The following is a 134,882-nucleotide window of genomic DNA, read 5'->3' on the forward strand; positions in this document are numbered from 1 at the left end:
GGCAGAACAGCAATCCCTTGAACTGGAATTTCTCTGGTAAATAGCTAATCCATTTTATTGGTCTTGCTTAGCTTGATTATTAAAGGTTGTCATCTCTGATTTGATTTTCTGTCCACTATGAGGTTTTTATTTAACTGGCTTTCTTCACTAATCTTTGAAAATAAGTTTCTTAAGTTACTATCAGTGTTGTAAAAATCTATACAGTTTTCACCATCAATAGAAAATACCCCTGAATCAGGTCATCTTTGTTTCAGGTGGTCAAACGAGTCCTCTGAGCTGCTAATTCACAGAACCACGTATATTCGTCCTAAGTAGTAGTCATGTTGCCCAACTTTCCTTTCATTTTCTCTTGGAGCTGCTGCTGACTGTCCTGTCTCACTCATCTTCACCTGCCTTGACTGTTCCTGAAAGATGGCCTTGCAATTTCTCCCAGTGTTTCATAAGATGGGAAGTGGCTGCTAGCTGTTTGCATAGGATAGGGCAGTGCAAGAGAGCCTTTTGAGATCCCTTCCAGACATGTTTTTTGCAACTGTTCGACACTTTCCTGCAAATGGTCTTTTGCAGGGATTGTCTTGAGAGGGTGGTTCCTCATCATCAAGAATCCTAGAGGTCTTCTGGGGGAAGGTAGCTGCCAAAGGCTCTCTTCTCGCAGCTCTGCAACAGGCAGATCCCAAGCTCAGTCTTTCACAATAGCAGCCTTGCACTGTGGAGCTGTGATAGATGAAGAAACTGGTCACAGCAGCTCAGAAAATGCTTGGGATTATCTTCCTTTTGATAATAAAAGGCTCCTACTGTTGCAATGAACCTTCAGACTGAGTCACTAGGGTAGAATTGGTGTTGAGATCAGGAGAGTCTTGATTACGCTCAGAAGTGGCGAATTTGCTTGTATGGAACAAAGTTCTAGGAAATGGATAAGAGAAAAAGATTCACTCCTATGGAAAAAACAGCTGGTGGTGCATCTTAGAGCAATTTTGGGTGGTGGAAGAGGAGGAATGGGCCATGTTTTTCACCTATGAGCACGTTCATTGTGTTTGTGCACCGGAAAGACCTGAAAGGGCACGGTGTAACTCTGTTTTCAGGTACAGTGTTGCATGTTTAAACCTAGATTATTAGCCCTCCACGTGTGTGGCAGCTGTAACTGTGGTTTAACTCCAGAACACTAGAATATCAGCTCATGGGATCCCTCTGGGTTTTTCCAGAGATATCTTTGGTTTTGCTCCCATGGTTTCTAAGATCTTTTTGCTGGAAATGAAACAGAGCAGGATGGAAGAGGTTTCAGTCTGTTTTACAGGGGAAACTTACTTAACAGCAGCATGGAAAAAAGCCAGATAGGTGCATGACACAGCCTGAGCCTGATTAACCCTGCTTTTCATCAGGGTTAATTAGTCCATCTTCATCTCCATGACTAATTACTGTACTGACATAGGTGTGCTGCATCCCAAGTCAGCCTTGGGGTATCTCTGCATTGTGTCCTGCTGGCTGATACAAAACCTGCCTTTCCCTCTCTGAGGGAGTTCCTCCTACTCTCAAGATCATTCTGCAGCTCTTTCTTTCAGCTTCCCCAATGTTTCAATATCCTCTTTTTGAAACAGAGCACCAATAGTGATTTTTTTTTTTTTTTTTAATTTCCAGATCATTGTTAAAAACATGCAATAGGCTTATAACTGTTTGCAACCTCTCTAGGAATATTTTCCTTTGGGGTTACCCTCCTTGGACTACTGCTTTTTGTGATCTGTTAGTTATCCATCCTTAATGTGTTTAAAGTTCACGTGACATTTGTTGCATCTAGTTCTTAAGTTAGAGTGTCTTAAAATGCCAAATGTTTTAGGAAATTCAAATTCTATCCTGTCTGTGAAGTTAGTTCTCAATTCGTTGCAAAGTGAAATGAGATTATTTTGAATTTGATTTCTCTGTTAAATTTCATAATAGCAAGGGTGAGTTTTTTAAAAAAAAAATCTCATTTTTTTTACTTCTTGTGTACTCACTTCATGTACACCCTCACTGAGACAGGAGCCACCTCACATGGTGTGCAGTGCCCTGGACAGTGAAGCCTTATAGATGTGAGGACATAAAGAATACATGAGAACATAAAAAATAATTGACATTAATCTCAACATTAATTTCACCCTCCCAAATGTATTCTCTTGGAGAACATTCACTCAAGCACCTTAATTCAGATGTACAAAGTAACAAAATTTCTGAGAAAGTGAGTGACCTTTTAAAGCTTTGCCTTTACAAGGGAAACTCTCTTACAGTTTCAACAGGTGAGTTGGGAATTGTTTCACACAATATTTGTCACTGCAATAGCTGCTTGGCTGAAAGGCAGCTTACTGCCTGGGTCGAGCAAAATGGAAAGTGAGATGGGGATTAAAAAAAATTCTTTCAGATGTGTCTTTAAGGAAAGACCCACCTACTCCCTATAGGCAATAAAAAGCTACAAAAAGTCTTTTGTATGCACTTCAGTTTGTTCGGACGTCCTTGGCCAAAGAAGTCCTTGTTGCCCACTTCTGGGCAGCCAGCTGGATCCTGCCTTGGGTCAGCCACCTCCGCACAGGGGGCTGCAGTGGGACAGCCCTCCGGTGTGCAAAAGCACCGTGGCCTCCTCAAGAAGTGATGGGGATGCTTAAAAGTATAAAACATTTGCTCCGCGCCCATAACTGTGAAGGGAAGATCCCTTTCGGGTCTCGACGTCCCTCTAAGTACAGCTGCAAAGGCCATCCTTCTGCAGTGCCGGAGCCTGGGTGTCTGCGCCTCGGTGCAGGTCTGCAGCACGCACTCACCTCCAGGGCAGCGAGGAGGAGGAGGAGGAAGAGGAGGAGGAGGAGGAGGAGTTGGGGATTGCTCAAGTGGTGGTGGAGGGGTGAGGCGGCGTTGAGTCAGGCACTAACACACCTGCCTGCCTGCTCCCAGCAGCTTAAAGCACGAGAAGCTGCCTGGCTGAGAGTCTCCCGTACCCATCCGCTGCCACGTTTCGCACCTGGCTCGGACGCAGAAAAGACCACGATGGGGCTGTTCTATAGTAAGAGCCAGGTAAGAACAGGGAAGAGGAGGCTCTGTGATGAGCTGTGCAGGCAGGCCCTTGGCGGCAGAGGGGACCTGCTGTAGGAGGTGGTGTTCTACCTCCTGTATCTTCAGTGCTGAGATTTCTTCTTCAGCACCAAGGCTGTGAGAGCAAGGCAGGGCTTCTGCCTGGGGTTTGTGCCTACTTTGTCTTTCGGCCTTCAGGAATGCAAGGACTTCAACGCTGCAGTAATTTAACTATTTTGAAAATTCCCAATTAAAAAAAAAAAAAAAGAAGTCTTTTTGTACATTGGCATTGTCTTTTGCTTCCATCCTGTTGGGCTAGGCAAAACAACCTGCTGAGAAAAAATAAGGAGGTATCACTAATGTCAATGGGTGCATGGGGGAAGCCAGGAAACTAATATTATGTGTGGGGTTACATATAGCTCTCTTAAAAATTGTGGCAGTTTTGGGGCATAAGGCAATGAATGGTGACACGTTGTTATATATCAAGCTACATATTCATTGCAGTGATATTCCCTGCTCTATAGGTAGTGTGCGTGACCTGTTTCTTATATGTGTTTGTTGCATCACTACATTTTGCTCTTCCATTTTTCCTCCTCTTTGTTGTTGGTTGGATTTTTTTGTGGTTTTGAGGTTTTTTGGTTGGTTTTGGTGAGGGGTTTTTTTGTCATTTAGAGCATTAAATGTGCAGTTTGTCCTCCTTTTATTCCTTTAAAAAAGACAATTATCTAGGGAAAAAGTACCTCACCTTCAGCGCCTGTACTTTTGATTAAATACCATGTTTGTCTGATCCTTGCTTAGGATGAGAGAGGATGACAATCAAACCAGTTTCCTGGCAGGTTTGTTAAATGTTTTTTGATAACTACCTAGGTTTAGGTGGTTTCCCAAGATTTCCATTGATACCTTCCTGTGACCTTTGCTTAAAGGAAGATTGGATGAGCTGAATTATTCAGAGAGAAATAATTACAGAGTTGTTGCTTTCACTCCCCCCTTCTGAGAAGGCAGGGAGATAGCTCTCTGGAAGACACTTTTCAGGTCCTCATTGCGTGAGAGCCAGCACTGCTCTACGTCAAACATAACAATGGAGTTACATGGCTATAAACCAGCTGACGAGCAGCATCGTTACACCATGATATCGTTACTAATTCCTGCCCTGCTAGATTGTCTGCTGTTTGTTGTGAAATATAGTGGATATATATGACATCCTTTGAATTTGCACAGACCAAGATGTGTGTCAGCTGTATTAATAACACAGCAAGGCTCACTATCATATGTTTCTCTGTGATTAGGTTGTAAAAGTCAGAGACCTCGAGTTGAGGGTTACCACAAGTTTCCTCAGAATGGAAAATGGAGGATGTCAGAGGTTTGTTCTGTGACTGAATGTACATTTTGGGTCTCTGGCCACACCTGGCTGCAAACCTTCTGGGAAGAAGGAAAAGATAATGCACAAGGAAGAACCTCAGTTCAGGAATGTTTTGGATGGTTGGAACTGAAACACTTAATTCAATGCTATCTCTGACTGTGCTTCTGTTCTTTCTCTCTGCATTCTCATCCCATGCATTTTGTATGCTGTTCAACAGACAGAACCATCTCCATGCAACTTGCTCACCGTAAAAATCATACGGATGAAAAATGCCAGGAAAGCAGACTTGCGTGAGTATCTTTGCTATATCCCTGGGGCATCTACATGCTTGTAAAACTACTCGGAATATAATCAAGTGTCACAAACACTACCAAGTACTTATAAAAGGAGAGAGAGAGAGAAGATGCGTGACTGTTGTATGCTGAAGATGAGGTAGCATGGTTAGAAGATATTGTTTATTCTTCTATCTTTGCCAGTCTCACACTGAAGTCTAGCCACCGGCTGTAGTTCAGATCATGTTTGCACAGAATACATAAAATATTTTACATCTGAATCTGCAGAGAAAGAGAGCTTTATTCACAGGGAAGGCTGCAATAAGAAGTTTAGGTAAGGCACTTCTTTCTGTGGTTCCTTCTTACAGTAATGTCCACCCTGTGCACCCCTGGACCTAACACAGAATATTTTATGTGAGCTGAGGACTGGACACTTGACATCTCCCATGGACTGTCAAATTTGATTCAGCGAGAGGAACAGCCGTGTTTCAAAACTTAGTTGAGGGCTCATACTGTTAGCTTTTCTATTCTTAACTATTTTTACAAAATCCCCAGGAAAGATAGTTACGTAAAAGTTTATTAATGCTCCATAAATATATGAACTGCAAAGCACTAGAAAAAAAGGCGTGAATGACAATCATCTCCAATCTGAGGAGATGACTGATTGTCTTGCATTTATTCATTTATACAGATAAGAAGGTCTGAATCCAGAAAGTTTCTATAGGAACCAGACCAAGCTAAATTTGTTCAGGAAAAATGATGCAAGACAAGACACCTGTCTGGGCCTTTCCAAAGTAATTTATTTTGAGTTCTGCTATAGTTTCTCTAGAGACCAAAGGTATATGAAGATTTTCTCACTCTAATTTTTATTGAAGAAAAGTAAGATACTTTCTTGTTGCTGAATGTATGGGGAAGAAAACTCTGTATGAACCTTCCCACTGGACTACTACTAAAGTGCGGAAAGGAGATATGAAGCTCAGTTGTAGGCTGGAGACAAATCCCTTGCTACAGCTAAAACCTACTTGAACATACAAATGTGCACTCTGAACTGAAAGAGGTGTGGAAAACTGTAGCCCTTAGATATCTCCCAAGTAATCATGTTCTGTTAAACCATCTGCATGATAATGAGCTTACCAATCTTCCTCTCCACCTTTTTCTCATCTAGGTCAATGCTTCTTATTTTTGTCTTGAAACTATTTTTATTCTGAAGGGAGTTTCCTATGTTTTGATGCTGTCTTTCCCAATAGTAGAAAATTTCTAGGGCAAGGGACAGGTACTGAAATGCTCAGGCGTTTCTGCTTCCCAGTCCAAGACACATCCCACCAGCCTGTAAAGCTGCTTAAAGGAGCAGTTTGAATGCCAGAGGTGCTTTTGGAGCGCAGCACAGGGTCTGGAGCAGCAGTAAAGCCACAGCACGGGCTTTCCAGGCTGAGGCTGTTCTGCCTTGCACTGTGTGAAGTGTATACTGGCTGTTGCCCACAAAACAGAATGACAGACACTCACCACCAACATTGCCAAGCTATCATCTGTTTGAAATGGTAGTATCAGTCAAAATATTGAGGGGAAAAAATTTTGCACAAACAAAACAAAAACAATATTTGCAAAAGGTGAATGCTTTGCTTGTTGGGTACTTCCATCATGTAGGAAAAGAAAATCATACCAGTCATGACACTGCCTTGCTTATGCTTAATTGTTGAATCTGGTTTTGATTGACAGCTGCTTAATTCCAGTAACGTTTGATTTTGCTGAGTGTAAAATTTGTCCATTGCATTTATGAGGAAGATCTGCTTTTAAACCATTTCAGGACATAGTTTTCCATGTAGCCAGCCTTGTAGAAGTCACATATTTCAATGGCCTCCCAGAAGGTCTCCCAACCTGGTGCCTCAGGTTAACTTCATTTTTTGTCTATCATCTGCTCCATTTTCCAGGTAATGGAGATGGGAAAATCAATCCATAAAAATAGACTCTCAAAACCTCACTAACATCTCCCATGGAATAAATAATACAAGACCTTTAATAGAAGTCCAGTGCATAAGATAGTATTTTTATTTAAGACAATTTGAATTGTTTAATTCTGCTTTTTAAATGCTGAGTCTTTTCAGTGTGCCCTTGTGCTATTCTGTCTTTTCTTCCCACTGATCCATCAGTGTGTAAATTATAACACTAATTTCCACTTGTGTTTTGATGCATAGCTGATATCATTGATACCACCTGTGAATTCAGTGCCTTATTTGTGTTCTCCACACTCCCCCTTCCCACTGAGCACACCCACATCCCCATCAGGCTCATTGGGGCTCTTGGTATTCCTGGACCTGTGAACACTTGCCAGTTCCCAGATTTGGGTGTGTGTCCCATCTGCATCCTGACTCCCTAATGGGGTGAGACTTGGATGTGCACCAATCCAACCCACCCTTAAAAACAGGGCTTTTGCTGCAGAGAATTCCAGATTCCAAGCTTGGCCTCTCACAGTCCTTGAACAACCACCATAGTTCCAGAAAAAACAGAAGGACATGTCTTTCCGCAGCACGTGGTTCAGCTTGGGAACCACCCACGGCAGGAGATCGTGGATGCCAAAAGTTTACGTGGGTTCCAAGTGGAGACTGGACAATTTCATAGAAGAAAAATCCGGTGAAGGTTGGCTTAGGAAGTCTCTGAACCTTAAATTGTGAGGGCTGGCCATCTTATACTCTTCCTCAGACACCCACCACTAAATGTGAGGCATATTCTCCTCTGGCACTGATGTCCATCCCTAACAAGACGTACAATCCTTCCCCAAAAAAGACAAAGGGGTTAAAGAACAAGATACTGGAGAGAAACAAAATCATTAAGTGGAATTAACAAATGAAAAAGAAAACAGAGTATTAAGGGTTAAACAAAAAGGTAAAAATAGGCAACTAGATGGGAACACTGAACTGAGCAATTTTAAGCCATCATTCCCTGCTTCCTGAAAATATCCAAGAGCCCTCAGTGGACACTGGCTGTGTGCCCTGGGCTAAATGGACCTTGACTGGTGTAGAGTTAAAAATATTCTTCAGCATTTTCTTAGTAAGAAAATGATATTTTTGAAGCTTTTATGGCTTTTTTTTTTTAAAATCAGGCTTGTTAATTTTGGAAACTTCCAAGTTTTGGACACTTTTATATAAGGCTTATATTATTTTGGGTACAATATGTTCTAAAATTATTAAGTATGTTTTACGTTTTTATAAAACCCCCATATTTTATGGCATTGCAGTAGCAGTTCTGCCATATACGAGATCAATTAATGTAATGGCCATTGAGATCCTGAAAAGAAACATAGCCAGTGAAATACATTATTGTTTAAGGAACTATGGTTCAATGTGATACTTATTGCAGGAACCCACAGACTTCCTCCAGTGTTTTGTTCTTGCACTGTTGTTATTGTTTCATTGTTATTTATTACTTACTTCACCATTTAAGCAGTTGCAATTATGTACCAACAGCCTATTGCTCTAGATGCTGCTTGAAATCTTGTTATAAAATAAAAGCATGTGGACTGATAAAGCCCGACAAGGGAGAAAATGGGAAAAAAAAGTAAGGTTTTTTAGCAACATCTCAGCAAAGGGATGTTTTAAGGAGGGATGTAAATGAGACTAGTGATACTATTTTAGGGATGTGTGTAGGGTGCTCCACCCAATGTGAGGGGCAAGGTGGGAGAAAATGTGAAAGCTTTTTATTGAAGTTTAGCTATTAGGAGATTAATGTTGAATGCTCCCTGGAGGCAGGAACTGATCTCCCAGGACTAAATTAATTCTTATAGTCTGACTGTGAAGGGCCTTGAGAAGGAAGGTGTTTACTTTCACAGAAGTAACCCACATTCTTATTTTAAAAAGCATGTAAAAAGTTCCAATGATCTAAATTATCTAATATTCTGCACTCTAGAAAACAGCAATGCCTGCCTGTCCACCCACCATCAGCCAGATCTCTGCTCAGCTCCACGATGTGGGAGGAAGAAGAAAAATGCTTTTCTCAGCTGGTGGGGATAGTTTGTGTTTTGTGACATGGATAGGTCCAAATGAGGGGAGACATCATCAAGGGGATGACCTGGGCAAACAGTGTTTGAGGCCACATTCTGGTTTGGATCCCTTCAGCACAGTAAGAAAAACTATACTGTAACAGTCATGAAAATATCTGCCCACTAGAAATAGCCTCAATGCGAGCACTTAAAGGCAGCCCAAGAAGAGGAGGAGGATGTCTCGGTTTCTGCCCAGGCTACAGGGGGGCTGGAGGTTGTGTCTGTTAGCATCCGAAAAGGAGGTAGAAGTAAAATGAAAAATTTTTGGGTTAGCCCCATTTGAATTCGAGCTGTCTATGAGACAGGTGAGATTTTTAGCTCAAGCCAGAACAGCCGGTGCTCTGCTCTTGTCTGGGATGCAGCATGGTGCTGGGGCTATGGTGTTTCTGAGCATGGGTCACGTCACTGTAATGCTTTCTAATGGTAAAGCACAATTAAGATCCAGTCCTGCTGCTATCCTGGAAGATAATTAGAAACTTAGTGTAATAACTGGACGAAGAGACCGTGCTGTCATAAATACCTGCTGCCACGCCTGCTTTTGGCAGGATATTGCCCCACGGTGATACCACGGCTGCCACTCCAAGCATGTTTGACGGCTGCTCATGTGTCACGGTCCAGGGGAGGGACACAACAGGTTGCTGCTGTGAAGCTCTGATGTGTGCACCATGTCTGAGCGTAATCGCCGTCGTTAGGTGGTGGTTAGGCTTACGTACCAGGGTAATGATGCTTTGCTTGCATGTGGCTGTCAATGGGAACCTTGTACATATACGTGAAGAGGCACTTGATACAAGGCAATGGGATATCGCGGCGTGACCGACCGGCTCGGGCACAGGATACGCTGTGGAGTGCCAGTTCTCACAGCTACTTGTGCCTGGAGCTGGTCGGGCAGAATACGGGCCCGAGGTATCCGAGAGGTGTAAAAAAAGGTTCCTGGGAGTTGTGCATGCCTCTCATAACACCTGGAAAATACTTTACGAACAAGAGGCAATTAGGTTTCAGAGGACACCCGTGAAGTACAAAAGGCATCACCAAACACGTTTGCAGATGGGAAGAGGGAAGCAGGCTTGTTTAGTGGCTTTGTCAGAAGCCCCCCCCAGAGAAAGTCAAAGATCTGAAATGAGAAGTCAGAGCTCTGCTGTCTGACAAGAAGTTATTTCTTAAAGGTGTATGATACAGTGCAGTAGGAGACAGTGATCATTTGCAGAAAAGAACAAATTGGTGGACTTTTGAAGTAATACTTTGTTCTTTGCCACAGGCCTAGTCAGAGCATGTATTGCTATTTGGGAAATGTCAATGAAATAAAGTTTGGATTGCTCACAAATTTCTGGACTCAGGTCCTTCTGATCCTCTTCCTAGTGGGGACAAGAGCTGACAGCAGTCTGTGCTAATACCAACCTGGACTTCCCAAGAGCCTAAAAGGATTTTCATATGGACATTTCCTGTATATACACAAAAGTTTAGAGTGATTAGGACCGTTAGAAATTCAGGTGATTTCTATGAGTTTTGATTTTATTTTATTTTTTCTAGAATTTATATCCTTGTATATGCCACAACTACCTTAATCAGTCAAAGTTACTCTTTTGTTTTGTTCAGAGGTACTCAAAGAAAGATGACTTAAATCTCAGGGGAGTCAGGAAAAAAACCAAACAGCTGGCTTTGTTAATTCTTCAGTTACATACAGAGTGTGATAAAGGGAGGAGTCAATTATTCTGTGTTTCCCAAAGTCAGGTCTACCAGTAACACTACGTAGGACAAGACTAAGTCTAGTCAGATGAAGGTGTGTCTGCTATGCAATGGCAGGAATGCTCAAGTAGGTGGTGTTACAAAGAGAGGAAATATAATCCTAATGATGGGATTGGCATTTATGGGCAATACTCCCCCATGCTATCTTTGGCACTTGTGTGCGTGGTTGTCCCTAACTAACAGATTGTATTCTGTAGGGTGATCATCCCTGACTTTTGAGTGTGGGTCCACAGGATTGTTAATATCGTGACTCATGTTTGCCTTTTATTTCTTAATAACTATGACAAAACATATTTGCAGGCAGATTATTCTGACCTCAGAATGAAAGTGCTTGTTGATGATGTAAGCACAGCAGACTGCTGCTAACCACTGTTTCATACTGAAGCTTTGGTGCTGAACATCCCTCACCTACAATGGAGCTCAGGTGGGAATCCAAACTTTATAACAGGCCTCTTCATCTGGGAAAGGAAAATGAAAATACTAAAGCTGCCCTCCCTACAGCTGGAAACATTAAAATTTGTAGGTGAACTTTATGACCTGAATACACCTCTAATTGAAACAGCAAAGCCAAAGCAATGCAATCTTGTGCAAAGAAGCAATGTGACCTCGCTCTGTGCTGGGAAGCACAGACAAGCTTCCACCTGCCCATCGAGTGTTGCAAATACCCTTATCCCTCTCTGGCTGAGGCACAGAGATGCAGGTGAAAATAGTGGCATTAAGCAAGTTTTTTTTATACAGCTTTACTGGCAAAAACTCTCCTTCAGGACAGCTGCTTCTCAAACCAAATGTTACACCGTCAGTCTGTTCAACATTCTGTTCAACATTTCAACACCCTTCTTACATGTGCTCATTTTAATCCGCTTCAGAGGATTAAATGCAATTAATCTTTTCCACAGATGATTAATTTATTTTTCTTGAAATTTTTTTCTTGAATTTTTTTCCTTGAAAAGCTCTGTTGTTGAGCTCTGTGGTGTATGTGTGTGTTCCCTTCTTTAACTTTCCAAAAGGGAAGAAAGCAGACTTTAGTCAAATGCCTTGGTGCAAGACCTGCCTTCTGTGACAGCAATGGGGCTTCTTGGGAACCTTCAGTGAAATGAGCTCCTGTCACCACTGCGTTGGCAGCCAGATGTGCTAGAGAAAAGAAAGGTTGCTCCAAAAAGTAGACAAGACAGAACTTACAGCCAGAGTTACCCCAGTAACATTAAAGCATGTCCATGCCTGTGGAAGCCCACTCTGTACGAGCTGGGCTTTGTCTGTCCAGCAGCCCGCATCACAGCTCTTAATGTGATCTGCTCCGTGCTGCTGACAGGCAGCTGAACCATCAACGGTGCCCAGCCCTCTGAGGCTCTCGTGTGTGCATGCCCCTGTGCGTATGGATGGCTCATCAGCATTAAAACCTTTGAAGTCTGATATATATAGATGGTCTGGCTGTGTATTTCTCCAAAAAGGAATGCAGTGTATGTGTATAAATGTGTATTTTGAATGTTTATTGGTTTTCCAGCAGTTAAAAGAAGTAGTCCTCAAGAAGAGCAAACTGCCAGGCTTTCACAAAGAGTAAAGCAAACTGGTTGCCTAGCACTGGCTTGATAGCACCTTAGCTAGCACCCTGGCCTACGTTCTGCATATTGTCCTGTGTACAGAGCTTAAAAATTCATACACTGCAACACCTTATGGGGTACTAGATGTGTTTCCTTGGTCCATTGCTTTCACGCTTTCCTTCTCGACAACAGTAACCCAGTCGGACTGCTACGTGAGCCTAAGCCTGCCAACAGCGTCTGTGCAGCATTTCCGCACCAAAACGGTCCAGAACAGCAAGAACCCGACATGGAACGAAACCTTTCACTTCACGATTCAGAGCCAGGTTAAGGTAGGAACGGCAACTAGCCCCAACAGGTATTCTTACCAGATATCAAACCTACCGTATAGCCTTTGCACACTGAGGGTCTCTCCGAGTTCCCTTACAAAGTATTCATACTCTCTTATGTAGTTATTTAACTTTCAATGGTTGGATAAGACTCTATCTTCCTGAATAATCAATTGTCTGTAGAGTGCACCTGCAAAATTTACATTTTACTGCTGCCTTTGCTTTCATTCTCAAACTTCTTTCCTAAATTCCTTTAGCTAACATGAAATATCTGTGGCATCTGGTATTTGTTAAACCTTATACAATCTAATTTTTTTTGATTCCAGAACATTCTGGAGCTGAAAGTTTGTGATGAGGACAACGTAACTGAAGATGACCATCTCCTCACTGTATTCTTCGATGTCTCCAAAATCCACCTTGGAGAAAACATTCAGCTGTGTTTCCAGCTGAATCCACAGGTATGGATAAAATTCAAGGACAAAGCTAAGGTGATGTGGTCAGGTGAGAATGTCGTTATCTCAATCTTTCCTCTTGTGTGTCCCATATACAACCTTTCTTATTGCCCATTTAGCCACCTGAATATGTCCAACTGTTTCAGGGGCTGATACCCAGTGTTGCTTCTGTAATTACTGCAAATGTGGGGTGCTGCTTCTACAGCAGGTGGCCAACATTATTGGACTTGATTGTCTGGTTGCTGTCCTTGATGTCAAAATATGGAGAATTTACTCCAACAGTTTTGGGCAACCCTTTGCAGTTGGAGTTGGTGCTTCTGAGCTGTGCATTATGCTTTGTTAATATAAAAGTAGTGGTCTGCAGTCATAAGCTGCAAACCGTATTTTCATAAGTGAGTTTTTCAGCAAGTCTTTATTTCATAAAGTTGAGACAACTTTATACTGAAGTTTTAAGGACAGTGTTTTAAGCCCAGAAATCCTTTACTTCAGTGAGTGCTGATTTGATATGATACCTGTTTTGGAACGGCTGGCTCTGTCCTGTATTTTCCTTAGCACTCACGCTATGGGCCAACAAGATGATGGGAGGTGCACCAAAACCTGCAAAGGAGGAAGGAAGTCTCAGGGGAAGGGAATTACAAAAGACAAAGATGAAGACTGAGCATGCAATGAGGCTAAGCGTGCAGACTCCACCAAACCAAAGGATACCCTCCAGAACACCCTGGACTTCATACGCCCAAGTGTGCCGCCATATTAATGTGCCACCAGCCCCATCTGCACAGGCTGTGGGTGAGGGTTGGGAGAGGGGCAGGATGATTTGGATGCACCAGAGAAATCCAGCCTCGCTCATGCTGAGGATCAGTGGGGAGTGCTGAGAGCTTGTGGGAGAGGAAGGGAAAGGGGATTGCAGGTGGCCTGTGAAACAGTGAGGGGTGAACCTATGACTGCCGAAAGGGGGAGCGACCACCAGAGGCCCTGCACTATGTATTACATTTGGCCTGCAAGGTCTAAAGTAGGAGTCTGCTAAAATAACGGGTATGACATTAGAAGTATGTGACGCTAGAATTACAGTGGGTAGGACGTGAAGAAAATCAAATCTGTTGCATGCACGGTAACAAAAGGTGGATGCTGGCTTACAGAATCCCCCAAAGAGAACAGATTCCTGTAGGGTATCTCTCTTCACAGGAGAATCGACCTGCTGTGACTGCATTCATTTTCTTTCACAGGGAAAAGAGGAGCTGGAGGTTGAATTCACAATGGAGAGCAGGTGCGTAAGGTCAAACAGGGGATCAATAGAAATGTAAGCCAGAGGCAAAATGTTACTGACACAAAACATCCGTTTTACACTTGCAACCCCTAACACTGTCACCATCTGAATAAAGCGGAGGGGGGCTTTGGATGTTCAGGAAATGCTTGTGTAGGGCATTTAATGGAGAAGGGGTGCATGACAGTGCATGATGTGCGTGCATCTACGCTGGGCATCCAGGCACACGGAGAAGCTAGCACAGATGCGAATGGGAGGATAGAGATGTCCCTGATGGCTGCTGCTGCTCCCCAGGCTGCAAGGGGCATTCGGCACAGGGGGAGAGTTTTGAGTTTCAAACCCCTCTTGCTCTTGATACTTGGAATTTGTTTCAGTTGTGGGAATAGGTTAGAAAATTTTTTTTTACTGTGTTTCCATATTGACTGTACAGTTAATGGAGACAATGGGTGTGTAAATCAGTCTAGTGCTGCTGTTGGTTTTTAAGGTAAATGGTAGTATTTTTTCCTTTTTTGTTATGGCATGTTGGATGAATTAACCAGTGTTTCAGCTCTGATCCCCCAGGTTTGAACTGAGCAATATGGGGCAATAATGTACTTATGCCACCTCTGTGTAAATTTGCTTCAATATGTCAGAAAATGATCCTGTCTGATAGTGAGGAGCTCCTCTGTTCAGCAGATCTCCATAAACAGTTTAAGGTTCAGACCTCAAGCCTGTGAGAGGCAAATTGGATTGAATACCCAGCTAGAATTTCTGATGCTCTTTGTGCATGCTGCCTGTCCAAAGATGGACTTTTAAAGATAAAGATAATGAATTAATGATTAAAGAAGAGTTAAAACAAAACAAAACAAAACAAACAGAAAAAAGAGAGTGTTTTTGAATTGATTGTTTTCCATTTTGTCTTTCAGTCCGGATCCTCCTGAAAACATTGTTACTAATGGAGTTTTAGTGGTAATGTTAATTTCATAATCCTTTCCCTGCCGTATAGCAATGCTTATTGCAAAGCTAGTATTAAGGGTACCGGGCAGTTGCTCCATACGGTGGCGTGAAGGCATCGGCCAAGAGGCAGGCTAAAGCCGGTGTCAGCGTTGGCTTTCCCACGCAGTCCCTGCCAGTGACTTACGCTGCCAGAGGCTGCAGCTGCCAAAGCTGCGAGCTGCCGCCAGCGCTCGCTTCTGCCCAAACCCAGCTGGTTTTGGACAGACAACATCCCTCCGTCCGCCCGGGGAGAGCTGGGCTGAGCACCCTGCCCGGGGAGCCTTCCCCTGTGGCTGATCCTCCCCCAGGCCCTCGAGGGGCTGCTTCTCTCAGTGGGAGCCAGCAGATCCCTTCTCTTTCCTCATCTCTACGCAATCTGTTATTTCCCATGTGGAAGCCCAATGCCACCTCCCTAGGCTTGGTAAGGGGGTTACAGACTGGCACCATCTCTCCCCCCTGAGCCCCCCATGTGCCTCGCACATGCCCGAGGGCCTGGCCAAGGCAGAGCTCTGCTGACAGTGAACCCCTTTTTCTTTTTCCCTGGTTGTCTCCTACAGTCCCGTGAAGTTTCCTGTTTGGAGGTGCAGGTGGATGGCGGGAGGCTGAGGAAGGACAGTACAGGTGAGCCTTTCGCTGTCTTACGGAACAAACCTGGCTGCCACTTTATGGAAAAAGCACTCAGTGTTTTACACTTGAACACCCTGGCTTAAAGTTATTTAAGATGCAAGACAAAATCTCACTGATGCCAATGGCCTGTGGAGGGGGCTGTAGTTGGGCAAAAATATACATATTATTGCAGAATATGGTGTGAAGAGCATGTGGTCTGGTTTCCCCACAAAATACTTTCCTCTTTAATAACATCTTGTCAGATGCTTATAATTTTCCAAAATATTTGTCCAGGGAATTGAATTTTTTTTGAGTCCTAAACTGGAGCTAACTCCTATTGTTTCCTGATTCAGAGACAAAGAAAATGGGCAGGTGAGGACTGGGCCTCTTTTATCAATTCAACTTCTTAAAATTTCTTTAGGCATAAAAATATAAAACATGCCAGTAGGTGAAACACAAGACACACAGTGTATTACCAAAGACATTTGTTGCACATTTTAAGCAGTGCATCACTACTATGTTGAGTCCATGCTCGTGGACCTGTGTATCTCCCATACAATTTTTAAAACATCTCACTGACATTTCCTGGTGGCCCCAATCCAGCAAACTGCTTAAGCATGTGGATGATCCAGCTGAGCTCAGTTGTCACAGTGAAGAAATTTGCTAGATGTGGCTGAAAATGCTTGAGTGGGATAATTCTTTTAAAGGCTGATTACACACCTTTGAGTGTGTGGATTTACAGAGTGTATTTCACCTTGAACCTGGGTTGCTTCTGTTCTATATAAAGACCATTTGATGCTTATTATATGAAGGCCAAAAACCACCAGACGTTATTTCTGTAAGTGCTAGAAATTATTTCAAAAGAAATATTACAAGTTGAAGTAAAGGGAAACATGATAGAGGGACTGAGATTTTACTGGTTCCAAAGAGAACTGTGCTCTGCTACCAAAAAAAAGTTTCTCCCCAAAGTCTGAAATTTTCAAAATACCTTATTATTACACCAGAATAATATTTTAGTACCACATACTGTCTTATTGCTGAGGTATTTTGAAAATTTCAGACTTTCAGGAGAGAGTGCTTTTCTCCCCCCAAACTGTTAGCTGTGAGTCATTATCTAATGAATAGAGCACTAGTCTCAGCAATCACAGTATAGATGGAAGTGCAGTGGTACTGCAGCAACAGTTACTATATGGCACATTCTGTACACAAGCTCTAAAGCTGAAACCCAAAGGCTCAGGTAAGTGAGTCTATTTATTTATCCTATAATTGGAGTATCAAAATGAAGTTATTACTTAAGAAAAGCATATATTACATTACTGTGCAAACAAATTCTCCACATTTTTTTGAAGACCTTAAGTTTGAAACTCCTTTGCTTCAGAGAGAAAGTTTGCATTAACTGTGGAGGGGTCGTATGAAGGAACCCAGACCCATACACTGAGCTCCTGCCTCTGCCCGACCTCCCCGACCAGGTTCCACTACATCAAATATAATCAGTCGGCACTCACTGTGGCTCTACCGCGGCGGAGGCGGCTCAGCAGGGTATGTGATCACCACTAATGTGTAGTTGGCTCTTTGCTGTCTACTTCTTTGGGGACCTCTAAGACCTGAGTGTGTGTGCAGGTCTGTGTATGCAGGGAATTGCTAAGTGCATGTATGTAAGTGAGGCTGGGGAGACTGCTTCTACCTCTTTTTTCCCCATTTTTGTATAATAGTTAACTGTCATTATTCTTTTTTACCCTTTTTTTCCAGTCTATATCAAGTCAAAATGAAAGGGATATGAATGAGTCTGTGACTCTAGCTCTGAACTTGCTTCCTATACAAGAGAAAATAACAATAGCAGAGGTGAGAACAAGTATTTCTTAATAAAAACCAGCCCAAGACACATTCAATTTGGTGGGTGATGAGAGTCTTACAGCTCAGTGATTCAGTTACTGTCAGGCACCATGCATGCACCATGTGTAAGGTGTGAATGACAGTCACTCTGCAACTATGTGATATTTATTTTTTTTCTTTTGTTCTGCATGTGGTTCCAGGCGTGCCATTCAACCTTGTTCTGAGTTTACATTAGTTTCCTCAGGACATATCTAATATGTTCATCAACATAGTATGTGAGTTAACAGTAATGGATATGACAATTAAGACTTATATTTGCAAAGGGAAAGCCTGAGGCGGAAGATAAAACAGAGAACATCCATATGCCTGTGGTTCAGATGCCCAGCTTTCAATGACCTTCCCAGAAAATGAAGGTTAAACTAGATGTTCAGCTATGAAAAGCTGAGGGGCCCCAAGCCCACCTGGCATGGGTGAATGGCCCACTTCTATTCAACCCAGACTGTACTGGAGCTTATTATATCTCTCACAACTCAGACCATTGCTGGCCAGATTCTGCAGCTGTGTTGCTGACTGCAAAGATAGTGAAACTCAGCCCGTAGATGCAGTGGGGGAGGAAGGCGCAGGATTAATGACCTGAGCATGCTTACACTGTTTGTATTGCGATTTTCAGGACAGGACAATTGACTTGTACACAAAGGCAAATGAATGGTAAGTGAGTCTCCAGCAAGACCCGATCCTGTAACTGGGAGACATTTGCACCTACGCAAAGCTCAGTTGAAAACAGCAGGGGTCCATGCAGGCTCAGTTGTAAGCAGAGGTGTGCTCATCTTTGGGTTGCAGACTTTTGTTTGCCAGGTTCTCCTTTTTCAGTCATGGAGACTTAAACCATGGGTCCCCTTTCCTCCAAGTTTCCCAGCTGTTAGTGCAGCTCAGTAAGTAGATCTTGATTTGTGTGCAATTATGCCCACAGCTGGAATGAACAGCTCCACAAAGAAATTGTATTTCTGTATTATACAAACAAAATAAGACCAAGGCATGGTAGCTGTTTCCCTAATCAACTGCAGTGCCTGTTGACAGAGGTTATCTAGTTACAGGCACATATGGCAGCACTACTGAAACTTGAAAAATGAATTCTTTCATAGAATCATAGAATGATTTGGGTTGGAAGGGACCTTAAAGATCATCTAGTTCCAACCCCCTGCTAACAGGGGCAGGGACACCTTCCACTAGACCATGTTACTCAAAGCCCCATCCAACCCAGCCTTGAACAGTTCCAGGGATGGGGCATCCACAGCTGCTCTGGGCAGCCTGTTCCAGTGTCTCATCACCCTCACAGTAAATAATTTTTTATAACATCTAATCTAAATCTACCCTCTTTCAGTTTAAAACTGTTACCCCTCGTCCTATCACTACACTTCCTGATAAAGAGTCCCTCCCCATCTTTCCTGTAGGCCCTTTTTAAGTATTGGAAGGCCACTACAAGGTCTCCCCAGAGCCTTCGTATATGCAAATACAACCAGAAGTGTGTTGTAGGAACCTTGTTACCATACCGGGACAGTATGTCATGTTCTGCTCTACCTTCCCATTTGCATTCTTGTTAGCAGCTACAGGAATTAGCAAAGGCCTGCCTGTGGTGTTGCTCCTTCTCATTTATTACATGATACTGCCCACAAACTTGTCTGTAAACACACACAAGCATAGCCAGAGTTGACCATGGTGAATAATAATATAATAATATTTGTGCCCTGGTCTCAGGACTCAGGGTCTGTGTTTCAGGCCAAGAAACCTGGATGCCCGCCTAGGGTTTGACCTGTGCACTGAAGAACAGGATTTCCTGCAAAATCGGAGGAAGGTAGTTGCTGATGCACTCAAGGAGGTTCTTCATCTGGAGGAAGATCTGCAAGACCATGAGGTAACCAGGAAATGCACCGCTGGGGGATTTCTCCCTCTCTTCTCCCCCTCAACCCTGGAGATGAGGAATGATTTCTCATCTCCAACCAGATGAGTGAGGACCTCAGTCAGCAGCTTCTCCTCCAGGGTACTGTTTGCAGTCAAGGTGATCTCAGCTGGAATGCTCAACAGCCTGTCTGGATGAGCAAAGTCTCTATTTCCACTTGGCTTTCAAATGAATCATTTGAAGGAGCTTCAAACCAATGAGTTTGGTCCGTGTTTCTTAAAAACCCTTCCTGAAGTGCCCAAATCTTCTAGTATACCCCACAGGGATGTCCAGCAACTTGTATTATTTATAACTCATGGAGCAATGTTGCTTTATCTCTATTCTACGTGTTTTATTTTACTAGTGTCTGGATGTTGCTTTTGCATGTCTGTCATATTTTGACATGGATGTACCTTAATACCGCTTTCCCACTTGTGCTTTCTGCCCTTTTTTTGTGTTGAACAGGTGCCTATAGTGGCTGTGACCACAGCAGGATGTGGGATAAGAGCACTCACTGCCATGTATGGCAGCATTTTGGGTCTTCAAAAGTTGCGTGTTCTGGATTGCGTTTCATACATCAGTGGCTCGTCAGGCACAACATGGTGAGGAGTCATTTTGATACTGTTTTTTGGATCTTGTTGTGTCAAGCAAAACCCACGCTTTGTCTAGGGTTTTAGTTCTCAGTGAGGGTAAAAGGGGTCTATTGAGTTATTGCTTCCATCTTTGGTCTATGAATGCCATGGTCACCCATGAAAGGCCTATTGTGCATCATACATTTGGTGTCACTGAAGTAACTTATCCCTAACCAAAAGAGAAGACTTTATTGGAAGTGCCAACATCCTTAATCCTATGCAAAGTGATCCTTTATGGTTATTTACTGTTGGACAGAAACAGCATAGACAGCTGGTGAAGCTGCTTGTGTTGGATCCCAAATCAAGTGACTTTTGACTGATTGCCTTTGGACTTGCATTTCTGCTCAAAGTAAGCTCAAAGAGGAGAGTAACCTAAAGATAAAATAATAAATGCCCAAAGCTCTGTGAAGTATATCCTCTGAGTTTCAAAAGCATCTTCTTCACTTCTTTCCGCTTTCCACCATGTTTCCTGCCTGCAGGACAATGACAAAACTGTATGAAGATGCTGATTGGTCACGTAAGGATCTTGGAGAAATAATTATTGAAGCTCGGAAGCAAGCAGCCAAGTGCAAGATGGGGGCTTTTTGCTTAAGAAGTTTGAGGAATTATTACAGAGAGCTGAGCCAAAGGACCCAAGCAGGACATAAAACATCTTTTATTGATCTGTGGGGGCTCATGATTGAATCCATGTTAAATGATGGGGTAATGTCTATATATCTTTCTTCTCATAAAGTTGGTGACTTGATCTTTATGACCATGATGACAAATTAAAACCCTAGGAAGAGATACCTGACCAATAACACTGTACTTGGTATGTAGGCAGAACACCACTTACTTACATTAATAACTTGGAGACACAGTGAATGTCTATGCTGGAGCCTAAAGTGCGATTGAATGGAGCATAGAAATGCTCAGACTAGCTCTAAAGTAACCAGCATGCTAATTAACACTGCAGTGGTCCAAGAAATTTTTGAGGTTCTTGGGTGTTTTTTATGGCCCCATGCTTTTATGTCTCCACTGCTGCAACATTTACACAAGCTGCAGTCATACCTTGAATGTACTGCAGATATACCCCATATGTAGTTACTGTACTTTGTGATTTAGTGATGAGAAAGTATATAGATCCAGAGCTCCCGAGACATCTTAGTTACAGAAACTGTGATTTTGTAGGTGCCTTTTGGCTACTTTGGATTGGATCTCTCAGGACCTCCTGTTCCTAATTTTGTTGTAATGACAAGCAAAACTTTCAATGTAAACTAGCAGACTGATGATAGCTGGAGAAAAAGCTATTTTATCTTAAAATCCTATAAACATGGTCTATATTTTGTCTAGGTGACAGAGATAATATGAAATACTCTCATTTCATATCATGTTTCACATTGCATTCCTGGCCTCAGTGCTACATAGCAAAATTTGCTAGAGTTTAATTTGGCTGAAGTACACTCAAAATCTCCACTTCATGTATAAAATAAGTTGTTGGTATTGGACAGCTCAAGAATTTTTCCACTGTGGATGATAACTTTCAATATGGTTTTCAAAAAAAATCTTGACTAGAAGGGTCATTAACATGCTGCCTTGAAGAACTCATATGTTTAACAGATGAACTATGTGATAAAAGCTGAATTACCCACATCTGCCCTATTTTTTGACTTGCATTTAGCGATGCAAAGTTAGAATAGCATGTGAAGCAACTCATTACTGTTGTTGTATACTGACTGTAGAACATGGCTGGTTATCCTAACAACAGTTATTCCTGTTCCTATGATTTTCTTGCCCTCTGTTATTCAAGCACATGGAAGTAAATTTAGGAGGAAATTCAGGAAAACAATATCCCCTATTCAGATTTTGTAAGCTGATGTCTTTAAGGAACTGTTTATCAGCTAACCATTTTTTTTTTTTTCCTCCCCAAATCCAGAAATGCCACCACAGACTTTCTGATCAACGTCGGGCATTGAATCAGGGTCAGAACCCACTGCCCATCTACCTTGCCCTCAATGTCAAGGACAAAGTTGCCACCAAAGATTTTAGAGGTAATGTTTCAATTCTGGAAAAGAGCTGTGTTTTTGCGTGGGGATACAGTAGATAATGATGAATTGTTTTAAATTCTCACTTCCAGACAGGAGAAGTCCTGTTCAGAGATGTAAAGAGTAACCGGGCAGCCACAGGCTGGACAGCAACAGTTCAGTATTTTGTAAGATCTCCTAGCATGTAAATGTGCATATTCAGACATTAACTTCAGACTAATAACATGACACAGATCTGTGACACTGTCTCAGAAATGCTATGAATTCTTAAAGAAAGTGATTCACTAGAGCTTTAAGGTTGTTTAAAATATGTTTTTCATGATTGGCTAAAGGCATTAAAAGCAATAGAAGTCAATCCATGTTCTAGTCCACCTTCCATGAGAGAACTTCCCACTTGCTAGATAAAAAGAGAGCAGAATTTAAGTTCTCCCTTAGCCGTGACATTGCTCTTTCACAAACCTGCAGACACTGGGACAGCTGGTTCAGTAGCGGCTGTCAGTCAGCAGGGTTTGTTCAGGGCACACGCTAAGCCAGCTTGCCTGAGGGGGCTGACGCCTGACACATTTATTCCACATCTGACAACTTGACTGTTTTTAGCAGCGGAGCTAACGTTGTTGGTGCATGTGTTGGCAGAGTGGGTGGAGTTCACGCCGTATGAGGTGGGCTTCCTGAAGTATGGTGCCTTCATTCGTGCGGAGGATTTTGGCAGCGAGTTCTTCATGGGTCGCCTGATGAAGAAGCTCCCTGAGTCCCGGATCTGTTTCATGCAAGGTGACTCACCAGCCTGGGGGAGTGACAAGATTTTCATACAAACACTAATGATTCTGGAAATTAGTGCCCAGAAACCTGTTCTGCATTTGGCAGCAGAGGTACTGGCTCAGTCAACTTGAAATTCAGTCTGTCTCCTGAGACTTACTCAACTGCCCTTGCTAGCAAAGGTGGTTTTACCATTTGTATGAAGATAAAATGAAACTAAAATGACAAATAAGTTGTTATGTACCTTTGTGAGTGCTTTTGAAGCATCACCATTTTCCCCGTAGCTTGCAAAACATATTGAAAGTTGGAAATCTATGAGACTTTGTGGAAGCTGGAGGAAATGTTGAGAAGAAATAAACAGGGCAAGAAAGAGGGGAATCAGGGAAGGAGCTGGCTGAAAATATTTCTTTATCGAAGGAAAAAGGAAATGAAAATAGGAAAATGACAATGTAAAATTTCTAAAAAAAAAAAAAAAGTTCCAGGTAAAACATGGTGGAAGGGAAAATACTTTGAAATTTCTTCTGAAATAAGTTTGCCTTCTGAGTCAGCTCTACCACTGAAATAGATGTGTGGACTTATGCAAAAATTACATAGAAATACGAAAAGCTGAAGAGCTGTGGAAGGAGCAGAAGGCAGTTTTTAAAAGAACTTCCTTGTGTTTACCTCAGCACTGCTTACTATACCTCTCCCACTTCCTAGGAATGTGGAGTAGTATCTTCTCCAAAAACCTCTTGGATGCCTGGCACGCAGCTGACAATTCAGAGGACTTCTGGCGCAGGTGGACCCAAGACAGAGTGACTGAAATAGGTAAATCTCAAGAACCCTTTGACTTATAGCCTCCTTCCTCCAGGCCCTTCTGATAGGGTAACTGCGCTCACATTTTTTGAGTTTTTTTTTGCCATCCCGGTTCTCTCAGCTTTGGGGTATGGAAGGCACCAGGACAATCAAGTGATTTGATTTTACTGAATAGCCAGTGCTTTGCTTAAATAGTGAGATTGTTATTAGAAGGAAAGGCACCATCAGACAGACCTTGATGGAAAAGAGATAGGAGATGGATACATAAGGTGGTCCTTAAAGTGTTGTGTTTTAAAGGCTGGAAAGAAGAACTTCTGTCAAAGCCTCATGTCAACTATTTGTTAGCCAGAGGGAAGCTTGAGTGTTTCCTTTCCAATATCTATTCCTCCTACACAGTGCATCCCTCCCTCAAAATCTGACTGAACTGAAAGATTTAGAAGAAGAGGTCAAAGGAAGTCAATGTAGTGGAGCTCTATTACACCAGCTGAGAGAGGCAGCTCTGTACTGAAAGACCATTCCTTGAAAATACTCATGAGCATCTTCATGTTAAAATTCAAGCAAAGTCAGTGATTTCATAGTGAACAGACTTGGGTCACACTTCTGTGGGCTATGTTTTTGGAAAAAAAACCCTGAACTCTTATGTTTGGGTTTATATAAATAATTTGCAAGTTTGTGTTGAATTCATCTGGCCAGACCCGAACCAAATGGAACAAAGTCTTTTTTAAAAAGTAAAAATGTTTAGTTTAAAAATAAAAAGTTAAAATTTTTCTATTCTTTTCAAAACAAGCTTTGAATTTCATAGTTAACCTAAATCTAAAACCAGTAATCCCCTCAAATGTATAAATAAAATTATTTTCCTCATTTTTTGTTTGCTTGGAAGAGTGAATTACTTTAACGTGTTCCAAAATTATGTTGTTTTATGAGAAAAATGCTCCTTTAGTCAGATGTAGCCAACTGAGGTTAAGAAAACAATAGTAATTTTATATTTTTTGTCAAGAAATTAACCAGAACTCACAGCATGCCATAGGGAAAAATAACGCAATGCTGAAAGCTGTGAACACACGATTACTATTGGTACAGAAGAGTCGCTGACCCTTTCTCCTCTTTGCACCTAGCCGCCTCTCAATTGTGGTTATAATTCAACTGCATGTCATTTATGCTATGTATCTCTAGAGGAACAACCAGACTTGACCGAGAAGCCATACGAGATGGCTACATGCATGTTCACCCCTACGAGCGGCCTCTCCACGGCTCTCCGGGATATCCTGACGGACCGCCCTGCTGTCTCCAAGTACCACAACTTCCTGAGGGGCTTCCAGATGCACAACGAGTACATCCAGCAGGAGCATTTCACAAAATGGAAAGGTGTGGACAGCACTTCTGCCTACGTGCCTCAGAGATCATCAGGGTGGGCGCAGGGGCTGGGATTTATCGAGGGGCATTTGTACGTCCTGAAGAGAACGGAGTGGGTTTTGTGGTTAGTTCTTAGTGCTTGCTGAGAGGAGAGGAGGGAGAACTAACTAACTTCTCACATCTTTCACTTCCAGTAACACAACTGTTCAATTTCTGGGTCGTTCAGCACTGAAAGTCCTCACTGGGATGAAAATTGCTGGGGTGGGGCTTTGCACATATGGAACACCTGCCTAGGTTTTGGCGTAGTTCCTGGGTGTGGAAACACCAACAAAACGTGAATGGAGAGGCTGAAGGGAGATTCAGGATTGCTGCACGCTATCCTAAACCAAAGGGAATATATGGAAGGGAAGCTCACCTTCCTTTTACTTTCTAACTTGACAGATGTCTTTCTGCAGTGTGCTAATAGCTCTGAATCTTTTACTCTTTAGACACTTTGCTAGACACCTCTCCTAATGACCTGAGAGGCCACTCAGAGCACCTGGAGTTGGTGGATGCAGCTTTCTTCTTTGAAACTAGCTGCCCACCCCTTATGAGACCAGAGCGGAAAGTGGATGTCATCATACACTTAAATTACACCGGTGGATCACAGACCTTGGTGAGATGTCTCAAAACTCTCTTTGTTTAGTAACGGCTTTTCTTTTGCTTTCCACAAGTTTCAGACAGGTGTCTGTAAAACATGGAACTTAGTGGAATTTAGTAACATGGTGTTTCCAAACCTTAGAAGAAGAATGGAAATTCCCACAAGGGAAAATATCTGTTTTTCTCAAACTGCTTTTGAAATACCCCTAAGTGCTTCACCAATGAAATACAGAGCGGCACAGTGAAGTTATGATGGTTGAGCTGCAACTTCTATTACAGTTATATGTAAGATTTAATAGCACAAATATAGCTGGGAAAACTTTGTGATTCAGATGCTGAATTTAATCAGCATTTTCTTTAACATATAAGATATTATTTGTCTTTATTTTAATGTGTGATTTTCTAGCTGTCCAAGAACAACCTACTGAGTGAAGAATTTAATCTCTATTTTTATCTCCTTTAATAAATAAAATTTTTTTCCTTAAATAGTGGGCTTGAAGCAAGACTTCAAATGCATTTACTATGTTTGCAGAAATCTGATTTGGTTAAAATGTTTATATAGATTTGGAAAGTAGTATTCACCACATAAAAAGACAGATTTAGACTTCCAAATATAGACTCATAACTGTAAACCTGTCCCTGAAGGGCACCACAGAAAATACAAAGTTCACTGGTTGAGGCTCTGTCATTTTTTTCAAGTGGAAGATACTTTAATGCTGCTCTTACACTGTAATGCCACATGAAAAATATTTGTCTCTGTACTGCAGCTGAAAAAGAGCATATGTAATAACTTGCATTACATTTCTTCCTTGTACTCCGAAGTCTTTTGAAAATATTTAATTCAAACAAACTGAGGTGGTGCTTCAGTGTTTTGTTAGATAATTTAACATAGTTGATCATCACAAATGAGCCTTCTGATGAATGCTTTTAGTGCTATATTTTGAGGTCTAAAATATGTTAGCTTGAAATCTCATATTATTTCTGAAATTCAAAGTTATAGAAATGGGTAAGTTGGTCTCAAAACCCTGCTAAAGTCTACTGAGGTCAACTCACAAGTAGTACTGCAATATAAACAGATAATGGGACTGTGAATCTTACTGTCTTGGATCACAAATTTAGTTTTTAGATCTACATTTTTCTGACTTAGTTCTCCTTTAATCAATGATGCTCTATAACATGCTTTGAATTGATCTGTTGTGTTCCTAAATCACGTTCCCTTCTTAGAGATGTGCCTTGGTACCTACTTAAACCCTCTTTACCATCCTGATATTAGGTGTTTTCCTGTAAGACTATTTCCAAATAGCTCCTCGGGCAAGAGAAAAACAGTCCCTGGGGCTGCAGGTGCTCACATCATTGCTGGCTGTCCAGTGCTAGCAGTCTGTTTTGTGCAACTTGGCATGAATTACAAGGCTTCAGCAGCAGCCTGATCTTGGGTATCTTTTCTATTCCTTATGCTGCTGTTGTTGGGCCATGACCAGCCCCTGGAGCAGGCTTGCAGATACTTCTCAGAGCAGGGAATTCCGTTTCCCAGCATTGGGCTGAAGGATGATGAGAAGAACCTGAAAGAGTGCTATATGTTTGATGGTGCAGACACCCCAGGAGCTCCTCTGCTGCTTTATTTTCCATTAGTGAATGACACCTTCCAAAGATATGTAGCACCTGGTAAGTTAACAGTACCTATCTAATTTTATTGACCTAATGAACTTTCTCACTCCCTGGGTGTTTTTTCCTCATCTCAATACAAAAATCCTTTGTCTGTCTGCCTGTTCCTACTAGCAAATACATTGCAAAATGGGATGACACAAACTGTTTGCAAAATCAGGTGAAATCTTGTGCATAATTTTAGTTTGAGTCTTGGTGAGATTCAGTGAAAGAAGAAACATGTTCTTCAAGTAGAGCTAATTTCTTCTTGTGATCTCCAAAAGTTTACTTTAGCATGTAGAACAAAGCATATTTTTCAGATGATGTATTTTTATGATGGTCAGATCTAGGGGAGAATTACCTGTACAGTATAGAAGGGTTCTATGGAGGGCCACTGTGCTTTCTAATTGGGCTGTTTAATGTGTTGATTGTATATGCTGGAAAATCAAAGCAATAGTACCTAAACTAATACAGTCACTGTGTCCTTTTGGGCTAGTATTTGAGATGCAGGCTTTGTTTTTATGATGATTTCCAAGGTTACTAATATTCTGCTTCCTCCTGTCCTATATATCTCTTTATTCCTTTTACCTTTACAGTATGTATTCTACGCAACAACCTTCAGGGTAAGACTTAAGCACCTGTGACCACATAAAATGACGTGCCATGAGCTGGCCAGTAGAAGGTGCTGGTTGCAATGGAATGATGTTTAGTGATACTATTTCTTTTAATTCTAATAGACTTTGTTCAGAAGTAGATTTTTCAGAGATTATAGCACTTGTCTTCATAGCAATTGCATCTGTGACCTCTCTAAATTATTCTTGACATTGTCTATCACAGTACTGTAATTCCCTGGGACTACACAAACACCTTCCCCTTTTCCCTTGACAGGCATGTCACGTAGTGCTGCTGAAATGGAACAGGGCAAGGTTGATATCTCCAGTTTCTGCTCTCCATACTCAACGAGGGAGGTCTCGCTGAAAGCAGAAGATTTCAACAAGCTCCTGAAGCTTACTAATTACAACATCATGAACAACGAGAACATGATTCTTCAGGCCTTGCGCATGGCTGTGGCACGAAAGAAACAAGCTCCGAGCCAGCCAATATCACAATCCTCTGCTTGAACAGCATTTTCCTTTCCCTTACTAAGTATTTACCATGAGAGCACATATGCGATAGCTACTTCACTGTTCTTGGCAGGTGCCATCTCTAAGTAACCTTCTCAAAAAAATAAAACTCAAAGTATTTGTTTCAAAGCCACATGGTTTGGTTTACTAAGCAGTAGTTGCTTTTTGATCTGGAGTTGTGATATCAAACACAGCAGTCTATGTTGTTAACACCATCTCACTGTCATGATCAAAAGGCAAAGGTTCAGCTGCGTGTGATAGGGAAATAGTTTTAGCTTTCTATCTCTGCGATCTTTTATTGTCTTGGTAGCTAGTCACTAGGGTTTTTTCACCTGCAAAATATTCTGGCATTTCTTTGGGACCATTAATAGCAAATCCATGAAGTCCTCTTCAGACACAGAAGGTGGTGACCATGCAGTATCAATTTAAGTTATTTTATTGGTTTTAGTAACTTAAATGAAATGGTGTTCTACCTCTTAAGGGTTTTGTTTCACAGGTGCTTTTTTGTCATGAACTGTTATGAAATATATATATTTTATGAAGGATATTTGATTTTTCAAACTTGTGCTGGATAACAGATGTATGGATGGGTGGCCTTTTAGGTCTTTGAGGACATCTATTCTTATCAATTAAATCAAACTTATGAATTTGTTTTGAAGGACTTGCCATTTCCTCTCACAATCAACGGCATTCTCTCTCTGATCATGTGTGTGTGCTGCAGTTGCCTCCCCCAAAAGCAATTTTGCTGCAGCGTTATCTGGAGCTTGTAGTGAATTGAAATATTACTGAAACAGATAGCACATGAGGGTGATTGCAGGATGTATGGTAATTGCATACAGACAATCACACTGGAGAAATGGAGTAAGACACCAATATTCTGTTCACTGCATCACAGTTGTTAAACAACCATAAAATGTAAAATACAGCTGCTAGGTATGCTAGTACAAATTAAGATGGTATGATTGCCACAGCCGAACTAGTTATTTGACAAGTACATTGAAGTGCGGTCGCTGAGGGGGAAAAAGCTGATTTATATACACATAGCACAAAAACATAACAGCTCTCAAACCCCAGTGCAGTGGCCAAAAAACAGAAGAAGAAATGCCTATCCTGGGAATACACAAAATGATGCATGCATACATCTGATAAAGGACCCGATGAGCAATCTACTAACAAAAAGCAGCACTCTTCTTCAAGCTGTACAGGGGAACAGTTTGTAATACAGAAAACAATTGTGTGTCATTCCCAAGAAGCAAGAGTCTTGTCTACCAAAGCATGGATGTTGATCAACCATCACTGCATACCTGAATGTGGATATATAGCAGAATAAATATCTTGCATTTCTTCCTCTTCAGCTAATGAGACATTTTGTAAGTAAAACCTCTGTCCCTTTTGCCAGTTTTTCAGATGTCATGACAAAATATTAACTGTTTAGATAAAAAATAACCAAAGAAAAACCTAGCTGTTTTGAGGAGAAGCAAATCTACTCAAACACACTAAAGGCCAAGAAAGGTTCAGCAGAGAAAGCCATGTAGCTTCTGTTTCTAGTGTGAATTCTTCCTCAGAGGTGAGTTACTGGAGAAAGACAGGTGGTCTTTTCTAGAACTGGAGCTGGTTAAGAAGTTGGCTTTTGCTGTCCTTTTGGTCACAGTCCCACAGAAGCATTGTGAAAGAAAGGCAAGTGCTGGTAGCTGGGAGTTCGTCAAAGGCCAGCCAGGATTAGACTTACAGGAGTCCCTCAGCTCCTTGTGTAACCTGGCCTAAAAGAAGTAGGCAAGAGCCGTAGACAAGTCTTTTCCCTCAACAAATTTCCCAACAAGGTACATATAGGCAATTTCAACCTTATCTTCTAAAATCCTGTTCGCTGTTTCACCTGAGCAGCCACTGATGAGCTCAAAATAAGGTACTCAAACTGTCAAAATAGGCATCGTGACTGAATCCTTAACACCTGCCAGGCAGGGTGTCATCATATTTCTCAGAGTCCTCCTGTTATTGCAAAGATCTGGGTATTGCATCAGCTTTGCAGTCTGTGGGCTCTGTGAGGTACTCTGGTTCAGTTTCACTTTTCAGCTGTTGGCCCTCATTGGGGATTTTTTTGTCCAGATTAGATACTGTGCTTAACTTTGCCTGTAGACTTTCAGATAGCAAATGGTGAGCACCTGCTCCTTCCTGGTTTTATCAGCCCCAGACTGGCCAGAAAACACATATTTCTGAGACAAGGGAAACAGTTCTCTGAGGATCCCTCCTACAGCCTGCTCCACCTTCTCCATGTCCCTTGCCAGAATTCGTTATGCACCCTAAAATCTCAGATAATCTGCATCAAACCAGAAATAGTAGTTTCTCAGACATTGTCACAATGTTTTCTGTTAGTGGGTTCTCCATTTGCTGTAAGTTCACGCTACATGTCTTGTCCCAGGTGCCTGTGCTGGGACTACTACCAGGTCCTTGTTACAGGTTTGTGTGATGGGGTTTTTTGGTAGCGGGGGCGGGGGCCGCAGGGCCGGCTCCTGTGAGAAGCTGCTGGAACCTTCCCCGGCTCCAAGTCGGACCCGCCGCTGGCCCAGCCTGAGCCCGTCAGTGACAGCGGTAGCGCCTCTGGGAGAACGGATTTAAGAGGGGGGGAACCTGCAGTGAGTCGGGGGATTGGGATGTGAGAGGAACCCTTCAGCAGACACCGAGGTCAGGGAAGAAGAGGGGATGCCCTCACAGCCCGCGGTGAGGCGGCAGGCTGTCCCCCCCCAGCCCACGGAGGGGAGCGGGGGAGCAGATGCCCACCTGCAGCCCGGGGAGGAGGACACCAGAGCGGGTGGATGCCCCCAAGATGGCCGCGACTCCATGGGGAAGCCCGCGCTGGAGCAGCCTGTGACTGAAGATCGGCCTCTAGAAAGGACCCTCCCAGGGAAGGAACTGCAGCCCGTGGAAAGGACTCACGCTGGAGCAGTTCATGGGGGACTGTCTCCCGTGGGAGGGACCCCACGGTGGAGCAGGGGAGGAGTGAGGAGTCCTGCCCCTGAGGAGGAAGGAGCGGCAGAGACAGCGTGTGAGGAACTGACCCCAGCCCCCATTCCCTGCCCCCTGCGCTGGGAGGAGGGAGAGAAAATGGGGACTGGAGATGAGCCGGGAAGGAGGGAGGGGTGGGGGGGAAGGTGTTCTAAGGTTTGGGTTTACTTCTCATTATCCTTGTTTTGATTTGATTGGTAGTAAATTAAATTGATTTTGTTTTTTCCCCAAGTCGAGCCTGTCTTTTGCCCGTGACCATAAGTGGGGAGTGATCCCTCCCAGTCCTTGTCTCGACCCACGAGCCTTTCTTTATATTTTCTCCTCATCCCACACTGGCCAGCGGGGGGAGGAGTGAGCGAGCGGCTGCGTGGTGCTTTGTTACCGGCTGGGTTTAAACCACGACAGCCCTATTCTAGCAGAGGCACTTGACTGCCAGTGTCTGGGATGGCCTCCCTCCAGCTCCATGCTCTGCAGCACTTGCTGTGGATGAAATTCCTGCAGAATATACCCCTTGGGTAGGAGAGGTGAGTGTATAGTATCATCTCCTGCAGCTCTCAGGTGGTCATTTCATATCAGACATCTGGGCATATTAGTAGCTGGACCTGTGCAAGGGCTATTCACCTGCGTATCTACTGCTGCACAGTTTTCTGCCAGAAAATGGAAAAGATGGGTGTCATCATAATTTGATGACACTGCATTATGTTTAAAACATCTAGATGCTAGCATTTAAGATGAATCAATGTATGCCCTAATTTGGAGAACTTTTTGTCTTGGTTTACTCAGAAGTTTTGTGTTTGTGGAAGGGTTCGGAAAGCACAAAAACATGTATCTGCCTGGCAAGTATATGAATGAAATTGGGGAGCCATCTACCAGCAAGCAACTCAACCCCCTTTACCTCCAAAAAAAGGAAAATGAATAAAATTTGGTTGAAATGGAAGGTCTTTTAAAGCTGTTCCATCTACAATACTTTTGGTTGTTATTTGGGGTGCTGTAGAGCTCTGTTTTCCTCCAGCCAAGGAAGCTGCTGTTATCCCAAGTGTAGCTGCTATTACCTTCTCTGATTTGTGCACTGCTGCCTAGTCATAGGTATTCATGCATAAGTGCCGTGTGTTATCACTCCCTTATCTGGAGTTGCTAATAACTCTTGGCACCTTGGTGTGTACAGCCTTCCCCCAACATGCACCTCTGGTGTTTAGCTATCAAATAAACTCAGCAAATCCCCTCCCTTTCTCTCTTCATACTTTCCCTTTCAGGCAATAAGGAAGGTGGGGCATGGATAAGCCACTTACTCCTCAGCAGGTGCCTCCTTGAAGTTTGCAGAGGTACTTCGTGAGTCACTGCCAGCTGTTGCCTCTAACAGTGAAGTGGCATCCCTATCTGACTTGTACGCGGCTGGGAGCACGATGGGCTCATACTGGAGTGCTCGTGAGGTAAGAGCATGAAAATTCAGACTGTAATTCATTAGAAGCTGAAGATGACCTGAGGTGGGTTTGTGACTGGGATTCTGGTGCCTAGAAGAGGAATTGGGAGCTGTTAGTCCCAAATTCATGTATGTATTTACTTATATGTGTCAGGATGACTGATAGCTGATATTGGCTGCCCTGTGGAGGCACTTTTGGTAATGAAGTTCAGCCACAGTGGGTGATTCATGTGGAGGCTGGGAAGGAGTCTGAGGTGCCTCACAGGAGCTTGCTGTGGATTTGGACTGAATCTGTGGTTTGATGCAAGGATTATGTAAATTGAGCTCTTCCACAGCACAGCATCTGCCAGCTATGAGTGTAGTCATATGCTGTGCCCAGATAGCTGTGCTAGCAGCCACCTGGTAGTGGTGTACACAGGACGGTCACTGACTAAAGACAGTGATTAATCATGGACACAAAGATGGTCCTAGTTTGATATCTGTGCATGACTGAGATCCAAGAAAATCTTGATCTGCCTTTGTCCATAATCTCTGAGAATATTTTTTTATTATTATTACTGTTTTTGTGGAATGTAACCGGGAGGGAAAGCCCTAAAACTGCCTGTTGGGCTCCAGGGAGTCAACATACTTGTTCTCTTCTCAGCTCTGAAATTAACCTGCTGTTTGACTATGAGCAACTTATTTAATCATTCTGTGCCCTGCTTCCCCTGTTGTAAAATGGAGATTATAGAGCAGCTCTCTATAACACAGATGTGTGTTACCATAAGTGTGCATTAATACTTGGAGACCTCAAACGTGGGATCCCCATGGCTTAAGAAATAAAAAGTGTGAATGTCTAAGCAAACTCGTTAAAGAAACACTAAGGATCTACAGTTTCATCCTTTTGAAAGGAGGGGAGAGTAATGAACAGAGTCTGGCAATGGTCTTTGTGTGGAAAGTACGTGTACAAAGCAAGGAATGGGGCAGTCCTCTCTGATCTTCCCCTTGCCCTTAACCACTGAAACAGCCTCATGAGAAGAGCAAAAGTAGAGGCTTCTTGGTATGTGTGTGTTGGGGGGAGCAGGAGAATTATTCCATCCATAACCTGAATCCAGACAGAAGACATGAAAACACGCACTTCTGTTTTGGAGTGAGACTTAAAATACAGACCAAGGTCAGCTTATCATAATTCAAGAGTGATAGGGGAGTTTGTACCGAACTTCTCAGCTGGGTCAATTCCTAACTGGCAAAAGGAGTGACGTAATCCCCCTAAAGGGATTTAATGGAGTCATTTTGCTAGCAGAGAGTGGGAGAAGGGGTTAGATAATGACTTCCAGTGAAGCAATAGCTAAAGTTTCAGGTATTAAAATTTGCAAGAATTAATAATTTGTTTGGGTTCTGTCTAGTTATTTGTCTTTCCTTCTGTGTTTGACGTTTCAGTTAATGATCCTTTTTGCAAATACCCAGCATCTGGTTTGTGTGGGGAAGTTCCATTAACATCTCTTCCTAAGCTGTTTTCTTTCGTGTAGGTTCTGCTGCATTTGTGCTGGTGGTGCCTCGCTCACTGAACAGTTTCATTTTCCTCTGGGACAATTTTACCTGGATTGTTTCTGTTTCCTAGCAGTTCTTTGTAACCCCTCATTTTCCTCTTCCTGACTTCAATAGCTGAACACCTTGCAACTTTTCATGTATTTGCTCTTCACCATTTCTGGGAAAAGTTCCTGATAAAGATTTTAAATGGAGACTTGCCATTTTTACTAAGTAAAATTATCTGAAGAAAATATCTGCTTTCCGTGTGAAATTTCAACTCTTCAAGAGAATTAAACTTATTTTATCTTTGTATACAGATGTTTAACTGAGGTGCTTCTCATGCATGCTCACTCTTTGCTAGCTTATTTTTCCAGCTTAATTGTTGATAAAGATTCCTTTTACATTAAAATGTCCTGTCATGTAATGCAAGCTTTCATTTTATTTAAAACCATTTTACCATGTTATCTATTTTACTATGTTATGCATTTTACTGTTATTTCTTTCATCAATGACATATATAAACAGAGGAATATTTCTTCTTTTTCTGCCTCTTTTTTTTAACTCTACATAGACATAGTTTTAACTTCCATAGCAGTGCAAGTAGTTCATCTTCCAGTTTTGCTGCATGGCTTTGAAAATTGCAACACGCATTTATGGGAGCATAAACAATTTAATGTTAATGCAGGTAATAACTTTGTAATTTTTTCTGCAGAGTGAAGAATGCCCGTGCTCCTCACTCTCTGTGAAAATCATAAGAATGAGAAATCTGAGAAAGGCAGATCTGTGTGAGTATCACAGTCTTTCCTTGTGGTTCCCAGTAATTCAGTTCTGAAAGCAGAGAATATAAGCAAGCACTGTAACTTGTATCTGTGTATGCAGTGTCACCATGGTTTCAAATATTGATACATATTTGAATTTGGACTATTCTTAGAGTACAGTTTTGTATAAACAATATCTTTCAGTTTATAGAATGTTACTATTAATGGAAATATCAAAGGTCTACTGTGGTTTACTGTAAAGCATCTTCACTGCTAACAAGCTTCAGAGCCAGTTTTGCTGAACAAATTCAGCTGTTAATTCTCAGTTGCAGTTTTTGATGCACTGAGATTCAGGATGCACCTCTGCTTCTCGACAAAAATGCCAGCACTGATGTCAAGTGGCTGCCAGAGCCTGTGCTGTAACATGGGAGCTTTGGTATCATCTTCCGTACCTGACTGTTTTTTGCAGTCAGCAGAAATACATACAGGCACCTCTGAATTTCTTTTTGCTTAAAAAAAAAAAAAAGAGGAGCATTATATATCTTGTTGTCAAACAACTTTTTTTTCTGTCAAATGTTTACTGAAATGTATTCAAAATACCAGACTTTCAAGACAAAACCAGTACCATTGAAATGTTTCTGGGGACTTGGTGGAATGGGTGGAAGTGGAAGTGAAGAGAGAAAAATTTCAGCAGTTAGTCAGGTAGGAGAAAGCAAGCTGAAGGTCAACTCAAATATCTGCCTCAGAGAGAAAGAACAAACCAGGAGTGCAATGGAAAGAAAGTGAATATGAACCTTGCATATTAAATAAGACCAAGTGAACTCAGCAAGTGTATTTGCCTCCATGGAAATTATTATTCAATTTTTGCATTTCTGCTGTTAAGCCTAGCACAGCAATATTGCCTTTTCTTGAAAACATCTTTAGAGAAGAATGAAAAGATTGTTCAGTTCCCTCTCTGTCTTTTTAATCTCAGTTGAACTGTTTTATGGCATAAATGATACCAGCACAAGGGAACGCCTAAGTTGCCCTGACAGCCAATAGCATCAAGATAACCACCTACAGAACTGATAAACAAATATCTGCCTCTGGCCTTAAAATCAAATCAGGGATGTTTATTACTTTCTCAGCATTTTGTAATGATTGGAAATGACAGCCTTTACATTGTTAAGGAGCAATGAACTTCCAGAAATCCATAGCTGTTTATCTTAGTTCTTTATCTTTTATTAGTCTTTATCCTGTATCTTCATTTTGAGCAGATGTTTGACTGCTTGGTTGCAGGTATGAAGCTATATCACTGGAGATTTACTTCCAAAGCCAAATGTGGATGAAGGTCTTTGCTGGCAAGAGCCAGAAGAAGCAGTGCTAGGTGCGAGGGTCTGAGAGGAGCAGCCTTGTCCATTCCCCATCCCAGTTCCCTTTCTTTATTGTGCAACAGAGCACCACATTTTGTTTTCCCTCTGAGAATCAGGAGCAAGTTACCTTTCTGCAGATATTTACTTTCCCAGGATTAGTCTTTGCTCAGAAGTGATTTTTTTTTTTTAAATATTTTTTTGTGGAAATGTATTTGTCATGTAATTAATGTATTTATTCAAATATTTGTAAATATTTGAAATATATTTGGCTCAAAATATATTTTAGGAAAAGATTATATTTCCCACTCATATTTATTTGTTTTAATCACTATGCAATTCAAAGTTCTTGAGAGAGACAAGGGTGAGGACAGAGTTGAAAGAAATAATTCAAACTGCAAGGAGCCATTGGTGCTTTGTTGGAGTCAGAGTCTGATTAGACCAAGCTGTGGTTTTTGGAAGACTGCTTGTTAAAGATGAGTATGCTTTGCTTTTCTTCAGCTGTGGTACTCTACAGCTAAAGTGTCCTTGTGCAGAGGGACTGCTACCCACAACCCACAGTGTCTATGCCTCCTTCGATCTTGCACGTCATATATATGGTTTTTTATTATAGGACAGCTGTGGCAATCATCTATAATCATGATCTCCTGACCTTTTCCCTTTGTGTCAGACAAAAGGTTGTATTTGTACATGGTGTGAGCATAATAACAATAATCAGGCTAGTAATGTGTGTTGAAATCTGATAGGAATAAGGCTTACTCAAGAATCAGAAGGGTTTGCTGCTACATTATGTAGGTTATGAGGCAACTACAGAATAGTACATATCATTCACAAGATACAGCTGTTTCAATTTCTGGACATGTTTGAGTTTGCCTGAATTTTCCCTGTCAAAAGTTGTAACAATTGTGAGACCAGACCAGTCCAAAGTTTCATCTGGATCAACAGTATGTCCCCAGAACTGGCCTATAATAAATGTTTTGGGACAAGCATTGAAGCGTGCTTTTCCCTGCCCCACTCTTCCAAGAGATCTGTGGTTCATGAGGGTTGTGGCTCAGAGATCTGGCTCCTGAGTCAAAAGTAGTGTTTGCATTTAATAGCCATACCCAAAATGCTTGGCACTTGGAGGCCACTAAGGGATTTTACTTTGATATTTTTCAGCTCAGTTTGCACTGGACAGGAACCAAGATGCTCTTTCTCAATGTCATAGGAAAACACCAGGTCCAGTTTCAGGATGTTATTCTTGGGGAGGTCTATATACTTATACTGCTGATTAAATAGTTACGGACATTTCTTTTTTCTCTTTGCCTTGCATGGGCAGCAGAAATGCCTACTTGAGAAAAGCTGGTCCTTTTCAGGCTGGCCTGAAAAGGCCTTTTCTGCATCTTACACAAAGACAAATGCCCCTCTCTATCTATTCCAAAAAGGGCAGAAAACTTACTAACAGCTGCATGACTGCAGCTGTCTCTTGCTTTAAAACTGCGAAAGCTTTGTGGCTGTCACAAGCCTTCATAAACACATCCACCATTTCTGCAAAATCTGGATTCGCTGCCTGGATGGTGCTATTTCTCTGCAACTGTATAGGATAGTATGGGGAGATGTTGGAGAGAAGTGTTTAGTTGCCCATGGTCTGAGCATAGATCATCCAGCAGGGCTAGCTTAAGGCACTGGCAAAACAGGGAGCCGTTGGCAGCATGAGGAGCAAGAGTCACAAGCTGAGGTGCCTGGGCTCTCCACGTTTCTGCACCCTCATTGCAGTGCGCAGGGACACAAGAACAGCTGCGCTGGATTGGACCAAAGGTCTCTCCTGCTGTGTGGGGAGGAGTATGAGAGTAGAGTGAAAGTATATAGTGTGCTCTGGAAAATGTGCTCTCCCAGCCTTTGATCGCTTCAGAGTTGGTAACTTCCCAGGCCAAATACAGTTTTTCTATGAATGCAGCAACACCTCCAGTCTGCTTCTGAACCCACATGAACTCTATGTGTCAACAATAGCCTCTGGTTTCCATGTCACAGAAACCTTTGCTGCAATCTCAATGCCTCATCCTTGTAGTGGCAAAAATCAGTTTTGCCTTCACTGCTGAAAGGCCTTGAATTTGTTCTGCCATCCAGTGACTTCCAATGATCTTCCCTTCCTTTCCCTGTCAGCTGACATAGTGGAGATTGACTTTCAGAAGGCTTCCCGCATGTGGGAAGGGATCAGCTGTTGCAAAAGTCTTGGTTTTCCGAGGGCTGGTCCACCAGCCAAGATCGCTGGAAGAGGGCATAGCTTTCAAGTCCCCCCCACCCATTTCTTCATAGAAGCCTTTGAAGGCCCCTTGAAGCTACCTTTATGCAGTGCTCTGCATTTCCACTGTCTAACCATGGGAGAGTTTGTTTCTGGAGAGGCTTCTCTGTTGGCCAAGTACCACTGCATTTCACCCTCTGTGTGCTGATTACAACAGGAACTAGACCCACGCTGTGTAAATTCCCCGGGGTAGATCTTGTTTTCAATGTGACTGCCCAGACATGCCTCGCTGTGCATGGTCCTGCAGGAGCACACCCGGCACTCGCTGTTCCCAGAGGCTGCCGCTGCAGTCACAGCAGGGCACGGGCTGCCTCGCACAGCTGGTTTAGCATGGCCCTTTTCTCAGTGGCAGGGTTCACTGATTCTCCAGGAGGGAAAATAAATATCTTCTACACTGCAAATTGATACCTGTGGGAGAGAAACCTGCTTGTTTCATGGGCTACAAGTGAAATATAAAGTAACATCTTCTACATACGTGTATTTCACAGAAATGTTCCCTTCAGGAGACAAAAAATGTCTTTAAAAATATTGGCTTGCCCTACCTTGTATTTAGCAAAGTCCAAGGCTCCAGAAATCTTTTCTGGGAATGGCCTACAGCTCCTTTTTTTTTTTTATACGACAAGCTAATCTCAATGAGCATTCTCATTAGGTAAAGCTTTAGGCTTTTCTTTAACCATAGTATTAAATCTGGGTCTTGTTAAATCTGAGCCTTGTTGCTATGTAATTTCATAGCAAACTCAAATACTACACTGACCATTGATTTTAAAAGTTGGAAGGCAGTACTACTAACGTTTTTCCTTGTATCACCTAAATCCCATGTAACACCATCATAATAATGAAATCCCTTTCATTGCCATGTTCTCCGAAGGAAGCTGTTGTGTGTGGAAAGGACTGATTGAAGACATGCACGCATCTTGGACTGCAGCACTGGTGTGAGGAGGCAGCAGCAGTCTTTGTGCAAAGAGGGCAGGCAGGTAGCATGGGCAGTGCCAGCAGGCAGCTGCCTGGGCCAGCCAGTGCTAATGGCACATTTGCTTTAGGGTGAAGTCGCTTCCCTGTCAAAATGAGTGTGGTCACTGACTTTTGCCATGATTGAGAGAAGTCCTGGGACATGGTCCTTTGAAAGAGAGCACTGGTGTCTTTTCAGGGCATCTCGTCTAAGTTCCTGATGCTGCTGGCTGCTCAGACAGGCTGCCTTTGCGCTAACGGGCAGAAATCCTAAAAGCAGCCCAGGACAAATGCTCAGCAATGGGAATCTGCACAAGGACAGAGAAGTAGTTACGTGGATAGCTGCCAAGTTGCAACAAGGCCTGTAAACAAGGATTTCCTAACTGGTTAAGAAACTGAAACAAACAGGTATAAAAGCAACTGTTAATCACCAGAAGCTCCTCCCTGTGATGTCATATCCTGAAGCAGGGCTTTTCTTACTGTAATTGTGAGCTGAGTAGGTCAAGATCAAGATCTAATTGCATAACTGCTAAGGTACCTGTCAAAATGGAGCCCTGGTCCTGACTGATGTGTATAATAACAAAGTTGTAACCACAGTTAATAATATGAGTAACAAATGAATGGATAATCTCAGTGAATATTATGTGAATCAACTTCACAGCTGCAGTTCTTAACAACCTCTGTTCCTTTCTATTCAATCTTCTTTTTGGTTTCATCTACTCATGTTATCCAAGTCTGCTCCCACTCTTCCTTGGTTCATTGCTACCACCTAAACACATGCAAAAAACTAGTTTCCCTTAGGTTACCCATTTTGTGTTCTCTAGCCTAAGAGATTATTTCCAGGTTTTTCCCTTTCTCAAGTCTTTGATGGCCATGATGGAGTGTAGTGTATAGAGTGTAGTGTATATTTTATTATATGCAATTGTATTGCATTGTATACATGGCAAGAAGTGTGGAGATGAAAAGCCTGCTTTGTGCCTTGATAGCAACGTAAGCTGCCACTAAAAAGGACAATGCTATGTATAATCAAGGAGCTCATTAATATGTTATTTGTTTAGGGTTCTTGGTCAGGGCACCTCCCTACAGCTGTGGAAATAATTGCATCTCTACTGCTGGGTATCAATGGATTGTATGTAGGTACACGTCCATCTTCTTGCAGTCATGCTGGCTTCTGTGTACTTCTGTGTGCACGAACAGAAAGCTGTTCTGGCAGTTAAAGGTATTATGTGCAATGTTCCCTCATGACTTCCTTCAGATTCTTGGTGTAACCTTGGAGAAGATGAGATTCCTCAAAACCTCAGTTCCTCATCTCTAAAGCAAGGACCTCAGCAAGGGCATTAGGAGCCTCGCAGGGGCATTAGGAGGATGAACCGATTACCGGCTGAAGCACTGGTAAAATGAGTAAAGAACCTTAGGTAAATGTTAAGCTCATCTCTGTCTCAAAGGCAAAGGTGAGAGCAGCTACAATGCTCTAATACCGTACCAGGACAGGTGGTATTGCAGCTGTCCTTCATTGATCTTTAAAGCCTTTTGTGATGGTACTACATGTTCCTAGTAGACTTCATTATCCTCTTATTTAGAGGAGGCTTCTAGTTAACAAGTGGTTGAAACAGCTTTTCAAATGTTTTATAATTTTTTAAAATGTCAAAACCTGTTTTAAAACAGGTTTGAAAAGGGTGGAGGCAATGGAAATGAACAAGGGAGAAGCTTGGGTGGAGAAGTGAGGCTGGAATGAGTAGGTGACAATGGCAGCAATGTAGAACCTTTTGAGAGGACACAGGTCCATGCAGCGATTCCTGACCCTTTACTCCTCCTCTGCCATTTGGCTTGCAGAGTTAAAAGGCAGTGGCAGACTCTGCTCAGGTTGTGACTTTCTAGTTTGCACTCAGAAATTTCCAGCAGACCTGGATGGATGCTTCTGCAAGAGCTGGGACACGTTTCATGAAGTGCTGCGCTAATAAATAACAGCACAAGATTAGCATGCAGTTTCTTTCAAACGTATGTAAGCAACTTCAGCAGTTGTGAACAGATAATGGTGATGAAGTATGTGCTTTTGATTTCTGAATAGGCTTTCTATATTTACAAATTTCCTTGGGCTGAACTGTGTAACACCTTCTGACCGCTTAGGAAAGTAAACTGAGCATTGCCTTTTCCCATGCTTAGAGTTTCCCACATCTTCTTAAAAGTTATGGTACCTTGGAGTTTTTGATCATCCTTGATAGGGACCATATTTTACTCTATATCCTGCTTACTGTTGTACAATAATGTCTTGAGTTTAAGACCAAAGTATACTTTGCTTGACACTGAACAGTAACCACAAATTGACTACCAGCAGATCTGTGTTTACAGTACTATATTAGTTGTTGTAATTTGGACATTCAAAGAAGTACATAAATAATATGAAGACTGATAACAGACATTTACTTATTGCAGGAATTTCTTCAAGATTTTTGAGGTATTCCTTTGATGAGGAGAAGGTGGTACAACTTCTCATCTTCAGTATTTTATTGTGAAAAATACATTTAAATGCATTTTTGTTTATTGATTCCCCATAGATTTTCTTATACACTGTTAAAGAACCTCCAGAATCTGTTCTAGTTCTGTGCTGGTTGTTCTGGTTTCATCAAGACAGCAGTAACTGCAGTTCATCCAGTTATGCATTAAGCAGTGTGACTGTAATCAATGATTCAGTCTTTCCTGTATTCTCTGAGCAGAGACCTGTTTTGTTTTATGCATCTGTGCTCTCTCAGTGTTCTTTCACACACATTTAGATTAGTGCTGCTGAGGTGAGCTGTACGCTAAAAGCACTATGTGATAAGGCCTGTGGTATGTCTTAGTTCCGGTGGAGATTTATTCTAAAGACTCAGAGTGGTGCCTGGGAAAGCCTTGCCCACAGCTGAGATTCACAGAGCTTGAGGACCTTTATCACTGATGGTCTCCAGAGAGGTGCTTCAGGCAACCTTTTTGCTGAACTGAGGACATTGATTACTTGTAGATAAGGACCAAGAACCAGGATGTGATTTGCTATTATGTGGGAGGCCAATGTAGAGAGACTAGATTTAACATGGCTGTGATAGTCCACAATTGCTGAAAAGATGTGTGACAGTGTTGACGTGAGACTATGGCTTCTCTCTCGGGCACTCTGTATGACTGTATCCTTAGCAGGAGCCAATAAAGTAGTGCTGCAGTAGTAGCCAGTGAAGGTTAAAGGTAAGATTCACTGACAAATTTTGCTGCTGGTGCTTGCATCATATTCTGCTATTAAATTGGCAATCTTTTTGAATGTCTGCCTGGCAAAGGTATTCATCTTTTCCTATTTGTTTAGAACCAGTCTTAACTACCCTTTTTAAAGAGTTCCCTTTCAGCTCAACAATGAAAACTAGACAAAATGGGTCTTGGGTATAAATGTTCCTTGCAAGTCAGATGTATCTATTCTTAATGCTTTCATTCATTATTACTCACAGGAAGGTTGCTGTAGACTGCTAGATCAGTTGGGAGTCCTGGAGAACTCCAGACAGAATATGAGCTCATTTAATTTCACTGTGTAAATAGGATTAGTTGTGGTCTTGTGGTAAAAGACAGTCTGGAGGCTGTGTGTTTATCTGTGGCTTACTTTGATGTGAAAGAAACTGGTGGTGACATCTTTCTAGAAAAGACGTATAAAATGTGAAGACTTGGCTGCCAAAAGCAAAGTGCATCTTGGCAATGCATCCAAGTCATAGTATTTATGTCATGATGAACTGGTGCTGCAGTGTAAGCTTTTAATCCAGGCTGAATGAACTCTCTCCTTCACAAATAAACCAAAATAATCAAACTGTAATCCTCACCTGTGTGTTGTGCCCTGTAGGTCTAAAACTTAATTCACAAAATGGTGACTGACATTTACAGACTTTGGGCTGAATTCTCAGGCACATGAAGACCTATTTACATTGTGGTGTAAACACTTTCGCTTCCAGTGAGTTATCCTGGTATGTTATGGAATTTTTCTTACCAAATTAATTCATCAGCATCGATGTCTTTACCTTCATGTTGGCTGCTGCAAAGGATTCTGTGAGGGAATGAGGTGACTTATTGCACCCTACTTTTGTTACTTAGTTATAATGATATGCTTTTTTATTTCCATGCTGTTTTCTTAGGCATAACTCTTCTAAAAAACAAAGGACATCTACAGGTATCTATTTTTATTTATGTGTACAGAATCCACAGTAAATTCCTACAGATTATCAGTGCTAGCTTCTTCCTGTAAGTGAGACCTTGGGATATTTTTAACCTCACTCATCATATTTGCAAATACTTTCTGGTTTCCAGATACCCAGCAAAAGGACAACACCTCGTGCCAGTCAGCTGACCTTGTCCTCGCTATCATCTTGAGCTACAGCTTTTTGGTAGCTTCCCATTCAGTACCAAATCTTACTTGAAAGAAAAGATATCTGGGAGAAGTGTCCCTGCCATAAAGTTTATTTATTCAGTAGCAAAGTTTTGCATTCAAAACTCTGAGTCTCAATTGAAAAATTCAAATTGGTATTACTGCTGCAGTGCGCTGTCAGTGCTGCAGCTTAGTGTCAGTTCCTGCACAAGATTACATCGCCCATGATGTACTGCTCTTGCTTTTTCAGAAAAATCCTGGAGGAGAATACAAAAAAAAGTACCATTACTACATATTTTTATAAAGCATGTCAGAGGCATTTCTGAGTTAAAATAATGATGCTTAAGGCAAAAAAAATAAAATTAGTTTCAGCAAAATGTTAAAAACATTTTTGTTTCTATTCCCTTACTGAGCGAATAAAGAAAATGTGAGTGTTGTTTTGTTGGTTCAGCTGCTTCTGGTGTTGATTTTGTTCCCACTTCTGTTTTCTTTGAAATCCGAGGCACTTCTGTGTACTGCTTGCAGCCTGTTTCCAATTCTGTTTCCATGATGTTTCCCCCTGATAATGGTTTCTTCAGATGCCCAGCAGTTCTAACTACCCACTGCATCAACAGTGTAGATGCCTGGCCAAGACTTAATTTTTGGCTAGTTTATTTTTAAATAGAAATGAAAGAACTTTCCAAAAAATATTTTTCAGTGATAGATGTGAGATTGCACCACATATCACTGCAAGAGGGTCTGAGGTGGAACAAAGGAAGTGTGTTATATAGTGTGTCCTAATAGTATCTCTTGGCCAAAAATATACAGCTTTTTGGTTCCTACTGGCTGACACTCTGAAAGTGGGAAGAGTCAAATAGTGGCAATGCTTATGAAAAGTCTAAAAATGGGTGTACCTATGGAAATACATGATTTCTAGTTCCACTTTGCCAAAAGAGAGCATATGTAAGGGTGATCTAATGACATCTGTGGCTCTGTTAGCACGTACAAATCTTGCAAGAACAGCTGCACGTACCCAAATGCCATTTAGGCAATATAATTTATCCCCTCTTGCTTCATGGAAGAGTTGGGGTGGATGGGAGAAGTTGTAGCACAACTGTCTGTGGGCTTCTTTGCATTCTATTTTGTTGCTTTTTGTATTGTTTCCTTTTGATGATTATATTGGGATGGTACATGGAGGCTCTAGGTATGGATTTAGGCCTTGTTACTTGGACACCGTATGTGTTTGGAAAGGAAAGGTGGCAACTTTTCCAATGAACTTAACAGTCTTACTTTATACATGTCAAAGAAGGAGGCTTGGAGTTGTTTTGGAGACAGTGCCCAGATATCTGGGAATCGATCTCATGGGCTGGTGTACAATATAAGGATGTCCTATCACTTCCTTCCCTGACAGTCAAGGCAGGCAGGGAGACTGGTTAGTTGGTTTCCATGCAGTATAATTGACATGACATGATTATCCTGTTTATTGCCTTCCAGCGTAAACATGGGGTCACGTGGCAGCAATTCCATATGACACCTTGTAGGTTCACCTAGGCTGGTCCGCTTCTGAAGCAGGATCAAGTTTACCTTGTCTGTCACTCTTTGATACATATCTGGGTACCAATACCCTCTGAAATGAGTTACCTAGAAAATTTATAACTCTCTTAGAGCTGGAGCAGTTTTCCTAGTATTTGTCTTTGTTTATTTCCCTCTGGCCATGCAGAGCCACAGATCATTGTCCTCTTTGTATCAATCATTTGGACATTACAGAACTAACTATTACCATGTTATTTGACAGTCTTTGTTGTTGTTTTTTAGTTAGCAAACTCATTTCTTTCAGCTCTTTCTCATATGCCAGGCTAAGTCAATCCTCTTCAATCTGGACATGTTTAATTTTAGTAGCTGGTAACAGTTAAGGCCTTTTATGGTGGAGGGAGGAAGAGAGTGGAAGAGAACCCCAACATGGAAGATACTGAGCATCCACTTGTTCCTGTCCAGGGCTGGGAGCGTATGCAAAGACATCTCAGTGCTAAATTTCATCACCTCCACGTATGTTTAATATTGTGTATTTGGGATCTGGTCCAAAATTTATCTAAATCTGCATTGTATGTAGAAGTTATCAGATAAGTCCTGCAACATTATAATTCTGGTGCATAATTTGTTATTCTTCATGCAGTGGCCTGGCTGTAATTGCTTATTTTCAGATTAAAATATCTTTGTCTCTATCTGCATTCTTGTCTTGGGCTATGTTGAGGCTGAGGCCTCGCTGGTTGCTGACTGAGCTGGTGTTACATGGGGATCATCAGGTTGTGGGACTTTGTTTTTGCTCTTGTTAAGGGTGAACAGCCTTGCTAAAGACTGGACTAACTTCTCAAGTTGGCTATAGGTCTATGAATGAGAATGAAAGACTGAACAGAGGTCCCATCACAGTTCTATCTAGATACAAGATTATAAGTCACAAGTTTAGAGCTCCTTTGATACTCTGAAAATATAGAATGCCTGCCTTCTAAATCAGGATTCATAGCTAGTATGTACAACAAAGAGATATCCCAGACCATAAATGAACAAATTCCCTAACACACACATATATCAGTAGTCCATAACTGACAGATAGAGTTGCTGAAGAAACATATATTCTCACTCTTACCTGTTTCTCTGACACCATCTGAAGAAGTAACTATGCAAAGTTAATATTGTCTTTTTAAACTGTTAAAAATCAATGGAAGAATTGTAGAAAATATTGTGTGGGAGAGAGCTAAAGAAACCATTGTATCAACCTCCTTTACCAATAAATTGTTATCTACAGGTACATTGCACATATTCTGCATTTTAAAATTGCAGTAATAAGTCTAAAAATACCCTAATATTACTTACAAGAATTATAGACTTCTGCATTTGTGATGTTAAAATAATTTCTCCTCTGCTAGGGACAGTAAGGGGGAAACTATCAAATGCATGCTGAAAAACTGGAAGGTGTTTCATGTTCAAACAGTTTCAGAAGCCTTGAAAGGTAAATCATAAATCATACATAAGCTGGTTGCACAAATTTCTTTAAGCAACACCTATTCATTGCCACATGGGTTACACCACAAGTTTAAAGAAAGTGTGGTATGAGAACCAAAAGACTGGTAGAGAAAGAATAACATAATTACTGATAAGGCACTCTCTTGTGGGTCACATGGAAATATTATTAACAGTAGTTATTGTTTGTATAATGCTTTTAATCATGGGATGTCAAAGCAGATTATAAAAGAGGAAAGGATCGTTATCACTGTTTTATTGATGGGGAAATGCAGATAGAGAAGCAAGATAAATGTAAATGGAAGCAGTTGCCCAGAGTGACTTAGCAGCCTGGACCAGAGCTGGGACTGGAGCCAACATGTCATGAGACCTTTTCCAGCAGGTTACCCGCTTGATCATGCTGCCTCTCGGCCTGTATCCCACAGTACCAAACTGCCTGTTATTACACCCAAGTCTGACCTGTTACTGTGATTACAAAAGAAGTTCTTAGAGCTGGAGACATTAGAGACACCTGTAGTTGCCCAACAGATAAAAGAAATGTCTGTTGTCTAAAAATAAGTGCAAACAGTGTACAGGACTGAAGGACAGCAGATTTGCTCCAAATGGGAGGGCTGGAAAGGGTGAACGACAGTGTAGAGAGGGCGAGTCCCACTGCTCTTCACTGTATTTTCAGGGTCTCAGCTTATTACCACAGGTTCATGAGACATCAACTCTTCTATGCACTTAGGAGCAGATGCCCAGCACTGCTCCCTGCTAAGAAAACTAGCATCTTCTTAGCAGTATCAGAGAGAATCCTAACCAGCAAGTACTCTACATCCATCAGGTTAGCACACAAAAGGAAAGTTAGTTGCACAGACATCTGAGTACCCAACCCGCCTCTCACCCAAAATCTCTGGCAATCACAAAGAGACAACTTGTCAACACCCTGTGGCAATGCCCGGCATATGTGTGGTACCTCCTGGCCAGGAGGTGGTTTGTCCCAGCTGGGGGCAGTTCCTGGGAGCCCAACCCAAAGCAGCCCCCATGTATTATGAAGATTTAATGCCATACTTGTAGCTAACTGTGCAAGCTTGTGTTACATTAACAGCTTTCTCAGAAATTAGAAGTTTCTTCACTATCAAGGCTCAGTGTTTAAATCAGTAAGGTGAAAGTGCATTGCTATTTTTGCATATTTGTTGACAGTGAAGAGATGTGATTGCATGTTAGGTGAGACACTTGGCTCATTACATGGACTGGGCTACAGCTTTATGAGGGCAGCAGACCAGAGGGGGAAGATCCTTTGTACCCAGACCATCTTTAGCTCTTCTGTTCCCTCTCAAGAGCAAAGGACAAAGTTAGACCCTTGTCTAAATGCTCAAAGAGATAATTAAGTATTTTACCCTTTAAAAGTTCTCTTAAAATGTAAACCTTTTTCTTCCCCATCTCAGAAATCTGTTGATTTGCAACAGGGGACATACCAATAATGGGTTTTGTTAAGTAAAACTAGCTCTGCATATTTTTTTCTTACCAGTTGTCTTTATTGCCTTAGCTTTTTTGATTTGCCATTAATGACCAGAGCTCCCACCTGCAGGAGGGAACAAATAGTAGCGAGTGCTATTGAATAAGGACCTGTAAGAAAAGCAATAGAACAATATCTCCTTTTTGCAGCTTGTGGTCTATACAGTACTATAAGGCTATGCTCCAAGATATTTATATTAATTTGTTATTTACAATATACCTTTTCAAATACAGTTAGTCAAACGGATTGCTATGTAAGCCTGTCTTTGCCCACTGCTTCCCCTGAGACTGTCCGGACCAAAACTGTTAAGAACTGCAAAGACCCAGTGTGGAATGAAACATTTTGCTTCAGGATCCAGAGCCAAGTAAAAGTAAGATGCAGAGTGCATTTGTTTTTCTTTTGGGGCGGCGATCTCATTGCGTGATTGATACGTAGGGTACCATAAAAATAAATGTATGAGGGACTACAAGGATATGGGTAAGGGGATGTGGTGTAGCATGCAGCAGCAAAATTAAATTTTATTTTCTGATATATAAAAGATAGCCAAGATATTTCAAAACTACTCATATAATGTTCTATCACTTGTCACTTTTTCATCTTTTTTTTTTTAAATCACTGCTTTTCAAGAGTAAATGTGAAAATTTCAGAGTAAATTGAACAGCATAAAAGACATGTATGAGCTAAGTGGTGGAAGCATTACCATGCTGTACTTTTTTAGTATTCCTCTGGAATAACCTGCAATAAAAAAATTCACAAAACAACCGTTAAAGTTTGCAAAAGAATGCCAGCTGAGCTTTTGCCATGATGATAAATGTTAGAGCTTAAGAAGATTTGCAAGTCCCACTATACGCTCCCTCCAAAAGGCAGCATCAACATCAGAGTCTAGGATTCTACAAAGATCAGTGACAGGCGAAGTAAGCCAAGGTTACTTCACACCTGGGGCAATCAAACTCTGCTTTACAACTTGCACCCTTCATTTCCTAGTGCTGATGGCAGAGTGGGACAAGAACATTTCTGCCAAGTGCCAAATCAGCAGGCCAGTGCCCCGGCTCTCTTGAGCATCAATAAACTCCTCCAAAGGAGCATTCAGAATAGTTCAAAGTGTTGCTACACCACAGGGTCTCCCGTGAACAATCCCTCTTGCCTTTGTCTGCAAAAGTTGCCAATGATACAAGTTCTCAGGCTTCCTTCCGCAGAGTTAGGTGGTACTGGGTCCTGTTTGGTATGGTTTTCAGCTTTAACACGCCTGTCCATCTGCGGCCTACATCCAGTCCTTTCCCTGCAGAACTAAAAAAATTCCGGCTTCTTTCAAAACACTGGTGAGGCACAATTTCACTGAGCCCTGCAGGTTTATCAGGGAGGCGAAAGGCAAGGGACAAACATTGCAGCATGGAAACACCCACTGATCTGCAACTCTTGCACCAGAGCACCTGCTCCTTGCAATGGTTTGTGGCTGACAGGTCTTTCAAAACTGCAATACCACATGTAACAGCTGAAAAAGATGTCTTGGCCACAAGAAGCTGCTTGATCTAATCCTTCATGGAGTAGTATTTGGGAAGACTTTACATTTACTTTGCAGTAAGTTTGCAGCAGGAGACAAGAGATGTGGCATTAGCCCAAATAATTTTCAGCATGTGACAAGAGCAGTGTGGCAGTGGTCGCTGTGGCTTCAGTGTGGGCTGCACAGAATGTGTCCTGGGGGTTTGGGACAACCAAAGCTCTCTGGCATGTCTGTCACTGCTGCCTTGCAGCTCTCTGGGCTCAACAGACTAGGTTAAGGCTCTCAGAGGTTTCCCTGCATACACTGCAATTGCTCTTCTCATTACTCTCTGAGCAGAGCCAGAGTCTGCTGGTCTGGTTATTTTCTCCTCGCCTGTCTTGTGTATCGTTGAGGTATTAATTTTCCTAAATCATGGGAGCCAGAGCTCAGTAAAATCCTATAATACACTCTCACTATGGAAGAAAAAAACTTGTTTGGGTATGTTGGGCTGGTTCCCAACAGGAAGGGGAGTGTTTACTGAAAGGCATCTGTTTTGATGAACATCTGATGAAGCACAGTGGGCGAGGAAGGGCTTCCTGGGCTGGTGCTGTGGGCAGCGCTTCCCCAGCTCCAGGGTGGCCACCCTGCCCGGAGCTGGTGGCATGCAGCCCCCCCCAAGGGCTGGCTCTGCTTGGTGCCTGGCTCCCAGCGATGCTGCCCTCATATCCTCTGTCAGGAGCGGATAGAAACAATGAACTGCCCAGAGAGCCTCTGCCGCTTCCCACACAGCACCCCAGTGGTGCAGCTGGAGATCTCCCTTAGCCAGCCAGCCCCTGTGCATGCCCCTCCTGGCTAGCTGGGAGTACCTGAGGGACTTCAAATGAGTTGGCCACTAAGAAAATAAATCAGCCATTTTAGCCAAATAAGGGCAGTCTGCTGCAGTATCACAGCTAGGAAATCTGACCTGCTCTTCAGTGGAAGCCTGCCTTCTACAAACGGCAAATAATTGCTTTTAAGCATATCCCCTCCATCGCCTCCCATAATCCTTTACAGGCTCTTTATGTCTGGCCTGTAAACCAAGTTGCTGTGGCTGCTTCTCTCTGCCTCTTGTTGGTATGTTTCTCATAGCAAGTGTGGTGAGCAGGAACCCACCGGTGACCCTGTCAGCCCCAAACAGAATTGTTTTTCTGTCTGAAGCACAGTGCGATGCATTTACATATATGACCTTAAAGGGCAGAAGCCTTTCTGTCTTCTGGCAGCAAACTGCAAACTCAAGTTCACTACAGCTTGCCATCTCTCAGTTGCTGGTTACAGAAATGATAGATGTCAAAATTGAATACTTGGGTTCTGGATTATCTTCCTTTCAGTATATTTGTATATTCAATCACTTACCAAATTTAGTTATGGACCTTCCTGTGATTCATTAAGAACTTTTAAGGCAACAAAGCTCACATGCTCACTGTTTTTTGTGCATGTGTTTGTGTGTCTTTAATAACGATCAAACCTCTTAGCAAGTGTCAGTTAAATCTGATAGATAAGTAAGAATCTCTGAGATAAGAGGTCCCTGTAATTGACATGAAAATGAGCATCTGAATATGTGGAGAGAGGCCTGAATTGTTTCCCCACTGAGAAAACAGCCATTAAAGTTAATTTGCTCAGCACTCTGGGAGGCACCTCTGAGCCAGCCCATGTGCAGCTGCCAACCAGGCACAGCAGGGGCTGTTACCCCTCCTGTCCATCCAAACAGGCAGGTGACAGAGGAGGGAGAGGAAGAGATTTGTGCAGTGGAAGGAAGAAAGAGGAGATTGAGAGGTGTACGATATAATCTGATGGAAATAGGCTTTTTTTCTGCTGCTTTCTGTGCATCTTGTCACCAATTTAACAAAAACATATCAGTTTCTGTAGTTTCTGTGGTAATTACCTCCATGTGCTCTGTTTAATAATTTACAGGATATAATTATGCAGCCATGCAGTAGTTATATGGTGCTTCCTTAATGTATTTTAATCACTGCTTATATCCAAGGATTTATTTTTTTTTCACCAATAGCAATAAAGTCCTGACTACTAGATGGTTTCCTACAGTTCAGGGACAAGTGGTGACCTCAAACGAAATCAGAGGTCAAACATGTTTTTCAATATGGGAGGTACATATTCAATGATTCTACTAGCCTTGGTCATTTAAATTACTCTGCAGGGGAAATAGGCAACAAACCCAGCTATGCTAGGTTCAGAATATCTTTCTTCAGCTCTGTGTTGATGAAAAGGTTTTGCATGCTCTCTCACTTCTCCCCATCCTTTCTCTGTCTTTCTTAACATGCTGAGCACATCTTCTTGTACCTCCATAAGGTCTCAAAATAGAGATGTTTCTAATCCTGTACCTCTGTTCACAGAATATTCTTGAGCTGAAAGTCTATGATGAAAATGCAGCCACTAAAGATGACCTCCTCTTCACGGTCCTCTTTGATGTTGCTAAAATTCAACTTGGAGAAATTGTTCACTTGACTTTTCAGCTAAATCCAAAGGTGAGGAATAAAACTGTCTTGGCCACAGGAAGGAAATACATTTTTGATATTGCCTCCTAAATAACTTTTTGTAAAGCAATTGTAGGCAGGAGGGTTTGTTTCCTATTGGTTTGCGCTTCATGTATCCTGTAAAATACCTTCCAAACCTTGCTCAGCAAAGTGGACAAGGTTTACCTCCCTACCTTGGACATAATCCCGAAGGTTTTTATTAGCTCCTCAAACCTCAGACACCAGAGTTTCCTTTTTCCCCCTCTTTCTTGATTCTGTTGCTCAAATAGGTGTTTTTGGAGATAAAAGACTTAATCACCATGGCACACAGTTTCTCTGTTAGAATTTCTTTTTGTGGGACCAGCACTTACGAGTTTAGGCATATTCTGGCACAGACGTTGGAGTATTCACTTAAAAACTGATACCTTGCCCTGTAATTCTGTGTATACCTGAATATAACACAAAGATCCATGCTGAGGTGCTAAAACCCATTGATGGTCAATTACTGTAACTATCTCATTACTTCAGTGTGCCTGAACGCATACATGATGACTTCAACATGGGATCTGGATGTCCCATTTAGATACTTCTATAGATTTGCTGTTTCACTGACTTTTCTTACAGGCTATGTATTGGTATTCAGCTCTACGGTGATATCGTCAGGCAGTCTATATTAACTTCTCTAGTGACTGGTCAATGTATTGTCCATGTTACAGGAGTCCTTTCTATCAGAACTGAGAATGCCCTCTGCTATCCAACAGTTTCAGTCTCCTGATAAAAGTTACCCAGAAAAACCAAGGCTTTAGATAGTTTTAAGCCAACAGTTATTGCAGGCTTAGGACTGGGGATTGCCTATGTGACCATTTTACTCTGCCTCACTACTGAATGGACAAATGCAGTCACCCTGGGGACTGATGGTTAATGAAGGAGGGAAAATACTTTCCAAAATCACTCCAACTTGATTGCTTTCACTCATCTGAGAGTACCCTAGAACAGGAAGGAGATTTGATTTTAAGAGCTGTTTCAGGAGCCAGAATAATCATTGACAACCATAGCTAGTGAGAAAGAAAATTAATTCAAATGCTTATAATGAATTAATCTTCTACAGACACAAGAGATGCTGGAGGTTGAGTTTGCATCGGAGAGCATGTGAGTAAAACCCATACAGGATCAAACAACTGTCCTTTGCCAAAGCAGGCAGTCAAACACATGGTAGCATTTAGGATAATGTAGTTTAAAACGCTCAGCATCACAGCAACAGCTGGTGTTTATCTAGTCAGCTGCATATTGGCTAAAGCACTGTGTTCCTTATCTTACCAAGAATCATCCTGGATACTACTGTATCCCATTATTTGCTGGAAGAGGGAGAAGGATAATAAGAACTGCAGCCACTGTGCTTATTACTACTATTGGTTACCATTATCATTAAAAAAATAAGGAAGACATATTCCAGATGTCTCCCAAAATTAGAAATCAGTGACATATTTGAGACTATGCTGGATGAGGCAACCTTTAAGGAAAGTGTTATTACTTGGTGTTCATTTAAGGATGTATTTAGGTCATATTAGTTCTGATTGCAGGTTTTTTTCCTCTCTTTCAGTCCAGTCCCTCCTGAAAAGCTTGTCACTAATGGTGTATTAGTGGTAATTTTAAACTATTTTTCTTCCGTGTTTGTTTTCAACCTAGTGATGGGAGTGGTGAATCTGGCAGGTGCCCCAACAGCTCACTGCAGGCAGGGCTGAAGGGGAGGGAGGTGGGGGGTGGGACACTGGCAGTCATCCTGTTGTGCTGCTCCCTGTGCGAGGTTGTGTTAGGAAAGAGGAACGCAGCCATTGGGGATACCCAGAGCCCTGTTCACCACCACCAGCTGACAGCAAGCCTCTTGACAAAGCCTGAAGTGCTCTTTCATTGACTTACTGCTTCTGGGGACTTCTCTTGGGACCCCCTCATGGCCATCCTGTTTTCCCCACCTCCATAGGATGATATGGAAGTTGCTTTCTCGACTGCCCCTAACTCACTATTTAGAGGAAGCACTTGGCTGTCCAACTTCACTAAAGCAGGGCTGCAAGGACAGCCCTGTGATTTGGCTGACCCATCAGTCTGCCCTTGGGAGGCCTCAGCACACTTCCATTCCCTCCCCTGTTATTTCCCTTCCCAGCCCCAGCCCCATGGAGGGACCACAGCACCACAGCCATTTTTCTTTCAGCTGAAACCTGGCACATCTTCAGTGTGCCAAGGTCTTTCTCTTATCAACCTAACAAACACAGGGTGGACAGTTTTCCAGACCCCAGGGACCCAGGTGACCAGAGACAGGTAGCAGTGAGGTGACTCAGATATGGCATGTTTTGTATACTTAATTCTCTCATTGTTCATCCCTGCTACAGTCTCGTGAAATTTCCTGCTTGGAAGTCCTGGTGGACAATATACAGACGAAGAAAGAACTTTCAGGTTAGACTTTAAACTAGAAAAAAAAAAATCTTATGCTATGGTAAAATTAAAATTTATCTTTTTCTTTTTTTTTTGTCATTTTCTTATCTGGTAATTTTCCTACCTTGTTCTTACAATTAGAGCACAGGAACTGGATGGTTAGGAGTATATACAGGATCACAGATCCAACAGTTATAATGTGTCTATGCTAACTAACTATAAAAACTGGATTTTGAAATCAAAGTGAATGATTAGAGTGATAACGAATCTTATTAGTGCTGTAAAATAGAAGTAAGTATATATTTCTATCTCAATAATTTACATTTTGCCCAATTTGCCTGTATGTCCGAGTTTTTAAAACAACTACTGCTAGTTTATAAGCTCTTTGTTTCATTTTCTTTTCTTTTCTTTTTTTTTCTTCTTCTTCCTGTAATGTTCCATGGTTGCGTAAATAGATCCTGGGAGCTTTTAAGCATAGTTGAATTTTTTGCATATAAAAATGACAACTTCTGAATGACCATTTAGTGTTCTATTTCTGAAATCATAGTTACTAACTTCTCTGTATGGTTTTCATCTTTTTCTTTTAGAAAAAGACTTCTTGTTTTCAGTGAAGGGATCCTACGAAGAGAACCAGACCCTGTCGCTGGGCTCTTCCTGGCAAGCTGCAAAGCCTCTGGACTTCCATTACCTCAAGTACAGCCTGTCAGAGCTGCGCATGGCTCTAGCAGAGAAACCTCATTTCTGCTCGGTATGTGATCGTTAGCTTGAGTAAGCACAGTAAACTCATGGTTTTCCATACCTGACTGAGGCAAATGGAAAGAATTTGTATTTTTATTTAAAAGCCATCTTTCATGATCTTTTGCTCTGGAAGAGCACTGTACCCCCTAAGACACCAGAATATTAGATGGCAACTTGGAAACTGCTGAAAAAATTATAAGCATTTGAAAAAATAAGTTGGTGACAGTGCTTTTTTGTGGTATATACATTAAATATTTTTCTACATTATAATTTATTTTTCAGTGTATCTCAGGTGAAGAGAAAAAAGACTGCCATGCATCCCTCGCTATTCCTCTGGATTCACTTCCCTTCAAGGAGAAAGTAGCAGTAGCAAAGGTGATTGATACCAACTTTTTAGAATAAATGTGAAGCTATGGACCAAAGATCAATGCGCATGAATTAATTAGATCAGTGTGAAGTAGGGGTTTAGATATATAACTTACAGGGCCCCTACATTCCTAATAGAGATAGTTACAGACCTGTGCATTTTCATATGAACCAAGCAGAACTAAAAACCGCAGCCAAACATTTGGCAGATGGATTTCTGTAATGGACTGGGGGACTCATGCAGGTCAGAGCAAATGCAAACTATGAGGCAAGATGCGGCACACTGGCAGAGCTGGTGCTGGTTATTACTGTATGCTGCTCTTTGTATCTTTAGTATAAAACAATGTAAAGAAAGGAAACAAAAGGGAAGGGAAAGGGTAAGGGAAAAGAAAGGGGAAAGGGAAGGGAGGGGCCAGTGCTTATATTGTGTTTTTTTTCTAGGATGAAACAATCAGTTTACATGTAAAGTCAAATGACTGGTAAGAAATTCTGTCTTTAGGTTTTGTGGTTGTGAAAAAAAAGATTCCGGCCAGCTTTTTTACCTTCTTAGCTTTTTCTGTAGCTAAGGGAGAAAATATTTAGTCAGTGATTATATTTACCCCTGTTTACCCCATGTTAGTTACCCATGTCCTGAAGTTGAACATTGTCAACTGTGCTGGGTGAAATTTCCTGTTATGCTACTATACAGGAGTTCAGTTTGCATGGGGAGAATAATCTTTTCTGGCTGCAAAATCCATGGAGCTACAAGTTTAGAAAAATATGTATTTATACCTCACTTTCCTTACTTGTAAAGAATCCAGAGTATTTATAAAACCTAGAGGTCTTCAGGCAACAAACTCTAAATATTCCACTGTTTATAGTATCTGCATATGGATTGCAGTATTTATGTTAGACACTTCTTGAAAATCAGTGTAGCAATAAAAAATATTTGGGTTTTTTTCTGTAATATTTTACAACTTTTTAACTTTCTCAGCCTTTTCTCTACCTTGTCTATACTATCTGTGATGTGCTTTTGTGGGGCCGCAATAGCAGCTTTTCTAAGCCTAATAGTAGAGTTTGTGACTTGTAAGCATGGGCCCAGACATTAATTGTAAGTGATCATGCACATTCTGTTTAACCCTGGACTTTGTTTGAGGTCAAGAAACTTAGATGTTCGCTTGGATTTTAATCTGTGTATGGAGGAGAAAAATTTCCTGCAGAAACGGAGGAAGTTTGTGGCTTCTGCTCTGAAAAAAGCACTTCATTTAGAGCAAGACCTACAAGACCATGAGGTACGGGGAGCACCACAGAGACTGGACTGTGCTGTGTAACAGGAGTGTGTTATGATTGTAGCTGTTCGCATATTGTTCCTTAACCAGCCCTGATGTATCCAGTGCCCCATGTAAAGCATTGAGAAATGTTTAGATGAAACAATGTGAGAGCACAGATAGTATCAAACCCACTTGTTACACATTTGCTCAGAAAAGAGAATGCCATAAATCAGCATTTTTTCCCTGCCTTATTTCTTTTTCATCCATGAACTATAGACCTGGCTAGTCCTACTCTCTTAGCTCAGTCACCAGGGCCCCAGAAGGTATTTTATATTACCAGATTTTGGAGGGGGAAAACCTAACAGTTAAAGCGATACATAACACTGATGAGAATGTGTCTTATCACAGACTCTCTTCTCTGGTGCTCATCATCTCATCTGTATTGTCACTCTAACAGCACAAAGACATCCAACATCTTTCTCTCATCTGTTTGACTGAGTTAGGGTTTGTATTTATTCATGTCCATGCTGGCATGATGATGGTTGGTGCTTTAGGGACAGAACATGATCTGTGATCAGGCGCTTCAGAAATGAAGAAGTTTTCATTTTGAGAGGGTTTTTTTCACCTGTGCTTTTCCCTTTGTCCAGGACAGCTGGACCAAAGGCATATTAAAGGTTATGACAGAATGGCTTTGGATGCTACAAATTATGTCCCTGCTCACAAAATTATCACATCAGTATACTGTTTCTCATTAACACACTCGTTTCAGTGGAAAAAAGCAGTTTCTTAAGTATAAGAAGTTTTTAGGGGAAGTACTCCTGACTACTAATTTCAGATTTTCCAACAAGAGACTTGTTTTCTCACAGTCAGGTAAACCCGAATCAGAATACTTTGCTTTGACCTGAAATGCTTGATTTGAATCAAGTCACTGCTGAGTATTTCCTTGATGCAATTGCCTGGAAATGTGTATGGGAAATGTCATTTGGCTCCTCTTCACTCAGTGGGTTTCTTGGAGGAATTTGTCTTCCTGTAACACAGTTTAGATTTCCATGCAATTAGTCTTTGTGGTTCATCACTGCAATTATATATGCTAGGTACTTCATAGGAAATGTAATCTAGTCATTATACTTGACTTACAAGAGAGGATGAGCTCTGCTTGTTCTCAAAATAGAGCTCTCATGAGATGATGTTCCACTAAGGAAAATGCACTCTAATATTGAAATGCCTTGAAACAAAAAGTTTTGCATGTCACAATTTAGAATAAAAATTGATTAATTTTGATAAAAAAGTGAAAATTAGCTAATTATGAAATCTTTCTTTTTTATTATTATTTTTCCGTGCAAAATCCCAGGTTTTCATCTTTTTTCTCCCCTGCTTGGGGAAATGTTGAAATTTCTTGTGGGACAGAAATGCTGCAATTCATTCAGCTCTGATCACATGTGCTGGTAAACTAAGATGTTGCTTACCATTGCTGTGTTGATGTTTAAACAGATACCAGTTGTAGCAGTCATGACAACAGGAGGTGGCACCCGGGCACTGACATCTCTGTTAGGCAACCTGTTGGGTCTTCAGAAGCTGGATCTCTTAGATGCTATTTCATACATCACTGGATCATCTGGTTCAACATGGTAAGGAGATCCTGAACAAAGATATCATTTGTCACCTCTATAGTCTGCTGCGTGAGAGATTTATTCGCTTTGTTTTGGTAAAGGAAGGTGTATTACTTCAGTCTCAAGCTTTTTTATCGCTGCATTAGGAACACAGCCTGAGCCAGCATATGACCTAGGCACTGCTTACAGGGAAGAACGTTTTCTTTGACTCTTTGTTTCATCTCTAGGATCTTTCCTAGTGAGTGACCTTGGTGCAAATCACTGCCTTGTGCATAAACCTACATAGCATGGAGGGGCTTTTTGCAAGTCCTCAGGTTTCACTAGTGATTTGGGGGGTCCTCTAAATCAAAAAAATCTTTTCTTTACAATAATAAACTCAGTCCAAAAGATGTTTTTAATGAACCTCAGGTAGTTCATTTGGTGTGGTCCTTAAATCCAAGTCTAAAATGTGAAAGCGTCTTAAACATATGACAACGTACTTCCTTTCTTTTCCCCAGGACCTTGTCACATTTGTATCAGAGTGCTGACTGGTCACATAAGGATCTGTCCAAACCTATTGGTGAAGTCCGCAGGCATATGACCAAGTGCAAGCTAAGCTGCTTTTCCCTGGAGAGCTTTAAGTACTATGAGAAGGAGCTAAAACTGCGGAAGCGAGAGGGATACCAAATCTCTAGCATTGATTTCTGGGGGCTTCTGCTGGAAAAAGCATTAAGTGATGGGGTAATATGTTTATGTTTTCCCTAATAGCTATTGAATACTGTTGCATGGAAAATGAAGCTCCAGGGACAGATGCTAGCCTGAGAGCATGCCAGCATTATCCAGCAGAGGATTTCTGCTGACTAACAAAGGGGGTTTGTCCCCACATATCTCTCAACACATAATTAGCAGCCCAAGGGGTATTCTGTAGAGCAGAAACCTGTCTCCTTCTACCAGTATGAGTATCTGAACACCTAACAGCAGAGTCCTGCTCTTGGTTTCTTTTGCTCTGTTCCTCCCTGTGAGAAATTAAATAATCCTTGTAAAGTGGATGCGTTTACTGGGAAGAACAAGAAACCATTGTACCACAAAGTGTCCTACAGCTCACCTGTAATTATGCTTATGTGGAAGTGTAAATGTTTAGACTGCTCCTTGGTTAAAAAAATGTCTGGACACAATATGAGTGGAGAGAATAAGAAAATGAAGATGAAAACAGGTATTTGTTTTGCTGTAATCTTGCATGCCCATACACCATGCCAAGAAGGTCCCTTGGTTTTGCTCTTTCTCTGTTTCTGGTCAATTCGCAGAAAAACAACCACAAACTCTCAGATGAGCGACAGGCATTGAGTCAGGGTCAGAATCCCCTACCTATCTACATGATCCTCAACATCAAAGAAGACTACAGCCTTTCAGAGTTCAAAGGTGATGGCAAAACTGAGCTGTATCTAGACTTGGTTGATGTTCAAATGATCTCCATTATCAGTTACTGCATGTCCTTCAACCCCTTGCAGTGCTGAAGCATAACATTCATAAACAGTTCCTTTTCCTCCTTAACTTCCTCTTCCTTTTCCATTTCTAGACTTTGTGCCTAGGCTCTGGGAGGAACCCCTTTTTTATGGGGCAGGAGAAATCTGGGGGAGGTGCTTAAGGACAGCCAAGGTACTCACAAGCCTTAGCTCCACATGTGGGGAAAATCAGGCTGACTCCTTTTGGTATAAACTTCACTTATGTCCTATCTGGAGAGGCTTGTTGGGAAGTTCAGAATGGACAAGTTCAGGGAAACATTACTGAGTGGCTGAAGCCAGCTGAATGATAACTCCTTACCCTGAGGAAGGCCGCTCTGTGATCACCCTGCTGATAGGCTTTGTCCTGCAGCTGCTTCCTTGTCATTTCAGAGCCCTTCCTGCAGGGAGGTAGGGATAGGATTGAGATTGAAAAGTTCATTTTGTGCCTCTGCAGAATGGGTGGAGTTCACCCCTTATGAGGTTGGGTTCTTAAAATACGGTGCCTTCATTCGTGCAGAGGATTTTGGCAGCAAGTTCTTCATGGGTCGCCTGATGAAAAAGCTCCCTGAATCCCGCATCTGTTTCATGAAAGGTAATGTGCTCCATTGCAAAAATTTGAATTGCATAAAAATGTACTTTAATATAATATAGACCCTGCATATTGCAACCAGTGCCCTGCAACACGCAGGACTGAAGCAAAGTGTACAACATGTTTGTTCTCACCTCTGGCTGAATTCCTTAGACACTGGAGGTGGGCTAAAAAATACAGGAAATTTCAAATAACACTATTCACTGTTGCTTTTGTCTTGAATGGTAACTCTCATGCCTGAAGTTTCAGGGCTGCTTAAAGAGGTTAGGTGTGTTTTGAACTGATCAGCAGCAGAGTTCCACGTGGAAAACCTTTGTATTTTGAAAATGGAATCTTAAAACGAAATTTGTCTATGAATGGCATGATTTTATAACAAAAAGCAATGTTGTTACTGAGTTCTTTATAAAATATGGCCATTTTGAGTAGTTTTCTGAACTGTTACTGATATTTTTGCAAGTTTAATAGTATTCTAAATCCTTTGTAATTTTGCTAGCATGATTAAATCAGTGAGTTTTGCTATCCTTATTTCAGTAAAGTGGGTAGCTCCCAGTAATGCATGAAAGACAGCTTTGCAGTTTTTGTGCAACTCTTGTTTTAATTTTACATAATGCCAGAATGCTCTACCATACCCCTTTGTATGCTGGTTCTCTGGCGTGAAGTGGTCTGCAGAAGAGTCCATCTGCTCTTAAATCCTGAACAACAGATGTGTTACATGTAAATAAGCACAACACACAGCAGGACAGCAAAGATACCAGTAAGAAAGGGTTTACTTATGAACCGAAAAATCCATACAACCAGCAACACCATGTGGTATTCCTTATTTGGTGGGCAGAAAAGTTGCACACCTTGATGTATGATGCAGGAATCCAGAGTCATATTGGTACAATCATGAGAAAATAGCTGCGCATGAGGAACAGAAGATTATGCTTAGCCACACAGAGACTAAATCTCAGAGCTTTAATAGCTATGCTTAGAGCTTTTAGTGATGTCATGAGTTAAGAAAAGAGATGGTGCAGGGAAAAGACTCAGAAGATAACACAGGATCCAAGAGTATAAATAGGTCTGAAAAGGGGAGGAGAAATTCATGGAAGGTAGTCCCACTGATGGCTCAGAAACACAGTAGTTAAGATGCAGCCACCAGCACTAGAAGCGCCGAATCCAGAACCTTGAGATGCTGGAGAGTATACTGGAGAAGAGATCCCTTCATACTTTCCATTTTCTTGTATTCTTCCATTAAGCACTCTGTGGTGACCGTCAGAGGTAGGAGGTAGATTACAGAGTTAGGTGGGGCTACAGAGCCGCCTTCTGAGAACATTGTGCCTCTGTTGCAGTTTCACAATTCCAGAGGTGTAGTGTGTTCATACCCGAGGTGGCCAGGTAGCAAGCGCACCCAACACATCCAGTCTTGGCTGAGCTCTGTGTTCTCAACCTCAGCACCTGAATTAGGCTGGTGACCCCACAGCCGTAGGTGTATCTTTAGAAAGGATAGAGTGGAGAGTTAAAGCGATGTTGCCATCTAGTGATAAAACATGTAATGCCCTCTTGGGCTGTGATTAAAATGTACTATTAGTTACAGCATGATAGTTTAAGGATAAAAGCAAGGTGTCATTTGCAGGGAGAGGTAAAGCCTTTTATAAAAGCAATGGCTAGAGCTGGAAAGACTGGATGAGCTTATGGGGATACAAGAGACCGTCAGGTTTCCAGAAGAAAGGTTGGGGTGCATGAAAACTTGTCTGCTATTTTCTACTCTGTCAGCCTAGTAAAAGATACCATCTCTTCTCATAGTTCTTACTTCAGCAAATATAAGCACAATTAAAATTCAGTGCAAGAGGTTAGGGAAACATTGCTACGTAATTATGACCAAGTTTTTAGGGGGACAACAGTGTTTGGAAGATATTAAAATGCACGAGCAGTGTGTAACTCCCGTGGCTAGTGGAGCCAGAAGAGTTACGGAGTGAGAAGGCGCCGAGTGAAGACAGGAGAAATGAGAGGAGTTGCCTTCTCGCAGCAGGCCTGGACAGAAGCTCCTCAAGCTGCAGGGAGAAGAGGTTGTGTTGATGGAAACTGGCCGGTAATTATCTGCAAATGAAGTCTGGTTGCCAGCTAAGTGTAGAGCCAGAAAGCCCCTATCTGCTTTCTTAATTATGTATTCCTAACATTTCTCAAGTGAGTCCATTCTCATAGGGACTTCCTGTGAAGCAGAAGACCCTTGGCATCTTGTCGCACTCCACAAACAAGCCAGGTTTAAAAGGGAATTGTATTTCTGTTGCTAATTTATGGAATACCTAATTATTGTATTGTGCAATTCAAATTATTGCATCCTTTATGATGTATGGCTTTTGCAAAGCTTTCATTGGTGGAGATTTTCAAGGCAAAGCTCAGCTGTGCCTTCTCTGGCAGAGTTCTTCTCATGGCCTGCAGCAGAGCTGTGGAGGAAGAAATACTTTTCAAGATCCAAGAGGCTTTTGGAGATTTCTGCACAGGGGAGGCATTTTTAGATGTTCTTTTAAGTGGGAGGGCAAAAGTGGAAGAAGGACTCTGGGGATGAGATAACAAGGAGAGGGAGGGGAGGCTCACTCAGGAGAACTTGTGGCAAGAGAAATCCTACAAGGGACAGTGAAGATGTCTTGTTTTAGAGGACTGCTCTGCAGACTATCTGGAATTGTGCTCTAACCACTTCAATCTTGTCTGTTCAGGAGCAGCCTCCAAACCTTTAACTAAGTATATGGTTGTATATGACATACTTTGCAGACCAAACGCTTATTTTATGGGAAATGGTGTGGTTTTACTCTCTGATGACAGTTGCTTATAGGACAGAAAATGTTGGTTTGCAGTGTATTGGCGATAGCTGTATGTGACAACGAATTAACGGTGGCTGAAGGCCCAGCACAATGTTTAAAACTGTTTAGGTTCCTCTTTGAGGGCAGAATGTGAGTTGCCACAAAAGAACTTCATACAGTTTTTGCTGAGAGTTTGGAAACCTTGAGGCTTTCGGATACCCTGTGCAAAGCTGAAAGGTTATTTTTTTATAGGGATATTTTCCATTAAAATGTTTCCAAAGCAGTTTCACTGTTCTTTACCATTGCACAGGCCTGTGGAGCAATGTTTTTTCCTACAACCTCTTGGATGCCTGTCAGTCATCAGATCCTACAGAAAGGTCCTCACTGAGGTGTACCCAACACAGGACTGTTGATGTTGGTTGGTTACGTTTCTGTTTCTACTTTACCTGTTGTCTTATAAATCTTTAAATGAATGTTACGTTCAGAGGCATATAGTGTGAAATCTTTGTGAAGGCTTTTTAAATCTTAAAACTGAGGCCAATGTTGCACTGTTGTGTTTTTTTTTCCCCTGAGGTGTCATGTTGCCAGCAATATCTAATTAGGTTTCCTCTCTGAATTCATTCATAGCAACATTATTTCCATTAGTTTCCCTTGGACTGAATTTATGCAAGTGATGATTTGCCACCAAATATCAAACTACTGAAGTTCTTTAACAGATCGTTGCCAGGGGCCTTTCAGTTTTGTAACAAATATCTCAGTGCTGTGTTCTGTCTGCCTTGGCAGATGGTACTTTTTGTATGTTGTTGTTGAAGACATGGTTATATCAATTATGTGGAACTCCATTTCAATTTTCTTTGATCTTGTTGTAAACCTGTGTTCTCTTTAGAGGTGTTGGCTGTCCTTTCTTTGTTCAAATGTGGTTAGCGAGTTTGGTTTATGAGCTTTTCATCACTTTCTCCATGGAAGTGTTGTAGAACCCTGAGCTCAATAAATGCTTGTGATAGAAAGTCATTGGCCCTCTTTCCCAATCTCATGAGGTGCCATTTAGCACAACCCTTTTTCTCTGCTCTTTTCTGTGTGTCTAAGTCTCCTGACAGCACTCTTTTTTTGCAAAGCTGGTTTGGACTAATTTTGAAAGAAACTGGTCCAGATTCTCAGCGTACCCTGACCTTCACACAGGGAATCCACCTATGACTTCTGTCAAGCAGTAGATCATTTTTTCCAGCTTTAGGAAGTTTGCTGCCACTCTGACTTTGTTTTTCATGGAATATGTTTTACTGAAGATTGATTTTCTTCTTGTTCCTACTTTGACATTGACTGTATGTTGCCATGTCTTATTAGGATTTTCTTTCCTCTAGGTAACATTAGATGCCTTTTGGTATTTTAACTATTGCAAAGAACTGTATCAAAACAAAAACTTGTTCATCTCCTCTACCCTTCAGAAGGAGATGAGCCTTCCTCACCAGCCAGGAGTCATGAGTTGGAGACTTACTTAGTCACCCCTGAATGTGGCATCATGGGCATCATTCGGCAGGTCCTGACCGAGCGGGTGATGGTTTCAAAGTTCTACAACTTCCTGAAGGGGTTCCAGGTGCACAATGAATACCTTCAGAGCACAAGCTTCTGTATGTGGAAAGGTAAACATCCCTGAATATTAATTTTTTTTCTGCTTAGATGGTCAATGTTTGCATCAGTGTAGAGAAGGCAGAGGATGAACAGGGTTTATTTTTCACTCTGGAAACAAAAATTTCAAGATAACTAGTTAAATTTCATCCAGTCAAATCAGCTCCAAGAAGTCACTTGACTCCAGGGAATGGCAACTACTGCTCATTGGGGACAGAAGCAGAGCAGCATGAGATGTGAAGGAGCTCTGTCTTTTTACCTTGGACAGGTCTTTCTTTTCTGTGTCAAGGCTGAGCTTCTGTAGTGTAGCAGGGTCCTGGAAAACAAAAGTAATGGGGAGACAAGAGGCATTTTTTCCTCCCTTATTAGCCAAACAACAGATATATTACTTCTTTAGTGAATCACTCATCATAACAAATACTTCCTTTTAGATACTGTACTAGAGAATTTCCCCAACCAGCTGACAGAAACGGCAGAGTTCGTGTGCCTGGCAGACACGGCGGGTTACATCGATATCAGCTACCCACCGCTCATGAGGCCGGAGAGGAAAGTGGATGTTGTCCTACACTTAAACTATTCTTCTGGATCACAGACATCGGTGTGATGACCACTCTCTCTTCTTTTATAACTGCTGTCTTTTAGCTATTTTAGCCCTCTTTAACTCCTAAGGAGTCAGAATAATTTATGTAGAAGAAACTGATTTTGGGAGAAAAAGGTTCTTGGTGTACAGCTCCCATTTTGTAGATGCCTAGGTCTCTCAGTGATGCTGGTATACTATGGAAAATCCCCCAAGGAGAACAGAAGTAGTATCAGTTTCCTAAATCTTTTATTTTAATTAACCCTTTGATAGGTAAATGCTATCTTCTAGACCTGTGTGCTCCTGGGATCTTGATATGGCTATTGAGGCTACACTCCGTATGGAGTGTTTCTTTGGAACTAGTACCACCACTGATTAACTTGTTTTGTTTGTCCTGTGATATCCGTCTAAAGACATCCACATGCAGTTGAGTTAGAAGTAATTTGTCCAGTTGTCTTTAGAACAGTAACTGGATTTTTTTTGTTGTTGTTCTAAACTGTGGAGAAGAATTGTCCTTTGATACCGTATCTTCTGCTTCAAATACCAGCTAATAACCTGGTCTATAATTCCTGTTACTAGATATGGATAACACAGAAGTTCTTGAAGACTAAAATTTTCATATGTGCCAACCAGATTCAGGAACAAAAATCCTATTTTCAAAAATGACTGACACACCCACAAGATTAAATTAACATTTCAGTCAAGATGATGTTTGCTCCCAGATACCTACATCACTTTTGACAACCGTCTTAAGGCATCTAAGACAGTTAGAGGCTTTTAAATGTTTCATGCCAAGTCAACAAAATGTTCGTACCTTTGTGAATTCATATTTTAAAAACGTACCATTTCAGATTCCTGTCCATTCTGCTCATTTCAGGATTTTCTCCAGTAAGGGGCATGTTTCTGTGTCCTAAGCAGTTAGGCCACCCTTGCCCACAGCCATGAACATCTTATTTATCTTGCAGATAAAGGCTGAGGAGGAGAAGAAGGTAAGACAACAATCAGGAGTGCAAGTTGGAGGCTGGGTCTTGAACTGTTGTTCTGTTAATAACTAGTACTTAATATCTCATGCAAGAGACAAAGGCTAGAAGAAATACTGACAGTGAACGCTGCTCCCAGGTGTTTGTGAAGGGCCTGTGATGGATGCATTGTGCATTAGGAAAAGTTGGGTGGTAGCAGAATTTCTGATCTTTTTTTTCTGTCTGAATGCAGCCTTTGGAAGAAGCCTCCAAGTACTTCCTAAAGCAGGGAATCCCATTTCCCAAAGTCCACCTGAGTGAAGAAGAAAAGAAAAATCTAAAGGAGTGCTACATCTTCGAAGACACAGAGACCCCAGAGGCGCCAACAGTGGTGTTTTTCCCGCTGGTGAATGACACCTTCAGAAAATACAAAGAGCCTGGTAAGCCGTGGGACAGAGATGGTCCTCTCACCACCTGGTCACCCTTTGGCTGTGTCGGGATGGGAGACATGGTCAAGCATGGCCCCCTTCCTCCCCTGCTGTGGCTCCCATGCGAGAGGAATATGGGTGTCAAGGTAGCGAGGAGCAACATTGTGCCCCAGCTGGAAAGCGGGACATGGGACCACATCTATACCCCATTGATGACCTTTCTTTATTTGTCAGGTGTGGAGCGCAGCCCTGCTGAGATGGCGCAGGGCAATGTGGACGTTTCCAGCATTTTTTCCCCATATTGCTTAAACAGCTTTACCTACACAGAGGAAGAGTTCGACAAGCTGGTAGATCTGACCAGCTACAACATTCAGAACAACAAACATCTGATCCTTCAGGCTTTGAATTCAGCCATACAGCAGAAACGACAACACAAAAAATAAACACTGTCCTGAGTTTCAGAAAGACACCATATGATTTTTTTTTTTCCCTGCAGAAGAATCAAGACCTGTTTGTGAATGAGCACAATGGTCTTGGGAAAGTACAAAGACTTGTCACAGCCTGTGGTTCCTCTCCACCACGTGGTGACCCTAGATAAACCAATTGAACAAAATAATGGTTAGTCTCATGCTTTATTTTGGATTTCACTGCTGGTGAACATTTTTTTCATGTATATACATGTATATGCAGTAAATCAAAGGTTAGGAAATATGGAGCTTGTTGACAAGTTTTTTAAATGCATGAATGTGGGACAGCAATACAAATTCTTTCAAAATTTACTACACTAGTAGAAGGTATATGTGAAGTGAAGACAAATAAGCTACAGATATTTAATTTATTCCAAATCTAGTGCAACAGGAAAATACATAATAAATGTGGACAATTTCAAAGAAAAAGAGAAAACTGTATTTTCTTACAGTGTCAGCAAGAAATTTTGTTAGAAATAACATGCAAAACTAAACATAAAAGATACAGAAAATCTGAGATTTCACATGGAAAATAGACATTTTCTATATTTCTGAATTTACAAGTTTTATTGTAATATTTAGGACTATTTTATTATTAGCAATATTTAGGTTTGGAAAATCCCCTGGAAGTGACCATTTCAAATGCTGTTGTGAGTCAGGATAGGCTCTTCTGGTGTTTGTAAGTACCTAACCTGGGGTTGTGCTTTTCACTGGACACTCATTGTATTTAGAGGATCCAGCTCAGCATCCACATCCCATTAATTTTAACAGGTTTAATAGTATTTCTTGTTATTATAGGATGGGATGCTGTGAGAATAAAAACATCAAAACCTGAAAGACATTCAGATTTTGTGGTAGGAAGGCATGCTAAGTGCTTTACACTGATATCCATGAGTAATTCATGGGTAATTGCATAACTTTGTCAGTCCCTGACTGTATACAAGCAACACAGGCTCTGTGCAACTACTATAAATAGCACAAGGCAATTTGTTCAAACTGCTTATTTTTGAGATGAAGATCAAAATAATTATTTGCTTTGTGAAGGATTTTAATAATGCAAATACTCTGTAAATCTGTTTCATTACAACAAAGATACTAATCTAAAAAAAGATAATGCTTCAGTCAGTATCAGCTGCACTTAATTGCTTCAAATTTAAATGAAACGCAGTGACTTGTCTGTGCTGAAGTAACGTGCATTGGCAAACACAGAGCTATGAATAATGAATCATAGCTAAAATAGAAAATAAATCCTTAATTCAAAATGAAATATGAACCTCTAAAGGGCTGAAAATTTCTATTCCCTCTTGCTGTCATCATCTGTCTCTCTCTCTTCCTTCAAGCATTCCTTTATGCCTTGTTTTCATCTAGCCTTTGTCTTTAGTCTCCCACGCTCACCTCTGATGACCTTAGCCCCCTTAGGGACGGTGTGTCCTTGCCCCAGCTGCTTTTCAGGCCCTCACACCTCCATCCAATTTGCAGCCGTGGTTCAAACCTCCAGTGTGCTGAAATGGCTGTTTACTTGCCGGTGCTCATCGAGGGCTCTTCTCTTTGTAATCTCTGCTGCTGAGTCATGCAATCCCTTTCGGCATTGCCTCTCCTCTGTCCCAGCTCTAACTCCCTCTTGGGCTTCCCTGTTGATCATTATGGCAAACCCATTTGGAGTGACACACGTGTTTGCTACTTCTCCCACCTGCCCATCTTCCAGCTGGGGTTTTGGGCATCTCCAAGAGCTGCAAATGGAGTTCCCACCCCTGCCATCCAAGTCCTTTGATGACACCAAGAACCCTGCCTCTCTCTTTCCATCCCTGCCATTAACTATACCCCTTTGCTACCCTTGCTGTGTTTTTGTTTGTTGGTTTAACACAGGGAAGCCTCATTTATTCCCAGTGTGCCACTAAGGCATGCTCTGCTGTACCTGCCAGGGGCTGAGCCCATCGCACTGCCTGACAGTCTGGCCAGGCCCACACAATAGCTCCTAGTGGTGCCTTCAGTATGGGTAAAGCTCGTGGACAAGAACTGGGTCTTCCTTTCAATTCTCTCCTTGCAATCCTCAGATATCCATGACTTTCTTCTTTCAGATACACCCACAGCCACCTGAGTCCCACAGCAAGGTCCTTGCTGTTACCCTGAAAATACCTAAACATCCTGCATTGCTGTAGACCCTGAAAAAGGTCTGGCTTAATCCTCCATCCAGCCATCCTTTTCCTGGGGCACTGGAGGCCTTCACCCAGAGATGTGTAACAAGCCCATCAGTAATGCTCTTGAGTTGAGGGGAAGGACACCAGCCCCACCGTGCCATCTGCAGTTGGTTTCTTCCTCTCTGAGATATTGTAGAGGTGTCTCCAGGTGACTGCTCTTCAGCAGTGGCCTGTTCTCCTGACTCTCATCTAGTCAGCCCTCCTGGTCTATGTTTAGTAAGGGTGTTTTGTTTGTGACTTAGGGGGTTGGTTAATTTGTTGGGCTCAGCTTGCTTTTTATCACTAAATTTATTAATTAATTGCACAGAACACTCGCAGAAGATCCTGGCTGTCAGTTCTTGCACGCCAGTGTGGAGGCTTTGTGTGGCTTTGTCTTCTGGCGTTTTTTGTTCTGGTTCAGCTGCTAATAGGGTATGTTTCCCGTGCTCAGCCTCTGGGCTGTACTGAGGCATTGAAAGAATGTAGGTAACAGCTGCAGATGTGGGCATTTAAAAGCTCTTTTGGTTTTGCGGGTTGGGAGTGTCCCTTTTTTTACAGGAAGTAGGAGTAATTTCATGGAATTTTCCCTTCAAAGGAGGAAACAAACTAGGGGGGGAGAAGCATTGCAAAAATCCAGGCCCATGCTGTATCACAGTGTTAGCGCCAACAGGAATTAGCATGATTTTTCCTAAATGTTTTAAAAGACAGAACTCTTGGTAGCCGTGGTAATAGGAACTACAAGCGCTATCATGATGACCTCCTTAATTGTAATTAATATGTTCTGCATCTTTTCTGTGTCTGGCTTCTCCTTCTTACCTATTCATTATCTGTAGGTAAGTGAAGGGATTAGCATGCAATTGGACCTTTGCCCCAGCCCTTCCGATTATCACAAAGGTGCATAAGAACTGGGCAGCTCAGTGAAGTGATTCAGCCTGTAGGAACCTAAGGAAAGCAGCAGTGGGATTTTTTAACCCCTCACGAGGCATGTGAGTACTCGGGCAGTCCTGTCAGGTGAGTGCCACTGAAGAAGTAGAAGCTAATGGGATGGTTGGCAGCACCATTTTATGCTGTTCTGTAGCCCAAAGAGTGATCAAACAAAAGATAATTGTAAATAACCTGAGTGACGTGAGCTATTCGTTTACGAGACTACAGGTTGCACCACATGAGTGACGGGAAATGTGTCTGCTACACCGGGTACCAGAGAATGTGGGTGGTAGAGCAGGACTCCCTTCTGAGAAACCCTGTGCCAAAACCTGTTCAAATGTAAAGCTCTGCTGTGTATGTGCAATATCCCACCATCTCACTAGAGTGACAGTGCTGCAGAGGAGGCCATCAGGGCCTCATTTCCAGCAGGGCTGGTTTCCTCATGCCCTGATAATGGTATGCTGGTCAACAGGCAGCAATGCGTGAGAGCTGTGTGTCTTTCATGACATTGAACTTTTGTACCTTTGAGCTCCTCCTGAAAATCTGTCTGTTGCAGGGTTTCCACTGAAGCCCAGCACACCTGCAGCATTCATAAAGCACTTCCCCAGCAGTCCTCCCACCCCTCCAGGTCTTCATTTCAAAACTCTGGGATGTCTTGTCATGTCTCCAGTTTCTTCCTCCTTGGGTCCTGAGGTCTCCTTTGCACTCCCTTCAACCCACTATTGCTTATCCCCTTTTCTCTGTGCAGTTGGGTGTCTCATCCAGATGTCATGGCCTGATCCCAGCTGCCCTAATGCTTGTAGTATTCATGCTTGTTCCAATTATGACACCTCCGTCATTCAGATTTGAAGCTTCTGGAGGTACCATTACAGTATGGAGGAGATATGTGAGACAAAGGGGAAAAATTAAGAAAACAGGTGGTATAAAAAGCAAGGGAGGGAGGAAGGAAAAAAATTATAATACTGGAATAAAAGTGAAAAAGGGAATTATAGCTATGTGGTGCTGAGATGGACAAAGGAAGGAAATGGATGTTTTGGAAAGCCAAGAGGGCAATGGGAAAGAAAAGATGGCAGGGAATGGAAAGAAGAAGAGAAAGAGGAAATCAGGAACAAAAAGGTGGTGGAGACAAACATTTTAAATGGAGATAAAGGTATATCCCTCTTCTAGTTTCTTCAAAGAAGTCTTGACAGGCAGTTCCATTAAAAAGAATAGCAACTGAAAAACCCTAATCCAGAAAATGTGATAGCATTAAATGCTACTGCTGAGATTCTGACCACTCTGGGTTTACAGACACCTAATATGCATACTGTGAGTGCTTTCTAGCTCCCAGCTCTCTCTTCTTTTCTCTGCCCTTAAACACTGTGAAAAAATGGTCTTTCGGCCCATAGCAGTATGACTTTTCCTGCCAGCTGCTGCTTATTGCACCCTTCTCTCTCTCAGCTAATAATCTCTAAACATATGAAATGTTTTCTCTCCTCCTATTTCCTTTCTTCTGCTGAGGTAATGGAGTATCCTTAGAGGCTGATAACCATCAGCTAAGGAGCTGCAAGTTTCTACATATATTAATACGCACTTCTAAATCTTGAGCAATTGATAGTTGCTTCTTTAATTTTGCAATTTCTGCTACTCAGCTAGTTGACAGCCAAAATTGTTCCAGCCAGTCTTGAAAGTAAGCCATGCTCCAAATACCTCCTTGAGCTGCAGTTCTTTTGGTTTGGTATCTACTTTATAAACATATGATGTAGTTTAGAGATTTAACAGATGATATGATATGATATGATATCCTAGAATTTCTTACAGATTAAATGTTTTGGTCCCATGTGCAGAAGAGTATTCAGAAAATCCTTAACAAATACCTTTTCTGGTCACTTTTGAGCTCTGGTCCATGACAGCTGCTGATGCAGGAGCTGATGGCCTGTAAAACACAGCTGGTTTGGGGCACAGGAGGAAGCACCATACTGGTCATACTGCCCTTGTGCTGGTTTCCAGCTTGTGAGCAGATGATAAACTTTCACGTAGCCTGCAGAAGTGTGGAGGGTGAACAGTGATTCAGAAAACTGGGAACCACTCTTCTAGTTTACTGTACTCCTGGGAAAGCTTCTCCAAGTACAGAAAATGTCCCACAATGACACAACTCCAGGCACAGAAGACTTTCTCAGTCTACAGGTAACCACTGAGGACTGTACATTTGCAACATGCATAAAATCTGAGAGACATAAAATGGACCATAAATCTCCAATTAGGCTGCTCTAAGACCGGTATGTTAAGTGCTGGGCTTTATCTGGTGCATCAGTAACTGTAACATGAAAGAAACACAGACAAGTATTTAACTGTGAGTGCAGTGAGGTAAAAAGTCATTAATGATGTCAGTCTCTCTACTGGGAAAGTAATACCTTTCAGTATCAGAGCTGTGTTATATGCTAGATGCATACAAATGCTGATGGATATAGGTAATGGATATAAAGTGCCATACTTTTCTCAGTATGATCGTCACATCCGAACAGGAATATATTCTAGTACTTTTAAACTCTTTGGTTAAAGAGTAAGACAGGGTAAGATGACAGACAGTAGTGTCCCTGCTTCCTCTGAGTTTCCTCTCCTGCTCCACATCTCCTTACTTCACTAACTGCACAAGTGATGGTCTAGGACACTGCTCCTTCTGCAGGAAGAGGATGCAGCTGAGCCAGAATGCCAATCTGACTCTGCTCACCAATACTGTTTTTTATATAGAAGTATCTATATGTCTGAGAGAAGTGAGGTGGTCACGGCCAGTCCTAGTTGTGTTTCCAGCTTGCCAGAATAACCCCAGGCTCATTTTGCCTGGCCTGTTCAAAGGCTAGACAAGCATATAGTGTTGCAAGGTGTTTAGGGGGACACTGGTTATCAGCAGTTTTGGTCCAGTCCAAGACTGTGATAAAAGGAATCACAAAGCTATATTTGAACATGTTGAAAAATTTTAAGTTTCTCAGGGAGCTCCATTTCTCCACAGCCTGTCTCTGTAGTCAGGTGTGACACAGGTACCTTTGCGAAGAGATTGATGCTTCTACAAACTGGGTTGTAGTGTTAGTAAGAAACCTAAGTATTTAGAGGGAGTATGAGGTCTAGCAAACACTAAAGGATGAGAGTAGTGTGCTGTTTGCTGCCAGGGCAACTACAGTTAGATCTTTGAAGCAGATAGTTTATGTTGCTTCATCTCTCCTTAAATTACTGAAGTATGGAATGTAAAGAAATAAAATCATTCCACTTGGAGCCTCTGCTTTTCTTCTACAAATTGAGACCATCCAGTTTTGTACATTCAGATTTTAAATTAGATAACACTTGTTCAGTTCTTAATGAAATCCTCAGAGTTTTCTTTCTTTATGGCATTCCCTGTGGAGTCACTCAGGTGGGAGCAGAATACCTTGATTTAGCTGAAGGCTGTACAGATCATTCCAGATGGCTGAGTGTGCATATAATGGGGAATTAACTCTGCAGACATGGAAGTCTGTACACAGAATCAGCCTGTTCTTTTCCATGGGTTTCCTTGCGGACAGGAAATCTCAACTTTCTTAAGATTTGTCACCTTTAGAGGGGTTTCTATGTGAATATTATCACTTATGCTAATGGTCTCCCAAACTAATCAGCCTTGGGAAAGCTGGCCTGCTCTAATGACAAGTGTACTGGTATTTTTAGTGTCCCATGGCAGGTCTTCTAAGGTCAGACAGGTCTTCTTTTCTGATGAGGCTAAAAAACCAAAGATGAGTGATTGCTCTCTAAATTAAGCTGCAAGAGGAGTCCTCCAGGATGCAGCTCAGGGTGTCCGTGACCTGAGGCCAAAAGATGCTCTTGTACTTCATGTGTGGGCAGAGCTACTTTTCATGCTGGAAATGCAGATGCTATGACACAGCCTACTGTTACTGGGGCTGCTAGTTTGTTATTCATTTGTTTTTCTGTGTTTGAAGATGGTAATTTCCACTGAGTATGCCTGGAGATGTTCATGTGCTCTTTTGTTCATGCTCTTTGGTTGAACAAAATCTCTGTAAAACGAAACTAATAAAACTAAAAACCACTGGATAGTATGTTCCATTCATCTTGACATGAGTTTCCTGCAGTTGCCGTGTAAAGTTCAGTTGCCTTTCCCTGGAAAAATGTATGAAAGCATAACTCTTACCTGCTTTGCACAGCTATTATAGATTTCCTTGCTTTTTTTGTCGAATTTAGGGTACTGCCAGGTGCACTAGTAGTCCTGGGTAACGCTTGTAGCCATAGGCATTGACCTCAAGATCTCTGCTAACCCCTGCAAATGTCCACCTCCTCCTCCCCTGCCGTCCTCTCACACACAATGGGCTGCTGCTCCATGCCCCTCACTCACCTCCCCTACCTACAGCTCTCCTCTGCAAACCAAAGACCCGGCCCCGTGCCCACGCCTGGGCCTTCTTCCCCCGGGAAGAAGAAGTGGGAGCAGCCCCGGAGGAGCTGGGACCCCACGGTCCGCGCGGTAACTGTCGGGTGGTGGGGGTGGCCCTTCCCGGGGGGCTACTGTGTGGCGCAGGGCAGTGAGTTCGGGTTCCCCCACCTACAGGGAGGCCTTGACCCAAGCGGACAGGTGGGTGCCTGCACGCAGGCAGGTCACTGGTAGTTATTTACACACAGAGAGGCTTTTTCCAGGCTCGGTTTCCACCCCCACAGGAGCTGCCGCCGCTCCCTGCTCGGGCCGTCCCCATGCCGCAGGTGGGGAAGAGCTGGGTTTGAAGGAGCAGGCTCCAGCCGTGGTGCTTCTCCTCGGCTTGGCAGGACGGGCCGGGACACTGCTCACCACAGAAAATGGTGGCAGCCGTGGCAGGACCCAAGGAGCGAGGCCAGGCTGGCAGAGGTTCCCAGCCAGAGGAAGGTACCGCATCCCTTTTGGCTGTTGCGCTTGCCCCGTAAGATCCTTCCCCGGAGCAGTCATCCTTGGCGTTTTACCGACTTCGGCAATGGGAGGGGAGTCCTTTACTTATAGAGATGAGATGGGTGGGGCCTCAGGTCATTTTATAAAATAACTTGTCATTGACTCCTACAGGAGTAAATCCTGCAAACATGTCTCAGGAAGTGCTGCCCGTGGAGGTGCCAGAAACGCTCTATTACTTGAATCCAGGGAAGACCATGATGCTGTCAAATGCAAAAGCACTACAGGTAAGAAAACGGCTTTAAAAGTTTGCTTAAAGGTCCACTGCATTTGACATGCGTGTGACAGTGAACAAAATCCTGCTTTGTGAGTGTGTTTGTATACAAACTACTGTACAAACTTACTGTCTGATGGGACTGGGCGGCAATGTCTCTGCCTGAAGGAGTTTAAGGTGACATCTTGTTTTCGTGGCTATCAGTGGCAAAATTCCTCCTGACTCCGCTGGAGCCAAAGATCTCAGCTTCATAGGCAAAATGAGAGAAGTCAGCGTAGCAAGGGGACAGAAAAAGAAGAGAAAGTGGAAAAAATGAACAGGGAAGGGAACAATTTTATGGGACTGAATTACCAGCCTGAATCCAGACCCAGATTTAAAGAATCTTTTTTCTTCCATAATCAAATGCTACTTTTATTAAAAACTTAATATTTCTGTATCAATAGCAAAATTTTGACATGCATATTAATGTGACAACCCCATTTTATGTTATTGGAAAAAGGATAAGGACAGGATAAAGACTAAGGATAGGGAATTGAATTTTATTTCCGCATTCCCATTTTTGTTCTGAATTTTCCATTTTGCTTTGCATTCTCTGGGTCATTTCAAGATTTGCATTTAATTTTAACTGTAGGATGTTATACATTGTTCTTGTGCTCTTTGACTGGACGAAGGCACATTGTTTCAGGAAGTACTCTGGAAACGGAAACAGAATACTTTTGACATTTTTTATAGGTACTGTCCTTTAATGGTGTTTTCCTACAAAGTATTTCAAAAGGGGGCACCCTATGTTGTAGAAGTGTTTTGGAACTTCTGTTTCCTGAAATAATTGAAATGTTACATTTAAAATTTTGCAACTGCAATGTGTTTCATGCTCTGGGCTCAAACCCAGAGAAGAGATTCTGCGATTTTTTAAATTGAGATTTAATACTCCTGAGAGCAGGAGCAGATTGTCAAAAGATCGCATTTGAAACAAAAAGCAAACCTTTATTCTCAGAATAAATGCAGAAGCACCTTTTGGGTATCTCACAGCTGAAATGGCTCGCTCTTCATTGACTTGTTGAAAGGGTACCCCTGACATGGATTTTGTACCAGTGTGTACCAAACCACACGGTGGTCTGTTCATTATGCTGAGCGCTGTGATACAGCTGGGTGTAATCAACAGCTGTTCTAACTGGGGTTTCAGCATAAGTTATTGCAAGTAGGAATTAATTCTCTACCCTGATAATCCCGCTGTTGTTGGTTTAATGTTATAATTTACCATTCTTTCTTTCTTCAGGATGAAGACTCAGACATTGATTCTTTGGGACGTGGTGAACCGCAAGAAGAAAATGAAGAAAGTACTGTACCAGACAAAGGTGATTTCAAGGTATTATGAGCAAGAGAATTTCAAACCAAAGTGGGCTGAGAGTTTTGTTTTGCTCAAAAAGGGAGAAGGCTCAGGTAGATAGATAAAGATTTATCATTTGGATCATTTTGTTCTACTTATGTTTATGATTTTCTGAATTGCTTATTGTATTTCTCTGTTATGTTTTATTGGGAGCATGGAGAATATCTACTGTTTTAATCCCTCAGTTACTTGTAAAAAAAATCCATTAGAGGGCTTTCTGTTCCACAATGCTTTTTGTAACTAGAAGGGCCAAAAGTAACAGTGATGCATGTTCTGATGTAATGGCTTTGGCAGTGCAATCTCTATCCTAGCAATTTATGGGCAAGTCCTGGATTATTGAACCCTCATTTTTCACCACTTCTGTGCTCCATCAGAAGAAAACTGTAATGGGGGATTCTGTGAAAGGAGTGATGCTTGAATGTGCCAGCGCTATTTCTTGTATTAGAAGACCAGTCATAGGTTTATTCTTGTTAGAAATTACTGATTTTGGTAGGGGTTCTCATTCTGCTACTTTGCTATCTGTGCAGTAAGTACAGGCATTGTTTCCTATCTGTCAGGATTACAGAAGTTAAATGTGACTCATACAACAATGTTGTCCCAAGAAGTGTCTGCTTCTGAGGCAGATACTTCTATGGAATTTTGCATTATAAACCATGCAGACAAGTTGTACTGAGACAAAATGAAGCTGAAAAGGAGCTTTATCTGGAAGTTGAAGTAATACTGTAAACAGGCAGACAGGTGAGCTTTGTGATAAGCTAATTAACAAGTAGTCCTGGTACAATTTAGGCACTGAGAAATTAGAACAAATTCTTATTCACATTCACAGTATTTTTACTTTTTCACATATACTTTTCAAAGTTTAGCTTTTGTGTTTGCCCAGTATTAGGATTTTTATTTAAAAAAAAAAAATCAGTGGCATTAGAAGATTATACTGTATTTACTCATGATATATTCTATCAGTCTTGGGTCTTTATGGCATTTCATCCTGCAAATATTTAGCTTAAAATGTCTGGTATCTCCAGCCTGTGGAGATAATGAAATTCTGGACCATGTATAGCGTGAAGAATTTTGTAGATAGTAAAAACAGGCTGAAAACCAACGAATTTATCAGTCTTTGGTCTAATATCTGCTCCTTACAAGGGGTAAGGAACCTAAAATCATGATGAGAAAAAACAAAAAGATTTGAACTCCTGGGTTATAATTACCTATGATAATTATAGATATGACAGGTAACTTCTTGTCTCCATTTCTTAATCCCACACAGTGATGTGTTTGTTTTTCCATTATCTGCTCAGGATAGAGGCTTAGATCAAAGACATTTAAGGGTCATGAAATTTCAGGGGGGTAGGTATGATGGTAGTGGACCAAGAGAATCATCTTATGTGTATGGGACCATAACCTTCTTCTAGACCACTATATTGCCCCTGTCTCTCACCGAAGGATTATTTTTCACATTTCAAAATTCCAAAAATTCATGACAATCCATTGCTGATAGACTGAGTTGTCATTCTTGCATCTGGTTATATAGTCAGTTTTTTCGTCTTTGATCAGAACATAGCACTGTATCCTATGCACGTGCGTGATCATGACTTGATTACTACAGCATATCCTGTGTTTATGTGAAGGATGCTCTCATCTTTTGCTCAGTTTTTCTCAAATGTAAATTTTTCATCACTGAAACTACCAGAAGACTTAAAGATGAAGGTCTCTGCCTGCTAAGAGTGATCATCTGTTAGAGACATACCGCAGCATATCCCAGCAACTGCATGTGCCTTTACGCCAACACGCTGGTTTAATTTGCATTAAGAAATCTGTATTATTCAGGCCTTGGCTGGTACTTTGCCCCATGCTAAACAGCAAGCAGAGCCACCTCTGGTATTTCAGACATCAGTGCTTATATTAAATTATTTAAGGATTGCAGCAGGTCTCATACAATAATTAGTGTGAGGGAAGGGGAGGGGAAAAAATGGATGCATAGTTCTGAATTCAGCATGAGCCATGTCTTAACAGGTTAAGATGCCTCATACCTCAGGTCAAGTGGTACCTCATTTACCTGCCAGGCAAAGGCTCCTTGTTCTTGCAGGGTTTGTGCAGCTGGGAGAACCACAGCCCTTTAACAGAAGAGGGGCAGGTTAAACTCTCACCCTTGTGCAGAGCAGGAGCTCTGGCTTCTGCTGGGTTTTGGAAGCTGGAAGTAGCTCCTGAGATCATGAGAAGAGTGGGGACCTGCCACACTGCATGGTGAGGTTAGGAGGAGGTTGCAGCTGCTGCCTCTGATACAGGTGGGACTCCATCACGTGAACCAGGAGCTGAGACAGGCAGGAGGGCTGGGTCTCTGCTGGTGCCAGGCATGGGGTCCCTGTCTTCCACAAGGGCAGGAGCTTGCTGTTGGGAGCAGCTCCAGCCCTAGGCTCAGCAGCAACTGGAAAGGAAGGAGGCAACAACCCCTGAGCCACCCCCAGCCCCGTGGTGCTTGCAGGAACGTGGTACCAGTAGTGGCTCTGCTCAGCTGCAGAAGCTGTTCTGAGCCCAAGTACCTCCCCTGCCACCCCAAGTGGTGGTATTTGGATGCCTGAAATACAGACTGCTGTAATGACAAGTTCCAGCATGCCTCCCACTTCAAAAATGAACCTTGCAAAGTCAAAGGACGCCACTTCCCATCAGCTTGTAACTTTGAAATATGGTTTCTCTTATCCATATTTGACATAAAAAATGTAAAACATCTGTGTCTGAGATAGACCTCTAGATTCCCTAGAGAATCAGTAGTCAGAAATAGAGATTTTCGGACTGTGATGCATGTCCTGTGGTAATGTCCACCTTAGAATGAGACTCCAGAAATGCCTAACAGCTGTCAGGTGTAAACACCTATTTTACAGCTATCTGGAATTAGGTGTGATGAGTCTCAACCCTCAGACGGTTAATGGTCAGTCTAGTTTCTTTCTCTCATATTTGTTCTGGTTGGGAAGGGCAAAGCAGTGTAAGAGGGCTCTGTCTTTTCATGGATGGACTATCCTATTCCCCTGGCTACAGTTCTATATATGGAAGTAATTTTGAACATGCAGTTGAATGCTCTGTGTTTTCAAATGGGCCTATTTTTCAAAATCAGAAAAGATCTGGTTGTTAACCATCTGGAAACACTAAAAGATGGAGGACAATGTTAACAGTACTGGAAGGGCTATGCAACTAGCCTGCGTTATCAGTCAAATAAGAAATCTCTGCAGAAGTTGGGGTCACTGTGCATTGAGAGTATCCATGTTGTGTTGATCAATATTTGAAGTTCTGCTTTTTGGAAATGTGTTTCAAGCACAGTATCATGTATACAGTCTTATTCCTCAAAAGTGTTCCGAGTCCTATGGCAGGTATGTGTATGAGGAAGCAATGATCTGAAGGACACAATTCTTGTGGTCTTGCATATACCTGTCATGCTCCTGTGGACGCAGATAAACTTTTCCTCCTGAAACCGGGGTTACTGTGGCCATATGCATGAAAGGGGTGTTTCCATCCAGCTGTGGGAGTTTTTAGTTCACTGATATCCAACCAAGACTTCTGCTAATTCTGGTGAAAAAGTGGTCTGATTAGAAGAAGTTATGTTACTAATAAAAAACATGAAACACATGGCTTGTGAAAAGCAGCCGGTGGCAGCAGTGGTCCTCAGCACCCCGCAGCCCCCCAGCTGTGGATGGAGGTGCCACAGCCCCAGCACCTGGAGGAGGTGAAGGAAGGAAGGAATTGGAGTGATTGCTTTTCCAACATGGAGCCCAGGTTTGTTGAGAACAAGGAAGAGCTTCAGAGACACGGCCAAATGCAGCAGCCAACCGCCCTCAGAGCAGGCAATGTGCCACAGTGGGGTCCCCTGGCACATCCCACAGCAGTGGGAAATAGGCTTTAGCAGGCAGGCGTAGGGCTTGGCTTAGTGATGTTCACAGCCTGAAGCATCCCAATTACAACTGTAAGAAACTTGAGGATGCACATTCTCTAAGAAGACCTGACTCTCAGACAGCTCAAGATGGGCACTTCTTCACACACCAGCAGCTCTAGATGCACCGTCAGCAGCAAAGTATTTTAGTTCTTTCGATTTGGTTCCTGGCTACCATCTAGTTAAATTAGCACCTGGAGATGAAGAAAGGAATGCCCTGGTGACATCCTGTGAGTGATTTCATCTCAGCAGAATGTTTCTCCAGGCCAGGAATGCAGGGGGACCTAAGCCAAGGCAGGGAAGCTATCTTTGCCAGGAAAGGCTTGCTGTGCCAGTAGATGAAATAGAAACAGATAGAGGCATTATTATTGGGTGACTGCAGGAAAAACGTGTGAGTGGAAGGGAAGCTCTTTTCATGGTTTTCATAGATAACACATTTTTTTTCAGGTTGGTCTGTAGAAGTGGCCTTTTTCAATGTTGAAAAACTAAATTGATTGTCCTCAAGGTATTTTTGAACTTTGTCTGATCTTTGCAGGATGGCTTGTGGAATAGCATGCAGTGCAGTTGCACTGAAACAAGTAATGGTACCAGCACACTGCGGCACATAATTCTCTCTGCTTCCCCATCACAGTTTTTCATCCAACATGACAAAGGCCACGTCCTCATGAAAGCAGATGGAAGGCATTCCACACTTCATGTAGAAAAGCAACAGCTGAGCACCTGCTGGGAGGACAGCTGCTTTTTCGTGATGATACAGTTTTCATCACACACACTGAAGATGAATTTCAGGATCTCCGCATTATTTTTCTGTTAGTTTATGATTGCTTTGGAATAAATACCAATCTAAAAAGAGCAACAATCAAGACTGAGAATGTGTTGGCTGCTCCTGGAGGTTCAGGAGTAAATTCTCCACTCTGGATCAGTGTTGTTGGGTGACTGCTTTCTGTTTTGGGAAGGCAGCTACAATATTCTGCTACCTGATTGAACGTCTATGGTAAAAAAAGGAGCTAACACTGAAAACCAAAATATGCATTGACCCAACACACATTTGACTGTACTGTTGAGGAATTGCAAGACTGGGGTAGTCTGCAGTAGGCACGACAGAGTGGTGAATGTCCGTACCATTGATATCACAAGCTGGGAAGATGCTGCTAGCAATAGCCCCTGCTGGAAGAGTCTGTTAGATGATGAAGCCTAGAAGCTGAACAAAGGTACTGAGAGTAAAGCAAGTAAAAAAAGGTGAGGAAGAATAGCCATCCTCTCGTCTCATTGACTCTTGTCTTATTAAGGGGTACGTTCATTTTGGAGCTCCACAGCCGCTTGTGATGTATTATACAGCTAAACTAGTGGAGTAATTTACAGCAGTGCTTTTCAAGATGGATGCATGCCACACATACCTACATCTGGATATAAGCGTGACTTTAAAGAATGCTGGGATAGAACTACAGAGGTACAAATCTGCCAGGAATGCAGACAGCCTGCATCACCAGAGCACTTATGACAGAGAAATTTCTGTTTTCAAATTCTCACTCACCTGGGTGAGAGAAAGTTGGAATCATTCACATGACAGAGGAATCCTCTACTTCCACAAAAATGGTAACTTGGTGCCAAGTATCATACCATGTTATTCTTTTTTACAGGAAGTGGTGGAAAATTGGAAGAAGAGACTATGAGGTCTGCTCTGCATTTGATGGAGCTGTTGTCTGGAAAATCCCAGTAAAGCTTCATTTCCCTGGGAGTACAGACAAACTAGCAGTGTACATCCTGCTTGTGTACTGGCACCACAGTGTGCTAGATTGCATGCAGCTGTGTGATACACGTGTGTACATGAAGCACACAAACACAATTTGGGAAGCACTGAACTGAAGACAAGCCAACAGACTGACAATCAATGAAACAAAACAGTCACAGGGTGACTACATCAGTCTTGATTTTATCAAAAGCAAAGCTACAATGTGACAGCGCTAAATGCTGAGGAAAACTCTCTGTATGTGGAACACCATGATATAGCAGCAGACTTTTTTTTTGTTAAAGGGATCATAATAGGTTTTAAGTAGACAGAATAACAGAGCTTCTATCCTTTGCTTTATGCATGCATAGCTGCTATTTTCTTTGTTTGTATAACTAGACCCTAGTACTTCATGTTATGGTTGTCACAGTTGCTATTTAAATACATTTCTTTTGTTTAATATGTTACTGGAATTAATTAAAATAGCAAATCCTCCTGGGAGCAGTAGAATTAGCAAGGCCTGATCACCGGGTGATTTCTGCTCTCCCTGTTGTCTTTGCTACCCCCACCGGCAGGAGCCGGGGGCTGCCAGGACGGCTAATGCTTGGCTGCTGCCTCTTCCTCGGGTAACTGGCTGGTGGCATCTGCCTCTCCTCCAGTGCAAGCACAGGTCCTGATTTCTGTAGCTTCTGTGAAGCCACTGATTTTTTTTATGAAACTTCAGTAAGTCTTTCTGTGAAAGCCGCATCACTGAGAATTGATCTCCCCATGCCAGATGGGGAAATTTGGCTAACACATTAGAAAGTCATTACATGGGAACCAGGAGACAGGTGATCAGATGGCAGAAACCCTGTAATAATCATTAAAAAACCCCAACCCACCGCACTTCCTTAATGTCTCCTATCTAAGAATCTCAAACTGCTTTGCCAATATTGAATCCATCGGTTCTCACTCAAGCAATGCCATTTGCCTGAGGAAGCGTAGCTGGAGCTGATCCAGGAGCTGGCAGTGCCTTGCGCAATCTCTGGAGATAAATGGCTGCAAGAATTGCCCCGTGCTTATACAGATCCTCCTGAACAATGAGTTTCTGCCTTCTAGGGCATATGCTGAGGTGCCCAAGCTCATTCCTAACATGTGAGTGTGGTGATCCACCTTTGCTAATTACCCACCTGAGAAGAAGGGTTAATTAACTGGGTGGAGAACTGTATTAATATGGTTATACTGTTTCTGAAATGTGAACCGGTGTCCTTATCCCTCCATCAGTTGTTGTTTGCAAATTTTGTAACTTCTGTTAGGCTTTTTCTCCTTTGAGAACACTTGAAATAGAAGGTGGATGGATTGCTGAGGGTGCATTTCATGAAGAAGTACTAAAAAAGGAAGAAAACTAAGAATTCTTGAGGCACATATAGGAGGGGTGAAGCAGGAACCCTTTTTAAGATCTCAGCAAAAACGTTTTAACATAACATGATGTGTTAGGAGAGAGAAAAGAGGATTTTAAACACACATTGAAAAAGTAATTTCTTGTGACAAAGGAGGCCTAATTGTCTTCCCATGTGAAAATAAGGTCCTTTTTGCTCTGTTCTCTTAAAAAAAAAATTGGCAACATTACACATATTGTTTTAAGTGAGGTTCTTCCAGCTCTTTATCTGCCTTAACATCTATTTTGTCTGCTTGTTTATAGTCATTCTAGGAAGTCTCTGAAGTGCTATAGAAATAGAAGGATGCTCCTAAATGAGAGGAAATCAGTTGATAAAAATAACAGTTGTCGAAAAGAATGATTTGGAGGGCTCTGCTGTAACCACTTATGCAGGTGGAAATGTTTCTAGGAGTGTGAGGAAATGACCATGTGTCACAGCCAAAGGAAATGCCAATTTATTTATTGGCTTTGTCAGAGTAGCCTTCTGCCTATAGGTCTGAGCCAGTGACAGCTTTATGGAATGAACCAGCAGGAAATCACCTTCCTTAGACGAAGGAAATCACATTATCCTCTAATAATAAATAGGAAGAGGTCCCTGCAGTCACAAAATCTGAAGAGACTTGTTTTATAGAAGGTTATGGCTGAGACATTCAAAGGGACCAAAGGTAGTTAAGCACTTTCAATCTTAAGGTTTTTTTGGAGGGGGATATTCTTCTTTATTTTTCCCCAATGGCAACCCCTACGTAATTTCTTCCCCCTAAATCCTCTGGAAACAATTCTCAGCCATTGGTTTATCTCATAGTTGTGATTTACAAAAGCTCAGGTTATTGTTACTGTTTTTTCCTCTACAATTGTAAAGGGAAAAAAGAGAAATCTATGTTTTTGAAGCAGAAGGGAAAACACCTCTCTGAGAGTGGTACTTCGGGTTTATCCTGTGAGAGTCAGCAACAACAGATATTCTCCACAGTGCTCTTTTCAATGCAATGGGACCTCATGGGTGGTTACTAAGGGGTAGTAACTTTGAGTAAGACTGCCAGTATTTTGACAACTCCATCACAGTGTTCGCCTCTGTTCAAGAGACTTATTGTAGCTATATTGTAGAGCTGAAGTCTGCAATTTCAGAGCAAGGGGGTTTGCAAGCATCTCACACACAGTATCAGTTGACAGGGTTTTATCCCTTTCTGTTCTGCTGTGATGAGCAATCCAGACTCTCAGAGTAACACAGCAAAAAGACAGTGCAATGTATAAAATATTAAAATAAGACAACTTTAATGCAGAAGCTTATGTTGCAGATTTTCACCTGCAGAATAGTGAGATGGTTGACACATTTTTTACTGACTGTATTATTGTTTTGTAGCACTTTGTTGGTTTGCTCATTTGATACTTTTTCCCACTGAAGGCTTATTCATACTCTGTTTTGTACTGTTCTTCTCCAGATAGAATCCTCTCCCTGCTACCTGCTGACCGTAAGGATCATCCGAATGAGAAACCTCCAGCGAGTGGACACCTGTAAGTATCTCCATTCTTAGTGGTCTCTCAGGGTACAGGTAACAAGTTCTCTTTTATAATTGTATAGCAACCTTTTCCAAGTGTTTCTGAAATAACCCAGTGTTTATGTAAACTAATTGTTATAAACCAGGTCAGTCCTTGCTGCTGGTTCATTGAATGTTATTCTTGTGCTTTCTGGTTGGTTTTAAGACTTGAATGTGTTTTTGAGGATAAGAACTTTCTCCCCCAAAAAAGGAGACTTTCTGACACAGGTAGATGAAAAAGACTGCATCCCATATTCTCAAAAGCAAGGGGTAATTTTGCCTTTGGGTTGTAGCACCTTGGGAACTGTGGCTGGACGGAGCAAACTTTTTCACCCCCCCTCCCCAGTCTTGGTTCTGACACAGATGAAATGAACAAGAAAAAACTTTCTAAAATCATTACCACCAGGCTAATGCCATTATTAATTACCCTGAAATGACTGTCAAAAAACGTGCTGACTGAGAGCTGGATGCCTTGTCCCTTCTAATGCTCTTGCAGCAGTCTTGCAGTTGTGCAAGAGTGTGAGTCACACAGCAGGAAAGTGGTGGGAAGTGAGGGAGCAGGAAAGGAAAATACCACTGTTTAGTTAAAGGACATGGACTATCCACATGTGCAGTGAGGAGAGGCTTTTCACACAAAATAGACAAATTAACAGTTCATTTTGTTTGAATCAATACAGCTACATGACCACCTGTGAAAGGATGCTGAAACTAGCTCTAGGGTGACTGTGGAAGGGAAATGGTGTACTCCTGCTGTCTCTCTTGACTCTCCTGTTTCACTGTGAGCGGCAGCGATCAGCACTATAGTTTCTTGCACAGGAAGAGCCAGGGAAGATGTTCTGAAAGACGAATATCTGGATTTACCACGCAGTACCTTTTCCATCTTACCCTGCAGTTGTCACATGTATTTCTGGATGGTATATCATAGGACTTCCCTGTGTCACAGCTCTGAACGAGGGATGTACTAGCCATATCTTAAGTCATATCATTGGGTATCTGCACCTGCACCTCCCTCTTGGTCCATGGCTGTGGCACATGTGTGATGATGCAATAACACAGACGGGTTTCATCAAGGACACATCTCAGATCTTCTGCGTGTCAGACAGCAAGACAAAATCACAAATAACTAGGTTGTAGAAAGAGATTGTGCAAGCAGAACTGAAGCAATATTTTGCATTAAATACACAGCTAACTAGTTTGCCTGCATCTACTCATATAATTAAGGACTGTTTGATATGCTTTTTATCTTAAAGTACAGTTAAGATATAAGAATGACAAATCACATCAGTAGAACAGAGTACTTTGCCAGCCAAACAGCCAATAGTCATTGATCTCCAATGATAAACCTAAAGTCATGCAGTAGTCATACAGAATTACTTTAAAAACAATTCAAAATCAGTATCACTACTTCTAGGATCTCCAAACATATTCAAATACCTATTTTTGCAGTTTCAAAATTCTTCAGAGCATTATTATCTGCATAGAATTTCCCAGAATAAAAAAAAAAAAAAAAGAAAATAACAAGCAGCTATACAGAATCAAACTGATGTTCATACAGTTCTCTGAGGGGGATGTATTTGGTAAGTCCACTGCAAAACCCTCTGACACTTGAGGAAATGGAGAAACAAAAGAAGCTGTAGAAAGGCACCAACTATGATGACAGATCTGAAGAAACTTTTACATCCAGAGGGACTAAATAGGCTACAGGCCTTAAGAGTGGAAGGGCAATTATTGAGGAGGACATGGAAGCTGTCTCTACAAAAAAGAATAAGAGAAAGTGAATAACGAGTCATTTTTCACCATTTTCCACAATGCGAGAATAAAGGAGCACCCAATAATATTATCAAACAGGAAGTTTAAAACAAATAGGAACTGTGGAACACAAGTAAACTGTGGAACTCATTGTCATGGGAATGTATGGTTGTTAAAATATATCTGTTTAAAAAGAAATTATTCGTGGAGCATAAGTCTAGCAAGGGTTATTAAACGCGGTACTCCCAATGCAAACTCTGGTTTGGGAACTCCTTACTCTGGCATTGCCTGAATGCTGCAGGGTGGATCAGCTGCAGTACTACTCTAGAATTAGCTTGTTTCTACTACTCTGGAGCAAGGTGTAGCAGGGCTATTACCTGGCAGTGAAATGATTAAGAATTTCTGTTTTAACATGAAAAAGCCTAATGTTTTTTCTTCTGTCTCATCCTTGGGAAAAAGCTAAACTCTTCCAGATGAGACTTTCCCAAAGTGCCCACTCCAAGACAGACATGCTTCCTGGAAATGCATAGACTCAATACTGGAATTTTACAAGTAGTCAGCAGTTAGAAGTGGTGTTTTAAGACAGAAGGAGAGCAGTCTTAAATATAGGTCTTAAATCAACTCTGCCTACAAATGAAATAAAGACAAGCAACTTCCTTTGCAAGGAAAAGGTGCAGATGAGAAACTGTTCCTCCTTCAGAGAGATAGTAATGTGCCTAAGCAAGGCAAAATGTATAAGGCAGCCAGGCTGGCCAGGCTGACTAGACGTACCCTTACTGGGGAGATGTTTGGTGTGAGCAGCCGATGTTTTCAATGTTAGCAGTCAGTCTCCTGGCAGCCTGCTGCAATATGCATCATCTGTGCAGTGCATTGTTTCTGCATTGTTTATGAAGAGAAGAGAAGAGAATATTTCAATTGGAAGGGACCTACAACAATCATCTAGTCCAACTGCCTGACCAGTTGAGGGCTGACCAAGTTAAAACATGTTATTAAGGGCATTATCCAAATGCCTCTTAAACACTGACAGGCTTGGGACATCGACCACCTCTCTAGGAAGCCTGTTCCAGTGTTTGACCACCCTCTTGGTAAAGAAATGCTTCCTCGTGTCCAGTCTAAACCTCCCCTGGTGCAGCTCTGAACTGTTCCCACGTGTCCTGTCACTGGATACCAGGGAGAAGAGCTCAGCACCTCCCTCTCCACGTCCCCTCCTCAGGAAGCTGTAGAGAGCAATGAGGTCGCCCCTCAGCCTCCTTTTCTCCAAACTAGACAAACCCAAAGTCCTCAGCCGCTCCTCACAGGACATGCCTTCCAGTACTTTCACCAGCTTTGTTAGTTACCTTTTGCAGTACATGATATCTGATCGTTTTATTGTTAAGAACTGTGTAAGAGAGAGTTTCAAGGTGCTGAAGTATTTTGTGTAACCTGCATGAAGAAACATTGCATTCCGCAGGCACACAGTACATCGCATTTTTGGCTGTAGCCATTTGAGATATACTTTAATTTACGTGCCTTTGAGAAATGGGATGGAATATTCTTCACTAACCTTCTCCCAGTGCATTTCTGGAGAGAGACTTGGTCCCTCTCTTCCTGAAGGTGGCATTTAGTTAAGAACCAATGTCTAATTCAATGAGCTCCTTCTGGAGGAAGCTTCTGCCACCTCCTACAACAGGGGTAGTTCCGCAGCTGCTTTCACAGACCCTCACCATGAAAAGCACTGAAGGCAAGGCAGAGATGGAGACTTTTTACAGTTGTTCTCAAAAGGTGGAGGAGGCTCCCATCAGACAGCAGCTGAAGGTTAGTGTGTGTGTGCATGCACACATAGCACAGGAACGCTTGTTCGTTGAGAAACTGAAGAAAGTGGCTGACTAGAAGAGGAAGTTCTCACTCTCTTCTTTTATACACAACATCGCTGTTTTCTGTAACTCATGCAAGAAACAACAGAAACCACCTCCTGTTCTAGGTCATCTTATGATATGTGCCTTTTCCCTCTCAGAAGGGTATCTTGGAAAGAGCTACATTACATCAGGCACTTCTGTCTTTAAATAACTCATACTTGCTGTTGGTACCACGCAGTAACTTTTCCAGTGTCATGCAGCACCACTGACTTTGCCACATGAACAATTGGTTTGTCTCTTTCCCTACCCAGTAAGCCAGGCTGATTGCTACGTGTCATTGTGGCTGCCGACTGCGACACGTGAAAAGTCCCGCACTAAAACTGTGAGAAACTCCAACAATCCTGTGTGGAACGAAACCTTCTACTTCAGGATCCAGAGTCAGGTCAAGGTAAGGAGCCAAAGTTGTCTGCTTGAAGCAGCCTGAAGATTTTGTGTGTGGTGGTTCCTATCTATCTCCTGAACTGTGCCCCGGAATTGTTTTAAGAGATGGCACATGATAAGGGACTGTTCAAGTTGTTTAACAGCAGAGATGACTGAGTTCCCATGCCTGTTCAATGGTGCTGTTTAGGAGGGCCAGAAACTGAGCTCAGTGTTGAAGTTTTAGGGAAACTAGAGACTCATATGAATCAGCGCAAGATGGATACAGAATTTGGGAGTTAACTAAGCTGTTGTGTAGGTATAGCCAATGTATTACTCATGTTACAGCAGTTAAACTGAATCAGGGAGGAATGAATATTTGATTTTGTGATGGGTTGACCGTGGCTGGACGCCAGGTGCCCACCAAAGCCGTTCTATCACTCCCCCATCCTCAGCTGGACAGGGGAGAGAAAAATATAACAAAAAGCTTGCGGGTTGAGATAAGGACAAGAGAGATCATTCACTAATTACCATCACGGGCAAAACAGACTCAGCTTAGGGAAAATTAGCTCACTTTATTACAAATCAGCCAGAGTAAGGTAAATGAGAAATAAAACGAAATCTCAGAACACCTTCCCTCCACCCCTCCCTTCTTCCTGGGCACAACTTCACTCCCAGATTTCTCCACCAAGCCCCCCCAGTGGCACAAGGGGGACAGGGATGGGGTTTACGGTCATCACATGTTATTTTCTGCCGCTTCACCTCCTCAGGGCGAGGGAGGGCGAGGGCTCATCACACTCTTCCCCTGCTCCAGCATGGGGTCCCACCCACGGGAGACAGTCCTCCATGAACTTTCTCCAACGTGGGCCATTCCCATGGGCTGCAGTTCTTCACGAACTGCTCCAGCATGGGTCCTTTCCACGGTGTGCAGTCCTTCAGGAGCACACTGCTCCAGCGCAGGGTTCCCACGGGGTCACAGCCTCCTTCGGGAACCCACCTGCTCCGGCGTGGGGTCCTCCCCGGGCTGCAGGTGGATATCTGCCCCACCGTGGACCTCCCTGGACTGCAGGGGGACAGCCTGCCTCACCAGGGTCTTCACCACGGGCTGCAGGGGAATCTTCGCTCCGGCGCCTGGAGCATCTCCTCCCCTCCTTCTGCACTGACCTTGGTGTCCGCAGGCTTGTTTCTCTTACATGTTCTCACTCCTCTCTCCGGTGGCTGTTTTCTCCGCGTCCCAACTATTTTCCCTTCTTAAAAATGTTATCACAGAGGCATTACCACTATCACTGATTGGCTCGGCCTTGGCCGGCGGCGGGTCCGTCTTAGAGCCGGCTGGTATGGGCTCACTCTCTCTCGAACACAGGGGAAGCTTCCAGCAGCTTCTTACAGGAGCCACCCCTGTAACCCCCCCCGCTACCAAAACCTTGCCACATAAAACCAATACAGATTTACAGTATGTTTTTCCAAAGGGGCATGATACTTCATTTCTCCACTTTTCTTCTCAAGCACATCCCCAACACTCCTTCTTCCCTAGGGCTAATGATGTCCAGACTGCAGAAACTATAAAAACCCCTTCTCCCTCTTTTTCCAGAACGTGCTGGAGCTGACAGTGTATGATGAGGATTTTGCTACTCCGGATGACCATCTCCTCTGTGCGCTCTTTGATACTGCTAAACTTCCAATTGAAAGAACAGTGCTCCTGTATTTTAAGCCCAGCCCGAAGGTGAGAGCAAAAAATAAAGCAACTGAGAAACCAGTGGAGAGTTATACAACACTTTCCAAATCTTGGGGTGAGATTTCTGAATCCACCATGGATGACTTATCCCAATAATGGGTACATGAATTGCCATTCAAAATATAAACACAAAAAATGTGGTAAAAAATCTGGATTTAAGAGCCTGAGCCCTTCCTCCCAGTATTTTTAGAAATTATTAATGAGCATATGACTGAAACAGTGCAGTAGGTAGGGGAGGGATCAGACTGTGAACTATCTCTGAGCAACACTGAGGCTGCACAGCTATTGCAGGGTGAATAATTTTTAATTTTTTTTCTTCCATGTAATTCATAGCCACTAACCCCTGTCCCTTTGATTGTATCTACTTTCACCCCAAAGGCAAAGCTGAAGTTGCCCCTGTGTGTATCCCAGCATTGTCCTCTGCAGTGATACCTCAGCTAGGGCTGAGCCTGCTGACTCGTCTGTCAGAATTAGTGCAGTTTTGGAGCTCTGAATGACTGATTTACCCTGTTTCTCCGTTTCCCATCTATAAAATGGGAAAAAGAGTCTTGATTCCCTTTGAGATCTATGGATGAGATCAGTGAAATATCTCGCATGCAACTTCTTGCTACCATAGGCAGATTGCTTCTGGTACCCAAACTAGGTCACTCACAACTAGCTCATACATATCAACACTGCCTTACAGGGGGGTTGCATAACTGTAATTCTGAATCACTCAATAATACCAGTCTCTGTTTATTATGTTAAAGTGATGGGTGGAAACTATCTTTAACTTCCAAGCTAATAGCAAGGACAGTAAGTCATGGCAGGACAGTGCCAGGAATAGTTAGGAGAAAAAGGTAGAATTCAGAAGAAAGAGCAAGTTGCAAATTGTCTTTCTGCAGCAGCTTCAGACTAAGACATAGAAGTACAGGTTGTTTTGATGATACCTTGAAGAAGGAAGGAGGTGAGGAAGGAATCGTTAAACTATCTGGTTTGAAATGGTATTTCAGACCTTCCAGTCTGAAATGTTTATCACAGGCTGTGCATTGCAACTTCAATATTGCATACCAGGGACCTGGGTTTAGACAAGGGAGAAAGCACTATGTAGCTACTTCATTTAATTTCTTGTTCTTGCTTTCAGGCCAAGGAGGAGCTAGAGGTTGAATTCAAATTGGAAGCCGCGTAAGTGATACACAGATTATTTTAAAAATGCAAAAATCATTAAATGCTAAAACAAAGACATAGCATTAGAAGTCATGCTTTGTGGGATTTCTGTAAAAAAAGTGCCAGACTTCTCCTGCATCATTACTGCAGTCTCAGACACCCTGCTGATACCTCCAATCAGCTTGTTCTGTAGTTTAGTTGCTTTCAAAGACACACCTCCCAGCATTGTCTCTTCTACCCACAATGTTGGATTTGTCTACCTAGGGATATTTCAGAAGACTTTCTGAGTGTGTGTGCATGAGCTTGTGTGTGCATGCATGTCTATCAATCTTTCCATGCCTGTTTCAGCTTATGCATTGGACAGACTCCTAATGTTGAACCATCCTGGTTAGGTTTCTAGTGTATCTCTGACTCCTTCGATTTTCCCTTGCAACACTGTTTTGGTCCTAGTAATTCTATTTTCTTTCTCTCAAACACAATGACGATGTGCAGGGCTTTTCCTCCAGCATGGTCAGCCTGCCATCCACATGAATCAGTATTTTTGTCTCTGTGTTGTCACAAGGTAAATAAGGCACGGCAGAAATAAAGTGACCGGCCTAAGGTCAGCCCTTGAACTAGTGGGGAGCCAAGACCAGAATTCACGTCACTCCACACCATCTCCTGACTTCACCTGAATGATCTGGAAAGCTTTTTTTTTCCCATGTAGCTGGTACCCACCGCCCTGTGCCCCTTTGATTGTATTTGCATACTATCAAATACATGGAACTGGGCTTCCCAACAGGGATATGCTGGCATATTAGCATGTTACCGCTGAAGTACGTGTACTTTACATGTTACAGTGAGGAGAAGAATTTGACTGCCTAGCCGCAGATTCCATTTTAGATGATCATGAGATTGCACTGCAAAAAAGTAGCCACGGTACACATTGCTCAGCTTTGGTACAGAGGCAAGTCACCTCAGAGCAGTGCTCAGTCCAAGCAGCCATGGAAAGGAGTGTGTTACATATCTGCTGGGGTCCCTCTGGCCATCCTTCTTCTAAATGGGGAGAAAAGGCAACACCCTGGGCAGGGATGAGTAGGCATTTGTTTGATCTAAAAAAATCCTTGTTTTTCATTTTGTTTCCCAGTTCTGGTCCTCATGAAGCCATTGCTACCAATGGAGTCCTGGTGGTATGTGTCTTTTTCCCAAGAAATTTTCTATAAGTGTTTCATTAATATAAAGGGGAAGGAAGGGTGGGGTTTAGACAAGCCAGTAGGCCGGTTCTTTCTCTTTCTTCCCTCTTTTGTATTTAGATACTTTGAGAATGGGATATTTTTTTGCCCAGTTCATTGGTGATATCCTATTATTTCCCATTTGTCCTATATTTCAACACAACACACACATGCGTGCACACAGAGAGCTTTCCTCTGGTATCAGTATTCCTTCAAAAAATGTACTGCTGTCTATCAAAGCACAGTGATAAAAAGACTGTGAAGCCACTTGCTAATAACCTACCCAGCCCTTTCCTCCTATGGGAGATGAGCCATGCCTGGTGGGTAAACTCAACACTAAATATTGACCTATCATAATTACATTATGTGAAACAAGAGTGAGCGCCGTAAAAAGACCCAACCCAAAATGTTAATAGCAATGCTTCTTCAGAAAACCCTTTCTACTACTGACTCTTGATGTCTCAGCAATGTATCTTTCATTTATGTTTTTCCCAGTTTAACCCTTTGTATCTATGCTACTATCCTGCAAATGCTCCTGATTTTCTTCCTTTGTATCTTCCTCTTACTGTGCCCAGTTGTATGTCATTGTCACAGGAGGATGCTCTACAACTCCCTCCAAAGCTTTTCATTTTCTTAGTCAGTGGCTGCTGGGCAAAAGGACAGAAATGCCAGGGAATTAGGCACTTCAGGGAACTAGACATGTCCAAAAGCTGAGTGATTCACAGCTCCCCGTAACAAGGTAGAGATGTGATGATCTTTCTCACAGATTCTCATTCTCATACAGTGTCGTGAACTTTGCTGTTTGGAAGTTGAAGTGGCGGAGAAGATGCAGCAAAAATCAAGTAGGGTTATTTCTTTCTTATCTATTTACCAATAATTGCATGCTTACTGATGAGAGGATGCCCCTTTCATATAAAGTATTAGTGGAATAAATAGTATTTACAGTATTCAGTGCAGTTAGCACCAAGTAAACACATTAGGTTGTTATTGATTTCAATGACTGCATCTTGTACTCCCTTAAGTATATGTAAATAAAGTCTATTAGACCTGCATTAATGTTGAAATCCCATTTCTATATAACATTGAGAACATTCAGAGCACCCTTTCTATGAAAATAGCATCTGCTTTGCTCCTTTCCCTTCACTGTCAGTACTCCCTTCAGAGCACTTTCCACTAGACAAAGCTGTGGTCCAAATTCTACAGCTCTGCTACCTGCACCCCACCTTTAATCAAGCCAGCACAATTTTGTGATTAAATCATAGTGATATTTCTCACGGCCTTTTTTTTCCTTTTTTAGAGAAAGAGCTTTCCCTCACTGTGAAGGGCTCCTTTGAGGGGACGCAGGATATTATGCTGGGCCCTGATGGAGTGGCCAGCCCGTCGGGTCCCACCAAGTTCCACTACATCAAGTATGCGGAGCCAACGCTGGACGTCATGTTGCCGAAGAAGAGGCGCTACCACCCTGTATGTTGGAAGTGACCTTAATGATGAACCGACCATAAGTGCCCCTCCAGAGAGTGGCAGGAGGGGGGAGAGGGTAAACCCATTACTGTTCTTGTCCTAAAGCATGTTGTTTTCCCAGTGGACCTGTAGGTACAGTACGGAGACGGGCTCCCCAGTCGTGATGCTGAATTCACTGCCCATGGGAAGGAAAACGACCATTGCAGAGGTGAGCATCGCTTCCAGCTGTTAGGAGTAAAATGTCACTCAGGTAGAAACCATTCCTCATAATATTGTCCCAGTTGGCTGCTAAGAGGGTCAGAAATGTTCTGATTTTTTCTCAGACCTTGAACAAACAGGAGCTTTGTTTCTCCAGCTGTTTTGTCCACAGAAGCAGGTTGTGCCTCCATAAGTCTCTGTTATGTGCCAGCAGTGGATACAGAGACCAACAAGGAGGTCAGAAAATGTGGTGATTCCTTCAGTACCTCTCTCCCTGTTTACGCAAAGTCTCACTGACCCCTCCTTTGCTTAGGCTCCAAACTGAAAGTTGCTTCTTGGACACAAGCTAGGAAAAAGTCAATAAACCTGCCCTTAGTGAACCATGTGCTTCAAAGGACAATATATTGAAATACATTGGAACTATTAGACAAAGCATATCGATTTTAAAGAATGTAATGAGAATATTGCTTGAAATAGATGTATGTGCTGTATAACTTTGAATGAAATTAATAGAAGAAAAAGATCCTTACTATAAAAAAATGTGTTTCTGCCAAGAAACATCTACAGAAGTCCAGATTATTAGGGACAATCTTATCCAAATATTAATTGTTATGTTGTGAACAAGTAGGAGAACATCGGATTCCAGAGCCATTAAAACATTCTTTCAGAACAGAGCACTTTTTGTCAGTTAATATGAAGGTTGCAATAACAATTTTAAGACAGGATGAAGTCTTGGCAGAAGCAAATGCAGACTTGCAATCTCTTCACTGTGAGAATGTGGCCAGGATGTCAAAGACCTGCTGTGTTTTAGAGCATAAAGAACGGGAAACGTACAAAAAAAAGATATTTCAGGATGCTGCAGAAAGCCTGTGAATAACACGGGAAATGGGACCGGCTGCATGAGTCTCAGGAACCTCCTATACCAAGATTGTTAATGGTTTCTGCAACCTGGAAGCATTTGGGATCTGTTGGTAGGGATGTTCTACTAAGGAAAAGTTAAGCTTTTGGAAATATATGCCAAGATTTCAGACATTTAACTTTGTGATTGCTAGACCTTGCTGGGGTCTAAATCAAGCTCTGACCCCAAGACAGAAAGGGAGAAAAGAAATTTTAAAATTAAAATTAAAAAATTACAGTACACATTCTTGTTTTCCAGGAGAAAAGATTTGACTTGAATGTGACAGCACAAAGCTGGTAAGAGATCTTCTTCTGTTCCTAAAGACTTGGGTTATTGATTTAGATATTGTTTTAGCCACATGGAAATTACACAAGCTGGCATTCTTAGTCTGAAAACTAGAGTGTGCTTTTAATAAAACATAAAATACATGCACAGTATATGGTACATAATTAGCCTTAGGAATATTTGGCTTTAATCAATAAATGTTGATAAACATGTATTTATTTTAGCATTATCCCTTCCCTTCTGACCACAGAATATTATTTTTGATCAACGTCAGTCTCTGAAATTCACAAAAAGAACAAAGCTGACTAAAAAAGCAGAATAGACAGGAGTAAACATTAAACTTGATCAGAATTTATGAACATTTATTTTTTCTTAACTGGCAATACACAGTAGCAATAACTTGGTATTCTGTTAAGTCCAGTTATACTGTATATTGAGTAGAAATTAAGTTAGACAATGTGGCTAGTGATTTGACATTTATAGACATGCTCTTTAATACTCATCAGTAAACATGAAGATGTTTCATGTTATCCATAGCTATATGTAACACACACAACTGTGCAAACTGATCTTTTTGTGTGTGTGCCTGATGAGGAAATAAAAGGGAAAGATAATTTAATTTTGAATTCAAACAGAGCTTTCTATCATTCATTTCAGAAAGGCCAGTGATCAATGACAAGAGGAAAACCAGTGTTATTCCAGGACAGGAAAAATGCTTCCCTCTTACTTATTTTACTTCCAGAGAACTTTAAAAGCAGTTTGTATCTTGATTTACAATGAAAACTGGCTTTTGCAGCTCCACCTAACTCAATTTCCCTTGCATGTCTTCATTTACAAATACAGATATAATAATTTGACTGATTTTATCCAAATCTGATGATGGAGAAATCTCATAAATAAATTTCACTACTAGTTTCATTAAAATTATGGACCCAGTAGAAGAGAGAAGTTCTGTCACTGAAAGAAAAAGCAAAACCCTGCCATTTTACAATGCCTGGCCAGGGCTAGCTGGCCAGCCAGGGAGTCCACGGGTAGCTCTGGCCTGAAGACACCATGCCAGATCTCTTGCCCATTGAAGTCTTGTAGGCACGGGGCAAGAAGTGACAGGAGGGAGGAGGTTAGTGAGCAGAAGAGCACAAAAGGCCGGGGTAATAAGCTACAACTACAACAGTGGCGTTTTAAGGAATGACTTATTAAATTTCAAAATTGATGCAAATGGATTCTTCCTCTGAGGAATATTATGGTTTATAACTTTTGAGTCAAGGTTGACGTGAAATACAACTGCCAGCATTGACCTGTGAGACAGCTTGTGCAAGTGCAGACAGATCAGAGCAGTGGGGGTGAAATCCTGCCCCACTAAACTCAGTGACCCATCTCCATCCATCCAGGGGCTGGATGTCACCAAGGTCATGCCTCCAGCGAGCAGGGTTACCCGGCCACCCATGCCTGGCAGGTGGGTGGATGGGTTTCCTCCCCAGCGGTGCTCACCGCTAGAGGGGGATGCCTTCCCACTCGAGTTCCTCAACACAAGAATTTCCCTTCACCTTGGAACCCTCAACATTTGAAAATCAGGTTTTATTCTAGATTTAGAATGAGAAAATATCCCATGAAATAGGAAAAATACACACACTTTGGACCATTTCCACAGATTTTCTAAACTTAACAATTCTTTTAGTTTTAGAATATTCATTTAAATGTTTTGTTTCATTTGTAAATACTGTACATTGTTTCTTCATCAATTAGTAGTAGCATGGTTAAGCTTACTAACTGAAATAAGTTTTCTTACTTTTAAAAGTAGTCAGAATATTCTTGTTCCTGTCACATTGCCTCACCATGTTTGAAGGGAAGGGTGCTGTAAATTATCTTTGATTGAAGTCCTAAGATCAATATGGGTGTGTTAATATGTAAAATATGTGCCTGTTTTTATCTTAGTAATTGTTCATGCCACCAAGACCTGGACATGCGCTTTGGGTTTGACTTATGTTCAGAGGAGATGGCTTTCCTGGGGAAAAGAAAGAGATATGTAGCAAGTGCCCTGAAAAATGTTTTTCACCTACAACAGGATCTGCAGGATCGTGAAGTACGTGTGTGTTGGGGAGGTAGATATTGAATTTCTAGTGCCTTCATGTACTCTTCTAGATGAATGGTCAGCAAAATGGGCCATATGTATCTGTTGTGCAGGTACCAGCTTGTCCATGTGTCTTAAGTACATTTGCTTCTGCTGCCAAGGTTTGTTATTGCAAGAAACACTAGTTGCAGTAATTGTGTCCTTCACAACTGTCAATTTGGAATTTGTCAGATTTGAGGTGTGTTCATCCCTGCCATCCTATGCTGTAACTGGCTTGGTTCAGAAATACTGTATGCAGATTAAATACATTACATAGCAAAGATTTCTTCCCTTGTTCAAATTTTGTCATTTTGTGAGAGTTCAGGATAAACATCTCTGAGTGCTTCTTATAACATCTTCCCTTTCTTGCAGTTTTGAAATTCCTTAAAATAAATACAGTTTACTTCAAAGTAACTTCACGATACTGAGGCATAACAGCATTGATGAGCGTAGCTTAACAACACTGGCTGTGAACTGGGTGTATTTCTTCATGGGGTTAGTATGTGGATTTTCATACAGTAGTAGTAGATGTGTGAAATAAGAAAAAAGTGGCAAAGGAGTAGGACGTGTAGAGAAAATACATTGTTTCCTCCACAGAAAGGTTTCTTCTTGTTCATCATCTGTGCCCCTATTTGCCCTAGAGATGGGCAAGAACCCAGGTTTGGGTTAATCTCCGAACCCATGTTTATCCAAAGGGAAGCAGCAGTAGCAGTCATTGCTTGGTTTTGGAGCCTTTCCTTCTGAAAAGGGACCTGAGCTCTTAGTTCAGGATCTGGGCTTTAATTGCAGTCTGGGATGCGATGTTGAACGCTGTTGGTGTGAATGTCCCATCCTCCTCTGCCCAACAGGTCCCCGTTGTGGCTATCATCACGACAGGTGGAGGACTGAAGTCAATGACAGGACTATACGGCAGCCTCATGGGACTGAAGAAATTAAATCTCCTGGACTGTGTAACATACATCAGTGGGCTGTCCGGCACCACGTGGTAAGCCAGCTTGTGCAGAAGGCTTGACCAGGCCTTTTGAGGGTGACGCTGCTGCAGAGGGGAGCTTCTGAAAGCAGACAAGATCAGATTTTCTTCAAACATCATAGAAACAAAATGTTTCTCAGTAACAGGCCATTAAATATTAGCTTGATCTGATACGCCGATTTTTTATTAGCAATTCTTTACTGTGCTTTTCAACTCCACCTTTGCAGCAGTTAAATATGTATATGACAATTACACCTGTCAAAATGGTTTCTTAGTAGTTATTGTGGATGTAACTGTGGATGCCCATAGCATCATGTCTCTTCCTCTCTCCGCTGATGTCCCAGTTGTTGTTCCCAGTAACTTCTGAGACTGGCTCTGCTTTCTAACTGGTCACGCAAAGAAAACTGCAGGACAGTGCACACTTACCCCTGCAACCTGTCAGTTTGGGAAGGGACTAAGTTCCCCTCGGCAGCATTATTCCCTGCTCACAGGATGTACAACTGCCGAACATCTGACGGTCCTACATAGGGAATGTTGGTAAAATAGAGGATGGTGTTAATATAAAGCATAGTGATACCATAAGATTAACAGTAAGTGATACAAAGCCAAGAGACAGCAGCTGGTGTGAACTGATTTGTGGTTCAAAAAAAAAAAAACAAGCAAAGAAAATTTATGATAATTTTCTGCTCAATTTGTGCTTCAGACATGTACCTATGTTCACACCTGGCAATTTTATCTCTTAAGCTGCTGCCAGTTCTGTTTAAAAAAAAAAAAAAAGAAAAGAACATAGAAAAAGACCCTTATGCTTCAGGGCCATCTTTAAAACAGTCATAGAAACTCTGGAGTGTTCATTCTGCTGGATGGAGCAGCAGAACGAGAGTATGTATGAGCAGAAGTGCATCCCTAAATGTAAACCTCTGCCCCCAAAGGCACAAAATTTCAAGTCTTTTTCTGCTCCTTTTGACTTTTGCTGTCTGTATTATCTTTCTCCAGGACCATGGCCAACTTATACAGAGATGCCTACTGGTCACAGAAGGACCTAGACTCGCATATTGGTGAAGCCCGGAAACAAGCAACCAAATGCAAGATGGGCTGTTTCTCTATGGATCGCATGAAGTACTACAACAAGCAGCTTTGTCAGCGGAAAGAAGAGGGTTACAGGACATCATTTATAGACCTTTGGGGGCTCATGATTGAGTACTTACTAAATGATGGGGTATGATGTATATTCCATTTCTTAGAGAACCATGTATTTTTCTCTTAGTGAATGGAGAGGAAACTAGCCCATCATCTGAGAGAATGTCCCTCAAAACAGAGTGGAGTTCTCCTTGTCAACAAACTCTCAGAATTTTTAATTTCCTTTAATGGTCTGCCTAGGGAGAAATGCATCCTATATGTTAATAAATTAGGTTATGGATGCAGCTATTTGAACTCTGGCTGGTATTTAAATAGAAGCAGAGGCAATCTCAGGCAGTCTGCCTAAGGTGCAGATTATGCATGCAAAAATTGTTCAAGATGCAAAGCAGAGTAATCTCAACAGTGTGAAAACGATCTGAAGCAAGCATGAAACAGCTAGAGTGCTTGGTGATTTGCATCCACTGGCAGGTAACTTGATCTGCAGGAACACTAGAGGCAGGTGCATATTTTACTTTTGCTGAGAAGGACTGCTCAGTCAGTAGCTGGTTTAAGTGATATTAATTTTTACAAGCAATAACAAAGTTGCTTTTCTATTATTTGAAGTGGTTTCTACCCCTACAGTACAGCAGTCCACTCCCTCTTCTCTCCAGCTGGACCACAGTTCAAGGATGTGTGCTTTGGCACTTGCCAAGCGGGAAGGGAAGAGTGGTTGGGGATTGAACAGAAGTGTCCTCCAGTGGGAACAGAAATGCTGCAGTCGTTCAGCCTTTCATTTGGGTTTATTTATTTATTTATTTTTATATAAGTACATATATATTATCATATATATGTAAACAGAAAATAAATACATACAGAGAGGAATACTAAACAAAGGTATAAACTGAATAGCTGCCTCTCTTTTAATATCACCTGGATGAGGTCCTCCTCACAATCTAGACAAACATCTTTCCCTTGAGCAGTGCTGACTATTGCTATGTAACCATTACCCTCTCCCTAATCTGTCAGAACTAGCTCCTCTTAAATTTGTCAGCAGTTCATGAGATTTTGTGTTTTTTACAAACCTCTTTAATGACAATATGCTTTTCCAGAAAAGAAGGGAAGCTGGGTGGGATGCAAATAATTTGCTACCAAATTCCAGTCCCCTTGCAACACTGGACTGTGATAGCTGTTGTGCACTAAGAAAGGAAACTCAATGCCGACATGCTCAATGGCTTTCTTCAGCCCCAGGAGAGCAAGGACTGCTCACTACGCTCCTCATCCTAAGGGGCAGCTTGCCCTTTCTCCTGCTTGCCAGGGCAGTGCTTTCTAGTATGTACAGACATGTATGCAGAAGTAGTTTTCCCTCTCTGCATCTTTTTGTGAACCCATGCACAAAGTCAGGCTGGACCCTGGGAGACTGGTTTGTCACCGGTGGGTGGGTGCCTGCAATACTCTGTGCAGTGGACCTGCCATGGCATGTCCTGCATGCTGGGGGCAGAGCCACGCGGCTCCTCCAGCACTGGGGCCATCGACCATGCATTGTTTCCATCTCTTCTCACAAAACTGTTTTTCTTCAAAACCAGAAAGACCCCCACAAACTTTCAGAGCAGCAAGAAGCACTGTGTGATGGCCAGAACCCACTGCCCATCTATGTGTCAGTCAGTGTCCGGGACAGCTACAGCACCAATGATTTCAAAGGTAAGGATGATGCTTCAGATCCTGTGGGGCTAAAACTGGCAGCTGAATTCCTGTGATTCACTCTTCTCTGCTGGGCAGCACTTGGAGAAAACAGTCCTGGTGTGTTACTTGCTTTTTGGAGAAATAACCATTACCTCCATGCCTTACAGTTTTAATACAAGAGCTTTTTGAGATCAGCATTTCACTGTCTAGACATACACAGTCAAAATCCTGCCAGAAAGGCCATTTTTGAAATATTATCTGATCCATCTTGAATAAGAAGTACTGGAATTTTCCGAGAATTAAATACTGCTTTTTGTCAATGCCCTGTTATAGTTTCAATATGAAGAAAGACCACATAGTTATGATAAAGTTTGGGAAAGCATCCAACCTACTCCCAACTGAATCTTTTGCTTTGCTCATTGTTTTGGTAATTTTTTTCCATGAGGAGAAGCAGCTGGAGGAGGAGAAGAGGCGGAGAAGAAATTCAGATCGAATTTTTTATGGTTGAGGTGAAAAGATGAACCACTTCTGAGTGAAAAGGAAATTATGGTCCATAATCTTTCTGTCCCGGTCTTTGCTCACACTGCAGTTATATCAGAAATCTGCACTTCACTTGGAGAGGATATACGAGAAAGTCAAAGACTAGTTCTGTCTTCCTTAGTAGCACACATACAGAGTATAACTGGCCTCTTACAAAAAGCTCCCTTCTGAAGGGCGGAGTACCTGTCTTTGTACATAACCAATTTATTCAAGGGAAGTTAAATTATCTGTACTGATAACAGTGGAAGTATTTTCACCTAGATGTGGCATACGCAAGGGCAGAGTGAAACCTTGCGCACGCAGGAGAACCCTGGACTGGTGCGTGCACATGGGGTGTGTACGAGCTGGAGCCTTGCCGTGCTTGTGCCACCGGCAGCACCGCCATGAGCAGCGTAACTGCCTCCCCATGGTCACAGTGTCTGAGCTCATCTGCCTGGCCCTGCAGGAGGTCACATATAAGCAAGGCTTTGCCAAGGCAGCGTAGCAAACAGAAGTCAGGCCAATGTGTGCCCCTCTCTCCACGCCCGGCTGAGAGCCCTCTAAGTGTCCCGTTGTGGCTGTATTGCAGAGTGGGTGGAGTTCACCCCCTACGAGGTGGGACTTCTGAAGTATGGCGCGTTCATTCGCACAGAGCATTTCGGAAGCGAGTTCTTCATGGGACGCTTGTTAAAAAAGCTCCCCGAATCCCGGATCTGCTACCTTCAAGGTGATGTATTGCGTTGTCTTGGCATGGAGGCACTTTGGAGGGGTGCAATGCTGTTAACCAAAGGGTAGATGTTTCTGGTCTAACATACTGAATGCTGCTATGATATCACCTGCTGGGAAATGGCAGTGGGGGGGTAGTTTGTTCAAAAGAGTACAGTAAAAAATCCCACATCTTCAGTTTCTTGTCACTGCCTTGGTCTGCGCAAACTTTTTAACTTTGTGTGCTATAGATGGAATAGATAAAGCTCCTTAATTCTTTCATTATAAGGAATAGTTTCCACTTCTTTGGTTATTCTTCCAATTCGTGTCCGAATGCACTCCAACTTAAGAAATTTTGAGACAGCAGGAAACCTGCAGCTGTGCTTCCACTGTGAGGTTTAACTTCAACTCCATGTAGAGAATCCCGTCTACTAAAGATGCAGGCTGCCCAGGATGAAAAATGAGACCAGAAGTGAAGGGTCTCTGAATCTCTCTGGTCAGTCCCTGACTTGTACTGATGGGTGTTTGTAAAAGTAATAATATCCCTTTACCGAGGAGTCAGAATCACTGGCAGGTGAACACAGAGCAGTGTGAGTTCGATTTCAGTCATCTATTCTTACACTTCTGCTGCTTAGAAGCTCCTTGGTTTCAGTAAACATGCTGTGATATTAAATAGTCCATAATCCCAAGGAGTATCTTTAAAATAATACCTCCTGGGCTGGCCCTTTTTACCTGGTCCACTACTGGGGAAATTAATTTTCTACATACTGTACTGGTGTATGCTGTACTGGTATCTTGTGCCCCACAGAAAATGAAGAAGTCCAATTGTGGTAGACTAATTAGAACACATATTTAAATTTACCATGGCAGATGAAATGGTGGCATTGTGTTTTGTCAACAAAGCCACCAGCACCCCTGTGGGGAGGCAGAGAGGGGCAGGCCTGGATGGAAAAGAGTGTACAGTGGAGCAGGAGCCCACTCTGTTTGTGAGCCTTTACATGCTGCAGTGTGAGATTTTCTCTTACAAACCAAATGGCTGAAAAGTCAGTTCATCCCACTGTGAAATAATACAGGGCATATGAAAGCTGATGAAAGTGTGTGCAGAAAAGGAAGCTGGAGTAAGGAAGACAGGGATGGAAAGGATGTTTTTATGATGTCTGCATTATGTGAGCTCTTATTTCGCTTCTTAAGTGAGTGGTTTTTTTCCTTTTACTTCTCTCCCACTCTCCTCTCTCTTTACCATGTGTCAGAGCCATGCGGTGGGTTAGGCACAGAACTGATGGCAGCATGACCTGAACCAGTGCCGTAGAAAGTTAAGAGGAATTTAACAGCCCAAAAGTTTAGAAATATTTGAATTAAGACCATTCAAAAATTAATCCAGGAGGTTAAAATAGAAGGACAAAGGCAGTTTCTTGTTAGAATGTGTCCTTGTGTTCACTAATTTCTTTTACAGGTATGTGGAGCAGTATATTTTCTGTGAACCTATTACAAATATGGGGACTATCCCACAGTTCAGAGGACTTCTGGATGAGGTGGACACAAGACAGAATAGAAGAAGTTGGTGAGAAATTGTTAAGCCTTTCACTTATGGTCACTTAGTCTTCTGGATGCCTTTTGGCATCATCCTGTCAACTATGTTGAAGCCAGCATCATAGGATCCTCCCAAGAGATAGCAACTTCCCCTCCCACCATAAAGACTGAGAGGAAGAGGGTAATCAGGGAAATGCTGCTGTAATTACCAAAGTTACTAAAACCCTACTGATTAAAAGGCTCTGTCCTTAAGAGGAATTTTTACAGGGGTCATGCATTTCTCAGGAAGTGTTTTGGCATTGCTCATTCATACTCAGCCATACAGAACCAAGAACCAGTGGCAGAGAATAAAGTTATTTTTACTGCCTGTGCAGAGAATAAACCTGAATATCAATTGGTTAATCAATATTTCCTGGGTTTATATTCTATTACTCGGTACGGTAATTACTGCACTGGATTCACCTTGGCACAAAGATAAATGAGGCCCAGAGGGTATTTTCTGAAGCAATACAGAAACCATGGTTTTATTGCTAAATCATTTAATATGATAGTAACTATAATTACAGACATCCTGAAAATAAAGAAATACATCTGTGCAATCATGGAAACCACCAAGCCTCTCCTGCTGCATTGTCAGCCACTTGGTCCAGCAAAGCAGGTTGTGATTTCAAAATACCACACCTTGTGCCGTTTCTACTTTTCACCCACATATGTGGCCATGTAGTCACCCTGAAAACTACTTGTAGTTTCTAAATACGAATGTATGCCCCAGGTTTCCCTGGGATGCTCTCACTGTACTGATTAAGCATATGGTCATGTAGCCATGGGTGATTATTGGGTAGAAGCTGTCACAGTTGCAATAGACCCCATGGTGCCCTGTTGTTGCCCATCTGACTGAGTGGGAGCATACGATTCAGCCCCATATTCTCCATGCTTGCCTCTGTTTCATGATATCTTCCTGTGAGGATATGTAACTTTCTGACAGGACATTCTCTGAATTGCTTAGTTCCCTTAAGGTGTCCCTTTTCCAGGACTAAAGACTGCTTCTGATGAACTGTCTTCAGGTCAAAGCTAAAGACCATCAGCAGAACTTTGTCCAGCAGCCACTCCTCTCCTTCAGAATAGTTTTTGTGTGCTTAGTGAATCATCCCAGAACACCCCCTGAGATCTCCTGCACACCAGGACAACCAGAAATGAACATCAATTAACAAACAGTTCACCAATCTTTCTCCCCTCCTCTAGATGAAGACCCAGTGTTGCCTACAAGACCCCACGAGCTGAGGACCCGCATGTACACTCCTCCTGGCCCCCTGTCCAGTGCCCTTCGGGGAGCATTGACTGACCGCTTCTCCGTTGCCCAGCACCACAATTTCCTGAAGGGCTACCAGCTGCATAACAACTACCTGGAGAACAAGCACTTCTGTCGATGGAAAGGTAATGGAGACTAATATTTAACAGGCATCATTTTCAGGTGGTTTTGGGGTGGGGAATTTAGGAAAGAACCCTGTCAGGCTTGGCAGGGGAAAAAAAAATCTCCTGAAAGGACATTTCTTTTTTGAATGGAGAGAAGAGACTAAGACTGCACTGTTGCCAGGTATTTAAGACTGTTTTTAAATGTAAGCATGTGTTTATGTGGTTTAGCTGAGATCTCTGTGGTCCAGACTGAAAGGGTAGGCTTGCAGCCCACAGAACCGAATTTAAAGAAACAAAGAGCAGAGTGAACATGGGAGAAAGCTTAACTTGGCAAGACTGTGCCTCTAACTTCAGATGCAACTGGAATATCCCAGAAAATATGACCTACAAGAGAAAGCTGGAAGGGAATGGGGCTTTGTAGCCCAAAGAAGAGGGGAGTGAGGGGGAGGCATAAATCCAAATGTAAAAAGGGATGGGAATATTTTGTTCTCCAAATCAATGATGGACAAAAGATGAAACAATGATTGAAATGAAGCAAGGCAGATTTAGGTTAAGTATTAGAAGTAGCTTACTGGCACTAATGAGTATGACAAGTTACTGGAATATATTGCCTGGAATCTCAACATAGAAGATTTTTCAGAACAGAAGCTTAGGTGGCATTTTGCAGACCTTCCCACACCTATTTGACAACCCAGTAGTGTGGCAATTAAATTAAACCAGGCCTCTGGGACAGTCAGTTCCACCTTGAATTTCTTTTTCCAGTCAAAATACCTACAGATAATTTCTTATTCCAAGAAATATTTTCCTTTTAGACACTGTGTTAGACTCACGTCCCAACCAGCTGATGCAAAATTCTGATCACCTGGGCATGATAGATGCTGGATTTTTCATCAATACCAGCAGTCCACCACTTTTAAGGCCACAGAGGGAAGTGGATGTCATCATATATTTAAGTTATACTACTGGATCTCATATATCGGTGAGGAGGATCTTGTTACTGTGTGTTGTCTCTCCTTTTGCTTGTAAATGTCCAGCCTGTAGCACCTGGAACTGCTAGTTATTTTAGCTGTTCAGTTTTTAACTACTGCATTCCCCTACCTTTTTCACTGTAGTGATTAATATCATTCCTATTTCTTCCTGCCACTCCTGGAATCTCTCTTGCTGGTTTATAAACATGTTGAATTATTCAAGAGGACATCAGCATAGTCTCTTTCAGAATGCTGGGAAGAGCCTCTTCTGCTTTATGCTGAATCAAGCAGGTTTCCAGACTCTGCACAGCAATATGCATAAAGATGAAGAAGTGATTTCTCCTGACTTAAGTTACAATATAAAAGGGGTTAAGTGGATAGTCAGAGGCAGATCATTCCTGGGTTGACAAATAAGATGCTACTAGGAAAATTCAATGATAAGCACCTTCCTGCAGAAACTTCAGTTTCATGGAAATAAAGTTAATTAGCTGTCTATAAGGCCTTGCAGAAAAGAAATTTGGGTCTTTATATCTCAGAAACTGAGGTTAGTTAGAAACTTGCTATTAAGCATCTTGGCCCACTTAAGTGGAATTATTTTTTGTGAATGAGAACACGTGTGCTGCTGTTAATAAGCCATATGATGCATGAGACACACACATAATGAAGTTTCGTTTCAGCCTCATACATTGCCTAGATTAATTTTATGAAGAAAGGCTGCTGCAATTTTAAGCACTTTAGTAGAAACTGTTTCCTATTTGATAGTGTCCAATGTTAGGTGGTGCAGGGTAAATAATACAGTACATAGTAGGACATGATATCGTGTTGAACATTTCAGGGAAAAGGTACAGTATAGCCTAGTACTTCAGACTTTCTCAGTAAAATATCAATCTCGGTTAACACGGTGGCCATAGTGCCTGCACAGGCAGAGACATAATTGCACATTCAAACTCAAATGTCTTATCTTCTGGCTTCCAAGCACATAATAAGATACCTTAAGCATTTTCTTGCTGTGTTTTTCTTTTCTAATTAATTCTATACAATACATTAAACATAGGCTCTTTCATTTACTAAAACTACATGCTTTACCTTAAACTTCTGCAAACTGCTTCCATTTTTTAAAAAGCAGAGTCCTGGATAAATTCTCTAACTCTGAAATTGTGTTTACAGCTTTTGATTAGCATTCTGGTTACTGTGTGTGGTAATTATGTGTAGAGTAACCCTTGATAAGAAGGAACTCACCCTATCGATCTGAGTCACTAAACCTTAATACTAGATAAGAGTTTGGGGGCTTTAAGACAGCTAAACTGAATTCCAATGCTGACTAATTCTGTGATAATCCAGTCTCTAGATAAGGCGTACAAATACTACTCAGAGCAGAAAATCCCATTCCCCAAAATTTCTTTGACTGATGAAGATAAGAAAAATCTGAAGGAGTGCTACCTCTTCCAAGATTCAGATTTGCCAGGATGTCCGATCGTGATTTTTCTTCCGCTTGTGAATGACACCTTCCAAGAGTACAAAGCACCTGGTAAGTTACAAGTGATGGCAAAGCATTAAACAAAGAACACCACTACCTGCTTCCCTGACTCAGACAGAGCCTTTTTCTCTGCTGATGGCTATCTTTGCTGGCTGGGTTCATGGTGGAGCACTTTAGCTAATTAAAATTTTTTTCCCCATCCCTGCCAAAGCTACTATGTTCATTCATGTCATCCTTGTGGCCCTAAGAGGACAGACACAGCCCTTGTCTTCCAGATGGTGTTTACCTTCATGTCTCTCCCATTTGTGACATAAAGTGTTGCTAGCTAACTGTAAAATTTTTTTCCTGGAAAATATAGCTGTCTCAGATTATTTTCCCCTGCATACATTGTCTGTTGTCCAGGGATTTCATTCTACACTTGAGGCGGCATAGTGTCATGTATGAACAGGGTAGGAGCAAGAACCTAGCTTTCAGGCTGAACTCCTGCAATGTCAAGATCATTGTGTCTCCTTTTGGTACAGCATCAGCCCAGGGGTCATTTTGCTCACTGTGCTGTGCTTGGGGCCTGTCATTCTTTTTCTGCCACGCTACCTGCTTTGTATTCCTCTCCTTTACTGCCAGTTACTAGGATGCATTTCCTTTGCTCCTTGGTAGCAGGGAGGTAAAGTCTAAAATTCTGCTTTTGTGGAGTTGGGGAGATGCAGGAAATGGAAAGGCAGAGATGGATCCTGGTGGCAGGCCCCCTGAGACTGCCTTCAGGATTGCAGGAACTTTAAGTTTCCATATATTTCTATTATTCCTTTCTCACTTAAATTCTATTCTGTTACTAGCAACTTGCCTCCCTCAGCCAGGGTTCATAGAGGTCCCAACTGCTCAGGATAAGACCTGCAGTGCACCTGCAGTGGCTATCGGAGTGCCCTTTCAGGCTGATACCCTTGACTGACCCATGGCTTTAATGAGTCAGATGTTTAGGAGTAAGCTGTAGATGACCATTACAGTGCCATCCCTCACCTCTCCCTTCTGCCCTCATCATTTCAGGCACCCAGCATTCTCTTGACTAGGGGTGGGGGTACCTGACCTGCGTTATTCATGCATTGAAACCCTATGAATTTTCTTCTGGAGAAAAGTCCCCCTCTTTGGGCTGCTGTGGACAGCTTGTCACTGACTGAGATAAACACCACGTCACAGCAGCAACTTCTGTTTCTCTCCAGGTGTCAAGCGCTGTTGCTCAGAGATGGAGGAAGGACAACTTGATTTGACCAGTCGCTTTTCCCCCTACTGCATGTTCTCGGTCAGGTATACCGATGAGAATTACCGCCGGCTGCTGAACCTCAGTGAATACAACATCCTGAACAACTCACAGATGATTATGCAGGCCTTGCAGATAGCGATGCAAAGGAGGATGCAAAACATGTGCTAATCACCCATCCCACTGCCCCTATCTTCTGTCATGCTCTAGGACACAGAAGGGACATAGCTTTTTGAACACTGGCCGTTCTGCACTACAGAAAGAAACTAGCCCAGGTGGCTCAGTGGTTTGTTGGGGTTTTTTTCCATTCCCAAGAAATGGCCTCTATAGGCAAAGACATTGCCTGGGAAATTTTTACGTATGCTTTGTTCCCTAAATTAAGGTTGTCTGTAGAACACTCTTTACTAAAATACTTGTTAGATTTTAAAAATAGTGTTATTTTAAGCCTAACTTATTATAATGTATGACATATAGAAAAATCATTTTTTACCACCACAGTGCTACAGTAATGCAACCCAGCCAACACACCTACAGGCCGTAAGAAAGGGGTATAAACTTCTGCTCCCCACAATTCTTCTTCGTGGAACACAAGGTGCATCCAACCCTGGAAAATGAAGAAAACCTGAGACACGACTGGAAGCTGGTATTGGATCTCTGGGTCAACTCAGTTTTGCAGGTGTCCTGAAGAGCAGCTGCAGAGGTTGGAAATGTAAGAGAGACAAGTGTGTGCACACAGCCAGCCCCATGAATCGCATCCACCTCCTGGGCTCTCTTGGGCTGTGAATGAATCGTACGTAGATGGGAAGGAACAACTTAGGAGGAAGTGGTGTAAGGTTTTTCAAGTAGAAATTTTTTTAAAGTGAAAGGTGTAATTTGGGCACATCAAAATTTCCTGTGAATTTATGTCAGTTTTGATTGTTGTGACAGTATATAAAAAAGTCAACATTTTATTTTGACGCTTTCAGAATAAAACACCCTGGATTTTTTTCTCCCAGTTGAGTTACTTCTTATATTAAACTTTCTTTCTTAAATTATAAAGTGCTTGAAATGAAAATATTTTACTTCTATTAGACAATGAAAACTTTGTTGTTTTACTCAATGCAATTTGTTTCAACAGTTTAGGACATATGCTCATCAAGAAAAAAGCTTATTTGTTTAGTTCTGCCTGTTCAAACTGTGCAGATAAAGAGGATTGAGTTAGTCTGCAACAACTAAGAACATCTTAAAACAATCTGAACAGACCCTCCGTGCGATCTAGCATAAATCCACCAATAACATTTGTTGTGGGTTTGCATTTTTAAACTTTGTCCATTTTCCCTTTTATGGAAAATATTTTTTCTGGACTGCTGAAAGTGCTGAGGGTGAGCTGTAAAAATTATAAATCCATAACAAGCTTTGCATTCCAGGAGCAAGTCAAACTAAAAATACTTTTTTTTTTATTAATAAGTTTTGTGGCCTAATGACAAATAGGAAAATTTTGAACAAAGAGTCTATTCAGTGAAAAAAAATCTATCAACTAGATGTCATAATCTAGGGCTAAAATAAACCAGGGAAAATGCTTGAGTGAGTTGAAACATTTCATGTTAATATTTTACAAAACATCTTTGTTTTGAAACATAGCTTCTTTTTAATAGACCACCTACCTCATCAGCCCAGGGAACCCAACCTGAAAATAACAGGTTTCATTTACAGCCAAATAACATGTTTGGCTTGGTGCAAAATGGCACTCTGAGGATTTTCATTTTGGCAAGAAACAATGACAAATTATCTTTACAAAGTGGTTCACAATGACTTTTGGTGATACTTTTGGCATTTATGATGTCAAACCAAAGCCTACTTTTTTGTGCAACTGTAGCATAATGTTGCAAGCCTAAAGATCAGAGCATAAATATTAGCATTTGAAACTCTTTAGATTTTAAACGAATATGCACTTCTGCTGTGTTTTTTTTTTTGTTCTATAGTAGTTTCACCAGTCATAATCATAAATACGGTGCTATGTTAACCCTGGGAATTGCCTCTATTTGAACCTGAAATCCCTGGTGTGAAAAAATAAACACAGGTTTTGGCCATAAACTCATGCCACCTCCAGCTCTGAGGAAATGTTATTTACACACAGATATTTCTTGTATACAATACCGGACAATAAAGGCTTGTTTTCAAAATGAATATTCTGCCTTGCTCCGCATATTCAGGCATTTCAGTAATATGCTCCAGGTTCACAGTATGTTCCTTGTTCCAGGAAAACAAAACTTGTTGTTATCTTTGCAAAGAGCATAAGATTATACCAAATATTTGCTGTGAGCATTGTGGGTAAAGGAATGTCTCAGAGACAGATTGCAGGGGTACAAAGCGAGCCATGGTCCCTCCCTCCCACAAGGGCTGTCTCTGATGTGGATTGCAAATGTTATTTGTGAAAATGAGAGGTTTTTGGCCATTGGCACTGTGGGAGTGACAGCCTCAGAGCCCCAGTCCTGGTGAACAGTCTGGTCTATAGCTTAGCCCTTCAAGGAGATGTTGTAATAAAGCACTGCCTTTAACTATGACTGAAAGATGCCGATGTTGCCAAGGGTTTTCTATGACCTAATGAAAAATGCATTTCATCAAGCTACATCATTGCAGCTGGCACACGGAGGAAACATGCCACGTATGTAGACACAACTCTTCCTGATGTTGTGAAATAACATAGCCTACAGCAAAAATTTATTCTACCAAGTTGACCGTGATGACTGTTGATATTATTTTGCAGGGGAATGCTCAAAGGGGAACTGTGCTGGCTGGTAGCAACATTTAACCAGTAAGCTCAAGAACGCTCAGGGAATGGGTAACTTTGTGCTCATAGACAGTGTACGAGGAGAGCAGGGAAGCCAAAGGATTCCCTTGCCCCAGAGATTTTAATTTATGACCTGTGGAAGATACAACGGCTTTTGGCTGCCCTTTTTAATCCTGTTCCAGTGAGTTGGGACCCACGCCGGTTTCGATGGCCCAGGGCTCAGTTGGGTGCTCACAGAGGCAGGTGCAGGTGTCTTGCTGTGGCGGTGGCTTCGCAGGTGTGCTGAGGATGGTGCAGAGGCTGGTGTGCAGCCGGTGCTGAGTTTTGCCTCTGGCTGGCAGGGTTTATTGGGTCAGACACAGGTGCTTAAATGCAGCTAGATTACAGCCAGAATCAGCCTGAGCTGGAAAGTGGTGCAGAAGCATTCACAGGGGCTGGAGCTAAGCTAAGGAAACTCATTGCTTCAGGACTCTTCGTCTAAACAAAAATAATAATAATGAGCCATAGGAAAGAAGGGGGAAAGGATACAACTTGAGGAGAGACCCAGCCCTGCTGGACCAAGGCTGAGTAGATACAAACCACCATATGAGTGTGTCTGCTCTGCACACCTAGACCTGGGATTGGAGCGATGTGTGGTACAGAAAGCCTTAAACTGGTTTTTGCAAGAACCAATTTAGTTTGAGCGCAATAGTGTTGTCCCTTTTTTTCATTAGCTGTTTTATCCTATCTCCTTACTGTCACAGAGAACCTAAATCCAATTAATGTGCTGTTGCTGCATCTTATTGCAGAGTATGTATTTCTGTAGGCTTTGAGGTCTTGCTAAGTGGAAAATTCAGTGCTCACATAAAAGGGCATACTTCTCTTAGCATTAGTTATAAACCTGCCATTGGCCACTATTGGGCAAAGTGACTCAAACAGCATACTTCTACCTACTGTATAGGCAAAGGTATTTTTTCCTATTTATTTGACCACAGGATTCACCTTCCTAGCATAAGAAAATGGGAGGGGAATAACTACGTTTAAGAAATCAGGCAGAGGTGGGGCTCTGAGTCAGTTTATAAAACAGTTGCTCACCTGTGTATAAGACATTTAAACTATTGGTGGCTGTGGAAGCTGCGAGATGTGAAATTGCATTGCCACAGATAAGACTGGACGTGTATATGGCAGTGACCACAATGGAGCAAGATGGCATTTTGTCTCAGGTAAGAAGAGTGCAGAGCAAAGCAAGGCATCTGGGATCTCAGCTGGTTATGCTGCACATAGTGCAAAGGTGGTACTACTTTCTTGACCTACCATTGACTATAAATGACTCTGTGTGGGATGAAGGAAGTCAGTGCCTCAAGAGCTCATTATCGAAATCTAAAAAATGATAGCAAAAAAAAAAAAATAGGAAGGAAGTGAAAACTACTTGGGGAGTAAAAGTTTATTTACAAAGGGAGCATTTTGTATATTTAGGGGCTTTTTTCATTTTAGAGACATGATACATGCAACTTCAGAATAAGTATTAAACAGTATGGAAATGTGCTTCAAGGTGAAAGATCAATGATGGGGTGTGTTGACAGGAGACAGGTATGCTGTTCCTTTAACAGCCAGGGCTGGGAGCTGCCTTCCCTCCCCTGTGTCATGCAAAGGGTGGACCTTTTGGTGGCTGCTGCACCTCTGCTGGGGCTTACTGGGACAAGCACGGCGCAGGCAGCGGCACCGGGCACAGCAGGAAACACCTGTACCTGCCAAGGCTCTGCGGCCAGCACGGACCATGGGCTCCCGTCCACTGCTGTTCTGTGGTTCTCAATTCCCTATGAGGATTGCTTTTAAGAGACAGGATGGTTTTTCCAGGGGTAACGTCGGCACTTCTTGTTGCAGGAGCTGATCACTCAAACCACTCGGCTAAGAGAAGGAATTATGAGGCTGAATCCTGATGGGGAGCAGTCGACTCCTGTTACAAAGGTACTGCAAAGGAGAATTTCAAAAGAAAGCTGTAAAGGAGACTTTCCTGCTGGGTGGAGCCTGGGTGAGAACAGATAAAGTTCAGCCTCTGCCAAACAGTCTAATTAGCTGCCATAACCCATCCAGCTTCCCCCATGAAACACTGTCCCACTTATCATTTTGATCGCTTCACTTAGGCAGTCTTGCTTCACATTAAAGTCCTAGTGCTGTTTTCTATCCTTGGCACATGGGAAATGAACCCTGTTTTAACAAGGCTAATATCTTTAAAAGGATGGGTTGGAATAGGCTTTCTGCTACATATGTCTTACTAAAGCACAAGGGCAAATTTACTGTCAGTGTAGGTAGTAATAGCTGTGAAATTGTGCCACTTACTCCCTCAAAGAGTATGGCACAACCTTGAAGTGGATTTTTCAATGCCTGATTTCCTGGATTAACCTAATAGTTTTCCAGGAGACTTCAGATATGTTATATGAAATCTTTCCTCTAGGAAATGAGAGGACCAGATGTGGTGAAAAAGTTTTTTGACCTTGTTCTCTGTAGTTTGAGGCCACTTAGTAATAATTAGGAACTCTCCCTTGTTCTGTTTCGAGCTGAGTTAAGCTGCTGAGCAACAAGTGTTGTGCTTACAGTTTAAGGAATTGCCACCCCTTTCTGTTGATTAGTTGAATGGAAACCCCAAAGATGAGAAAATACTCCCTAAAACACAACTCTCTACACTGCAGGGATCACGGCAGGTTCAGAAGAACAAACCAAACCTCTCAAAGTTTTTTAGGCAAAACTCACACCGCCGATGGGATTTTGGCCATTTGTTATTTATACCTCCGTGATGGCTAAGCCAAGGCTTCCTGGTTATGACAGGGCACATCCACATGCCTGAGTACTTTGTTCAATCTGCACTCCTTCCCTGGCTCTTTGGGATCACCATGAGCCACGAAGGTGGCTCCAGGGGAGCCGATCCCTGAAACTGGGTTGAGCCCTTCCAGGAAAGTGCCTTCTCCAAAGCCAGCCACTGGCAGCACAAGTTACTGGCTCTGTAATTACCGAACACTTTCCACCTGTACCTGCCTCATTTCTGTGCCTTAGGAGTTAGGGTTTAGACACAAATGCAAGTGCCTTTGATGGTCTTATCCACAGCTACTCTTTGGACTCTTAGCGGTGGTTTGACATCCTTGATTTGCACACACGGTTACCTGCTGTGCAGCTGAACAGCACAAGTGTCGTTGGTGCCTTTTCGTAGAATGGGGTGCTTTGGTTACCTGGAGGCTAATTTTACCTGTTTCTTCATTAGCCTACTTGCTAACTGCCCCCGATCTCAACAACATATATTCATTAGCCCCAGCTGCATGCATTAATACACTCAGGTTAAACATTATGAGAGACATCACATGGACATATATATTCCATTGAGACTATGAATATCAATACACTTCACTATTTATGGACAGCAAGCATGGCACATTATGAACACAGTACATACCAAGTTGTTTTGCTCAGGCCAACTAGAGCAAAAGTCCTGCTCTCCTTTCCAGCAGTACCTGTGTCACACATCCTTCTCAGCGGGACTACTGAGGTCAGTGTTATGCAAATGCCACTTCAGGACTGGCAATGGTCTTTTAATAGTCATTTTGCAGTATAGATGGAGTGAGCAGGAGGTATCACTATCTGTCTGTGGGCCTGTAGTTGCACTAAGCGCCTTTTCCATTTTAGAACTTTTGGAGCAAAATTTTCCTGCTGATTTATATTCCAACATATTGTGTCTTTTCCCCCTTTCTGTGACTGTAGAAATAAAAGGTTAGGTGGAAATGGAGATTAATGGTATTTATTTGTTTATTTTATGGTAAAAGGAGAAGGGATATGGACTTGTGTTTGGGGTCTGACATGGGACCAGAACAGCAATATGAGAGACTAAGAAGTCAAGCATGAGGCCTTAATGTCGGAGACATGGGCTAATATGAAAGAGGGAAGCCAAAGGGAGCAAACAAGAGTTTCTTATCAGGTGTAAAACACTGAGTTTGCACTTCTTATCCAAAACAGTGCAAAGAAACTCCAGCTATGCAGAATTTACATGGTTCAAAACTAGAGAAAATCTTCTCACAAGAAAAAGTCAGAGGTGAGCTCAGCTCGAGAGGAGCAGTTATGTCCCTGTAAATGATATTTGGGTATTTCTCTCTCTTGATCATTTCTATCTTCTAAATATGCTATCTACCTTTAGCATTCATTCCTGTCTTTTGTATGGCTTTTTTTTCCCCCGCAGATAGAATCATCTCTGTGTTACTTACTGACTGTAAGAGTCATAAGAGCAAGAAATATCCACCAGGCAGATGTCTGTAAGTATCTGTAGTGCTCTGTACGGTCTCCTTAACCTTCATGGGATACTAGCTAGTCTTGCTACACAAAAAAGTGCTTTCTGGATTTCTTCCATGGATGGAGAAAGTCCTCTCACTGGCATGCTGGTTCCAGCAATGAACACAGTGTGTTGGTTTTCTTTGCATCAACCCTGTTCTGTGCAGAGGTAACTCTGTAAGGTCACAGCTGTACCTATGGCACATATTTCTCTGCATCACCAAAGGGAGCAGGGAAAGCTCTGCAGTCTGTTGAAAGCAAGATATGTGGAAAGATCTCCTGTATTTTCCTCTGGAGTATATTTATGTAGCAAATACCACACAAACAGATTGGGATAATGGAGCAAATACTGAAAATGGAGTAGCCTTATCTCAAATTTAGCTTGTACTCAAAGCTTTCTCAAGGCTAAGTAATCCAAATTACCATACCCTGATTCCCTGTGTACCAGCTTTCGCAGATAAAACCCCATTAGGTGGTGTTACATTTTGTAGGTTCACTTCTGATGGCCTGCAACTGAAATATAGTAGAAGATTGTAGTTTTACTTATGCAGAAATCAAGAAGCATTTTTTCCCCCTATGTTTTGGGCTTTTAAAAAATTTTCTGTCTGGCTAAAATAGAAGTTATCGCTGTGTTTCCTTAATGCTTGCAAACATAGGGTGCTGTGGTTGTACTGAATTATTTTATCTTGGGCTAAACTGATTGCCTGATGACATAGAAGGAGGAGAAACCCCTTTGAACCAAATGCATTTAATGCATTTATTATATGTCTAACCATATTTATTCAGAGAAGAATCGTGTCCCTCTTCTTTTTTCTCCATTCCTATTACCTAAATTGTAATGTTTATGTTGGACAAATATGTCATCATTATCACAGTGTCTCTCTCTGAAAGCAAAGCTTCATGTTGTTCAATTCATTCTTTCTTCCAGAGCAAATCCTCATTTTAATTGTGTTTGTGTTTTTTAACATACAGTAAGCCAGACTGACTGCTATGTGAGCCTGTGGCTGCCAACTGCTTCAACTGACAAATTTCAGACTAAACCCATCAAGAATTGCAAAGATCCAGTCTGGAATGAAACCTTCTACTTCAGGATCCAGAGTCAGGTCAAGGTACTGAGCTGGGACTTCCCTGTTAACCAGGACCTAGGGGGCAACTAGCAGGTTTTATCCTTTTGCAAAGGGGACTTAAGTAATTTTCTCAAGAGGCAAGGAAAGATGCAGAAAGATGTGAGAATAACATAGTTTTATGACAGTTTTCCATGCCATGAAAGACAAGTATCTCTCAGCCATGGGTAGAATACGACCTTTGAGATGTCTGTGATTTCCTCTCATTCCTCCTTGTAGGCAGATGCCTACATAAAGTTGATTTTCCCCTCTGCCTCCTTCCTTACCTGCTCTTTTTCTTTACACCCTCCCACTCCTCACAACAGCTGACTAAAACAGCTGTCCCCAGGATCTCCTGCTTTGAATGAAAACTGACACACTTCTAAAGTCCTTCCCTTCCCTTCCCAGAATGTGCTGGAGCTGGTGCTCTATGATAAGGACGTGGCTACTCAAGATGACCACCTCTTCACGGTGTACTTCGATATAGCCAAACTTTCCCTGGGAGAGCAAGTCTTCATGCACTTCAAGTGTGATTCACAGGTGAGGTCTGAAATAAGAAATGGAATAGGTTGGAAAGAACGTGTTTGTCTGCTTTTCTGTCTAAAATGTTATTTGCAAAATCTTTTTTTACTTCTTGTGTATGGACTGCCTAGACACATGAAAGGGAGTTGTTTTTCACTCTGACATGGGAAAGCCTCTTCTCACCTGGATCTGTAGGCACACTGAAGGGTTTGGTATTGGCCACAGAGGCTCACAAACTTCAGGTGTCTTTGCAAAATTGTCACTTTGCTGAGTCTGCCCCCATTGAGGATTGAGGATCGAGGACTCTGTCCGCACCAGTACATGATGCTTTTTGTCAAAACTTGTTACTTAACCTAGTAATTAGGAAGTAATAACTCTGTGATAAGAACCAAGTGTCGAACCAGACTAGTTGCTAATTATGAACTGTGGCATGGGTGTTAAATAAGGTGCCTAAGTCATGCCACTCCACTTGGCAACAAGAAATATTCCTAATTTGAATGTCCAGGGAGGCTCTGAAAGTCGTACATCCCACTTCCCGGTATGTTCTGTCCATCCCTCTCCTTTTCCAGTTCCCTCCCAGTCTTCTGTGCATCTGTCATGCACCATTCCATTGATTAATTACACTCCCAAACTCCACTCTGCAGTTTGTTGCCTTGAAATGCCTTATTTGACCATTTCTTTCTCTACAAAATACCAGAGGAGCAGCGTGTAGACTTCCAGTAGCCCTTGGTAAAATAGAAACATTTGGCTAGTTGTAACCCAGCTCATTACTGTCTGGGTGGTTACAGGTGCCATATCCAAGCCTTTCATTACTGCGTTTGCACAGCTACAGTAGTAAGAGCTCATCCTCTTCAGGCCTTCGTAAATTTTTTTTGTCCTGTATTAATAACTTTTGGGTGTCTTTAGTGCAATAGGTAGTTTGAGCAACTAAGCAACCTACAGCGTGATCTCACTTCTCTGTTCATCATCCCTTCTGTCCCCACCTTTGTTTTCCTCTGTCCCGTGCTTTCTTCCTCCTAGGGATTATACTCTTCTCCACCGCCCCATAGACCAGGCCTTAATGTCAGATTTACCTCTGCCCCAGTGCCCTCAACATGTTGCCAAACGAAGTGGTTGTCCTCTTCCACACCTGCTTTGCATGTCACCATTTCCACTCCTTACACCAGAAGGCTTTGGCTGCTCCCCTCAGCAGACCCTCTTTCTCTGGCTGGCAGACAGCACCTCTGCCCGGCTCAGTCCCTTGTGTCCCAGCAGAAGCAGGCAAGCCAAGTACTTTCTTTGTTAAAAACTGCTATCACAGCCATCCAGAAACTTCCTATCAATAAAGAACCTTGAGGCTCAAGATGCACAGATGTGAGGTGGCGGGGGCCTCTCTTTTACATGCTCTGCCAGTTGCAAATAGTGCTTGCATACCTACATTGTGAGAGTGAGAACTTGCATTATGAGAACTGCCAGTAGACTAGTGCCAAAAACATTTTTCTTTCTTTGTTTTCCAGAGACAAGAGGAGCTAGAGGTGGGATTTGCATTGGATAATATGTGAGTAAACGTGAAATGCAACATAATCTGCAGCAAAAAGAAACAGCAATTCAGAGGCATGAAATAATCTAGCCTAATTGTCCAGTGTACATCATTCCTTGATGATGCTGATGATGAACACTGTTTCCTGAGGAATCCGTGCTATGAGCTGTGTGACGAATTGGTGCGTGCCAGGATGACCTCCTATGAACTTCAGGCGGACAGGGAGAACACCCTAAAACCTTTTCTTTGCCCAGTGTAATGAATACTATTTAAGACGAGAATATTGGGACTGCTGTTTTGTTACACGTTTGTCTTTAAGATCAGCCGGGAGGTTCGCCTCCCTTCAAAGCACAACATGGAATAACGCACGGGATTTCTGATCTAGAGCCCTTTCTGTCCCATCCTCCGACAAACTGCAATTTTTAACAGACTGGAGTCCGTGAAACCATCTGTAGCCTCAGCTTGGGGCTCACCATAAAATCACTGCATGGTTTGGGCCTGCAGTACCTTTTTTTTTTTCCCCTGAGCTCCAGGACTGGACGAGCCGGTAGGATGACAACTGTGCCTTGACAGAGTTGAGTGAGGAAACTTGTATCACAAGTCTCCTGGGACTTCTCTTTCAAATCCAATACGCAGCTAAAAATAAGCAAGAGGAAAATCAGGAGAGGGGTGTGTCTCATGAATTATACTGTAATTATACTGAGTTATTAAAAAATGTATTTTTCTTTCTGTTTCCTAGCTCAGGCCCTCCTGAAACCATCATTACTAATGGAGTACTAGTGGTGAGTGTTATGTTTTGTCATCTTTCTTGTCGTGTTGCCACACTTGTTTCACTTGACTCACAGTCATCAGGCCAACATACCCTTGGACTGAGCAAAGCCAGCACTGAAACACTGTGATTTCCCTCTTCATCATCTGCCTCACGACACATCCTTGTGGATGGCACCTGTGGAGAGGCTGTGGCTGGAACAGCAGGGAGGTCCCCCATGCTAGCATCCCTCTGGTGTTGCAAAGGCAATGCATGGAAGTGGTTTAGGTCTGAGACATCGGCGCAGCAGTGAACTCTCCCTTGGACATCACTCCTCCCAAATTCCTGTATTGCCAAAGCAGTGGGGTTTCTCCTGTCCCAGGCACATGTCATTTCCTGCATTCATAACTGCGCTTTTTACACAGGGACTTCCTGACCATGCCATTTGCTCATGTATTAGCTTTGTTTCCTCATTATTTTTGTTTATATCAGTCCTCTGCATCTCTGTCAGCGTCCTGGGAGTGCTGTTTTTCACTTTGCCCTTACCTTCTCCCTTCTGCAAGCCCTGTTCATCCACACTGCACCCCCAGCCTTGCCCTGGCTGCATCCAGTTTCTCAGAGACTTCTCCTGTTCCAGCCAGAATCTGAAATCGAGGTCATGGTTGAGAGAAAATGTTTTCCTCAGGACAAAGTGCACTGCCTGTATAGCATTCATATCATCATCAGTAGGAGCTTAGACTAGGAAACAGAAACTCAGACTGGAAAATTCCCTGCCATGAGGTATTTTATTGTTTGTGTCTCTTACAGTCTCGCAAAATCTGCAGCTTGGAAGTTCAGGTGGTTGAGAAGAAGAAGAAGAAAAAGAAGAAATCTTTATCAAGTGAGGTTATTTCTCCATTAGCTATTTTTAAATCTTGATGTGCTAATACTATGAAGGCAATTGGCTTAAAGTAAGAATGAAATAATACCCGACGAATCCAAAACATGAGGACAGCCTTGTGATATACTCTGTAAGAACCTTTGTTTCCAATTTTGATGAGAAAACTACTCTGTGTCTGCTTTTGTGTCACTTCCTTAGAGAAAGAATTCTCCTTTAAAGTGCAAGGCTCTTATGAGGGCACCCAAGACATTATGCTGGGATCGGATCTGGTCTTCAGCTCCTCCTCTCCTGCCAAATTTCACTATGCCAGATACAAGCAGCCAACACTGGATGTTACGCTACCAAGGAAGAAACAACCTCCCTCCTTTGTATGTTATAACTAGACTTTATAAAACATAATAGTGGCATGTAGAGTAACATGCACCATAAATAGTAACATTAATTTGCATTGTGGAAAGAGACTAACACTCCTTACAATATAAACTTGGATATATTTGTATTTTTTCAGCACTCCTATGTGTGTGATACAGGCTCTGCAAACGTGGAACTTCATTCCCTTCCAAGTGGAAAAAACATGGTCTTAGCAGAGGTGAGTGCCTGCTCTTTTGTGGGAGAGGTTGAGAAAGCTGAGCGTGGAACTCTATCCCCCTGATGATTACGAGGGTACTCTCTGACGATCAAAGCCTACAGATAAAAAATGTCACAATCTAACAGTGGTAGGTCTTTAGGTGATAAGGCCAGGTTGTGCCTTGTTCTCTTTGAATGGGTATGGGAATACAGGGGATCTCGTTACTCCATCCTGATCTTATTTCATGCTAAACGCGAGCTAAACACACACCAGTGGGGCACCTGACCGAACTGAGGTAGCGCCAGTCTTTTGCTGATGCTGACTATGCTTTGCAAAGCACTTTCAGATTCATGGTTAAAAAAAATCCATACAGAACGAAAGGAACATGGCTGTTGTGGGGTGTAAGCCACAGAAAGGGAGGAGCAAATGCTGTGGTGTAGAATAGTAGTGTGGTTGCAGCCTGGCTGGCTGCCTAAGAGAGGTAATGTTAGTAGAGGTGGGTAAGGTATATATTATCATTACTTTCCTCTGTAAACAGCAGTTGTCCTCAGACATTACATTCACTACAGAACACTTGGAATTACTGAACAACTTCCCTGACAATAAACCAGTGCAGTCAATTCATATACGTTGCTGGATTATTCAGAGTTCCCAATCTGTACCCACATTACTAGGACAGCACAGGCTAAAATTCCTCCTGGGGCTGCAGGGGAGGAGTACTAAAGCAGGTTGTCATGCTTACATTGTTCACATTCTTGCTTTCCAGGATAAAAGATTTGATTTATATGTGAAGGCAGAAGACTGGTAAGAGACTTGGCTGCTCTTGGAGGCTAACTTGTCCTTAGCTGAACTCATCTCACCCTTGGCTCTTTACTGGGGAGGAGGCACTCACAGTAGGATAGTAGGTTGTATGACCAAGTGATGTGGAATTCACATGAGCTGAAAGCAAACTATATGTGTAAAGTTAACAACAGGTGTAGATAATCCATGATGAGACATGAATAAAGAAAAGATGCATAAAATAGAAGAAATAATATTACAAGCTGCTTAAGCTAGTCAGCATTATGCTCAGCACAGTCTGTAACCTTTAACACTGTGTAAGAGTGCAGCTGATCACCTGGTACTGTTGATCATGAAGTAGGTAAACTGTGCTGCCTACTTCAAGGCAGACGTGAGAAGTTTTTCTTACAGCTCTCAGTGCAGGTTAAAGTATGAGAGAATCCAGACAGCAGATGTCTCAGAAATTATCTGCAGGAATGTCTTTCCTTAGGTTTTCTTTTGATAAATGCTTAGAAATTTAGCAGTCCCTTTTTCTATCATTCTTTCATGCAGCATTGTATACCTGCTTGGGAGTGTAGGAAAGGCTTCTCCTGTAAAAGCGGTACTTTGTGGATCTGGTTTATTTCCTTGTATTGGAAACTCTGAGCTTGTCTACCAATAATAAAACGGAATATTCCTTTTTCCTGATCTCTGCTCCAGCCCAGACCAACTGGATGTGCGTTTAGGTTTTGACCTCTGCATGCAGGAGCAAGACTTTCTCTGCAAAAGGCGGAATTATGTTGCTCCTGCTCTGAAGAAGGTCCTGCAGCTGGAACAGGATCTGCTGGACCATGAGGTCTGTAGGGCAAACATTCAAAACATATAATGAGTGCTTAGCGGTGGGGGCATAACAGCATAATATGACCTCTTCTTCTTCCCAGTTACATTTTTTTCTGGTCTTTTCTCATCTTTAAACTTTTGTACACTTCCAATACTGCCCCATACCTCTAATCTTACCCTGTTGTTTGTGTCCTTTGCAGTTGCTGTCCTGAGTTTAACTAACTCCTCTCCTGCTACACCTTCATTGCAAGCCAGGCTAGACATTCCTTATACAGAAATGGCTTCTTCCACAGTCTTTACCCTATGGTTGTTAGCCTTGTCGATACTCCTTCCTCCTCTCTTCGACCTGTGAGATTTCTTTTTAATTCCTGCCTTTACAACTGATTTTTTTCTCTCTTACTCTCTCTTTTGGTTTGAATGAATGCATTTTCATTTGTTTTTTTACCAAACATCTGTGTTGAACATGTCAGAGACAAGTGTCAGTTATCTAAGCAAAAATTGTCATTACTTTTATTCCTGTTCTCCTTTATAAAATAAACGGTAGCCTATATTTCAGTAGAAATCATTTGGAAAGAATTCTGTGTCTGGGCACGTGTGGTGCTGTCAGGCTTTGTGTAGCAGGAGGTTTCTGCTGGGAGCCACAGCCAGCTGCAGCCCGCTGTCTGACGCCAGCCCTTTCTGCTTGTGTGCTGCACAGACCCCGGTGGTGGCCATCATGACTACAGGAGGAGGGATGAGATCTTTGACCGCCCTGTATGGCAGCCTGCGGGGGCTCAAGAAACTCAATGTCTTGGACTGTGCCACATACCTGACTGGCTTGTCTGGTACTACATGGTGAGTAAAACTGGGCAGCTCTTGGCTGCAGTCTTTCTGATGACACCAATGCGCTGAAGTAGGCTGGGGCTGAACGTGCAGCAGTCTACCTATAATGCCTTTGCAGCAGTCCTCTTTTTTTGATCTTCCAAAATTAACAGATTAAAGTCTCTTCATGGGAGAAAGTCACATAACGTGCAACAACATTAAAACAAGTGTTTTCTAAGGACAGCTTATGGAAAATTTCTCAAGCCATTTTGTCATGGATAATGACTGTGACTTCAAAGGGACCATGATAGTTTCTTGGGGAACTGAAGACGGGAAACCTTTGCTTAATTTCAAATCAAGAACTTAAAACAGAAACATAAGATGTAGCCATTGCCTACTTCAAACCTTAGTGTGGTTTTCTTCCATCTTCAATATATATTTCCTCTTCCTAGGACGATGTCAAACTTGTACAGAGATGCTGACTGGTCACAAAAGGATCTCGACAAGCAGATCAGCGAGGCTCGAAAACATATGACAAAATGCAAAATAAATTCCCTTTCCTTGGAGTATTTGAAGTATTACAAAAAGCAGCTGTGTCAACGGAAAAGAGAGGGCCGCAAAACATCTTTTATAGATCTCTGGGGGCTTGTCCTGGAATCTTTGTTGCACGATGGGGTACAGTATGTCATAAAGCAGCGTTTACAGTGGCTTGCAATTTTCTGAAAATTAATTTCTGGAGAAGATATTTTCCTGTTTGTTCTGAGAGAAGTAGTTTGCTATGAGACTGTGTGTATGCAAATACACAGACATTTCCAAAACATTTAGTGGCAGTCTTTTAGATACCCAACCACTGTGGAAGTCAGCATTATTGCTTGTGAGATTTTGGATATGTTTTTCTGAGAAAACTCCAAGATTAACATTTTGAAAAAATATAATATTTTAAGATTTTTGTTTATATATATGCTGCAGGTATTTTATTCAGAAATAGCAAATTTACAGACATTATCAATGCCCATGAGAGGTATTAACAAAAGGACCTGCAGACTTTTGAAATATGTGGGAGGTCTTACATAAATTTGCAGCATAACACGTTAAGCTGGTTTATACCAAAAGTATTGCTTTCTGCTCTTCATCATTTCCTTCCATTTTCATCCTAATGGGTTGTCAAATAATCTGGCATCAGATTGGATGCCTGCAGATATTTCAGTAACAGAATGCTCACAGGAATTTTGAAAAATATAGAACATTTCAGAATTTAAGCCCAGCACACATTATACATTAGAGGCAGAAATATTTCTGCCCTACAAGCTTAGATGCAGAGAAAACATTCCTGTGCTAATTTTCATCTCAGTGTAACTGTATTTCTGGAATCACAGAAAGACAACCATAGACTCTCTGATCAGCAACGGGCCATTGATCGTGGTCAGAACCCATTGCCTATCTATACTGCAGTCAATGTCAAGAACAACTACAGCACTCTGGATTTCAAAGGTAATTGTGAGACTTCTGAGAATCATTTGTCTTTATGTTTAAGCTAGTAAATCATGGGACAGTCTTTATAGATAGTCTAAAAAAAGCCCTCTCATTTAAAGACCAGAACCTCAGCTGATGTCTATTCATATAATCTCCTTGTAGTCAGGTGAAAGTTTGACTGCCTATGCAACAGACTCAAAAATATTCCAAAGACTTCTCATGTTTACAAGTTTTCATTTGTACCATGCTTATAACTCACTGCTATTGGTCTGAAATATTAGACTTAAATGCAGAAATTATTTTAATTTTTAACTCCTTTCATTCCCATGATAGCAACATCATTTTAATCTACAGGATTAAGGAGCTGTAGTAAAACATTGTTCTTTTCTTTGTGTTCCTTTTCACAGAATGGGTGGAGTTCACCCCTTACGAGGTGGGATTGCAAAAATATGGAGCTTTTGTTCGTGCTGAGGATTTTGGCAGTGAGTTCTTCATGGGTCGGTTGATGAAGAAGGTCCCTGAATCCCGGATCTGCTTCTTAGAAGGTAAGCTGTTAAAAACATTGGAATAAGTTTTGTTTTGGTTTTGGTTTTTGTTGGTTTTTTTTTTAATTGTGAGGTATATAAACTAAGCACTGATAAAACACTGGTGCATGACTGACAGGGCAGTTTCACTGCAGAGGATAAATATCTCATTGCTGAATTAATACTTGCTATAATGGATTCAGCTTACTCTAAAAAAGAAACTTCAAAGTGACAGGCAAATGGTTATTTTCACTTTTAAAGCTACTTTTGAATAAAAACATAGTATCACTTCCAGTCCAACAATAAAATTCGGGTCCCTGGGAATCCACAGTTCTGCTCATGCTACTCCAGAAGGGTGAACTCCAGAGCCTCTTGCCTGTCTCACAGGTAGTCAGTAATTTGTGTGCTTCCTATAGAGAGTTAACATGAGCCTTCATGCGGATCCTCCACTGCATCAGGGTGTCTTTGGGCATGCCAGGTCCCCCCAGCTCCAGACAGTCTTCTGCTTTGGCCACACATCACTGGCTCCAGTTTCCACATTGTCTGGGCAAGCCTGGGGGGGAAAACAGCATAGTCATAGCCAGAAGCATTTTTGCTGTTGACTGAAGTAGAGCATGGATAGGTGTTTTCCAGACAAAGAGACAAGCTGTCAACATGTGAGTGGTTCGAGATGCAAACTTCTCTTCGACTGGCCACTTCACTTAGAGTGAGGGAGACGCTGTACTATTTTAGCCCAAGCCTATGCTGGATGTGCATACATTTGCACTTCCTGAACCAAAAACCAGTGAGAACTTGTGCCCTAACGGATAACCAAAGAAATTTTTTCTCAAGTTCAAAAATGCATGGTCAAAACTGATCCCTTGATGTGCTAACAGGCTGCTTCTCAAAAAAGGAAGTCTACAAATCAGAGGCTGTAAGATCATGTTGTAGTTAGACCCTTACCAATGTAATTCCCCATCAAATATCTCAGATTGCAAAATTTCATCCTTTCTTTTTATACAAGCCTTGTGATACTTGGTTTTTTTTCTGAAAACCCAAGGTCCTTAGGTCATATTAATTCACAAAAATCTCACCATTCGTTAAAATATATATCCAGCCCTAAGTACCATAAGACAACAACTGGATACCAAAATAAGGTTTAAAAACCAGCAGCCAAATAAAAATGACACATCATCCATTTAAAACAAACTAAGGAAAAGCATAAACCTTGCGAATCTCATCTCATGAGAACAGTTTTGTGATCCATGATGTGTGAATGTTTGAGTTAGAAAGCTCTTTCCTTTTACAGGCATGTGGAGTAGTTTATTTTCATTGAATGTGTTATATATCTGGAATTCATCCCATTCATCAGAAGATTTCTGGCACAGGTGGACCCGGGACAAAATCGACAATATAGGTAAATTATCATACTTCTTCCTTATTGTGTATTTATTGTTAGATAGAGTTAATGTCAGATAAACCATCACAACCATCTGCTATGTGAGATGTGCACAGTGTATCTGTCATTTTTTGGAGTGTTTCTTCAAAGACCACATTGCCTTTCTGGAAGGAATTGGATTCAAAGTCTCATACTGCAAAACATAATTGGGTAATTTAAAAATCTCCAGTCTTGTGATCTACGTGCTCACTGAGGGCTCAACACTGATGTTAGCAGAGGAGTAAAATGTTCAGGAATAATAAGATTGATTTGTAAATGATTAATAAAGCAAAAAGATTTTGACTACATAAAATAGGAGCTACTGTAATACAAATAAATACAACACTTATCCTTTTCCAAAGCCTGCATTCAGTCTGTTCCACAAGTGTGCATATGTCTGGTGCAGATTTTTATGGCTGCCTGATAGTGGGCAGGTTTTTTATCTAAGTCTGAACTGTGTAAAGAAATGGTATTTGGCTGGTAAGAGTAGGGTTTTATTTTCTTTTTCATTTGGTCACTTGTGCTCATCGAGTCTTTTATCCTAGGCCTTTTAAATAAATAAAACACTGATTTTTATTACTTACCTCGACATCTTGGGCAATGACCTTGCTGTAGGCAAGTAGAATTTAACAGCCTTTCCCCATGCAGAGGAGGAACCCCTCCTACCGCTGAAGCCCCACGAGCTGAGGACTCGGCTGTTCACCCCTCCCGGCCCCCTCAGCAGCGCTCTCCGCGGCGCTCTTACCGACCGCCCCTGTGTTGCCCAGGAGCACAACTTCCTAAAGGGTTTCCAGATGCATAATGACTACCTGGAGAACAAGCACTTCTGCAGATGGAAAGGTAAGAGAAGACCTGTGTGCCTGGAGAGAGAATAAAAAAGCAGAACAAAATGAAACCCCAGATTTGATATTAAACCCTATCTCCAAGGTTAAAGGCCATGTTTGGGCAGAATCACTATTAGACCAATCAGTTGTGGCACACTGGGATGTAGCATGGTGTGGTGTTGAGCTCCATGCCAATGGTTTGCTGGTGGCACACACCGCCTGAGGCAGGGGCACCGGGTCCTGATGGTGGTTTTCCCTTTGTTTGAAGACACACTCGGTCGGGAGGCACAAGAAACCCCCTTCATGAAAGTTGCCGTTGCAGGTTGAAACTGCATGTGGCTGGAGTTCAGAGGGCACAAGAGAAGGGATACAGTGAATCTCCCTTCCCTGAAGACAGAAACCAGTTAGGGCTCTGTGGTCATGGTGTAAGAGTGGAAAACAGGCTAACCAGTTTTGCACTACTGCACTTACAGCAAGAAAAATCTTTCCTTTCAGATACTGTGTTAGACACATTTCCCAACGAGCTGACACAGTCAGAGGAATTCCTGTCTCTGGTAGATACAGGATTTTTCATCAATACAAGCATCATGCCACTTCTAAAACCAGAGAGAAAGGTGGACGTCATCCTGCATTTAAATTACAGTGCAGGATCTCAGATACAGGTGAGAGGAATTGAAGCAGTCTCTGTTTCTTCTTCAACAGCTGTATGCCTGTAAGTTTTTAACACTTAAGTGCTTTCTCTATTGCTCCTACTAGAAGCCTTAACCACTAGCATTTTTCGCTTAATGCTGCAGTGTGATACTTCATTTATAGGCTGTACATATTCTCATTTGTTTTTCTTGTATGATACAAATGTTTTGTGCTAAGAACTCAGGGAAAACAAAAACCTTCTCTCCAATGATGTAGTGATTTCCAGTAGGGGTTTCAGAGCTTTCACATAGCTAGCTTGGAAAATGCCCTCTTTGTTACTGGACTCCAAGAAATCCTGCACCCTGAAATCCTCTTTAAGTCTTAGTGCTGTTCTGTTCATTGACCCAGGCTCTGGACCAGACCTGCAAGTACTGCTCAGAGCAGGGAATCCTTTTTCCCAGGGTGGACTTGAGTGAAAAAGACAGGAAAAACCTGAAGGAGTGTTACCTCTTTGATGGTGCTGAGACTCCAGGAGCGCCAGTACTGCTATTTTTCCCACTGATTAATGATACCTTTCAGAAATACAAAGCACCAGGTAAGTAATCAAACATGTTAAAAAAAGGTTGACATCATGGCCAGCCTATTAAAGGGAGTATATTTAATATGCCAACCCTTGAACTTCACTGTTGGCTCATTTCAATACATCAAACCTCTCTGTTGCCCAAAGTTACTTTTTTACCAGGTCAGATTTGATGCTGTGGCTGTGCTGTTTCAATCTCTAAGATAGTTTGCAGGTAACTTTGATGTATCTACGTGAGCCACAGGTACAGCTCAGAACTGCAGTGTAGACCCACGTAAGAGGAATAATCATCATTTTTGTCCCCTCATCATGTGAAGCAGCTAATATCCACCTGAGCCAGGGACTGAGCTGTCAGTCTGAAACAGAATTATTTGTTTAAAAAAAATTTTAAACTCGCAAGAATAATTTAGATTATGAACTCTCTCTGTGGAGAGACATCTCCTTTCCCTGCTCTGTTAAGAGTTTGCTTGCTTCTGACCAGAGTAACTCCCATCTCTCAGCAGTGATTTGTCACCCCTTCCTCCTAGGTCAGAAGCGCTTAGAATCAGAGATGGAAGATGGCAAAGTTGATCTCTATGGCCGCTGTTCCCCTTACTCAACATATTCAATTCAGTACACTGAGAAAGCATATGACCGTCTGGTTCAGCTGGGTGAATACAACATCCTAAATAACGAAGACCTCATTATGCAGGCCTTGCACACAGCAGTGGCACGGAAAAGGCAGAAAAAGAAATAACATAAGACAAGGGACTATGCTTTTGTGTCCCTTAACCTGCTGAGAGACTGAAGCTCCCTTACGATCAGCCAGCAGCCTTCAAAGGATTCCTGCTCAACCTCACTGAATGGCAATCTCAGATGAGCAAAGAAGAGACTGAAAAGAAACTTTTCTCCAAAGAATTTCACTGTGGCAATTCATTGCAATTCAGCTACAACAGTGGAGTACAAGTCCCACATGGAATAAGGTGCTAAGATGATAATGAGCATGGTGCTAGTTGCCTTGAGAAAGTTTGAAATGTTTAAGTCCAACAGGTTCAGGGCAGACCACATTAAAAGCTTATTTTATTAACTTGGCTTGTATTTTGTGTTTGTGAGGTGGTGGTGAGGCAAGCAGCAGCCTGTGGGCCAGGTTTGTGACTGGGACCATGGCACATTGTAGGGAAGAATTTAGAGAAAGAAAGGCACGTGTCATATGGCATCCTGTGGGCATAGATCACCTCCAAGGGAGGCTTTGGACAGAGGCAGAGGAGACGCAGTCCATGGGTACCCAATCACCCAAGAAGGCAAAAGAGTCTTGATAAAGTTCTCCACTGCTTGACCACCAAGCTCCTCTGTGTGCTTCCTCACTGCTTCTTGGCTACCCATCCTCCTTCCCACCCCTGTGTGAGTGGGTAGTAGTGTAGTAACTAGAAATACAAGCTGAACAGAACACTCTGCTGGCTTTAAACCCCCTCAAAACAAGAGCAAGGATGTGCAGGCCCTTGAATTCATCAGTTCCACCTGCCCTTGCTGTTGGCTGGGTCTTGCACGAGCTTGGCACCTGCAGAATTAGGAGGCACCCACATGTGGGACAAAGGGCTTTACATGGTCTCAGTGCAAGAAGAAAGATTTTTTGTTTTGCAGTAGGGCATCTAAAGAGGATATCCTGCTCTGGGAATGTTATTTTTTCCCTCTTGAGATAGCAAAAATTTATTTTAACTGTAATGTTGCTGTAAGCCTTGTGCCAGCTGTGAAGAAGACAAAAAAGGTGCAGACCTATAGAGATCCCTGGAAACTCTGGGAAGATTTGCTATAGCAAGTACATCCTTCTGCATGGCAGGCTGCTGCAGGAGGATCTGTGCTTCCTGAGCTGGCTCTGCACCAAATCCAGCACAGACATGCACATACATGGCATAATTTACCCATTTGGTCCAAATGTGCTGTGATGAGAGGCTGTCTAACCTAGGCTTCTGTCACTGTTCCCAGGGAGGAGACAGAAGAGTGCTTTGCTTGCATCCATAGCAAAGATCCTCCAGCTCCTCTTGCATCCCTCTCACTGCCCGATTTGTTCACTAAGGTAAAGATTCTTTACTTGTTCATTGAAAAAAAGCTTATATTAAGTTCATTGCAGGTAACCCATGCTCTAGGTTGAATTAATAACATAAAACACAGTAATACTTTACAGACCAAATGAGTTTCTCCCAGAGCATTCACTTCTCAGTTATTAACAGACAGTAGAAATTCCCTAATTCTTTGTAGGCATCTATGTTATTAACTGAAGTAATATTGAAAGCAATAATAAAAATAGGACCATCCCATTTTTACAGCATGTAACAAGTATCTCAAAGTATGTAAAGCCTACTCAATATATGCATGCATTTCTTTTTTTTTATGCTGTAGTTATTTTAGAAGGTTAGGTTGGAAGATGAAGCTTAAGTTGTATTGAGTTTCTCAGTGTATGTAACAGTACAGCATGTACAATTTGTAGCCTACTAAAACCACCTGTGATTACATTTCAGTGTTAAAATTCTTTGCATTGCAGAAGGAATAGAATAGAATACAATAGAATATTTCAGTTGGAAGGGACCTACAATAATCAACTAGTCCCACTGCCTGACCAGTTCAGGGCTGACCAAGTTAAAACATGTTATTAAGGGCATTATCCAAATGCCTCTTAAACACTGACAGGCTTGGGACATCGACCACCTCTCTAGGAAGCCTGTTCCAGTGTTTGACCACCCTCTCGGTAAAGAAATTCTTCCTAACGTCCAGTCTAAACCTCCCCTGGTGCAGCTCTGAACCGTTCCCATGTGTCTTATCACTGGATACCAGGGAGAAGAGCTCAGCACCTCCCTCTCCACGTCCCCTCCTCAGGAAGCTGTAGAGAGCAATGAGGTCGCCCCTCAGCCTCCTTTTCTCCAAACTAGACAAACCCAAAGTCCTCAGCCGCTCCTCATAGGACATGCCTTCCAGCACTTTCACCAGCTTTGTTGCCCTCCTCTGGACGCATTCAAGGTCCTTCACATCCTTCTTAAGTTGTGGGGCCCAGAACTGCACACAGTACTCGAGGTGAGGCTGCACCAACACTGAATACAGCGGGATAATCGCCTCTTTTGACTGGCTGGTTATGCCGTGTTTGATGCATCCCAGGATGGGGGTTGCCCTCTGGGCTGCCAGGGCACACTGCTCACTCCTATTGAGCCTGCTGTCAACCAGCACACCCAGATCCCTTTCTCAAGGGCTGCTCTCCAGCCACTCTTCTTCCAATTCATATTTGTGCCTGGTGTACAGGATTCTGTATTGGGTTTATATGGAGAGGTTTTGACAGCAGGATGGGGTGCTGCTAGGGTGACCTCTGTGGCTTCCAGCCACATTTCAAGGCTCATGTGCAGGATTTTATTTCTACTTTCCAAATGAGTAGATAAAGGTATCCACAGTGTGCTTGGCTAAGTCATGTCACTCTGAAGCTTTAAATAGCATCATCAGAGCCTGGTGGAGGGAGCAGGACACAGTGTTTCTGTAATGACACACCAGCCAAGGACAAAAGTGCTCTGTGCAGCTCCCTATTTTAAAATACGGGGAGAAGGAGTGTCAGGAGAGATGTCTGTGAAATGCCTGCCTTGTTCCTGTAAAGGAGCTCTCTGGATATAGTCACGCTTTTATTTCTGTACTGCTGAAAAGTTATAGCTTTAACAGTGTGGTTTGTCCAGGGTAGATTCTCAGAAGATATTAATTGTGGATTATGAATAGGTTCTGGCTCTCAGCTCTCCTTCACTTTGCATTTATCCTTCCAGAATGAAGTTCTGAGAGTTGGTCTTTTTGTACTGTGGTGGTTTAAGCCCAGCTGGCAACAAAGCACCATGAGACTGCTCACTCACTCCCCCATCCCCCCCCCCGGTGGGATGAGGAGAAAATATTATAAAGAAAAGTTCATGGATCGAGACAAGGGTGGGAAGGGTTCACTCACCATTTAGGGGCACTGGCAAAACCCAGACTCAATGTGGGAAAAACAAAATCAATTTAATTTAC

At 42.2% G+C, this 134,882-nt stretch overlaps 4 protein-coding genes across 4 annotated transcripts; all 4 read left to right on the forward strand.

Moving 5' to 3' along the window:
- Positions 1 to 3,003: 3,003 nt before the first annotated feature.
- Positions 3,004 to 28,323, forward strand: LOC104839738 (cytosolic phospholipase A2 epsilon-like). The gene is made up of 20 exons (XM_010580195.1): positions 3,004 to 3,030; positions 4,605 to 4,677; positions 12,166 to 12,302; positions 12,626 to 12,757; positions 13,975 to 14,015; positions 14,918 to 14,960; positions 15,545 to 15,608; positions 16,972 to 17,132; positions 17,343 to 17,435; positions 18,097 to 18,134; positions 19,182 to 19,338; positions 19,828 to 19,964; positions 20,474 to 20,696; positions 21,910 to 22,024; positions 22,652 to 22,789; positions 23,474 to 23,581; positions 24,743 to 24,934; positions 25,411 to 25,577; positions 27,040 to 27,223; positions 28,091 to 28,323. Exons 1-20 carry the CDS (start codon positions 3,004 to 3,006, stop codon positions 28,321 to 28,323), a joined length of 2,463 nt encoding a protein of 820 aa, XP_010578497.1.
- Positions 28,324 to 32,729: 4,406 nt separating this feature from the next.
- On the forward strand, positions 32,730 to 67,713 carry LOC104839653 (cytosolic phospholipase A2 epsilon-like). Its single transcript, XM_010580053.1, has 20 exons — positions 32,730 to 32,756; positions 34,968 to 35,040; positions 48,686 to 48,822; positions 52,323 to 52,454; positions 53,551 to 53,591; positions 54,043 to 54,085; positions 54,827 to 54,890; positions 55,457 to 55,621; positions 55,900 to 55,982; positions 56,415 to 56,452; positions 57,109 to 57,244; positions 58,715 to 58,851; positions 59,331 to 59,553; positions 60,117 to 60,231; positions 60,769 to 60,906; positions 63,994 to 64,101; positions 65,126 to 65,320; positions 65,738 to 65,904; positions 67,096 to 67,282; positions 67,505 to 67,713. The coding sequence occupies exons 1-20, from the start codon at positions 32,730 to 32,732 to the stop codon at positions 67,711 to 67,713; spliced, it is 2,418 nt and encodes an 805-aa protein (XP_010578355.1).
- Positions 67,714 to 85,876: 18,163 nt separating this feature from the next.
- On the forward strand, positions 85,877 to 110,800 carry LOC104839739 (cytosolic phospholipase A2 epsilon-like). Its single transcript, XM_010580196.1, has 18 exons — positions 85,877 to 85,937; positions 89,856 to 89,992; positions 91,553 to 91,684; positions 92,820 to 92,860; positions 93,969 to 94,011; positions 94,838 to 94,895; positions 95,351 to 95,517; positions 98,284 to 98,348; positions 98,828 to 98,975; positions 99,851 to 99,987; positions 100,966 to 101,188; positions 102,672 to 102,786; positions 103,877 to 104,014; positions 105,446 to 105,553; positions 106,765 to 106,956; positions 107,748 to 107,914; positions 109,245 to 109,431; positions 110,592 to 110,800. The coding sequence occupies exons 1-18, from the start codon at positions 85,910 to 85,912 to the stop codon at positions 110,798 to 110,800; spliced, it is 2,295 nt and encodes a 764-aa protein (XP_010578498.1). The 5' UTR covers positions 85,877 to 85,909.
- A 3,774-nt stretch (positions 110,801 to 114,574) lies between these two features.
- LOC104839740 (cytosolic phospholipase A2 epsilon-like) lies at positions 114,575 to 131,613 on the forward strand. The gene is made up of 21 exons (XM_010580197.1): positions 114,575 to 114,601; positions 115,263 to 115,346; positions 117,601 to 117,673; positions 118,662 to 118,798; positions 119,201 to 119,332; positions 120,811 to 120,851; positions 121,573 to 121,615; positions 122,389 to 122,461; positions 122,660 to 122,829; positions 122,970 to 123,050; positions 123,796 to 123,833; positions 124,509 to 124,644; positions 125,326 to 125,462; positions 125,882 to 126,104; positions 126,806 to 126,920; positions 127,310 to 127,447; positions 128,715 to 128,822; positions 129,492 to 129,683; positions 130,163 to 130,329; positions 130,706 to 130,892; positions 131,405 to 131,613. The coding sequence occupies exons 1-21, from the start codon at positions 114,575 to 114,577 to the stop codon at positions 131,611 to 131,613; spliced, it is 2,511 nt and encodes an 836-aa protein (XP_010578499.1).
- The last annotated feature ends 3,269 nt before the right edge of the window (positions 131,614 to 134,882 follow it).

This window comes from Haliaeetus leucocephalus, unplaced genomic scaffold, assembly GCF_000737465.1.
Source record: "Haliaeetus leucocephalus isolate CR32 unplaced genomic scaffold, Haliaeetus_leucocephalus-4.0 Scaffold696, whole genome shotgun sequence".
NCBI lineage: Eukaryota > Metazoa > Chordata > Aves > Accipitriformes > Accipitridae > Haliaeetus > Haliaeetus leucocephalus.

Bases quoted from the DNA above. Each gene is read 5' to 3' on its own strand.
- LOC104839739 (XM_010580196.1), top strand. From the start codon at position 85,910: ATGAGAAACCTCCAGCGAGTGGACACCT. The intron at 101,189-102,671 runs GTATGATGTATA...CTTCAAAACCAG, and splicing joins AGTACTTACTAAATGATGGG to AAAGACCCCCACAAACTTTC. The intron at 102,787-103,876 runs GTAAGGATGATG...GCTGTATTGCAG, and splicing joins CAGCACCAATGATTTCAAAG to AGTGGGTGGAGTTCACCCCC.
- LOC104839738 (XM_010580195.1), top strand. From the start codon at position 3,004: ATGGGGCTGTTCTATAGTAAGAGCCAG. The intron at 19,339-19,827 runs GTAACCAGGAAA...TGTGTTGAACAG, and splicing joins AAGATCTGCAAGACCATGAG to GTGCCTATAGTGGCTGTGAC. The intron at 27,224-28,090 runs GTAAGTTAACAG...TTCCCTTGACAG, and splicing joins CCAAAGATATGTAGCACCTG to GCATGTCACGTAGTGCTGCT.
- LOC104839740 (XM_010580197.1), top strand. From the start codon at position 114,575: ATGGAGCAAGATGGCATTTTGTCTCAG. The intron at 127,448-128,714 runs GTAAGCTGTTAA...TTCCTTTTACAG, and splicing joins CCGGATCTGCTTCTTAGAAG to GCATGTGGAGTAGTTTATTT. The intron at 130,330-130,705 runs GTGAGAGGAATT...TCATTGACCCAG, and splicing joins GTGCAGGATCTCAGATACAG to GCTCTGGACCAGACCTGCAA.
- LOC104839653 (XM_010580053.1), top strand. From the start codon at position 32,730: ATGGGCTCATACTGGAGTGCTCGTGAG. The intron at 57,245-58,714 runs GTACGGGGAGCA...ATGTTTAAACAG, and splicing joins AAGACCTACAAGACCATGAG to ATACCAGTTGTAGCAGTCAT. The intron at 60,232-60,768 runs GTGATGGCAAAA...GTGCCTCTGCAG, and splicing joins CAGCCTTTCAGAGTTCAAAG to AATGGGTGGAGTTCACCCCT.